The sequence below is a fragment of the Meles meles genome, chromosome 20 (assembly GCF_922984935.1).
Source record: "Meles meles chromosome 20, mMelMel3.1 paternal haplotype, whole genome shotgun sequence".
NCBI lineage: Eukaryota > Metazoa > Chordata > Mammalia > Carnivora > Mustelidae > Meles > Meles meles.
In genome coordinates this window covers 57081669-57222356 of record NC_060085.1, presented here as the reverse complement: position 1 = coordinate 57222356, position 140688 = coordinate 57081669, and the positions used below count along the sequence as shown (strand labels likewise).

General features: G+C 53.9%; 1 protein-coding gene across 3 annotated transcripts; it reads left to right on the top strand.

Annotated features, from left to right (window-relative positions):
* The first annotated feature begins 35404 nt into the window (after positions 1-35404).
* Positions 35405-126581, top strand: FBLN2 (fibulin 2). 3 transcript variants are annotated; one of them, XM_045992116.1, is made up of 18 exons: positions 35405-35494; positions 68662-70017; positions 97479-97590; positions 98983-99112; positions 99814-99994; positions 102563-102766; positions 103403-103516; positions 104131-104232; positions 106455-106595; positions 110744-110878; positions 112873-113010; positions 114783-114926; positions 115054-115182; positions 115604-115729; positions 117864-117980; positions 118465-118593; positions 123361-123484; positions 125677-126581. In XM_045992116.1, exons 2-18 carry the CDS (start codon positions 68721-68723, stop codon positions 126032-126034), a joined length of 3681 nt encoding a protein of 1226 aa, XP_045848072.1. In that variant the 5' UTR covers positions 35405-35494; positions 68662-68720; the 3' UTR covers positions 126035-126581. The 3 variants fall into 3 exon arrangements, with proteins under 3 accessions (XP_045848072.1, XP_045848074.1, XP_045848073.1); XM_045992117.1 differs by lacking the exon at positions 35405-35494 and adding an exon at positions 67519-67538; XM_045992118.1 differs by lacking the exon at positions 106455-106595.
* The last annotated feature ends 14107 nt before the right edge of the window (positions 126582-140688 follow it).

Genomic DNA, 140688 nt, shown 5'->3' with positions numbered 1-140688 from the left:
TAAGCCATCCATGGGAATGCCAGAAGCTAGGCTAACAGAGCCGTTGTGGAGGGGACGGGGGCGGGCAGAGGCAGAACGAATGTCCCAGCCCGCTGTCTTGGGTGTAAACAGAGGTGGGTGCTGGCACAGGGCCCTTCCAGCCTAGCAGGACTCCCTAGCAGATCTGAAGGAGACTTCTAGGACCCTCCCTGGCCCCTCGGCCAAATGCTTGGGGTTTAGGGCCAGGATCTCCTCCTGGGAAGCCCACACTTGAGTTGGTTTTATTTCACTCAGCCAACACTGCCAGGGGACACACTGCTCTGGGCCCAGGACCAACGTGGGGAGGCTCCGTGCCCTCCTCTGGTAGTGATACTGTCCCGGGATTGGTTTTGAGGCTGCAGGGCTCAGTGGTTAATGTTTGGGCTTCCATCCCTCACCAGCCTGGCTTTGAGTCTCGCCTTCTCCCTTGCTAGCCAAGCGACTGTCCTCTCTGCGCCTCAGCTTATGTATCTGCAATACATATGGGGCATATGGGGGAGATAGTACCTCCCTCTTAGGCTTGTCATGAGGACTGAATGAGCTTGTAAGGTGCTTAAAGCAGGGCCCAGCAAGGAGGAGTTGATCTTAAAAAGAAGTCCGTTATTTTACTAGCAAAAAAAAAAAAAAACAAAAAAACTTTATTTGGGAAAGGCAGATGGTTGCAAGTTGGGACAAACAAGCTATGGCATAAACCATAAGCTGGTCCTTAATAAAGGAGAAGAACATTATTTTATGGAGAAGGGGAGGAAATTGGGAGGGGTTGTTCTGAAGGAAAGCCCAGTTGGAGACAAGCAAGAGTTAAGGGCGCTGACGGTTTTCCACGGGCTGAGTTGCTGGGGTAGTCAGTCTCCTGTGGGAGATGCAGTGTGCATCGTTTCCTATTGGGAGCTATAACTGATGGTTTTTCCTCTTGAGGGTTCTTCTGCTGGGGTCTGAATGACGGGGCTTCCTGTAATTGACGTCTAGTGGGGTGGTATGAGGGCTCCCCCTCCTGGCCTCTTGGGGCCATGCTAGCGAGGTTTTCCTTCATTAATTTTCAGGGTAAGCACTCAGTAAAGGTTGCCCATCATCATGATCACTGTTTTAAAAATGAGAAGACGGGACCCAGAGGAGTGAATTACATGGGAGGCAATCGAAAAGCCAGGGAATGAACCCAAACCCACCTAACTGCAAAAGCAGTGCCCTTTTCCCAAATCAGACCTGTGAGCCAAGGTTTGGAATGAGACTATCTTGGGGAGTGTAGTGTTCTGCAGGCCACCCGGACCTCTCAGCCCCTCCCTGGCTCACACCCTTACCAGCCATCTGGGGAGAGGCCGATGTCAGCACCCCGGTGTCCAGATGAGAGCGGGAACCTGGAGGGGCAAAGCAGCCTCCTTGGCCCATGGGTGGTGGGGACAGGGCCAGGCAGCGGGCAGCGTGGCAGGAAGTGGGTAAGCAGCCGTGTGCTTTAGCCGGGGCCTGGAAAGACGAACAGCATCCATGTCCTGCGCTTGAGATGCTCTTCAGCTGGAGGACGCACACTGGGCTTTCTGCAGCTCGAATGGGGCAAGCGCAAAGTGAATTTTTAAAAATAAAACTGAGCGGGCACGGAGAAGTGCTTTATGAATTGGCATGTGCACAGCCAGAGCTGAGGGTCCCTGGGATGAGCCGTTACACCTGCACTGGTTGCGCAGATGGCGCATGGAGGCCAGCCTCATGCCCCTGTAGCTGGATGGGGCGCACTGGGGTGGAGGAGAGGGAAGGCTGTCCCTTGTCAAGGGCCTGCTCAGATCCCAGCCCGGTGCGGGCAGTCCCCACCTTCCCCACCTTTGACTGTAGGAAACGTGAGCCCCACGGAGGGCTGTTGAGGAGCCTGACATCCCCGACAAGCAAATGAACCAAAGTCCAGTCTCCAGGCTTCCTCCCACCAGTCCTACAGGAGGTGGCGGGAGGGAGGGAGAGAGGGGCCACGTTGAGCACATACAGAAAGTGGTATCAGGAAGAGGACCTGGGGAAGCCCTCCCACCACAAGCCACACAGCCTCCGTGCCCCTCTCTCCCTTCTCTCTGTTCATGCTCACAGTGGCGTCCCTGGGCAGGGAACTTGAACCTCATTTACAGTCTAGGAAAGCAAGGCTCAGAGAGCCACACAACACTTGTCCAATGCCCCTCTGGCCAAGTGGCAGAGGCTGGGCTCCGCATGTTTTTCTCTGCATTTCCTGGTCGTTGTGAGGGTTAAGATGCTGTGGACAGGACAGGGGACAGGTAGGAGCCATGAGCTCTGCCAAGGGGGTCTCTCAAGAAAGAACGCAGGCAGTGGACTTGGTAGCCTTGGACTTGAATCCGCCTCTGCTACCAGCCAGCAGAGTGACCCAGACCGGTGGCATCTGTTCTCTGAGGCTCACTTCTCCCTCTCCAAGGACAGTGTGAGATGACGGAAGTGGGGCTGGCATATAGTCTCCGGGTCATTCGAGGACAGAATGAGGATCCAGAGAATGAGAGCGTGGGAGGGACCCTCCTGACTCACCGTCCAACCCCTTGTTGCACGGACAGGAAACCGGAGACCTGGAGACGCGGGGGCCTTGCTCCATGCCAGAGCCGGGCCCCTGGGAGACAGTGTAACACGGTGGCTAGAGCAGGAATTAGCTTCCCAGCTCGGCCACTCCACTCCAAGGTCATAGGGCTTTTCATGAGACAAATCACTGCCCTGAGCCTGAGTCTTTCCCCTCAGAAGCTGTGCTGGCATGAGCAAGTGCTCAATTACTATTAGCTAATAATACTGGTCCGAGGGGAATGCGGCCGGACGTTCTCACAACCAGAGCTTTCCAAAGACCATCATAATGGCAGCCAACACAGCGGAGCACTTCCGGGTTCACGGCACAGTGCAGGCACCCAGCCGGCCGGCGTGTGCTACTCCGCTTCATCCTCGCACGACTGTGTTTGCCGCTGAGGAGAGGGGGTGCAGGGCCGGTCTGTCTCCGAGCTGGGGTGTGCTCCCCTGTCCACCCCAGAGCCTGGCGCTGAGGGGTGCCCTGTGGGGCATGACCTCCCCTTTCTGGAAGGTGGGGGTGATGGAGGGCTTGCACAATAGGGGGCCTTCTGGCTAGGCTGTTTCTGGGACTTCCCACCCCTTTTCTGACTCTGAGTGTGCCCTGGGCCTTGGAGCTCTGGGGAAGGTGTCACAGGCAATGGGGGAGGGGTTCCTGCTGGGCCAGAGGCCCCCTCCCGTCTGGGACCCTGGAGCCAGTGCGCTCAGCCTGCTGGTCGTCTCGGTAACCGATACCCAGGCGGCCAGACAAAGTTCTGGTGTGTGGCTGGGAGGCTATTTTGTCTAATATGCTAAAAGGCCTTTGGAAATTCCTGGAGCCCATCTGGTCCTAGTTACACCACAATATTGCTGTCTCTTCAACTCACAGACAAGGGAGCACTTTTATTTCTCCTTTTGGAGCTTGGGAATGTCCTAAGTGCAGCCTGCAACCGCCCGTTTGCCCCAGAAGTCCTTGTTCGTGTACCAGATCCGTCATCCCTTTAAATGCCCACTGTTCCGGGGCGCCTGGGTGGCTCAGTGGGTTAAAGCCTCTGCCTTTCGCTCAGGTCATGATCCCAGGGTCCTGGGATTGAGTTCCGCATCGGGCTCTCCGCTCAGCGGGGAGCCTGCTTCCCTCTCTCTCTCTCTGCCTGCCTCTCTCCCTACTTGTGATCTCTATCTGTCAAATAAATAAAAATAAAATCTTAAAAAAAAAAAATGCCCACTGTTCCTTCCTCTCAGCCTCCCCCCACCCCAGACAACCCCTCCGAATCCCGCGGGCAACCGGAGAGGGCTGAGGCCTCAGAGGCGGGCCTGTCTGCCTTTGCGATGTGCCCCTGATGTCTGTGCTTTCTCGTCCATGGACCCAGAGACAGGGACTCCGGAGATGTGAACACAGGCCTGGCATGGGGGAGTCGCTTGGTAAAGGCAGGTTTTCTGATGAGCTCCATGAATTGGAGAAAGCTCCTTGACCAGATACAGGTGCCACTCGCTTCTGTAAAATGGGGGCTGTGACTCTAAGGGATGTTTGTAAGCTTTTCTTTTTCGCCTGGCTCCTGTCCACCCACTGAGGCTACCCCAAGGACCAAGAGGCAAAACAAATTGAGACTCTGCCTCCACAGAAGCTCTGAGGAGTCTGGGCAGGGGCGCCCAGGCGCTGCTTCTCCCGCAGTACGTGTGTTTCTTCCCTGGACTTCTGGTCCCCATGGGTCCCTTGGGGGTCCTGCTAGCTGCAGTGTCCAGAGGTTGGGTGCAGCTGCTCCATGCCGTCTTGCTGACACACGGCCCTCCCATCCTGGGCTGGCCGAGTACCCTGGGCAGTGGTTTGGGGCAGCCGGCACCCTCCTCCCTCCCTTGAGGAGCTCCTGTTCCTCTTTCCCCAGTCTGTAACAGTCATGGCCCCCTGCCCCGAAGGTAGAATGTGATGAAAGTTCAGATCCTCCTCATCCTTCTTCCAGGCCAGGCCAGGCCAGGGCTTTATTTCCTCACCCTCTGAACTTGGATGTGGCCATGAACTTGCTTTATGAACTGTGAGCTCCAGGGGCTTGTGGACCTCCTGGGTGGAAGCTTTCTGAGCCAGTGGGTGATTCTCATGACCCTTTGTCATGGTGATGGTGGGAGCATGTTTTGAGTCATAGCATCTCTTAGTCTCAATCCCTTAAAGCCCAAGGTGACTAGAGCCCCCACTCAAACAGGGGTGGATATTCAGTGTGAGTGAGAGATAAATCTTGGTTCTTTAAGCTACTGAGGTTTTGGCTGCTTATGCAGCAGTAACTTTGACTGCTCTGACTGACACCCATCCCCTCTCCATGACCACAGAGGTGATTTAGTGATGCAGTGTACTCAATATGGTCCAGAGTCCTTACCTACACTTTTTTATTTTGGGGGATGCCTGGGAAAGGGATCTTGTTTCTTGAGTTATAGAGCAGACATATTTTGACCACAAAGATAAAGCCAATTTAAGGTACGAAAGACTAAAATGGAGGCAGAAAAAGGTACAACGTGATGGAGAAGGAGAATTCTGGTGACATCAAGGCAGAGCTGCCGTGAACAGCTGTACAAGTTGTGCACAATTCTAAAGGGTGCTATTTACACGGTTACCAAGATATATTTGTGTATTTATCAGGACAATTTCCCAGCAGATGGCAGTCAAGTGTCTTGAGGAAGTGGAACTTTTCTCTACTTGGCACAAATCTATACAGGCTAAAAGCCACACTGTGTCAAGACCCCGATCTCAGTCCTTGAGTCCCCAGAGCTTCCTGAACTTGAGCAGTACTTGGTAGAGTTGATTTTCTTGATGAATTCCCTTTACTGTTAAACTGTGTTCCCAACAGAATCATGGACACTCCAGTCACCAACAAGAGGCATCAAACTCATTTTCCACTCTTCAGAACAGACCTTAAGTGCTTTTAGAAATGAGTCCAACAACAAGAGAGGACGCCGAACAACCATCAAAAGCAGGCATAACAACATACCAGGTGGGGGCCATTTGTGTGGGTGCAGGTAACCTCTCCCGTCTCAATAAGACTCTTACCCTACCTAGACTCTTACCCTATGGTGCTGTGGCCTGAAAAAGGTTTGTGGTCGTAAATTTTTTTCTTAGGGACACAGAGAAGACATTGTGTAGACTTCCTTTCCTCATAAGTGGTTAAATTGTAACTGTTGTTGGTTAGAAGGACAGACCAAAATTATCTAGAGAGTTCGCACATGTGTGGCCTGAGCGAGATAAATAATGCATCATTGTAAAAGAAAAGCTGGTGTCCAGTGAGGTCCAGGCCCCCTGCTATTCCCAGTGCAGGGGGGAGGCTGCACCCCCAGCGGGGGCCCTGACCCCACACCGCCCTGGCCAGGAAAGCTCACTCCCACAACTCTGATGCCAGGACTTTCCAGGAAGGGTTTAGGAGAGGCGGTGGGCTCTGACATCAGATGATCTGGGGTGGGGTCTTGGGGCTGCCTTTTTTAGCTGGATGATGCTAGACCAGCGCTCTCCCCTGTGGAGCCTCAGTTGCCACTTCTCGAAAATGGGACTGCTGACAGCCACCTGAGGGGTTGCTGGGAGGGTCCAGTGGGCGTGGGAACTCCCAGCGTGTCGTAGGGGCTCAGTGCACAGTGACTGGGGCCTGGTGGCTTCCTTGTCACAGCTTGCCCTGTTGTCTGCTCCCCCAGCAGACCGGGCGGGGAAAGGAACAGGATCTGCTCTCCCAGGGCCTGTCGGCACCCAGTAGGTGCTCCAGAGACACTCCATTCCAGTCGTGAGGGAAATTGGTGGGTGCCTGCTGGGGCTGTGAGGGAAGGGCCAGGAACCGTTGTTGCCAGGCCAGGCTGGGCACCCAATTCCCTATCTCACTTCTGGGAATGGTGGGGCGCCAGTGTCCCCTCTGAATCCGTGGGGACCCCGCCCACAACTGAGTGGGTGCTCCCCATTCCCTACCCCCCTCCAGCCCCTTCCCGGGTTTCCCGGTGAGCGTTACCTGGCCTCAGCAGGACACCGAGAAGGGAGCTCCCGGGTCTCGGGTCTCGCCAGCAGCCCTGGGCCAGCACAATTATTTTTCCTCCCGAAGTTTCCAGGGAGCTGCTGGCAGCTAGGCTGGGGGTCTTGTGGGAGAGGCACCAGTGGGCGTACGAGGAGCCAAATTCATCCCCCCTCTCCATCCATGGGGTAGCACTGGGGTAAACTGGACGGCAGTTTCCTTTGACCTTGGGTGAATGACAGCCTTCCCGGTCTCAGGTTCCTCATCTGTAAAGTGGAGATAGTATCAGCCAAGCCGTGAGGAATGAATAAGTGGGTTCATGCAAAGCACTCAGAACAATGCCTGGCAGGTAGCGAATGCTCTAGAAAGGAGTTGCCACAATTATTATGATGGTAGGTCACTCCTGCCAGGCTTCCAGTCTGGACTCTGGCGCTCAGCTGCAATAACGTGGGTCTGTCATTTCCCGTCTCTGAGCCTCAGTGTGCCCTTGTGTGTGTTTCTGTGCTGGAGGCTGGGAGCCTGTGTGAGGTCCCCTGTCCGGAATCCGCACCATCCCCTGCCCCCTGTCCTGCATGGCGTGGGTCACCTGACCTCTGAGAGGACCTGCCAGCTCCTTCAGCCCCAGAAAGAGCCAACCTCGGGTGACCCCGGGCTATTGCCGTGTTCCATCACCCTTTGCGCAGGAGTGAAATGGAGGCCTGAGAGGGACAGGGCAACTGCTGAGAGGATGTCAGGTCCAGTGTAACTGAAATACGGTCAGCCAGGTTCCCTTGGGCCCAGCTACAGGAACAAGCTGTCCCGATGCATCTGGCTGCCGTCCCTTACTGTTGTTTGCAGACAGAGCCGTCCTCAGCCCTAGCCCCACCCGCCCCTTGGCTCCCCTTGCTCCTTGGCCTGCTTGGCCTCTGCTGATGGAGGTCGTGCTAGGGGACCAGGGGTGGACCCTGCTGCTCTGAGGCCCTCCATCCCTCACCTCCACCCGAAAACCAGGGGACGGAGCTCAGTCTCTGAGTGCCTTTCTTACCCAAGGCCTTGGAGAGAGAGGCCTGGAGGCATGGTGTTAAGAGGGTGTGGGGCAAGGGGCCAACGCTGAGCATCAGGAATTGATGGCACATGGGAGGCAGAAACAGACAATGCCATTTTATGAGCGGAGTGTGCATACCCAGCAGTGGGGGAGGGGGTGCCTACCACGGCCCCAGCCTTCGCACCTTCTCCACCATCCCCCTGCCCTGACTCAGAGAGGGTCTGGACTGAACAGAGCAGTTCCTGGGCTGTGTGGATGGGCCACATTCCCCAGAATGGGGCAGGGCTGCAGAGCAAGCTGCAGGGGCCCTTGGGAAGGGGAGGTGAGATTTAGAGCGTTGGCTGGGGGAGCTGGTCCTGGCCAGGCTGATCCTGGGCGGGGCAGACCCTAGTCTAGGTGGGGCCCCATGACTGTCTGCTGGAACCAGGAGGAGCAGCAGGGCGGTGTCTTCTAGGCAGCAAGGGAAACTGAGACAGAAGCTCGGTTACAGGGCATGATGAACATGCCCCCACCCCCACCCCTCCCAGGAGGTGGCTACTGTGTGGACACTCAGGCCCCACGGTCATTGTGAATCCAGGACTCAAGGCCATCGACTTCTAACCCTACCTGCTGATGGAAAGGCGGCTGCTGCCCTCTTTATCCCTGATCAGGTCAGCCCCAGATCCCAAACAGGGAAAAGGCTGCCTTGAGGGGCATTTGAGACTGAGTCCTGGGTTCAAATCCTGCCCGTGCCACTTCTTGGGCTGTGTGACCAAAAAAACAAAACAAACAAACAAAAAAAGACAAGGTCCTTTTCTTCTCTGAGTCCCCATTTCCTCTTCCGCAGATAAGAAAGTAATGCCCCCAACCTATGAAACTTGGCCACCGTGTCTACCAAAGCTCTAGTACGCAGTCGGGGCTCCGTGCCTCTGTCCTCTTCCACCTTCCCTTCTTGGTCTAGGACCCGAGGAAGCAGGCAGTGGGTGAGGTTTGCTCTGGCCGCAGTTCACAAGTCCCTGGCGACCAAGGCCAGGCCGCAGCTGCTTCTCCCAGACGATGCCAACCCAGGGGCAGATTCTCCGCCCATGGGAACTTGGGTCCATCCCAGGAGCGTGGGCCAGATGGTGGGAAGGAGAGAGGGCAGGGTAGGGGCTTGGCCGGGGCTCTGCCAAGGTCTCCTGGTCACAGGACGGAGAGCAGGTCCCGCCTGCAGAGTCCAGAGCCAGGGCCTGGCAGCCAGGGTCCAGCGCCAACAGTGGTGCTCCCCACCGAGACCTGGAAATGGGAGCCTGGGGAAGCCTGCAGGCAGTGAACAAATATTTTCCCAAAGGATGCTTGGAACAAAGCTCACTTGGGGAGCTCCCTATGGGGGTTTGGACTTGTGGAATGCCGGGTGGGAGGAGGGAGGCGGCACCTGCTGACAGAGAAGAGGGTGTCCTGCTGGGGTTGGCAGTTAGACCGCAGAGCCAGGGGGCTGGGACCGGGCGTCCAGGCTGGGGGCCAAGGCTCCAGGGATCCGAGCTCCCGCTCTAGGAGGGCTGGTAAGACTCAGCAGGCCCCAGTGCTACATCTCAGCATGGCCTTGTGCAGGCTAGAACAAAGTGCCCCCTTGGCAGACACGGCTGGCATGCCCCGGCTTGGGGAGGGCGGGGGGCTTCCGGAGCCCAGTATCCCAGTATCACCAGATGCAGCAGCCCTGGGCTGTCCTCAGAGAGGGTGCCTCCCTTCCTGAGGCTAGCCCTGGAGCAGCAGCCTCCTCGGGGCGGGGGGGGGGGGGGAGCTGGATCACAGGGCCCCTGAGGATTCGGACCCCAAGTCCCTTCCTCCCTCACCAGCAACTTTAGGCCTGGTGGAGGAGGTTGGGTGACCTGTCTCTCTTAGACACCCTGGCCCCAGCATGCTGGAGGTCCTGCCCTGGGGTCCTGTAGCAGTAGGGCTAGACTGTTTACAAAAACCTGTGGTGACTTAGGACAAGAGGGTGGAACGACTTCTTATTGGATTCCGAGGCCTGCAGCAGGAGCGGCTGAGTGGCCCATCGCCCAGGTGGGGACAGAGCTGTGTCCCTCCTCGGGGAGGCCCCTGCCCTCCACACATTCCTTTCTGCCCATAAAAGAGCTTTGCAAAAATGCAAAATAGTGCTTCTCTTCTCATTTGCTTTTTTGTTTCAAAATAGTAGCTATTTTTCACAAAAATATGTTGTTCGTTATTTTACAAAATAACTCAGTGGCTTAACAGTTTTTCAATTTTAGCTTCTAATACAGTAAATATTGATAGTTATAACTCACATAAACTAAGATTCTTTCTCAGTGATATTTAAGAGTGCAGAGGATAGGGTTTCCGGATAGAATGTGAATTATGTCCTATCTAATATCTGGGACATACTTAATACTAGAAAGATTATCTTTTATTTATCTGACATTCAAACCGAACTGCGCATTCTGTATTTTTATCTACGCACCAAACCTGGCATCCCTATTAAAACACCCTGACAGCGAAATATTTGAGGAGCACTGGTATAATATACCAACAGGTGATATACCAGGTCATAATTCCAAGACTGAGAAAGAGCACTAGGCTGTTGTGATTGGGGACTCGGGGACATAGGGTGAGCCATGGAGGGGAGAGCGCTGAGACAGAAGGCTCTGTGAGTAACAGGGCCTGGGGCCTGGGGCCTGGACCACGGTTGGGGTGCTGGAGTCCCAGCAAAGGAGGGAGTGGGACGTGGTCTCCCATTGTCTTCGCATCTGTTCTGGGAGGTAGAACATTTCTAGATCTAAGAAGTGGGGCTCAGGGCAGCTCAGGAACTAACCCAGATCTGTGCAGTTCGTGTGCAGCCATCAGGAGCACACCCCGTTGGGCGTGACACCAAAGTCCCCTCCTGGCCTTTCTAGCATCTTCCCCAGCTGCAGGACCAGGGCAGGCCCCACAGGGCCTGTTTGGTGGTAGAGGCAGGGCAGGAAACCTCCCTTCTCTGGGGGTGCGGGGAAGGCCATGATGGGGGCCAGGGTTGAAGGGCAGCAGAACAAAGGCCGTTTGTGAGAGGGAGATCTCCGGCTGGCCCCGTCAGGCACGTGGGTCATCAGTGCAGGCACGGGTTAATCCAGGCTGCATGCCAGGCATGGAATGCCTGCTGGAGTGTGGGTGTGGTTCCCAGATCACATCTCCGTGGTGGGGTGTTCATGGCCATCTGGCCTGGGGGAGTGAGAAAGGGACCCCAAGGAGTATCTTTCTGGAACTGTAGGGCGGGGCCAGAAACGTTCTTATCGGGGCGCCTGGGTGGCTCAGTGGTTAAAGCCGCTGCCTTCGGCTCAGGTCATGATCTCAGGGTTCTGGGATCGAGTCCCGCATCGGGCTCTCTGCTCAGCAGCGAGCCTGCTTCCCTCTCTCTCTGCCTACTTGTGATCTCTCTCTGTCAAATAAGTAAATAAAAAATCTTTAAAAAAAAAAAAAAAGAAAAAGAAACGTTCTTATCCTCAGAGACTTCCCTCCCCCTGGGGAAGACAGGGGGCCTGGTGGTTGCCCGGGATAGGACACACTCAGGGGAGGACTCCAGTTGATATGATGCCTACCAAGCGGACTGAGAAAAAGGACAAAGGCTCCAGCTACAGACCTGCCTTGGTGATCAGAGTGCCAGGGGCCTCCAGGGAAACCCTCCCTCACAGCTGATGAAACGCCAGGGCCAGAACGGGCCAGGGGCTGGAGATGGAACTGGTTTCTCCTGGGGACAGTCAGTGGTGGTCTGGGATCAGCTGTGCATGATTTAAATCCGTCATAAACCCCACCAAAAGGCAGTCTGCTTTTTATTAGCACCAGGCTCTGGAAATCCTAAAAAAAAAAAGGATCAATGATAAAAATACTCCTGCCTGTTGTAAACAATGGCTGTAGATACTGTTAAGTTTTAATCATATAGAGGCGTGCCTCAAATTAGCATGTTTTGCTGACGTACAGACTCCCGAGATGTGGTCACCCAGACACGGGGCTCAACTATGAGCATGTGTTCGGAGGGCGAGTGTGTGGTGGTTTGGAAGCGTTCAGGCAACGGAAGGTCGGCTTAGTGTCTCTGACTGCTGGTGGCCCCACCTGCTCTGGTGTCAGGCAGTGGATGTGAAATAATCAATAATCGCACCGTGTTTCTGAAGATGGAAGGAGTAGCGCCTGACCTACTTCAGTTCTTTCCTTGGGACCACATGGAGTTTTTATGTAGGCTTAAGATGTAATCCCGTGAAAAGAAGTATGCAAACTCGGAATGAAATGCTTTTTGCTTGGTAAGTGCACATTTTTGTTCATTTATAAAATATTTCCGTTTTTGTGATTACTACTGGAAATGCTTGTCAATTTGACACCAGGGCTCTTGAGAACTGATCCTGAGTGCCCGACACCTAGGTCTGCCACCGGGTTGAAGCAACCACAGAAAGAGCTGGATGGGGTCTGAGAAATGAAGTCCTAAAGAAGGAGACTCTAAACCCCAGGTCAGAGTAGGAGGTGAGGCTGGGGTGGGGAGGCTGTGCTGAAGGCCCAGCTGAAGTAGGAGTAGGTAAGAGGTCCAAACTGAGGACGGCCAGGCTCCAGATGGCGCCGGGACAGGATGGGGGCGGGTGCGACTGGGAGGAGTTTACCAGAAACTTCTACTCCCACTTTCTATACATCACATCTCCGTTAATATGACCCACGGCTGCTACTGCTTGGTGGACAGCCCTACCATTCTGGGACAGCAAATGATGACTGCTCTGCCAAGCCCTAACTCCTTCATTCTTTGTCTGCACTTATTTATCTAATGCCAAGGGCAGGACTGGATGGTAGAGGGGGCCTAAGGGCACGAGCAAGTGCCAATTGAATGCCCCTCCCCCCCACCGTGGGCACCTTCTCTGCCACCCTCTGCAGACTGGTCTCCTCTGGGGCTTCTACCCTGCTCTTCTCCAACCCTTTCCCTCTAGTTTCTTCTTGGATGGCTTCACTCTCCTGTCCCCAAGGACTTGCCTCGATCCTCTTGCTTTCCCCACCAAGATCTGGAAATTTCTCTCAATCCCACATGTTCCTTTACCCTCTCTCTCTTAGATTCTGGTCTAGAGCACTCCCAAACCTGATTCTGGTCTAGAGCACTCACCTGAGCTCCAACCCCGGTACTGGACAGAGCCCTGATGGACAGTTATACTCAGCATGTCCAGCCTGGGCTCACCATTGCTCTCCTCTCTTCTCCTCCCGGATGTCCCCAGTCACCATGCTCAGCCAGTTCTGCCTCTGTCATAGCTATCCAATCTCCAGCCCCCAGTCCCTGCTCTTACCCTGGGCTTGGTCACTATTATCATACCTGCCTGCTTCATCTACTCCACCCACTGGCCCCCATTCCTTGTCCTAAGCACCACTTCTAGCACATTCCTGTTGGGCTCGTTGTCAGTTTCCTGTTGCACTCTCACCCTTGGGCTGGGCTCCGTGAAGAACGAACAGGCAAATAAAGACCCTCCCTGAGGGTCTCTCCAACAGTGGAGTAAAGAGAACCAGCCCATCCCGCTCTCTCTTCACCCATCCCCCCTCCTTCCTTCCCTCCTTCTGTCCCTCTGGCCATCTCTCCCTTGCTCCATCCCCCTTCCCGTGACTTTCCCTCCCTTCCCCTCCATCCCTCCATTTTCCCACCTGTTCCACTCTCCATCCCCCCCTCCATCCCTCCATCCTTCCCTCCATCCCTCCATCCTCCCCTCCATCCTACCATCCTCCCCTCCATCCTTCCATCCTCCCCTCCATCCCTCCCTCCATCCCTCCCTACTACCCTCCATCCTCTCCTCCATCCTTCCATCCTCCCCTCCATCCCCCCTCCACCCCTCCATCCTTCCCTCCACCCCTCCATCCCCCCTCCATCCCTCCACCCCTCCATCCTTCCCTCCACCCCTCCATCCCTCCCTCCATCCCTCCCTCCTACCCTCCATCCTCTCCTCCATCCTTCCATCCTCCCCTCCATCCCCCCTCCATCCCCCCATCCTTCCCTCCATCCCTCCATCCTCCCCTCCATCCTTCCCTCCTCCCCTCCATCCTTCCCTCCTCCCCTCCATCCTTCCATCCTCCCCTCCATCCCCCCTCCACCCCTCCATCCTTCCCTCCACCCCTCCATCCCTCCCTCCTACCCTCCATCCTCTCCTCCATCCTTCCATCCTCCCCTCCATCCCCCCTCCATCCCTCCATCCTTCCCTCCTACCCTCCATCCTTCCCTCCTCCCCTCCATCCTTCCATCCTCCCCTCCATCCCCCCTCCACCCCTCCATCCTTCCCTCCACCCCTCCATCCCCCCTCCATCCCTCCACCCCTCCATCCTTCCCTCCACCCCTCCATCCCTCCCTCCTACCCTCCATCCTCTCCTCCATCCTTCCATCCTCCCCTCCATCCCCCCTCCATCCCTCCATCCTTCCCTCCATCCCTCCATCCTCCCCTCCATCCTCCCTTCCATCCTTCCCTCCACCCCTCCATCCTTCCCTCCACCCCTCCATCCTCCCCTCCATCCTCCCCTCCATCTCTCCCCTCCACCCCTCCATCTCTCCCCCCATCCCTCCCTATAGCCACTTATTTATTCATTGTGCCCCATTTTGTGCCAGACCCAAGGCTGGTTGTGGGGGCTCAGACATGACTCAGGTGTGGTCTCAGGGAGAGAAACAGTAAGAAAACATGGTGATCAGAGCTGTGAGAGAGGACCCATGGGGCCAGGGGACCGATGCCTGAGCTGGGTTCTGAAGGCTGAGTAGGAGTTTACCAGGGTAAAAGGTGAGGGAAGGGCATCGAAACAGAGGAAACAGTATCTGCAAAGGCAAGAGGTATGAATGGTGTGGTGTGCTCTACCTGCACAATCTAGCCAAAGGGGCAGATGTGTGGGAGATGAGGCAGGGGGGTAGGGGAGGGCTGAGCCATTTCCCACGGGCCTTGAAGGCCAGCCTGATGCAGTCAGACTCCGTCCTCAAGGCACTGCGGCTGAGGAAGATCTCTAGGCAGGAGATATCTGTGGGCAGGTGCATATTTCCAGAAGAGCCTTATGGCCTATGTCTGGGCAGATCAGAAGGGTGCCAGGCAGGAGCAAGGCAGAGTGAGGGTGGGCACAGGGTTCTAGGTGACCCAGGGGAGAGACAGTAAAACAGGAGAATGGAGCTACAAGCAAAAGAGCTGCCCTCATCCTGTTGGCAAAGGACCAGTTGTGGGGCTGGGCAGACAGGAGTGGGGACCCAGGAGCAAAGTGGGATGGGGATGGGGTGTGCAGGTGTGTCACCACGTCTCTCTCCGTGCATCCAGTCACCACTTACACAGTTAGGTTTTCATCCCGTGTCTGTGATGCAACACGGGTTCAAGTCCCAGCTCAGCCACTTAACTTCCGCCTTAGTTTCCTCCGCTGTAAAGTGGGAAGATAGCTCCCAGCTAAGGGCTCACCAGCTCAGCAGTTGTCGAGGGGCACCAGGGAGGGGGAGAAGGGCTTTGGAGAACCATGCGGACCCTGAGGGCGCAGGTCCCATCTAAGGGTGGGCTGCTGCTCCGCTCCAGCCATGGGAACCCAGACCAGACCAGACTGTCTGACTTTCCAAGAGAATCCAGAAATACAGATCTGGCAGTATCCTGCGTTTCAAAATATCTTCTCAGACAGCAAAAAATGTATCTGAGGCCCAGATCTGGGTTGATTAGGGGTTGATCTGGGAACATTAGCTGGGTCATGCCGACGAGTGCCTCCCCTCTCCCTCTTCTGCCCTCCCTCCATCCTTCCTCTTCTCGAACACATGCCTCAGCTCTTCGGTGCTACGTCTTCTCCCCGCATCCCAGCGGGGATACTAAGGGTAAAATCACTTGCTTCTTTGTGCAGAAAGGAGCACAAACATATAGACCCCCAAACAATCAGAAGCAGGGTCTCAAACCGATATTCACACACTCATGTTCACAACAGCCAAAGCTGAGAGCAACTTGTGCCCATCGACAAATGAATGGATAAACAACATAGACATACGATGGAATTTTCTTCTGCCTTTAGAAAGAAGGAAACTGTGACTTGCACTACAACATGGATGGACCTCGACGTGGATGGACCTCGGGGCCATTATGCTCAGTACAAGTAATCAATCACAACAGGACAAATTCTGAGTGATTCCCTCATGTGAGGTTCCCTAGAGTTGTCAGATTTATAGACACGGGAAGCAAGCTGATAGCTGCCAAGGGGCTGGGGGAGGAGGGAATGGGAGTCAGTGTCTCACGGGGACAGAGTTTCAGTTTAGGAAGAATGAAAAAGTCCAGAGATGGATGGCGGGGAGGGTCGCGCAACAGTGAGAACATCCTTGGCGCTCAGCTGCACCCTTGAACATGGTTAAGATGGTCAAGTCTACGTTATGTGTATTTTGCTGCAATTATTTTAAAGAAGTGGCAGTGATATTCACATGGGGCAGGCCAGGGAGGCTGGCATGGTGTCGCTGGGGTCATTCCTGATGTTCCCAAACCTCCCGGGCGCCTACCTCTGCAGCAAGAGGAGAGCTCTGCCCTGCCAGCGAGCACATCTAGTCCCACTGGGGCAGGGACACGGTGCCATCCTGCGACCACTGCACACGGTCCTGGGCCTGGCATGGGAGGTGCTAAGGGACGCTTGTTGACTGGAGGAGTGAATTGGTATAATATCATCCTCAATGGGAAAAAGCTTGCAGCCTTCCTGTTGAGATCAGGAACACGACAAGGATGCCCACTCTCACCACTCTTGTTCAACATAGTATTAGAAGTTCTAGCAACGGCAATCAGACAACAAAGAGAAATAAAAGGTATCCAAATTGGCAAGGAAGAAGTCAAACTCTCTCTCTTCACAGATGACATGATTCTTTATACGGAAAACCCCAAAGACTCCACCCCCAAGCTACTAGAACTCATACAGCAATTCAATAATGTGGCAGGATACAAAGTCAATGTACAGAAATCAGTGGCTTTCTTATACACTAACAATGAAAATACAGAAAGGGAAATTAGAGAATCGATTCCATTTACTATAGCACCAAGAACCATAAGATACCTGGGAATAAACCTAACCAAAGAGGTAAAGGATCTGTACCCGAGGAACTACAGAACACTCATGAAAGAAATTGAAGAAGACACAAAAAGATGGAAGACCGTTCCATGCTCTTGGATCAGAAGAATAAACATTGTTAAAATGTCTATACTGCCTAGAGCAATCTATACTTTTAATGCCATTCCGATAAAAATTCCACCGGTATTTTTCAAAGAGCTGGAGCAAATAATCCTAAAATTTGTATGGAATCAGAAGAGACCCCGAATTGCTAAGGAAATGTTGAAAAACAAAAACAAAACTGGCGGCATCACGTTACCCGATTTCAAGCTTTACTACAAAGCTGTGATCACCAAGACAGCGTGGTACTGGCATAAAAACAGACACACAGACCAGTGGAACAGAGTGGAGAGCCCAGATATGGACCCTCACTTCTATGGTCAAATAATCTTCGACAAAACAGGAAAAAATATACAGTGGAAAAAAGACAGTCTCTTCAATAAATGGTGCTGGGAAAACTGGACAGCGATATGTAGAAGAATGAAACTCGACCATTCTCTTACACCGAACATGAAGATAAACTTGAAATGGATAAAAGACCTCAACGTGAGACAGGAATCCATCAGAATCCTAGAGAACATAGGCAGTAACCTCTTCGATATCAGCCACAGCAACTTCTTTCAAGATGTGTCTCCAAAGGTGAATTGGTATTGAAACGAGGCAGGCAGGTTCAGCTCGGGGTCATCATTTTCTGTAGAAGTTGAATTTCTAGATCATATATCGAGACTGAAGTGTTTACGTATGCTTTATCAGATTAAGAAAGCTACTTTGAGATGTCGACTTCACGAAATATATTTTTTGCCCATACCTATTGAGACGATCATAAGATTTTTCTCGTGCTGTGGAATAAATGATACTTGAATGCAATGGATGACCTTTTTAGAGGCTAGATTTGGTTTATTGATGTTTGTTTAGGAATTTTTGCCTCTGTGCCTCTGGATGAGCCTAGCGCTGTACTTTTACCTTGCTCATCCTTGGGGGAAATTGATTTCTCAGCAACCCCTCCTCCCCCCCCCCCCCCCGCCCCGCCCCAGACACTGAGGGCCCTGGGGTAGGCTGGGGGCCCGGGGTGAGCATGAGCCCATCTGTGTAGCCTGGAGGGCTCTGGAGGTGGGAGGTTCATGATGTGTGTGGTTGGTGGCCACCGGCAAAGTCACTGAGGGGATAGAGACACACCTCCCCTCAAGTCAGCACAGTGGGCCGGGGTCTGGGCGTGGTGGATGGGGACAGGGTTTGGGGGCAGAACCTAGAGTGCTCAGACAGGAAGAATGAAGTTCAGGCCACGGTGGACTTAAAATCTCCTCCCCTCCCCATCTCTTCCCTCTAGACTCGGATGTGGCCTGTGGCCCTGGACAGGGTGGGGAGGGTGTGGCCTGTCTTCCCTGCTCTCCCTGCCCTCTTTTGCAATCTAGCCTGGGGAGGCGGGAGGTTGCAGGGAGGACGGCCAGCCTCTCTCAGTCCATCCCTGTTGCCTCCTGGGCTGCACTGCAGGCCATCAATGCCGGCAGCATCCTTCATGTGACCTCCATCTCCACCAGCACGTTTCTGGGCACCTGGGATCCTTCCTGAAGTACAGAGAGAGCCTTCTTAGGGGGACCCCTTTTTGCAAAGAGCCCCTGGCCCCAGTTGGATTCCTTCCGACCTGCTCATTTCCTGCCCCCAGCAGTGTGCCCTGATGTTGTGATTCCCCCATAGCCCCCTAGCCAGGCATCCCGGTAGGGCAAGGAACTGGCAAGGACGTCCACCCCTGGCCCCCTACTGCAGTGGCCATCAGTGGGCTCTGGCAGGCAGTCCTCATGGCTGCTCCCTGCCCCACCCCATCTCTCCCATTCTCTTCTCCCCTGTACACACAGGCCCAGGACCCAGGGCTCCTGGCCCACTGCAAGAGATGAGGTCCAAACTGGGAGTGAGGCACCCCATCTCCCCTCCTTGCAGATTTACCCAGTCCCTTGGCAATGTGGCTTTTGACAGGGCTTTACTTTGTTTTGGGACGGGGGAAGGGAAGCTTGGTTCTTGCCCCAATAGCAAGAGTTCACCTCCCCCTCCCCCTCCCCCTGGGTGTCCACATATGCAGGCTGATGGGGTGGGCACAGGGGTTCCTGGGTGATGGCTGGAGCTGCAGGCTGGGTCTGTCTTCTACTGGCTTCTGGTTTTCTTTAAAATGTGGGTTTTGGGCTCTTCTTTGTTCTCAGCTCTGGGTCTTGGTCACTAGTCTGCTAAAGCAAAAGTCTCAGCACCCAGGGCAGCTGATGGGCTTACATAAGTGGGTGACTTGCCCACATGGGGTGCTCTCATTAGATCTGGGACCGGCTTTCCTCCTCTGGATTCCCAGACAGGGACATTCCCTCTCGTCCTGACATTTAAGGATACGAAAGATGACTTGGGGCAAGGATTTGAGCGCAAGTGTTTTTTCTGGGCGATGCTTTCAGAAAGCACCGTGACCGTGTGAGGCAGGGGAAGGAAAAGGAAGAAAGCCCACAAAGGATATGTTTGTGAAAGAGTCACCATCGGAGACAACAGGGACTCAAGCCAACAGGGGATTCCGTAGGGACTGTGCAGGGCACACCTCAGACTCGCCCGGCACGGGCTGAGGAAGCTGGGGTGTTTGCCCACCAGTCCTACCCCTTATTGGCTGAGGCTGTTCCTGGAGGCCTTCACAGCGTGGCGACTCAGGGCTGCCCCGTAGGCCAGGTGCCCTCCCGCCAAAAGAAGCCACTGTGTGCAAGGTGACCACGGAGGCTTCAGTTCCCTCCCTCCATGGGCGGACAGGTGACAGGCAGGGCACAGAGGTGCCTGCCACAAGGCCACTCTCCAGCCATCCCTTTAGAGTCTCAATAAGAACAAAACCATACCGGGAGTGGGGTGGGGACATTACAGCTTACCATATAGCCCTGTCTTTGATTAACTCCTTATGCCTCGATCCTAAGTGTGCGCGCGCTGGATTTTCCGCAGATCAAACACAGTCATGAAGGTGGCACTCCGATCAAGAAGCAGAACCCAACCGGCCCCCTGAAAATCGCCTTGGTGGCCCCTTCCTGTTGCCACCTCCTTGAGGGGACCTGGACCTGCTCGTAACTTCTAACAGCGAGAGATTCGTTTTGCCCTACTTTAGGACTTCCTAAATAACAGACTCCTCCGTGTGTAATCTTCTGGGCCTGACTTGCGCTCAGAGCTGTGTGGTGAGCTCTATCCCTCTTGTTGCTCGTGGCCAGAAATCGTGTGTTTGCCCTGCTGTGGCGGGATTCAGCTGCGCGAACACACGACGACCCGCATATCCATCCCGCAGTCGCCAGATGTCCGAGTGGTTTCCGGCTGGGGCCGTTATGGACGGCGCTGCTCTAGGGACTGTCTCGTCCGGACTTCTGGAGGACACACGCTTTCCCCCTCTTGAGGCAAAACTCAAGAGTGGAATTTCTGGATCATAGTACACGCATGTGATCAGCTTTAGCGAATCCCACCAAATAGTTTCCGAAAATGATGGGACTATGGGACCCCCCTTCTCCCGGCTGTGGCGGACAAAAATTCCAGTTGCTACACTTCCTTGCCCACACTTGGTCTTTCCATTGTTTCCCTTCTGTGACTTCATGGCTTTTTTTACAGTCACCATGGGGGGCCACCCCCACCCCCAGCCGTCGCCCACATTTCAATGATGAGAAAACTGGAGTCTCAGAGAGGGAAGTCCCTCACCCCACGTCGCACAGCTTGCGGGTGGCAGGCTGGGAACTTGAGTCAGAGTTCTAGCAGATTTCCAGATGGGAAGTGGTGAGTGGGGTTGGGGCCTCCTCTACCCCTTGAAGCCGTCCAGCAGCCCGGAGATGACATCCTGTCCCTCCTGTCCGTTCTCTGACTTGCTGAGGGGAAGCCATATTGCGCCATGTGTTCTTGTAGGAAGGTTAGGGTGAAGTTTGCTGGAAGACACCCCCACCCCCACCCCGCTGAAGACTGCCCACCAGGAAAGGCAGATGACTGATAAGCGTACAGGGAGGACACTGTGGTGTGGCTCAGGGCAGCGGACAGCTGGAGTCAGGCTGCCCACGTGTGGTCTAGCCTCTGCCTCTCCTGGCAGAGCCGAGGGCTCGTGATTGTGACCTCCAAGCCTCCCAAGTTCTTCATATGTTCAACAGGCCCAGTGGCAATGCCTGCCTGGGGGCTGGCATGAGCCTTGCAGGAGACTGGAACGGAACACACTTCCACTGGCTCCCTTGGCCCCCCACCGGAGACTTGGAGGAGTGCAGCCAGCAGGGGGTGGGGGGTGGTGGGAAGGAAGGGAGCTCTCCTTGGAGTCTGCGGCATTTGGCACTCTGGGCAGGGCCTGGAGTTGAGAGGGGCGCTGGGATGCTGCCTGCACGCCCACCCCCTCCTCCCACGTGCTGGCATGTGGTTTTGTTCAGCTGGAGCCAAGCTGTTGGGGGGGAGTTTCCGTGAAAGAGCCTGGGAACAAGGCCCCTTTGTCTGGCCTGGGGTCTGCCAGCTCCCTGGGCCTGAAATTGTAGGTCAGACAAGGCTGACCTACAGGCTGACCATCCAGGGGCACTGTCTCTGATAGGAAGTAGGCCAGGGCTCCCCTCTTTGAGATGGGAAAACTGAGACAGAGAAGACAAGATACTTTTCTAGGAAGCTGAGTCTGTCAACTAGAAGCCAGCTCCCCTCCTCTGCCCTCCCTAATCTCAGATCCTAGTGGTCCCTGGGTCCCTCCATTGTCTGTGCTGCTGCAACCACTTCTCTTTAAGTCCCATGCTGTCCCTGCCATCCCTCCCTCCTTCTCCCTCTTCTAGAGTTTTAGAAAGCTGGCTGACTGCAGCCACATTCCCAGTTACCAGGAATTGGAGCCTGCAACAGTCACTGTCACTGTCACTCCCTGTCACTCTTCAGGGAGTTTGTTGTCCAGTTTACAGCACAAGAGTGCTGACCCTGAGACAGAGTGAGCAAGCAATGTGGCCCTACAGTCGGGGTGGGGGTGGGGAGAAATCAGGAGGGCTCCCAGGAGGAGGTGATGTTTTAGCTGAGACTTGAAGGCTGAGAAAGAAGCAGCCAGGCAAGGATGTGGGGTCAATGGGGAGAAGGAGGGGTTTTCTGACAGTGCCCCAGCAAGAGCAGGAGCTGGAAGATTGCAGAGATAGGGTTCAGGCAGGCAAGTGGAAGAGGGGAGGGAAGAATGTGAGAAGAGTGTCAGGAAACAGCTCCTATCAAGAATGGAGACGCAGATGGGAGCCAAACCACGGTAGGGCCTCTCTGGCCAGGCTGCTGGGCGTGAGCTTTACTTGGAGGCCCCCCGGGAGTCACAGAAGGGCTTCAAGGCAGAGAGTCACATGGCTAGACTGTGCTGAAGAAATCAAGGATTTCCAAGAAGAAACAATGTTTTCAGGGGCTCAAGCCATAAGCAGAACTTTTGTAAAAGAGGAGAGGCAGACGGCCAACAAGCGTAGGACAAGACGCCCATCCTTGTTAGTGACGAGGGACACGGAAATTAAAACCACCCGAGATAGCATTTCACACCTACTGCAGGGGCAAACGTCAACAAATGTTTCTGAGGAGGTGCGGCAGGCAGCAGCAGCTGGCAGCCCTGGTACAAACACTCTGAAACAAGGGTTTGGCATGAGCTGGTGAACTTGAACATGTGCACACCCTGTGAGTCAGCACTCCCTCTCCTGGCCGCTGGCCCTGGAGGACTGAAACAGATGTCACAGGAAGACTGGTACAAGGAGAGCTACGGCAGCCCTCTTTGTCATTTGAAAGAAAACAACCAAAAGAGTCATGGACAAGACAGTCCCTCGTGTTAGCCAGCCCGTGGAATACTATACAGCACTAAAAAGAAACGAAGGTCAGCTACAGGCGCTGTCAGCCAGCTCCCATCCACGCAACCAGGATCAACAGCAGGATGTCCGCTGACAGCCAGTTCAAAAACAGCCTGACCTCTGTAACGATTTGGGGATGCATCAGTTGGAGAGACCTTGCAGCCAGGGCAGGGTGCAGGAGAGGATTTCTAGGTCTGGTAGTCTCTGTCTCTCAGAGCCCCCAGATCTGGTATTTTCTCACAAAACCGGAATCCGACTCTGGGCTCGTGTGGCATTCCTGCCTGCTGGCTTCGCATTTTTGCAATGGGCGGACCCTGCTTGTTTTATTATTAGTCACCAACCGCAGGCGACGACTCTCCTGTCAGACCCACGTTGCTTCTGCGGTGGCTGCGCCTGGCCTCTGGTACCCAGCCTAGCATGAATCGATGACGTGTGAAGTCCAGGCCTGTCTGGGCTCTCACTGGCTGGACTGGCGGGCGGGGGGGGGGGGGGGGCTCCTTTGGCCGAGAGCCAAGCACTGACAAGCTTGATGAAGTCCCCTTGCGACTGTTGGGGCTTTTACAGAGAACATGTTTTAAAAATATGCACCATTATCTGACAGTGTCTGAATCCAATGTAGGCAAAATCAACTTAAAGTCCAAGGCTGCAAATTCACCCACCCTGTCGGGGCCATTCATAGATTTCTTTCCAGCATCTGGCAACAGCCTAAGTTTCCATTTAGAAGTTCATCCTACCCCCTCAGGCTTCTAGGGAAGAGCTTAGGACCTGGGCTGAGCCAATCAGCACAGCCCATTCCTCTGGCTGCAGTGATTGGTTCAGACCTGAGCACCTGACTTCAGCCCCTCCAATCCGAAAGGTCTTTAAATTGAGAGGATTAGTACTTCATTTGTCTGGACTTTAAGGGTTGTAGGCTGGAGCTCCTGGAATGTTTGGTTACCAGAAGAGCATTTTGGCAGGAAAAGGAGGAGAGGAGAATTGAGGGACAAGGGAAGAGAAACTTGTTCCTGGAGACATTTGAGCACCTGGATCCAACTATGCTTGAAGTCCATCCCTCTACTCTTTTACGGAATTCCCTATCTCCCTCTTTTGGCTTAAGCCTGTTTGACTCAAGCATACTGTGATTTGCCCCAGAAAGTCCAGACCAGCATCCCCTCCAGCTAATCAGTGGCACGTCCTGAGCCAGAAGCTGGGGAGTCATCCCTGCCCCTCCCTTTCCTGGCTCCCAACATCCATCCTTTCCTGGGCCCCACTCCAGTTGCAGGGCCTCACCAAGTTTATCCATCCTCCAATTGTTACTGAGTCTGGGCTGTTTTTAAACCTGATGTGAACAGACATACTGTAAGTATTCCCGTGAGCATTGGTGAGACACCCGTGTGAGCGCAAGGTCTTTCCTCTCAGTATCTGTCCCATCCTACCACGTCCCGAGGCCTCCACACCCATCTGAAAGCCCTCGTCTCCCACCTGGACTCTCCCACCTGCCACCTCGGAGGCTCCCTTTAAAATCCTCCAGGGACTCCCTTGCTCTCAGAAGCCACACTGAACTCTTCCAGCAGCCCTCTGCCTGCCGCATCCTTCCCCGCAGCCCTGCCTCCAAAGGGCCCCTCGGCTTGCCCATCACTCCCCCAGGAGCACGTTTCTGGAGCACTTACTCTGGGTCTGGCCTTGACAAAGTTCTGCCCACCTACAAGCTCATGTAACCCTCTTGAAACCCGATGATTTAGGCACCCTTGTAGTCCCCACTTCTAGAGAAGGAAATGAGGCCCAGAGAGGTACAAGCCTCCCCAGGCATTGTGCAACTAGGACCCCCTTGGACCCCCAGGCTCTGTGGGCTAACCACCAGCTCACACCGCCTCCCCTGCACTGCCTCCTCAGGGTGCTTCTTGCTGGGTGTTGGTGAGGTTGTTGAATTTATATCTGTCTCCTGCAAGAGTGTGGGCTCCCCGAGGGCAAGGGGGAGTCTGTCCTCCTGCTGGACCTTAGTACCTGGCACAGAGGAGGTGCTCAGGGAAGATGTGCCGAGTGAGTAATATTAGCCAATACTCATTGAGCACTTGCCATGTGTAAGGCGCTTCCTAAGCACTTGCAATATATTGGCTCACTTAGTCCTCCTGACAGTGTGTGGCGGTTGGAGGTTATTTTATAGCTAGGAGCACCAAGACATAGAGGGGGAACATCCCCAGGTCACACAGCTAGTAAGTGACAGAGCTGGGACTTGAACCCAGGTTGCATGGTTCCAGAATCTGTGTTTGTAACCACGCTATCCTTGCCTGGGGGGACAGATGGATGGACAAACACTGAGAACAGATTCTAATGGGTGGGTGGGGGGGACAGGATGAGCAGAGATCAGGGGTGTGGAGCCAAGACTGGGCGCTTATCCCGAACATGTCAGGAGGCCAGAGCTGGACAGATGGAGATGCAGAATTAAGACACACCTCACCAGGGACCTTTTCTGCTTCCTGGGACTGGAGCCAGCTGGCTGGTGTGTTACAGAGAGTGTGGGTCCCCCACCCTCCCGCTGCCTTATCTGGGCCTCAGTGAGGAGAATGGAAGAAAGAAGAGGCCTGGCAGGTTCTAGGGAGATCTGCACGGGCTGGAAAGAGACCAGAGGGCAGCTCAGTGTAGATGCCCAGGACAGATGGACTGGCCTGCTTGAAGGTTCCTGAGCCCCAGTGGGTTAGCACAAAGCCAAGGAGATCTGCATGATCAGCTGGGAAGAGGAGAGACTGGGAGTCAGTGTGTGTTGGCAATTTAATAAGTCACCCCAAATAAATACCTCTACATCGGGTCACATTACCTGAAGTCTAATGGTTGGAATGTGGAAGGTGAACCATCTCTCTGGGCGGTGCAGACCAGCACTAGGTCTGATGCTCAGCCCTGGGCTCAGCCCTGGGAGAGGGACAGGCTGTGTTGGGCATAGGGTAGCAGAGGAGCTGGGGTGACCCTGCATGGAAAATAGCAGTTTTTTGCGGGGAGTGGATGGGTGCTGACTGATGAGGAGGAGCAGGCCAGTCTGGAGTGCCAGGGAGCACGACCGGAACAGAAGAAGGGAGTCCCCTCTCATTGTGCGGAAGACTTTTCTGTCAACACCTAAAGTTGCCTGAGGACAGACGCACTGCCTCCCATCCCATAGCTGAGTTCCTGGCTCCTTCCTCTGGATTCAGCTGGGGTGGGCAGACCTGGGCTCCTCCCATCCAGGGAAGGGGGTTCTGGCCCTGTCCACCTGACATTCCTATGGCCTAGAGGGGCCCACGGGTTTCAGAGTTGGAGGAGGGAACATAGAGCCTGCTGGGCTGGGGTTCCAGGGGAAATGCTATGGACTGGGATGCCCAGTCTGAAGGGCTTAGTACTCCTGGGGGACATGGGCTCTCCCCAGCTTCCTGGTGGGAAGGATGGAGCCTGAATTTGGACCAAAGCTCAGCTGTCTCTGAGCCTCAGTCTTCTCACCTGTAAAGTGGGCACAGCATTTAACCTCCTGCATGACGGAGAGGGATGTGAGAGAGATGGACGTAGCCAAGCTTCATAAACGTGTAACACAGTGGCGACGACTTTAGTTATTATCTTTTTCATTGGATGAGTTTTGGTCTGCCAAGGAGTCCAAACGAATGTTTCCAAGACAGGATAGATGTGCAAGGACATTTCTGGGGGAGGGAGCAGGAGAAGACGGGAGAAACTCAGGCCAATGCAGCACAGACACTTGCTACCAGAAATGCGGAAGTAAGGATGGTAGGGACTAAGAATCTCAGAGCACGAACTACTCCTGAGAGCTCCAGGCAGGACGAGGGGGAACCCTCAGCCAGTCTCCTGCTGGCGGAAGGAAGCCAGGGTCTTGCTGGAATGATCCTGCTTTCGTAGCCACTATGGGGGTCCGCTCACTGTGGCCTCAGCAAAAATGCAGAAGTAAATGTAGAGGGATAGGCAGCCACCTGTGCTGCCCGAAGCAGGAGATCTGAGTGGTGAATCTCCTTGGCAGCCACAATCATGGTTATTCTAAAATATCGATACCCAAGGACTGCTTGGGCAAGCCCTGTCAGGTAACCAGAGATTATTTGGAATCTCAGAGGCCAAAATTCTTATTGAAGCAGAGATGTTTTCCCTCCGCATGTTCCTAGAAAGGGAGGCTTCCAGGACTTACTGGAGATTTCTGCTCCACAGCCCGGCCGTGCGCTGGAGTAGCAAGCTACCAGCTCTGTGGGATTGGGTGGCCGGGGGCCTCGGGGTTAGATGCGAGGGCAGCAATGAACACAAGATGGGAGGATGAGTGAATGAAGACAGAGCGGTGAAGGTCTACTGTAGGATGGGCGAAAGCCTTTCTGAGCACAAAGAAACGCTGGTCGGTTTTTCTATACCCCATCTCACAAGTTCCATATGTAAGAAAACACATCACTAAAGTTAGAACAGAGTTGTCTGCCTCACGTACTCGGGAGACAAAGGGCCAACACGCCCTCTGGCTGAAGAATTATTAAAAACTGTTGAGCTAAAGGGGTGCCCGGGGGGGCTCCGTCTGTTAAGCGCGTCCCACTCTTGGTTTCAGCTCATGTCATGGTCTCCGGGGTCCTGAGATCGAGCCCGGCCGTGGCTGGTGCTCAGTGTGAGTCTGCTTGAGATTCTTTCCCCTCCTCCCTTTCCCCCTCCTGCCCCTCCCCCGCTTCCCAAACAAACAAATAAATAAATAAATAAGTAAAATCTTTTAAAAAATGGTTGAGCTTAAGAGAAACACTTTGAGAGGAAAAATGAAGAGTATGTGCGGGGGTTCTCAGAAGAAACCCAAGGGGCTAGTAACCATTTAAAAAGGCGGTCAACGTCAAATAACAGAATGCCCTCTTGCCCCAACAGGCTGACTGACCATCCCCAGGACTGAGGCCAGCCCGGGGGTGGTGAGCACACGAAGAACAAGCCATCGGACACAGGACTCATGGGAGAAGACTCGTACATGTCTCTGGCAGTGTCCTTGGGTAGTTGTATATCAAAAGCACTTGAAAACATACATGCCCTTTGCCCTGGAAACTTCTTGGAGCTGGATGAACGTCTGCATATATAGATTCAGGGAAGTCTTTCAAACCGGTTTTTATAATAAAGGAAACTAGGAATGATCAGCAAGGGCTCAGTGAATCATGGTGATGGTAGACCGTGGAATATTCTGTTGACAGTGATCCTGTGGGTCTGTTATTGATGTAGAAAAATGATGACAATATATCACATTAAAATGGAGCAGAAAACAGTGTTTATTATAATTTGATCGTGTAATTTGATTTGCATACATACTTCCACGCATACATATATTCACACACATATATATACATAGGTCTAGAACAAAACTGGTTGGAAGAGGTTCTCTTATGAAGGTAGATTTGCTAGTATTAAATGTTCTATTGTCTGTTTTCCCCAGCTTATGTATTAAGATCAGAGTCAGCCTCTCCCATTTCACAAATAGGAAAACTGAGGTTCAGAGAGGGTGGGAGCCATGCTGAGACCAGGCCTCCTGTCCGTGGGCTGCTTTCGATGTCCTGAGGGCCCCTTTCAGCCCTGTAGGGCTTCATTGTGTGGCCTCAGGAAAATCCCTCCCTCTCTGGGCTGCTCCACCAGGAAAGGGGCTCTGAGACCCCTCAGCCTGGTTTTCCAGCCCACTGGGGAGATCCCAGCCTCTGAGTTCAGCGCCCCTCGCCCCCTTGCCTTTGCCCCTTGCAGGGAGAGCTGGCTCGGATGGCAAGGCTGAGCCAAGTCTTGTCTAGGGTGATCAGAACTTTTCAGAAGTGCCAGAAATTTCATCACACCAGGCAGGGAGATGGGCGGGGGTGAGTCACTAATGAGCAGAGTGAGCTGGGCCTTGGGAGGTAAGGGTTGACCATTCCCAGATGAGAAGCGTCAGGCTGGGCAGCTTTCCTGCACTCAGCAGACAGCTTGGGAAAATGCAGAGAAGCCTCAGAGTGGAAGAAAACTTGTAATGGTTTTCCCACTTCTTCTCTCCACACACCCCTTTCCATCTGCTTCATTCAGCCCCTTCAAACGCTCTGCCAAGAGCTCACCTAGTCCCGGCTCACATACCCGCGGAAGGGGAACAGCAGCCTCACTACCACGTGCCCCATGCCTGCCTTTGCAAGAGCAGGGAGAAGCAGGCGGCCTCTGGAGTCTGACTGCTCTGGGCAGAGGCCCTGGCTATGTCGCTGAGCCCGCTTCTTTGTAAAATGGGGGTAATAATATCCAGCATCTCTAGGATTGTTTCAAGGATTAAATTAATGAATGAATCCATAGAAGGTGTCTATTCAAACACTTGGCGCACAGTGGATGGTGAACAGATCTGACTTTATTTTTCATTCCAATCATTGTCCCCTTTATTTAAGACAAAGCGCCTTTGGAGAGAGTCTGGACATCATAAAATCTGATCCCCAATGGCTAACTAACCCTAGTATCTGAAGCAAATCTCGGAAGTGCAGACACCAGACTGGGTAGGTAACATTGCCTCGATGAGACGAATTCCGCTGGCCAAGAGTCTTGGGTGCAAGTAATAGAACCCCAGTTTAAATTGGCTGAAGCCCCCAAGGGAATGTGTTGGCCTTTGTAACTGAAAACTCCAGAGGGGGGTTGCCAGGCCAAGCTATAATCAGGTGCTTAAATGTTGTCAGAAAGCTGTCTCTCTCTCTCTTTCTCTCTCTCTGTCTCTCTCCTCTCTACCTGCTTTCCTCTGAGCTGGTTTCCTTCTCAGTGGGTTTTCCTAAGAGGTGGCTTCCATACCACAGGCTCATACCCACAGCTGAGCCATGCCCCAGAAGGGAGCCTCTGTCCCAGGCTCTGAGGCAGATATGCTGCCTTAAAGAAAGGGGCTCCTGGGGGCGCCTGGGTGGCTCAGATGGTTAAGCGTCTGCCTTCGGCTCAGGTCATGATTCTGGGGTTCTGAGATCAAGGCCCACATTGGGCTCCCTTCTCCCTCTCCCACTCCCCCTGCTTGGGTTCCCTCTTTCTCTCTCTCTATCAAATAAATAAATAAAATCTTTACAAAGAAAAAAAAGAAAGAAAGAGTTCCTCCCTTCAGTTCCTTCCCTGGATAGATTACTTTAGTGGGGCACACCTGGGCCAGGTGACCACCGCCCGCCCCCCCCACCAGCCGGAAAGGGGGGGATCAGCTCCATCTGAAAAAAAAAACCCATGGACTCAGAATGGAGAGAAGAGGCTTGTGGGCACGAGGCCCATGAAGCTGGTAGTTGGTAGCCAGTACAAATTGCTGAGACAGCGGCAGATGGCCCAAGTGTTCATGGCGGTGGTGGGAGGTGGGGAGTGGGGGCGGGGCCCTCTGGACCACGAGCTCCTGGAGAAGGCTGGTGTGCACTCAACATGTCCACGACTGGCTCGCCGAGCGTTCCAGGCAGCTGTTAAAGGGGGGCGCTAGTCACCAGTTAGGTATAGGTTAGGCGGCTGTAACCAAGAGATCCTGAAAGACTATGACTGAGACACTTGAAACTGTATTTGACTCTTCCATGGGATAAACCAGGCCAGGTATGGTGCTCCGTCTATGAAGCTCGGGGGCTCCTTCCGCCCAAGTGTGACCTCCCCCACCCGCACGCGAGGCAGCTTTTCCAGGTCTGTATCCACCACCCAGTCCTTACTCAGCCAGCAGGAAGAGAAAGGGAAGCGGGGGGGGGGGGGGTCACGACACTTCTGCTCCCATTCAATGGCCTCACACTTCCTACCTGGCTGCCGTGGAGGCTGGGTCCGCGTGAAACGTCTGCGGTTTCAACGTGGATGGAACTCGAGCGTGTCATGCTTAGTGAAATAAGTCAATCGGAGAAAGTCAACTATCATATGATCTCCCTGATATGAGGACGTGGAGATGCAACATGGGGGTTAGGGGGATAGGAGAAGAATAAATGAAAGAAGATGGGATTGGGTGGGAGACAAACCATAAGTGACTCTTAATCTCACAAAACAAACTGAGGGTTGCTGGGGGAGGGGGGGTTGGGAGAGGGGGAGGGGATTATGGACCTTGGGGAGAGTATGTGCTATTGTGAGTGCTGTGAAGTGTGTAAACCTGGCGATTCACAGACCTGTACCCCTGGGGATAAAAATACATTATATGTTTATTAAAAAATAAAAAATAAATAAAAAATTAAAACAAAAGCCAAAAACCAAAAAACGTCTGCGGTTTTGTTTCTCACGTGAAGGGTGGGGTGTGACTGGTGCCTTTTGCCCCAGATAGAGCAGTCTTCGTGGTGGATGGAAAGGCGGGGAGGTGGGGAGATTCCTGGTGCAGAATCAGCTTTTTGCTGGCTTGAAGAGTAAAGACAGGGATGTGCGTGGGGGATGAGGCTAGAGAACCAGATGACGTGCAGACTAGACAGGGCCTGATCTGGGTTCCAGGGACTGATCACGTACCCACTGATTGCACACTCCATTCATGTCATCTGGAGCAGTGGTCCTAGGCCACCCCTTGGGCCTGGAGTGCGTCTGCTGATGATGTGGCCCTCTCCTAGGGGGAGGGAGGAGTGGAAGAAGCCAGCACAAACACTGGGGTTCCGGGCCACTCGAGTGGGGAATCCCAGGGACTGGTGAATCCCAGGGACTGGTGTGAAGCTTGATAGGCTCCAGGTGGGCACATCTCCTTGATCTCTCTTTGGTCCTCTCCAGAAGGGCACAGCTGGAAGGAGACAGCCAGAGGGAAGTCCTTGGCAGTAACTTCCAAACAACTGGGGATGAAAAATAACCGATGTCCCCCTGCACCCTCTGGAGACTCAGTTTCAATCGTTCTGGAGTAGAACATAGACACTGGTATTTCAAAAAAAGCCCCTAGGTGATTCGAAAGGACTGTCTTGGTTTTTATTTTTCTCTGTTTAATTTAAGTAATCTCTACACCCAATGTGGGACTCAAACTCATAACGCCAAGATCAAGAGTCTCCCATTCCTCCAGCCAGGTTCCCTGCGGACTGCTATGTTCTAAAGCCTGGGTCTAGGCGCTGCGGTCCTGGATCTTTGCTGGCCCACAGGAGGGCAGGTAGAGAAATCCTTCCCCAGGTGAGGAGAGCCTCTGTCTGAAAATCACTGCCCACCCTCTTCGAATATCTTTTCTGTATTTGTGGAATACTCTTTTTTGGCAGCAGCTGGGCCCAGACACCCACTTTCTTAACCTCCTTGGTGGCCAGGCACAGGCAGCTGTCTCACACTGCCCAGTCATTGTGATTGCAGAGGTGCCGAAGAGGAGGCAGGCGCGATGAGTAAGTGGGCCCAGTGCAGAGGAAGCCGTGTCACATCAGCCATCAGAAGCAGCAGGAAAAGTTCTGGTGGCAAGTCCTGGGCCCAGCCTTCAGGGAATGGGGGCAGCTCCATGCCGTTTGCACCCAAGGGGGTGGGAAGATTTGGGGTAGTGTTGCAGACTCCTGTTAGTTTAGGCTGTGTGCAACTGACAAAAACAAACATTTAGTTGAAGGCTTATCACATGCCAAGCTTTGCTCCAAGCGTCTTAACTTCCAAACAGTCCTATGAGGCAGGAATTGTTTTATAGATGAAACCTCTGAGACTTGGGAGCTGAAACCACTTGCTGAATGTCACCCAGAGGAATGTGGCTTTAAATCAAGGCCATTCAGGGGCACCTGGGTGGCTCAGTTTGTTAAGTGCCTGCCTTCGGCTCAGGTTATGATCTTGGGGTCCTGGGATGGAGCTCCACCTCGGGCTCCCTGCTCAGCAGAGAACTTGCTTCTCCCTCTCCCTGCTCTTGCGTGCGTACTCACTCTCAAATAAATAAAATCTTAAAAAAAAAAAAAAATCGAGGCCATTTGGCTCCAGGACCCTGCTCCTAGACCCTACTCTATTGTTGTATGGGGGTGTTGTTATTATTGTTATTCTCAGATGCCGGGAGAGATGCTGGGTCCTTCTGGAGGCCACCGAGGGAGGATGCAGACTTGGGAAGCCCTGTAAGTCTCCTCCTCCCCAGCCCGGCTGGCCAGGCGGTGCAGGTGTGTTCTGAGCCTGCCAGCCCTGGCGCCTTGGTGCCTGGGGGGTTTGCTGAGATTGTCACTGATGTTAATAACTCCGCTGCCCACTCTGAGCACTGTTTGTGCCTTATCGGCCCAGAACTTCCTCCAATCATGTCTCGGCCAGGCCCCGGGCCCCAAATTCCTGGTGGGTGATGTGCGCTCTGTCTGTGATAACAGCCCTGGCAGGACTCCGAGGAGTCAGCTGCCTTGGCCACATCTGCAGCTCAGATAACAGGGAACGACTGAAGTGTCTCCACTTTATCTTGTGAAAGTTGGCCAAGCCTTGGGTTCCCCCAGGCTGCAAAGGTGAAGCAAAACCTTGGCTCACTGCCTCTCCTCCTGGCTTGGGACTTGCAGGGGGTGGGGGTGGCGGTGGGGAGAGCCTCATCAGGGGACAGTGGGTTACCTAGGCACAAGGGAGGCAAGGCCCAGTGCCTTCTAAGCCCCAGGGCTCTTCCCTTGCTAACAGAAGGAAAGATTCCATCCGTCACTCGTTTATTCATCAGACGTTTACTGAGTACTCCCTCCCGCTAAGCCGCGTTCAAAGTACTTTTGATATTTTATATTTATATTTTGATTTACTTAATCTTCCCTGGTATCACTATGCTCATTTCACAGTTGAAGAATTCAAGGCCCAGAGAGGTGAAGTAACTTGCTCAAAGTCACACAGCTGGGAGTGGTGGGAGTCCCAAGCACAGGCTCTACTACCTGCAGTCATTTATAAATGAAGAAAAGAGGTCAGCTAGTGACAAAGACTCTGAAGAGTAGAGAGGGTAGACAGGGAAGGAGGCCCAGTGGCGACCCACGCTGGGGTCTTAGGGAGGACTTCTCTGGGGTAGTGACATTTCAGCCATATCTCAATGCAAGGATGAGCCAGTCATGAAGATTAGGGGGTGTGCAAATGCCCTTGAAGAAAAACAAGCTCCAGTGGCGGAATAGGGGCCAGGGAGCTCAGGGGTTAGATAGAAAGCTAGGGTAGGGCTGGACCTAGGTTCTCAGTTCAGGCTTTGGCCGTCCATCCACTCCTGGTTCTTCTGTGGTCAGTCCTGTCTTAGCCCTTGGACACTGCCTGGCTTTACCTCCTCCTTTTACTTGGACCTTGAGCAAGTGGCTTCCCTTCTCTCTGCCTTTGCTCTTGGCGGCCTTATCCTTGTCGTAGGCTATGGCGAGGCCTCTGGGTGGGGGCGGGAGAGGCCTCGGCCCATGACTGCTGCCCAGATGTGAGGTGGCAAGTGTTAAGCTCCACGTCTCTGGGCAGCGGTGGAAGATGGTCCTAGAGGTCCTGGTCTAGGCCTTGGTCCTAGAGATGTGCCCCCAGGACTGAGAAACACACAGAGACCAAGGGATAGAATCATAGGGAAATGCAGAGCTTGAGGATGATAGAATAAGACAGAGAGACAGATGGGCCTCAAAACAGAGACAGAGACACAGAAAGGGAGAGACAAAGTGGGGAAAGAGTGAGAGACACCCTGAGAGAGACTAGCCCACCTGAGTGAGACAGCAAGAGATGCAGATAGAGGTGGATTCCAACAGAGAGAGACTGAGAGAGAGAGAGAGAGAGACAGACAGACAAAGATGGTATGGCCAAGAGAGGACAAGAGAGAAAGTTGCGAATATTCTAAATGCTGCTGAATTGGACACCTTAAAATGGTTGAAATGGTGAATTTTATGCTATTGTAACTTTTACCACAATAAAAAGAGAAACAGAGAGACAGAAGATGGCAGAGAGAGAGAGAGAGAAAGAGAGATGAGAGGGCGGAATTCCAGGACTGTGACTTTCTCACAGGCCGACTGGCCTTTGGGATGCTAGGATAGTGGTGGGGAGGGAACTGGGGGCTCGGGGTCCCTGTGCTAAGGTCCAGGCCTGTAGGGCCTGGGGATTTAGGGCCATTCCCCCTTTCCCTGGGCTGCTCCGGAGCTAGAGATTTGTAGTGTGTTGGCAGTGCCAGAATTTGCTTGTGTGTTTCCGGGATGGGCTTTTGAGCCCTGGCCCAGGACCTGGAGGTAGCCCCTTGCCAGCTGCCTGCTCTGAGAAGGGTCTCTTAGCAGTCATAGACTCTAAGTTGGATACCCCCATTCTGCCTCCACTGTGGGGATGACAGTCTCAGTAATTAAGAGTTTAGTTTACAGGGGCGCCTGGGTGGCTCAGCGGGTTAAAGCCTCTGCCTTCGGCTCAGGTCATGATCCCAGGGTCCTGGGACAGGGATCTAGCCCGGCATCGGGCTCTCTGCTTGGCTGGGAGCCTGCTTCCTCCTCTCTCTCTCTCTGCCTGCCTCTCTGCCTACTTGTAATCTCTATCTGTCAACAAAATAAATCTTAAAAAAAAAAAATCGTAGAAGAGTTTAGTTTACATTTGGCAGAGTGTTCACTACGTCTTGGGGCCTGTGCTGTGGGTAGGACTCCGGATTCTCCTTGGCTTCCCATTACCCATCGGGGTTAATCCATTCAAAACACGAGGAGGCTGGACTCACAGAGTTCAAGGGTTTTGGGTGAGGTCATACAGGGGTCATAGGCAACCGGCCTTACGCGCTGAGGAAAAGAACAAGCTTAGATTGCCCCAAAGCTGGGGGGATCAGTCTGCCCAAGGACCAGTAGTAGCTCTGTGGGGCGCCAGGAGGTCCGGTGGGGTGTGGGAGCCCCCAGGGTAGAAAGCAAGGGGGATGGAGAAGTCTGCCCTCTGATCCTGTCACATCGCCTGTCCCTTGGCACTGCGGTACGCAGACCCCTTGGGCCGTGCCCAGGGTTGTCGAGCCCATCTTTCAGGTGGGGACACTGAGGCCCGGGCTGGCCGAGGTGGCGGGCCCACAGGCCCTGAGGCTGAAGGCAGCAGCGCGGGATCTGGAACTGAGTTTAGGCTGGGCGGGGCACGAGGGGTGCTGGACGGGTGAGGTGCTGGGGGCTCCGCAGCGGACGCGCCTGGCGGCTGTTTCTGGGCGTGGGTTCGCGCAGCTCCGCTCGGGGCTAGAGGCGCGGGCTCGGCCCCCTCCCCCGCCTGCGGCGAGACCCCGCCCCGGAGGCGGAGTTAGGAGAGGGGGCCGGGGGCGGGCTAAGGGCCGCCCCACCGCGCCTTCGCCCCGCCCCGCGCCGCGCCGCGCACAGCCGGGGCTCGGGGCTCGCGGCTCTCGACGCGCGACGGCCCGGCGGACTGAGGGACAGGCGGCTGGACGTGAGGAGCGCCCCGCGGTGAGTGCGCGCCGATCCCCTTCCCGCGCGGGATCCCCATCTCCCCTCCCGCGCCGCGCCCCTCCCGGGCCGCCGTCGCTGAGCTCGGCTTGGGGGCCCTCGGACGCCCCGACGGTTCGGCGGCCCCGCGGATGCACGCCCCAAGCCGCGGGGTGCCCACACCGCCGCCCAGCCGCGGGCTCGCCCTCCCGGCCCCGGTCCCATTGGACGGATGCGGGCACTGAAGCCGGCGCGGGGGAGTGGGGGGCCTCGGGGTCTGCAGGCGGGTCCCCCCACCCGCCAGCTCGAGCGCCCCCCATCCCCGGTGCTGCCACCCTCTCCCTCCGCTGCATCCACCCGGTCACCGCCCCCGCCCCAGTCTTGTTTCACTCCTTCCCTACGCCCCCTTCCCCCCTCCCACTGCCCCTCAGCTCCCTCCATCAGGCTCCAGCCCCACCATCAAGCTCACATCCTCAGTTCCCCCCTCCCGCCACACTACCACACAGGCACACCAGTAGCCAAAAGAAGTTCCTGCACCCTCTCTGCCTGGGCGCACCCACCAACCCATTACCCCATTCCCCACCCCCCCCCCCCCAGTTGCAAAGTCCCATGCTCAGTGCCCCCCCCCCAATCTCTCACACACATGCCTGGATCCCTTTTGCACACACGTGCCTCACACATGGGCGTGTCCCAGACAGGCACACTCTCTCAAACAGTTGTGTCTGTGTTACACGCGTGTGCCTCTGGCACACATGCATGTCTGCCACACGTGTGTCTATCACACATACGTCTCTATCTCACATGTGTCACACACGTGTCTCTCACGTAACTGGAGTAACTGTGCCTCACACATTGAATCTTTCACCCACAGTCCCATCCAACAACTTCATAGTCCCATGCACCCCTGACCCTCCATCTCAACGGGCATAGCCCTGCCTGCTCTCCTGAGTTAGCTGGGAGCCAGCGGAGGGCCGTGGCAGGGGAAGCCTCTTGGCTGAGGCTCTCTTACCATTGGGACTGGGAGGTTGTAGGAGCACAGGGAGGGGCCTTCCGAGCTGGGCCTGACTGGGCCAGCCTCTCCACTCCTCATCACCCCTTGCATCCTCTCCCCTTCCCCCACTAGTCTCCCAAGCAGCGTTGCCACTTCTTGGCCCGATGACCAGCCCTGTTACAAGGTGACTCCACTTGGACTGGTCCAAAGCTGGTGTGAGCCAGCAGGTGTCACTATGACAGGCCAGCAAAAAGAAAAAAAAAAAAAAAAAAAGATTTGGGTGCTGGTCATCACGCAGAGTCCCTTGAATAGCCCCTCTCAGAGCAAGCCCCCAAGAGCTGGCCAGGCTAGTGTTTGTAGCTGAATGACTGGGGCTTTGAGCTTCACCTTCCTCACGTGCAAAGGAGGGTGAAGATCCCCACCAGGAGGAGGGAAGGACCTGTAATTGCTGTTTCCTTGACTTCCACCCTCCCCTCCTGGATCCAGAGCTGTGAAACGGGGGAAGTGGGCAGAGGATGGGTGAAATCAAAGAATCTTACTATGGCTGTGCAAACCTGCCAGCCCCGGCTTTGACTGGCTCTGTGTGTTTTGCTTGGCTCTTACCATGTTGTTATTATTTTTACATATTTAATTAGCTGCCAGCATTTGCAAATTGGCAGGTTTTACAGAAAAGTCCAGATTTTCGTCTTTTACCTGAAAAATCACGAGGTCTGAAAGCCCAGGGTCCACATTCCCTTGTGGTACCCACTGTCTAGTGCTGCCTGCTTCTGCCCTCCCCCGGGGATGGGACAGGAGCATCGTTTGGCTATAGTCTCCACCTGGGACTCAGCTCCTACCTGGCCTGCATAGACCTCTGTTGTTGGCTGTGCCTGCCATATAAACTGGGCTCTTTTTACTGCCTTGCCCACCCCAAAGGGGCGTAGGCTAGTCCCCCCACCCAGGACTGGGAAAGCCTTGAGTGAGCCTTACACCTCTTCAGAGCACTTGGAGGGCACATCAGAGGCCTGGACCACAAGGCATCTTTGTGATGATATCAGGCACTTCCTGCTGGACTGTGGGGAACAGTGGCCTGGGAGCCCCATGGGAGGAAGGCCATGAAATCAGAGCCGGCTTTGATGGTCAAATTTCTTTCCAGATCCCATCAATGATTATGCAAGGTCACATTCTTCCTTATTTGACAGATGGGGAAACTGAGGCTTGGAAAGAGTTTTCTAGCAAGCAAGTGGTAGAGCTGAAATTTCAACCCAGAGTTTGTTGGTCCTAAAGCCAAGCTCTTTGCCCCCTTTTAATAAATCCATGAGTGGAGGGACTTGGTCTCATCAACCCTGGGTGAAGTCCCTGAGCCAGGTGCACACCTGGCTTAATAAATAGGTGCTTAATAATAAATGCTTGTGGAATGACCAGGGAAGGGAAGCTGCATTCTCTACAGGGCAGAGCTAAATTCACGACCTAAAGTGAAGAAGATTTCATAAGAAAAAGAAGATTTAAATGACCGCCCAGATTCCTTTTTTTTTTTTTTTTTAAAGATTTCTTTAAATTTCTAAGTAATCTTTACACTCAACGTGGGGCTTGAACTCACAGCCCTGAGATCAAGAGTCACAGGCTCCACCAGTTGAGCCAGCCAGGCCATTTTCATCAGCCTGAAAGCTCAACATGGTTTTCTGCTCTCATCTTGACAGTCATATCCACAATGACCCTGTGACCACCGGGATAAAGACCGCTGAGTCTCAAGTCTGTCTGGCCTCAGGAGCATCACAGTGTGCCCTGCTGGACATCAGGTTTCATGCTGACCTTGCATTTTCCCTGTAGGCCCCTGGTCAGCTTTGGGGACGAGATGCCTTACAAGGAGGGACTCGGGTGGAGAACAGGCTCCCAGGTCCCAGCTCGCATTCCCTTGGGTGGCCTCTCCATGGGTGGCACGGGGTGGGGCAGTTGCTGTGTTACTTTAAGTCCCAGCTTGTGTGACTCTGCTCTCTCTTGTGAGCACACTTCTGTGGCTAATGTCAGTGAAGTGCTGCAACCTCCTGGAAATTTGTTGACTGACTGAATGAGGGCCAACCCTTCCATAGTGACTGGGGATGGTGGGCAGTCCTGACCTCTTCCTTAAGCTTCCTGGGGTTTTCTTTCCCACTGAGGAGGAAGGTGCTGGGCTGTGTAAGATGGTGCAGAGGGCCCATCCATCCCTTCTCTGGTCCTCAGTCTTCCCTTCTGTAAAATGGGTATTGTGCTCTTGAGCTTTCTAGGGCTCATGGTTCTGAAGTGGGGAGGGGAGAGGATGGAATCCTTGGGATCACTGTCGGGAGGCAGTTGGGTGTAGCTCTGCTCCCAGGCTTCCTGAATTCCGAAAGGCCTCCCTTAGCCGAAGACCTTGGCCTGGGATGCAGTTCCAGCTGGCGGCAGGATTCTGGGTGCTGGGCTCCCACAGTCCCATAAGCTTTGTGAGGGCTGCCAGGAATAATTCTACTAGGTGGGAGCTGCTGTGGGAGCTTGGCTCTCTTGGGCTGAGTGTGGGAGTCACGTCCTAGGTGAGGCACCATCCAGGTAGGGACTCAGGGTGGGCAATGCAGACACTCTCTTTGTTCCCATGCAGTCTATATTCTAGTTAGATAGGTGAGGTGGGGGTGATTCAGGGGACAAAGAATTTAATTATGTTAATTAATGATGTTAATTATTCACGTTGATTTCAGATGCTGTAAAGGAGCTTAAGTCAACAGAACAGCTAAACAGAAAGGGCAGGGAGGGCCCTTTGAGGAGGGAACTTCTGAACTGAGACCAGAGTGGTGAGGGAGAATGCCAAGCAGGGGGCACAGCTAGTGCAAAGGGCCTGCGGTAGGATCCTGTTTGGCATGTGTGAGGAATGCAAAAGGAGGAGGCTGGAGTGAGTCAGGGAGAGGTGTGAGGGTGCCGAGGAAGTGAAGAAGGGTCAGCATAGGGAGTTTGAAGGCTACTGAAAGGTTTTGGTGGAAGGAGCAAGGAGATCGGATTTCCGTTTTACGACACCCTCTTGAGTAAGATTCGGAGGCTTGTGCCAGGCCCCATGCTGGGGTGCGGTTCTCACCCTTGAGAAGCTACAGGCAGAGGAGGGAGATAGGTCTGTGGCTGGACATTTGAGACCCAGGGTGACAGGTGCTGGGATGGCCTCACCATGGAATATTATGCAGCTTTAAAAAATGAGGACACTCTCTGTGGAAAGGTCTTTCAAGATCTATTAAGAGAAGAAAATAGGTGCCAAATTGCCAAATGGCTTGTAAACCGTGCTGCCTCTTGTGTCCAATAAGAAATCCAACTTCCTTTTAGCTCGTGTAAACATAAACAAGGCCTGGGAGGAAACACAAGGAACAAGTTGCAGTGTTCACGTGTGGTCACCTGGGGGTGGGTTGGGGTGGGCAGGCGGGGGACAAGGGTGCAAGGGTGAGGTGACATGTCCCACTCTGCCTTCTTTTTTTTTTTTAATATTTGCTGCTTTTTTGAACCACATGACCACATTGCCTGTTCAAAACATTAAATTAAAAAGCAGTTGGGCAGTTGGTGGGTGACCGTTCATTTGTGAGTTTTAAGTGGAAGTGTTTAAGGGTGGTTTTTTAAATTCCCTGCTTCACTGACCTTGTTGTTGAACGGACTAACTTCTTCCTGGCATGGTACACAAAAGTTTCCACTGAGATTAAATTAGATGGTAACAAAGTCACTTTTTGCAAAGTTTGGCAAATGGACAAAAGAAAAAACCCACCCTTTCTCTCTCTCACTCCGTTTCTTACCCCTTTTTCCTGTGGGTGTGTTTTCTTCTGGTGATTTGACTGCTGGCTCTTCCTGGCGTGGGCACCCACAGCACTTACGGTTTTGTCCTGAGATTGTTTCCCCAGTCAGCCCTGCCCACTGGTTGGGAGATGAGCTGCAGGTCCAGAGCCAGGGGAAGCCAGGGGTAGGAAATCCTTGCTTTGGCATCTTACAAGGTTCAGATTCCCAGCTCTGCCACTCGCAGGCTGTGATCCCATCAGGCCAGTGACTTACGCCTCTGAGCCTCAGTTTCTTTATCTGTAAAATGGGTTTCCTGTCTCTGTTAGGGTTAACGGAAGGAGGAAACAAGATCACTTGTCCCATTTATTGAGCACCTACTGGGGCCTGGATGCTGTTCTGAGTGCTGGGCATAGGACAGTGACCAAGGCAACATCCTCTGCCCCCACAGAGCCTGCTTTCTGGTGGGAGACACACACAGGAGATGTGTGGGTGCTCACTGTGATGTCCTGTGCTGGCTGTGGTTGCGATAAAGAGATGGCAAACCTGGTCCGGGGCTGGGAGTTGGGTTGGGTTATTTTAGGTTGAGCATGAGAGGTGTCAGTGGAGCAGACACCTGGGTGGAGTAGGACTGTTCAGGCGCAAATGACCTGGGACAGCTGGGAGTCAGGACCCCCATGAGCAAGGAGAGCCACTGGAGGGTGGGCCACATCTGGGCGCCACAGGAGGGCTTTCATTTTTATTCTGGGTGTGATACAGATTCAGTTCAGGGAGGGGCCAGCCCTGATAGAGACTTTAAAGTAACCCCACTCCTGAGTTCTTGGGGAGAGCTACGGGGGCCTGGAACTGGGTCTTATGGGAGGCTGAGCATTGCTGAGAACAGCTAGGCTTGCAGAGTCAGGGTTCCTGGACAGTGGCTCCCTGGACATCCATGCCAGGGATGTGTGCCCAAGGTTTTGGGGCGCTCACAGTAGCCTCTGGTGTGGGTTGGCCTGTTGTCCCTTCCATGCCAATTCGAGGGTCCCAGGGAGGCACATAGGCAGTTCTGACCTGCTTCGGTCAGGGCTGTCCTGAAGGAGAGAGCACAGCAGTCCTGATAGCCAAGGAAGCATCTAGCTGAGTCTGTGGTGGTCAGGGCGGACCTCCCAGAGGAGGTGTACAGGCACTGAAGGTAAAAAGGTGAGGGAGACATAAGAATAGGAGAAAACCCAGTTTCTCCTGGAGAGGTGGGTTGGAGGAGAGGTAGGCCATAAAGTTGTGCTGGTGGACTGAACCCTGACAACGAAGCACCTCAAAGCCTGGCCTGTGGCCTGGAGATGGGCAGTCTCGGGGCATTTCTTAGAAGAGGATGGACATGGCCAGAGGGTTGGAGGGTCCCTCTGGTAAGCAGTCCAGGCATGAGGGTGGGACTGGAGGGGGGTGATATGATCGGTGGGAGGCTTGTGTGAGTGACAGGGCAGGGAAACTGAGGCTGCGAGAGGGGCGTGTCTGCCTGTGGTCACATGGCAAGTCTGGAGAAAGAACTGGGGCAGGAGCCAGGTCTGTCCACCTTCAGGTCCTGCTCCGGATGGGCTGCCCCTTGATCACGGGCACCACTGGCACGTACGCCCTGCTAATTTACCTCCTCCGGTCTGGTCCCTTCCCAGGGCCCCTCTCAGGTCAAGCCCTGCGTCACTTTGCACCATTGTCCTCACGTTTATTGGAACTTGGAAGCATTGCAAAAATGCCTCTGTCTTCTCATATATGGAGACTGTTGCAAAGAAAGTGCTGGTTTGGGGAAAGTTTATTTCCTTCCTCGAGGGTGGGGAGCCTAGCTTTTCTGGTGGGGGGATGCTGCATTGTAGGCCAGAGTGACCCCACCCAGGTCACATGCTGGTGAGGAAGCGGGGCTGCCTGCCTGCCCCGGGCTGGGAGACTTGGCCTGGCCGAGAGGGTGGGGGGCAGCGAGCACCCACATTCCAGGGGAGTGGGATGGCTGCCTCTGACCACCAGAGGCCTTTTTGGCTGCAGGCAGGCGCTGACCTGCGAGAGCTTCAATCTTTCAATTTCCTCATTGCAAACTGGGGACAGCCCTCCTGGCTCTGCTGTGGTTTGATGGCCAGGAATGGCCTGAAATGTGAGAAGAAGGCCTGGCCTGTGGAGTGCCAGTAGGGTGAGGACCCAGCCAGGCCAGGGAAGCCTGGAGGACACTGGCACGCCTGCCTGGCCTGAGTCCTGGGAGCCTGCGTAATGAAGGCTTGTGTCCCAGCCTCAGCTTCTCCATCCGTCAAGTGGGCCTGGTGTAGTGGCCTGCCTGCAGGGTTGGTGTGCAGGCTACAGGGCCCTGAGCACCATTTTTGCCAGCTACACGGTGCTTTGCTAACCCATGCGAGCTGGGTTCTTTCCGCTCTCCTGCCCTCCTTCTCATCATTGAGATGCCATCGTAGGGGCCAGCCATTGGCCTTGTGGGCAGGACACACCATTTTTTAAAAAGATTTTTAATGTATTTATCAGAGAGAGAGAGCAGAGAGAGCAGAACACAAACAAGGGGAGCAGCGGGCAGAGGAAGGAGCAGGCTTCCTGCTGAGCAGGGACACCCCCCCCCCCATGCAGTGCTCGATCCCAGGACCCTGGGATCATGACTGATCAATTGACTGAGCCACCCAGGCACCCCAGGTCACACTGGGTCTTGATAAGCCTCCCAGAGTTCTTCTTTCCTCAGCCTGGGTCTCCCATCCTAGCCATCAATTCCCAGCTGTGTCTTTGGTCACAGAGTGAGCATTCAGTGATCCAGATAATTCTGTTCTTCTTGATGACTCCTTACAATGAGAGCACAACATTAAGAACATTCTGGTAGAGAACCGTCAGGACCCCGGAAAACAGTTCCCAAATCCCCAGCAAGTCTGTGGCCTCTTGTCTGAGCCAGAGGGAGCCAGGGAAGGGTTCTGAGCCCATTGGGGAATGAGTGGGACAGGCAGAGTGGGGCTGGACCTCTGTGGATCAGGGCCACCTCGGGATCGGGCCCCTGGTGGTCTTGACGCATGCCAACCCCTCGAAGGCGGTGGCTCAGAACTGTACTCTTCTTGACTCCCAGCACTCACAGGCATGTGCGCGCACACACAAGTACGCACGCACACACACACACACACACACAGACACATGGCCATAGCTCTTCCCTGTGGTTTCTGTGTCAGCCTCCTAGTCCTCGGGAGCTGAGAGATTAGCCATCCTTGTGGTGGTTTGGTGCTGATCGAGCATCTCAGTGCTCATTATCTGTCCCCTGGCGTGTCCTCCAAGCAGAATAATTCAAATGTTGTCAGACCATGGGCCCCCCATGGTCTCTGCTGCTGGTTCCTGCCTATGGAGCTGATGAAGGGAGGCCGCATAGGGGCACTTGTGTCTTCTCCTGGGGAAAAATCCAGTGGGTATCGGCTTCCTCTTCTGATAAAGTAATGCTTAGCATTACACCATCACATTTTCCACCAGACCGCCCGACCTCCCGTGCCTTTACATGACACATAGTATATTTAAAAAAAATCCCTTCCCTGTTTTACTTTTGCTTATTTAAAGGGAGACCTTTTGTCAGAGCTGTAGATAAAAATCAGATTTGCCCTAAATCAGCAATACCCATGAAAATAAAGATTAACAGCAGCCAAGCGGGGTTTGAACCCTCACAACTTCTGTTCCCTGCCTCAGCCTTGAGCTGTGGGACCTGCTCTCTTTGCTACAAAGGTTGGCAAGCAGTAGGGAGACGTGCAAGGCACACGAATTTTCCACAGGGAGTTCTCTGTGATCCTGAGTGGTGGAAAGAGACTGGGTAAGGGGGGAATTACTCTCCACGGGCTTCTGTTGCTTCTGCCTTGTCGCTGAGATCTGAGCTCATCCTGCACGGTCCTTTGTAGTCCCACTTGGGCAGACCCCTCTGGCTGGTCATCCCACACCTCCCAGCTTCTTGAGAATCCCCCTTCCCATCTTTCTGGGCCCTCACGGGCGTGTTTCCTGCTGGGCAGGGATGTAACAGGAGGCTGCAGTCCCTCCAGCAGGGATGTCTCCTCTGAGGCCAAGTCCCTGGTTCTCAGGCCAGGGGTTTGAGGCATTCTCTGAGGTGTCCAGTGGCCTGGGACCCATGTGAGGGGGTTGTGGGCCAGGGTTTAGGACCAGGGCTCTAGCGCTGAGGAAGGAAGTTGATGGTAGCTGGCGAGGTGAGGCTGGGCCCAGTCTCTGGATGACATGGGGAATCTAGGCCTGGCTAGACTGGAGAGTGCCGTGTAAGCTATGAAGTCCGGTGAGCAGAGGTCGTTAATGATACGTCTCATGGGTAATTCCAATCACACTCATGATAATGGCTGCTTGGGCCCTTAATTAACAACATGCCCCAGTGTGAGGAAAAGTTTGCCCTACTCCCGTCACCCCTCATAACTTGTTTCCTTGAACTGAATGGCTGACCTTGCACCCTGAGTGAGAGAGAATCATGTAATGGAGTGCTGGCCGTGGAAAGGATATGGTGACGTCAGTTGCCTCTCTCTGAAATGCCCCACTGTGACCCCAAGGCAGGACGTGCCTGGGCCAGGTACGCCCCTTGGAATGGCTGTGGCTTCCTGTGCGTGGGGTGGGACTAGTGACCTCCCTCTTGGCTCCGGACCTCAGGGGTCTCACGGGGAGGGTAGGGCCTCAGCATAGGGCACTGTGGCCCACCCACGCCCTGGACTCTGTCCCACAGGGATTTCCCCTGTGTTAGGCTTCAGATCGGGCCAGTCCACTGTGGGGTGAGCGGTTTCTCCTTCATGTGGGCTTCATTGGAAGTCACTCAGGAGAAGCAGGGGGCTCCACTGCATCATCAGGGGAGACTAGGCCCCGCTGGCCCAGAGAAAGCTACAACGAGGGTTTCTGATGCAGCCAAGACTGCCTCACATCCCATCTTTATTTTGTCTCTGCTTTTCTCTGCAAGCTCTGCGATTTTCTCAAAATGACTTAAATGTGCCTGCCTTCAGCTTGGAGGCTGCCTGGCTCACAGTTTGTTTCCCCCAGAGATTCTCTGTATGTTCTTTTAGGTCCAGTGCAGAATCCTGGGGAAGAGCTCTGATTGGCCCATCGTGGGTGAAATGTCCATGCCGGGCCAATGGGCTGTGGCCGTGGGCAGGGTTGTGATAGTGACAGGGGCTCTGTGGGCTCTCTCCAGCCGGTCCCTGAGAATGGGCTCTACGTAAAGCAGACTAGCAGTGCGGAAGGTTCCTGCTGCAGGGACCGAGTGTATGAACTGCAGAGACCAACAGTCTCGGAGTCGAATCGGCAACCAACACAACGCAGTCGGCTACTCTTACCTTCATCACAAGTGTCAGGATTGTTTTGATCACAGGTTGAGAGAAAGTATAACTTCAACAAAAAAGTCATGGAACGAAAAAGTACAGGGTACAGTATCAGGCATGGTTGTATCCAGGGGCTCTAAAGATGCCCTTGGGACTGTGTCTCCATCAGGTGGTCACATGGCCCGGCAGCTCTGGCCTCACTCCTTTGAGCTCAGAAGCTGCAGTGTGGGTCTGTGTGGTGGTCCCTAGGGATGGGGGATGGCCATCCTCTGGTCCATGTAACCCGAGAGAGGGTGGCTCCCCAGAGGATAATTGGGGTTCTCTTGCTAGGAGAAGGAGGTGGGGATCCCCAGAGCATCATTTGAGTTGCTCTGTATAACTGGCCTGCAGTTGCTTCCCTGTTCCCAGGTCACATGGTAAACCCATCCCAAAGGGAATGTCAGCATGTTCCAGGATGAGGAATAGCAGTTCTTCACCATCTGGGGTAACCCCTACCCCTTCTCTTGACTCCCTATTGAGTCAAGAGAAGGGGTAGGGGCTCTGGGGTCTTGACCTCCACCCCAACCACACTTGCCCCAAGTGGTGAGGGTGTGGGCAGAATCTATTACTCTCTGAGGGTTTGGTCTAATCCTCTTGCTTTTATATCTTTCTTATCTGAGAACCCTGTGCGGAATCGGGGACTCTGTACAGAGTGCAGGGAGATCGAGAGAGGCAGCTGTGAACTCTGAAGAAAGGTTTCTCAGAGGAGGAGACATTGAGCTGGGCTTTGAGGGATGAATAGGAGGTTGATAAGGGGAGACCGCTTGGGCCTGGCAGAGGGAATCAAGGAACAGGTGGAGTCGAGGAGCTGTGAAAGATTTAGAGTAGATGGGGACAGTAATTTTTAAAAATGCTGAACATGTATTGAGTGCCTGTTGTTTGCCAGGTGACATGCTAGAGTCTCTGCATCATCTCCTTGAGTCCCTCCCTGGGTGTGGCTGGAAGGCTGCTCTAATTGGGCCCATAAGCCAATGGAACAGGCCTTTCCAGAGTGTCATATGCTGGAGTGGCCCAGCAGCCTGGGGAGTCCAGAGCTTGGTCCTGCTTGCTGTCTGTCTCTGCTCTGGCAGGCAGGAAGGGGGGTGCCAATGGGGATGCCATAGCTGGGGCCAGACCCGGCAGGGTCTGCTGCACACAGGCCTCCCCACTGGAAGCCCCGAGAAAGTCCCTGTCCGCTCCACCCTTGCCCCATGTGGAGCTGTGAGGCTAGATGGTGACACGTGAGAAAAGGCTCCTGTGCACCTGTGGGCTTCGGGCTCCCAGCTCAGTCGGTGACTTGCCAGGTGACCTCAGGCAAGTTTCTGCTGATCTCAAAGGCCCTTCTGGGATGAGTGTAGGTGGCACTTACCTTTATAATTCATCCCATGTCCTGTATTAGGACTTGCTGGGGCTATGCACACTAATTCATTCACCCACCCACCCAGAGCATTCTGAGTGCCCACTGTGGCCCAGAGCCCAGGTCAAGGCTGAGCAGGAGGGCAGAGTCCTTGCCTCAGAATCACAGTGCAGCTGGGGAGACAAGCGGGCGGAGACATCAGTGCACGATGCCGGCTCCTAAGTGTAGGACATGACCCTGCCTGTCCCGGTCCCTGAGGGCCATCCCATCTGGCCAGGCAGGGGATGGGATCTCTGAGATGTGGTTGATGGCACAAAGAGCCTCCCCGGGGCACTGACTGTGCCCCGAGTGTGGTGATGTCCGCGGGGCTGTCGACACAGGCTGGAGAGGTGGAGTGTGGGACGGGATGTCCTCTGTTGGAGCTCTGAGCAAGGTGGGGCCGTGGCGGGGAGCAGGAAGCCAGTCATGGGGGTATTGAGGAGAGAGCGTGGTCAGGGCAGAGGGGAGGGGACACAGGTAGAGAGAGGGGAAAGCTCAGGAGACTTGGCAAGCAGTAACCCACTGGCTGGGGCTGCAGGAGGGGTGGGACCCACCAGTGGGGGATGGCCCAGCACGCGTACATGCACACACGTTTGTGTATTTTACATACACAGTTATGTGCATATTCAGACCTCACGCAGAATCATACACACTTAAATTTGTACACACCCCTACCAAAGCCACTCACATTCTACACCCGTAAGAGTTCACAGGCACGTGAACGTGTTCACTCTCCCTCACATCAGAGTGCACACACGGACACATTCATACATCCGACTCCCGTTCCCACGAACACTCGGGCGAGTCCATTTCCATAGAAGCCTGGAAGATGGTCCGAGCTTTTAATCAGGATGCAGATTTTATAGAATGTTTTTTCCCCAGTATCTAGTGAGGTGGCCCCTTTGAATTTTCCTTTTGGTGAATTGCATTGATTTTTTAAAAATATTGAACTACCCTTGAATTCCTGAAGTAATGCTGTTGGACACAATATATTATCCCCTTAACAGGCTGCTGGGTTCAATTTTCTGGTATTTTATTTAGGACCTGGCAGCTAGGATTCGTAAGTGCAACTGGCCTATACTTCTGTCTGCTTGGAGTATCCACGTCTGCTTTTGGCATCAGGATTTTCCTTGTCTTACAAAATACGAGGTGGCTGCCCTTTTCTTTATCTATAGGCCCCAGAACAATTTTTTTTTTAATAGGATGGAAATTATTGTCAGCTCTGACTGTCCCATGTCTTGGGCTAGCCTCTGCAGGGAATTCTTTATTTCATCCCACAGTACCTTGTGAGGAAACCGTGATGCTTCCCATTTAACAGATGGGGAAAATGAGGCTCAGAGAGCCAGTCCCTGGTCTGTGGTCCAATAGTGGGAGTCTGCTCTGTTGGGCTGTGAATGCAGGCCAGTGACTTGATGGCCATGCTTCCAAGCTATTCAACATGGCCAAGAATTGTTTGAGATACTGGCCTATCAGAGAGCCTTTGGCTTTATTCTAGGGCTTTGCAGGGGGTCTGGGAAGAGTCCTGATTGAGCACCAAGAGAACTTTCCTAGCTCCACCTGCCCATCTGCTGCTCACGTACCTATGTACCCAGCTGCTCTGCCTGCGTCCTTTTGTCCACTGACCCATTTCCTGCCTAGTCATTGAACTGCTCCTCAACCATTCATTCCTGCGGCGATAAGCCCACCCATTAACCCGCCTTCCCATCCATCCGTCTTCTGCCTTCTCACTTATCTATCCATCCATCCATCCATCCATCCATCCATCCATCCATCTGCCCAGGCATCCACATGCTGGTTGCTCATTCATCCACTGACCCACTTTCCCATCCATCTGTCCTCTAACTGCCATTTGTTCACTCACCCATTTATCTATGGTTTGTTCACCATATGTCTGCTCCCCTATCCATCTCTTCATCAACTGTCCATCTATATACCAGTTCACTTACTCATTCACTAATTACCTTCTCATCCATCCATCTTCCACCTGCTAACTGCTCATCAGCCACTAATCCATCCATCCACTTGCCCATCCATCTACCCTTGGAGCTTAGCCTTAAAGTAGGAGCTGGGATTTGGGTCTTCAGAGATTCAGAAGGAAGGACTCTGGTTTGGGCTAGCAATATGAGGAAATCGGGGGTTGGGAATCTTCCAGTTTATCAGGAATTGGGTAAATGGAAGGCAGTGGAGAGAAATGCGTTTGGGAAGATAGGTGGGGGCTAGGTAGTGATAGACTTTGAATGCCTCTTTTGGAGTTTCCACTATGTCCCTGGGCCGGGAGTCTTCAACCAGGGGTGTGTGAGTGAAGTCCAGGGAGTCTATGAGACTCCTAAAATGATACACAACAGATTTTGGTGTATGCTCTTATCTCTGTTAAGATTCTCAATTGCAAGTGACAGAAAATCTGGTCCAGGTTAGCTTAACACACTGTGGGTTCGTGTCATTGCAAAATTCAGTTTTGGATCCAGGAATAGGAAACACTGATGGGGGGTGGGGGGGGGAGTCGGGTTGTGTGGACTCCAGAAGGAAGCTCCTGGGCTGCTCCTGAAAGGTGGGTAAATATATAATGGGATGGCCAGAAACCACCCCATATCCCTTACCCTGCTTTGCTAGCATTTTCCCTTTTTTGATGGAGGGGTATATTACCCATAGCTTTTCGTGGATTCTCCAAGGCACCATTCAGGATTTTGAGCAGGGGTGAGAGATCAGCCAAAAAACCTCCTGTGGGTGGGACCAGGGCAGGCTGGATGGAGATGCCTGGCTCTTTAGAGAGAGAGAGAGAGGTCAGGGGTGTGACGCTGCTCATCCGCCCCTCCATCTGGGGCCGGGTGGAGGCCCCTGGACACCAGGTGGGGAGAGCAGTGAGCTCAGCGTGGCTGTGGGCAGGCCCGTTTCTCATCGCTACTCCCTAGGAGCGTTTCCTCTTTCCAGAGTTGTGACTTGCGGGGAAGGAAAATAGCAGCTCCTTCCTGGTGCCAAAAGCAACATATTCTTTGCTTAAAGGTTGATTATAAGTCATGGACATTCATCTTTGTAATTTTTCACTGCTTATGCTGGTAATGAGATTAATGATTATATACATGGGGTCAACTCTCGCCCAAGCTTTAAGGAGATTTTTACTCATTTCATTTTTTTTTTTTTTCTTCTTACGGAGGAGAGGGCAGGGAGGGGAAAAATACCCTGGCTGTTCTACTTGAAGGATGATTTTGCAAGTGTTTTCATGAGCTCACGCCTTTGGTGGTCCCCAGGGGCCAGTGAGGCTGTGAGGACACAAGGCTCCCAGCCCCTCTGTGTGTCCCACCTGGGGCCCCGATGCTTGCCAGCACTCTGCACCCAGGATTGACTCAGAGCCCCAGTGTCTCCCTGTACTTTGGACCCAGCCCCTCTCCTCTCCTTGGGGGTCTCAAGCCATCTACCTGTGCCTTCAGCCTTGCCTGGCTCTCCCAGCGCCAAGGACCCTGATCCCATCTCCTAACACGTCCCTGGTCTCCTAACCCTTCTCCTCATGGCCAGCCCTGTCTTCTTGCAAACATGCCAGCGATTACATAGACTTTTGCCTCCAGGAAATGAAGGGAAATAAGACTTTAAAGACAGAAGCCAAACGTGATCACTTTCTTTCGGTAATTTGTGATTATTTTCCTTATCCCTCCCCTCCTTCCCATTTCTTCTGCCAACACCGTTTCTTGCTCTTGTTTTCTTTTCCTGGACTACTATAATTGGCTTTTCTTTTCTTTGTTTTTAAAAAAATCTCTTTTATTGTGAAAAAGCACACATAAAAGAAAGTATATAAATGTCAGCATACCCTTGAGTGACCACTTCCTGGGGGTATCAGGAGGATAGCGCCCACACCCAGGAGCTCCCGTCGTCCTTTCCTGTGTCCCTCCACCCACCAGGTACCCATCACCAGACTTCTATGGTGGCCATTCCAGCTTGGCTTTTTAGTTCTGTCTCCTACATTTGTGATCCCTATATGATGTTGTTTATGTTTTACCTGGTTCAGACTTTATGGACTGGAATCTTCCTTGGACTCCTTGGAAAGGGTGTCTGTCGTTCCTTCTTTTTTTCTTTTCTTTTTCTTTTTGGAGAGGGGTTAGGGGAGAGAGTGTGAGTGGTGGGAGGGGCAGAGGGAGTGGAAGAGAGAGAATTTCAAGATGCTGGGCCAGATCCCGGGACCCTGAGATCGTGACCTGAGCTGAAATCAAGAATTGGGTGCTCAACTGACTGAGCCACCTGGGCCACACTTGTAGTTCCTTCTTGAATTCCCAGTGTGCTGGACCTCTGGCGACCCCTACTACCCTGCTGGAACAATTTTTGCTAAACGTACTGGATGCTTTGTGGAGTTCCCTGGGGCACTGCACATGAGGGACTGATGAACCTCCTCTTTGGAGCTTCTCTCTCTCCTTGATTGTCGCATCTCTTCTTTCATTTTTTTCTCCTTTTGCTGCTCACCTTACCATCTTCTGCTCACTTTGTTCCCTGCATACCAGCCACAATGTGTCAAGCTGGTGCAGGACCTTTGCATATGATCTTACTGCTGCCTGGATGCCACTCCCCAAATCTTTGCATGGTCACCATATTTTTGTCTGGCAAGTGTCAGCCGAGATGTTACCTGTTCGTGTGGTTGCTCTGACCATTCCTTTTTTTTTTTTTTTTTAAAGATTTATTGATTTATCTTAGAAGGAGAGAGGGCACGAGCAGGAGGGGCAGAGGAAGTGGGAGAGAGCATCTCAAACAGACTTGCACTGAACATGGAACCTGCTGCAGGGCTCGATCCTAGGACCCCGAGATTGTGTCCTGAGCCAAAACCTAGAATCAGATGCTTCACTGACAGCACCACCGAGGTCAATGCTCTGACCATTCTTGACAAAAAAGTGCTCCAATCCCCATTACTCACAATGCCCGTATTACCTTCTTATTCATTTGTTCCCTGTCTCTTCCCTCCACCAGTGTTGGCCCCATTCCTTTGTTGGTTTTGTTCACTGCCACATCCCAGCACCTATAAAAGGTGTTAGGTAGCAGGTGTGTGATGAATATCTAAAAGCTGAAGGACTCTGGCTGCACTCCTTTGGCTAGACAGACCTGGGTTCAAATCTCCATGCCCCCTTTTACTGGTGATATGCCCTCTGTCTGGGCCTGAGTTTCCCTATCTGCAGACCATGGTTTATAAAATAAACCTTAGGGTGTCTGGGTGGCTCAGTTGGTTAGGTGTCTGCTTTTGGCTTAGGTCGTGATCTCAGGGTCCTGGGATCGAGCCCCACATCAGGCTCTCTGCTCAGTAGGGAACCTGCTTCTCCCTCTGCCTTTGCTGCTCACCCCTGCTTTTGCCCTCTTTCTTTCTCAAATAAATAAAATTGTAAAAAGAAAATAAGCCTCTCTGGAAGCCTGGGTCTGGGGTTTGGCATTCCATTGGCACCGAGGAAGTGATAGTTGAGCATGAACCTAACTAACAGCTAAAATCCTGCTCACATTTTGTGCCAAGAACAAGTTTACTTTTCCCGATGAACTAGATGACTTCCTCCGATCAGACAAGGAGTTCTGGGTCATCCTCTAATTTCCCTTCTGACTTTGGCTGCCAGGAAGCTTACAACCCAGGGGGAGGTGTCTGGGGCAGCCCTTGTTTCCTGTGGAGCCTTCAGCGTGGGTCTTTCTTTCCTCCCCTCTCTGTGCTCTTCTAGTATTCGCTTCCGGCTCTGCAGTGCATGTGTTTTTGCTCGTTATTGTAGTAAAATACACGAAATAGAAGATGGACCATCTTGGCCACTTTTAAGTGGACAGTTTGCTGCCATTAAGCACATTCACACTGTGGTACAATCTGCCCCACCGCCCATCTCCAGTACTTCCTCATCTTCCCAAACTTGAAACTCTGTCCCCAGGAAATAGCTCCCCACCTCCCCCAACCCCAGCCCTTGGCACCCACCACCCTCCTTTCTGTCTCTATGAACTTGATGACTCCAAGGACCTCACGTGAGTGAGACCTACAGGATTCGTCCTGTGGTGCCTGCCTCGTTGTGCTTAGTACATTGTCTGCAGTGTCTGCCCACGCTGTGGCCTGTGTCAGAACTTCCTTCCTTTCTAAGGCTGAAGAATATTCCAGTGTAGGTATAGACCGTATTTTGTTTATCTGCTCATCTCTGGGGGGGACACCTGGGTTGTTTCTGCCATTTGGCTGTTGAGAATAATGCTGCCATGAGCATGGCTGTGCAAATGTTATTTTTAGTATATACTTTCTTACCTTTCTGAACCTGGGGTGATCTCAGACTAAGTTATAAATTAAAGGTAGGTTTGGGGACACTTTTTAGGACTATACTGTTTTATCGGCTTCTGCACTGTGTGTGTGTGTGTGTGTGTGTGTGTGTGTGCATGTGTGTGAGACACTGTGGACACTGCTGGTGCCCCATCTGGACCCTCTCGTCCCCCAGATGCTCCAGGTGTTGGCTGCTAATGGCTCCCACCTGCTTCATTCTGCAGCAGCTTGCCCTTGGCCAACAGGCATTGCCTCCCACTATGTACTTGGGAAGTAATCCTAACCTCTTCACCCCACTGTGGTCCTTGGCCAGTGACTAACGGAGGTCCCTAAGTGGGACAAGTTCTGGGGTGCTGGTCACCCTGCAGGGCTCCCCAGGAATCAGGCCACTGCTGAGGTCTAGCCAATACCACTTCTTTGCCAAGTTTTGTCCTCCAGTAAGTCACATATATGAGAACCCATGTCAGGTTCTGCCTCTAGGCATCACCATCTAAGACAGGTGTAACGCCCGTATCCCCTGCGTTGTGTATCTTGTATGACTGTGAGATGCAGTTGGAATAGGATAGGACTGATACACTGTTGCCTACTAGGCCACTTGGGTAGTAGCAGGCACCTTGCAAGGGGACACAATTCCCACTGTCTGCCACTTAGAGAAAAGAGGAATCCTAACCCAGGAGACTAGGACATTCAGGAGGGGACGCTGGGCAGAAACTCCCACCTCCTCTGGGCCTCCCTCCTTTGGGCATAAATAAGAGAAGCCCAAGGCACAACTGGGTCCAAGGGGACAGTGAACCAGTGATGCCAGTGGGGAGTGAACGTGGACTCACTGTGGACCAGAGGGGCCCTGCTGGCAGGCCCTGTCCTCTGTTTTCCCGGAGAAGATGGGGGTCTATTCAGTGCAAAGTGTTCAGATTTTAAATGTTACACCACTAAACTAGTGCTACATTAATGACATTGGAAGGTTAGAATATCAGCAACTGATTTCAAGAGCACACGTGAGCCCCCAGATGTGCCCTGTGAGCAGCCGGCTGGTTTGTGACCACCCTCTGGTTGGACTTGGGAGCAGGGGGCAGCTGTTCTGGGCAGGCTTCTGGGAGGAGCAGGGCCCAGGTGGTCCTGATGACTCACATGTTTGTGACTGGTGTGTCTACGAGTGCCTTGTATGTTTGTTTCTTCTTTCCTCCCCCTGCTGCTTGAAAGTCCCAGTGTTTTGTTATAGATGTGACTGGTTTAAAAGAGAGATCCCCTGCAAATATTTAGAAAGTATTGAAGCCATACCAGCGTCAACCTTCGCTTTTCCTCTTGTCTGAGGTTGCCCTGTAAAAAATGTGGGATGCCCAGTTAAATTGAAATCTCAGATACGCGATGCGTAAGTACATCCCCTGAATTGTGCAAGACATACTTATGCTAAACGTTTGCACATTGCTTATCTGAAGTTCCCCCACAATTACGTGTCTTGTCTTTTTATTTGCTCGCTTTGGCAAGCCTGTTCTGGTCGGGATCAGAAGGATCAGAGGACCGGGGAAGGGAAGCATTTCCTTATCTTGTGACTTGATGTGACATGAAGCCAGACCCCACTTCGATAACAGCACTGGTGATGAATCAGGGTCTCCTGGGGCCATGTGGGGAGGGGGTGCAGCATGGCCTAGCCAACCCGGAAAGTTCTCATCCTGCTCTGCTGTGGATGGCAGCTGTGGGAGGTGGTGCCAGCTTCCTGCGGGGATACATGTTTGAGTTTTGGGGCGGCAGTCCTGAGGACAGCGGAGAGAGGAGCTTGCAGCCAGAGCAAGGGAGGGTCATTGAGGTTCGAGCAGCACCCCAAGGCACCTCTGACTCTGCTATGCCAGAGATCTCCCTCCCTGACGAGGTCCACACCCCGCACCCTGGGGTGAGGGGCAGGGAGGAGAGTAGGCCCTGTCTCTGGGGGGATGCTTCCTGGGAAGAGACCCTTCCTGAGTGCGCACCTACCCCCACCCATGAGAACCTGACCCCAAGCTACCACAGAATCCCCACTGCCCCCGCCCATTAACAAAAGACCAAAGCTATTAGCAGTCTGGACTGTGACCTTGACCGGCCTGCTGGTCCTGCTTGGAGCCTGCTCCAGGATCTCCAGGTCTGGAATTCAGGGACTCACTCCATGGAGCTGGATCCACTCCCAGAGTGAGTGTCCTTGGCTCCCTGGCCTTCAGTCCACCTCCACACCCGTAGTGGCTGCTTACTGTGAGGGGTGGCAGACCGAGACCCAGAAGGCCAGAAAGGACACCAGACAGCCATCATCTAGATTCCACAGTTGCGAACATTTGGACGTTTTGCTTTTGACTGCTATCCATGCTGAAATATGTCAGGGCATCTCATAGGCATGATGGCTAAATAAAGGATTAATAAAAAAATGGGAAAGTATTCGTCTTGAAAACGCACCAGCATTTGGTGGCTGTCACACCTCACAAAATGATCGACTGGTCCTCAGTCTATCCTTGGAACCCCTCAGTGAGCTGAGACAGCTGGCTTACTGGTCTGTTGACATCGGGACCGATCAGGAGCCCCGCACGAACTGGGCTATTCTATCTCAGGCCTGTGTGGGTCTAGAGCAGCCTCTCCTCTGCCTGCTTTTCCTACGTGCTGAAACTGTGGGCGACATTTGTCCTGTGGAATGTCCCCCAGCCAGATCGTCTGTATTTCACTGCTTAGATCCCAGTGGTTCTGGTTACCTATCGCTGTGTGACCAACATCCCCAACCCCTGGCAGCTGAGAGCAACAACACTCGTGTAATTCGGTCAGGAACTTAGGCAGGCCTTGGCTCCTTCAGTGGTGCTCACCTGGCCTTCTGGGCGGATGGGGGCCTCCAGAATGGGCTCACAGGCCCAGGGCCGCAACCAGGAGGGATGGATGCTGGGCTCCGCGGTCCCACCACCAGGGTGGTCACATCCCTTTCCTGGTGACTCTGTGCCCTCAGATACCCAGGTGGAAGCTGCCAGGCCACGTACAGGCACCTCAGTATCCCCACTGCCACATTCCCCTACTTGGAGCAGTTGGGGGTTCTGAGTCTCACTGGTTACAGGGCTCCCCAGGCCTATCCCTCATCCAGTTGCAGTGAAGAGGGGATGAGCTTTGTGGATGGGCTGGGAGTGGTCATGTGGCCATGCCCCCCCACCATGGAGCCTGGTGCAGGAAGAACCCCCTCCACCTGAATCCTCCCTCAGGCTGCCGGGCTTCCTGCTTCTAGAAGGGCCCTGTTAGGACGTGGGATTCTTTTTTTTTTTTTTTTTTTCTTCAGCTAGACCTCAGGCAGTCATAGTTGAGTTAATTATACTCCTCAGCTAATAACACACTATTATCTTGGTCTCTGCGGGGTCCTGCTTTTATTTTATTGGTCGGTTTATTCCCATTATCTCTGCTCCCCATGCCATTCCATCTGCCCACTATGGCAGACTTCCAGCTCTGCTCAGTGCGTATCTGTTTCCCTGTGTTTTGCAAATGGTGTGTTTTACTTTGGGCATGTGTATTTTTACTCCACATGAACGGTGTTGGGCTAGCTTGTTCTGTTTCTTACGTGTTCCACTTGGTGTTCTAGTTTCAAGGTCCATCCGTGTTGCTCCGTGCACAGCAAATCATGGACTTAGCATTCTCTGGGGTGTGTCTGGCAGGGTCCCAGCAGGAAAGGGCAACGAGAGGAGTGGTTAATGAAGAGACCTAGAACAGAGGTATGGGCAGAGTTGGGGGGAACTAGGGGACATGTTTGGAGTCATGGTTGTGGGTGGGGAGCCCTTAGCACCCTGGGCCTGCAGGGGCACAGATGAAATCCTGAACCCAGTAGGGTTACCCTACTGGAGTCCCAGCCCTAGCTGGAGGGGGCAGCCATCACCAACCCCTGCCCTTGGGGGAAGGGGGGTGGGAGGCGGGGAATAGATACCACACCCTTTGATCTCCTATCAGTGGCTGGCACTGAGGGGTGCAGGAGCCTCTGGGATGTAGGCTGGAGAGGTCAGCCTCCCAGGGGCAGAGCAGGGTGGAGGAGGAGAGCGGGGAGTGGATCTAGGGACAGGGAACAGCATCAGGGCCTGCACCTGCTGGGTCCCCACCTACCACTGGACGAATACCCAGTGACCATTGTGGGCATGTGGATCTCCGCAGATTTCTTTGGAAATCTGGACAGGGCGTATGCTTGTGGACCTGACTGCATAGGTGGCCCTCTCCAAGCTCTCTGCTCCCGTGGTCACATGGGGCAGTCGGCCTTGTCATAATCACAGTTTTGTTTTTGTGAATGTGCATATACATTATTAGCCAGCTTGCCAGTGGGATGGGTGCAGAGCAGAAGCTGTGCGGGTTTAACTGCCTTTCCCTGTTCCCTGGTAAGTTCCCACCTTGGGAGGGTGTGACGCAACCTGCCAGCACTGGGCAGCCTGGCAGGAGGCTCTTTGTTTGTGACCACAGTCTGGCTGCTGGGGTTCACCCCTGCAGGGAGGTCAGCCTCCATTTCTCAGCCCGTCCCCCTTGTGGCTCCTCTTTTTAGATTGCAAGGGGGGGATGTCTGCAGAAGCCAGATGTGAAGGGGGCCGCTTACTGTGGGGGTCATGGGAAAATAGCAGCTGGAGTCTCCAGGAGGGACATGTCTGAATCTGAGAACCAGCGATGTAGAGATTGGGCCCTCCGACTTCTCACCTGTGTTTCCAGCCCCACTTGCTTATGTCCAATGACAGGGAGCTCACCCCTTCCCCCTAGCAGCCTGGTCTAATGCTTGACCTGGAGAGAGCTTTGCCCTTGTGGAGCTCTGTGGAGATCTGTTCCCCTCCACCCTTCATATACACCTGTGGGTCCTACCCTGCCCTGAGCGGCTGTGGAGATGGACCAGGGCTTTCTGAATTGCTCTTCTCCAGGTGAGCCACCCTCAGGGGCCTGGGACCCTCCCCATTGGGCCACCTTCTCTGAATATATCTGTGTTTGTCCCACCCTTTAGACAGCATCAGGAGTCTCTGCTGCAGTGTGTCCTGTACCCCAGACTTCCATTCTTCTAGCTGGAGACCACAGTGGGAATGAGCATGAGGTTCCCAGTCCACAGGGTGAGCCTGGGGGGACCCTGAATTCAAGCACACCCAACCATGTGTAAGTCAACGATAAGGCCACATAGTCTCTTGGGGGAGCAGGAGCCCATACCCCGTGTGATTATCTCAGTGTGGCTAGGGCTCGGTGGTTTTCAAGAGGAGTGAGAAATTTTCTCTTCTTTTTTAGAAACCTGAATTTTCATGTGAACAATTCCAGTTTGTAAAGGCTGGTTAACTAATTTAAGACTAAAACCCATTGTGTGGGACAAACAAAACACATGAGTTGGCTGACTAAAACTCCAGAACCCGTAGGCCCTCTGTTGTGACCCGAGGTGTGCTGGAGCCTCTCCACTGTATGCAGATGCAGAACCGGGGCTCAGAGAGGAAGAGCCTTGCTCAGGATTGCATAGCAGATGAGTACACAAAGCCAGGGCCCGATACTCTTTGGGCCTGGGGTTAGGGTGATGGGTGAACCCAAGACCTGGAATCACCTAGATGCAGGCAGAATGTGATGCTTGGGGTGGGGCAGGTCCAAGGCCAGGGCTCCCAGGGGGCTGAGAGGAACTGGGGGACCAACTTGTGGGAGAATGTGAGGTGGGATGGAGTGTGGCAGGGCTGGCTGGGAACAAAGTTCCTCTGGGAGAAGCTCTGGGAGAAGGCTGCCAGCCTGTGGTGGGAATATTTGCATCTTGGGGATGCATTGTTTGTGTGAAGACGGAGGTGGGAGGAGAGTTTGGCTCTTGGTTTGTAAAGGTTTCTTCTCTTAAATGACGTTATTTAGAGTAGACTCGGGCCACTTTCGGGCCTTCATGTCCCACCATCTCCAAGTAGAGGGTCATTGACCTGGTCAAGGGGGATCACAGGCCCCAGTTCTCCTAGTTGCCCACCCACCTACCTCCTGAGATAGCTTCTTAGCTGGGGGGTGGAGGATGTCCATCCGATGAGGAAGCAGGAGGCTGGCTGAGGACAAAGCAAAAGCTGGCACCTTGTACCCCCTCTCCACCCGCTCCCCTCGGTAATATGTGTGACATTCCTCAGGCACCCCTGACTGCCATAAAGGAGAAACAAATAGTTAACTTGGCAGAGATCACAATCCTGCAAGACAGGACTCTCCCAACTATCTTGATATTAATGGCTTGCCAAAAGACAACATTGATCAAGCCACAGGACCTCTGGTATCCCTGCACCTGGTAGGCCCTCTTTAGCATATGAAAGCTCCGCCAAAACCTCCCTTCCCCTCACCTTCCCCCAGCCTTCCCCCAACTGCAGTGTACATAGCCTGCCATCCCTCACAACCCGGGGCAGCAGCAGCTCTTTCTGCCCACGGGTCCTGTCCCCGTGCTTTAATAAACCACCCTTTTGCACCAAAGATGTCCCAAGAATTCTTTCTTGGTCATTGGCTCCGGAATTCACCCCACTGAACCTCACCTAGGTTCTAGAACTTCATCATGTGGTGCCTGAACGTGGGGCTGTGAGTCTTTACATTTGGACTCTGAGCTTCGGTGCAAAATTGGTGAGTACTTTCTCTCCTTTTCCTTTACTCTCATTTCAGGGGTTTTCAAGGAGTATGGTCTTATTGGAACACTTGCATGTCAGTTGCTCAGGCTGTAATCCTCTAGCCTGTGGCTACTCTACGGGGAGGAGAGCATCTGCCTTTTGGCTGTAAGTTAGTACCCTGCCCGGAATGGTAATAAGACCCAGAAACTTGATGGCCTCTCTTTATTCCTGTTCTTATATAAAGTTGTCTCTCTTGGGCATGGGACAGCCACCTAAGTCACCAGGATGGCTGCCAATCTTAAGACTCCCGTGTGAGGTTTCCTCCTGATTGATCTAATGTGATCCCCCCCACATCCCTGGTCTAGCCACTTCTGGCCGAGAGACCTCCACTGGGAGCCGGCCGAAACCAGTACGCGATTGAATTAAGACGCATCCGGGGACCGTTTCCTGGGGGAAGTTTTCTGTAAGGACCACATGTGTTGGAATGTCGCATAGACCATGATGGATTTCAGTCTTTACTGTTTCTTGTCAGTGTCCTCTGCTCACTACTTAAAGCTACAAAATTGGGTAATTTCCCCTTGTAAAAACCTTCCTAGTATTTCCATGGTTAAAATGGCAAAACAGCATGCAGTCTTCAGGACGGACGATGGCATGGCACGGCACAGTGTTTTGGTCCATTCACCAGCACCCATCGGCAGCCTAGGATGTGATGCGGAAGAGGAGGGACGCAGCACCCCTCCAAGGCCTTTAACGGCAGGAATGCCTTCCCGGGGAAGGCAGGATGGTGATCAATAGCGATATCTTTTTTTTTTTTTTTAAAGATTTTATTTATATATTTGAAGGAGAGAGATCACAAGTAGGCAGAGAGAGAGAGAGAGAGAGAGAGGAGGAAGCAGGCTCCCTGCCGAGCAGAGAACCCAATGCGGGACTCGATCCTAGGACTCTGGGCTGAAGGCAGAGGCTTTTAACCCACTGAGCCACCCAGGCGCCTGATCAATAGCGATATCTTGAGGTACGCCTCTGGTCGCTTTTGACACACGGGAACCTCTGACATATCCTGCGTGGGACGCCACCCAGGAGTCAGGGGGGATTTGGTAATGGACCTTCTTTACTTTTCTGGGAGCATGGCTGCAGTAAGCTTCTTCAGTTCCCAAGGACTCTACCTTGGGGTAACTGTTAACCCACTGGAAATAATTTGGATTGTAAAACTTAGAAAAGGACTGGGCTCCTGTAACACTGCATGGCCTCAGTGAGAACTATCAGTTAGATCTCCTCTGCAGGAAACAGAGCAAATGGACCTAGGATACCTTCATTGCTCATACCTAGGCCTTCATTGCTCTGCACCAGGACCCCGAACTAAGGGGCTTTTGCAGAATGTGTTTGCCCAAATGAGTCAGCTAGTAAACTTAATCTTGACATACTGGATGATAATTATGTTAGTAGGACTTCAGATAAACCCAGGTTGCTGGGCCATCCCTAGCAAAGAGGACTCTGACGTTCATCTCTCTGTTCCTCCTAATAGATGTGGGGGCTTCTCCCTCACTCACTTCCCGTATTAATGGCTATAACTGGAGCCAACTGGGGTTAGTCTAACTCGAGACAGAGACCGTAAGGAATATTCCCAAGCAGCTGCCGAAACTCCCATTGTTTCCCTGGAAATTTCCCTGTCTTCTCTGGCCCAACTTGGACTGCTTAACCCCTCCCCCCTTGCTGGTGGGAAAGCATGGCGTCTGCTCCTCTCTTGGGGCTTATGAGCTCTAAAACCGGGAATCCTTTCTCTGCCTCCTGGCAGCACTTTGTTTCTTCTGTTTCCCCTTTCTCCTATTTCTGCACCAACGTGCGTGCAGCTTGCATGACTAGCCTCTCCATCATGCACCACGGCTCCTTCTCTCTTCACTGTCAAGGAGCAAGAAGAGCACCCCCTGGACCTAACACCCCCCACTCCAGATCTCTCCCCTCGTGTCTCAGATAAACATTCAAGATGGAGTGGGCCCAGGTGGAACGTAAATCAGTATTGGAACTAAGTTAAGTTTGTTGGTTTAATTAAGCTAGATACGTCTTTGAAGTTACAGCAGTAACTGTGAAGCTTTTATTCTATCAAAGTTTACTGAAGGTCAAATAATCTTACGTTATTTGTTAAAATCTGTTAGCAAAGAAATTACTAAACTGATGGTTAATTGTCTGTCTCAAAATTTTCATGGGTAATTTGTTAAAGTAGCTTTCAAAGTCTTTGGTAACCTGAAACTTTAAAGTTTTGGTTGGATGACAAATGGAATTAAATTATGGACATCTAGGTCTTAACCAAACAGGATAAAATGCTAAGTCATTAATTACTAGATGTAGGTTTGTCCTTTTGACTTCTTACTGCAAAGAAACTAAGAGTATTTAAATCTGTTGGTAAACATGTTTTGCGCTTAACTGATTCATAAATTTGCCATCTGAAGAATTCTGTTGTAACAGTTCACAATTGGTTAATACTTAGTCTTCACTAGAGATTAAGGTGTTTCTAACAGTACAAAATTCTACTTAGTGTAACAAAGACTGATGGAAATAAGGGAAACAACTCTGTGGAAAAGTAGGTGATATGAAGAAAGGTTTAAGGAATGGAAATGCATTTTATTTTATTTTTTTATTTTATTTTATTTTTTTTTTTAAAGATTTTATTTATTTATTTGACAGAGAGAGATCACAAGTAGGCAGAAAGGCAGGCAGAGAGAGTGAGAGGGAAGCAGGCTCACTGCCGAGCAGAGAGCCCGATGCGGGACTCGATCCCAGGACCCTGAGATCATGACCTGAGCCGAAGGCAGCGGCCTAAACCACTGAGCCACCCAGGCGCCCCTGGAAATGCATTTTATTAAAGATAAAAGGTAATTTTGTCCCAAATGAGATGGTTGCTCATGAAGTACTGCTAAACCAATGATAAACCTTGGTTCACATTTGGGAAAATGCTATAACTGTTCTAGAGATTCTATGCATTTCCTAAAGTTTTAATGTTTTGAGAGATCATCGCTTGATATTGTAATTATGGAAAGGTTATATGTCACAGAAATGTGAAAGAAAGAAACCTGATTTCCTTGCCAGCTAAAGTGTAAACTCTCGTCTCATCAGCTCTAACCATATCCATTCCAAGTTTTTGTCATTTATAATTGCTTTAATTCTCTTGTAAAATGAGTTTTATCTTAAAGGAGATTCATATAAAGGACTTTCAGGACAAATACAGATATTTGATATACTTGAAAATCCTAAAACTGAAATGGGTAAGAATTTCCAAAACTAACTAAAGCTGCATTCACCAGATTTAATAACATGGGACTAAATGAACTAAAAGATTATCGTGTTGTGTCTCTTAATGTTTTGTCTTGTTTTAGACATTGCTGGTTCTCTAATGTTTACTCTTCCAGACTAAGGAGACTTTTTTCTTAAAGTGTCTGTGACTTAGAGAAATGTAAAATTATTTATTTGCAAACAAATCAAAGGATTCAACTTTTCTCTCTATCTGAACCCTCTGAAACCAAACGGTCTCAGCAAGTATTCTTTCCTCCACGGCAATCAGCCATTTGCATAAGTTCAATAAGAATCTGTTCTCCTTGTAACAGGACATCACTGGAAACATGGGTTATTTTACCAAGGCTTTGACTGGAATGTCATATTTGAGAAAGACACGCATAGACTCAGATATGACCAGACAGCTTAAAGGAACTAAGGTTGACTTTTTGAAACCTGAAGCCATAAAGCCCCTTGGAACTGTTGGCCTGATACCTTGCTCACAGAGTTCCCAGCAGCCTCACCAGGTGAGTAAAGAATGTCACTCCCTGGCAGGATACTTTGGGAACCTCAGGAAGAGGAATTCGCCCAAGTCGACAGGTATTGCAGGCATGTCTGATGGCAAGTACATGGCTTGGCTTCTGGCCCGGAGAGGCTACTAAAAGTTCAACCTAGAGATTCCTTGTAAGAAGTTCCAGCAAAGCAGATTCTAAAAGATCTATATGATCACTCACTGTTCTTGCTGAGCTTATGTAAATAATAGGCCAAGTTTGTTAAAACTGGACTTGTTTTTTCAAATGAATTAGTCCTGATTTGGCTATCTCTGGAAATGAGGGTTATTTTAGAGAGAAAAATTATGTTTTAATAACACACCTTTATGGATGTTAAATTCTAGATTTGATTGTCTTTAAATGTTTGTTTACCTAAACTAAACAATTTGAGGTAAACTTCAGAAAAGTTGCACAATAACTCACTTAGACGATCTTCTTGTTTTTTTATTCTGTGGGGATAATAACAAGACCCCATGGCACATGATTAAACAACTGGAAAATGGGATCGATTCCCCAGCAGTTGTATAACTTAACTATCACCTTGTGTGTGGCTGGAATAATGAAATTGCCTAAAAGCCGGCATACCGCACTCCATAGGATTAACTATGGACTTGTAGAGATAATGGATGACCCCACTTTCTTTATGATTGGATTGGATGATGCATGTGGGACTCCCCTTATCTCTTGACAAGTTTTGTCCCACTTGCCAATGATCCTCTGTAATCAGGATATTGTTAAGGCTGGACCACTCAAAGGGCTTCTTAATGGTTTCATCCTTTAGTCATATTTATCCTAGAAGCCCTCGGTTGAGGTACAATTGCAAACAAATGCTTTAACTAAGCATAGAACAGACCTCATAAAAGGAGACTCAGAGCTCACTATGGGACAGTCTGTAATGACTTCACATCAGATCCAGATTTGTCTTAGAAGCCAAAGGCCACCAATGGGTGGTGTGGAGGCCGACTTATTAAATACTGGGCTATACTTACAGATATGCCAGAAATAATACTTAAAACTCGTCACACTTTAAACCTAGTTACCTGTATGCCTGAACCCGACCACTGTACTTCTTTCTCTATAGAGCAGCACTGTTCAGAGTTCTTGATCTTGCTTACTCTAGTTGTCCAGATTTAAGATGCCCCTGTTAAAACTACAAATGACAGTTGGTTTACTGATAACAATAGTTTTCGTAGAAAGAATAAGAAAAGCTAGCTATGCCATAGTGCTCACTAGCACTTTGCAATTGCCAAAGCCTTACAAATAAACATGAGTACTGACTCCAAATATGCCTTCCCGGTACTACATGCCCATGGAACTATTTGGAAGGAAAGGGGATTGCTGTCAAGCCATAACTCCCCAATCAAATATGAGCCTAAGTTCCAAAACCCTCCTTATCGCTATACCGAGGATGGCATATATCAAATCTGGGATACATATTTGTGGCTCACACCCACTATGGGACAGCTCAGTCAAAAGGCAGTTTAATGCCGGGAACAAAGGAATCATACGTATGATACTTGGGCAAACGACACACGACATCTAGGATGGCTGTCATTAGAAATGTGTTCCCAGATAGTAGTACTCCAGGCTACTGACGGGTTTGCTACTGATTGGATGAGGCGACCTGGCATGAGACGGCCAGCTCCAAACGGAACCCACTAGAGCTGTGGAACTAACCTGTGGTCCTGGCTTCCTCCAGGGTGGGTAGGTCGCTGCACTTTAGGATTTGCCTGGATTCATGGGCGCAGTACTAAAACCATCACCACGCCAGCTAATCTCCCCAATTTAAAGCAAAGATGGACACGATCTGTTTTTAAATGGTGTGATCACTTAGCATCCCTTTTTGTTCCATCTGTGGGACTAGAGGATGTCATGTGGCACGTAGAAGCCCTTAATAAATATACTACAAAGACCCTCAGTGATTCACTAAATAGCATCTCCTTACTTAATATAGAAATCTCACAGATAAGCAACGCAGTCCTACGAAATGGAATGGCCTTAGATGTCCTGAGCAGCACAGAGTGGCACGTGCGCCATTATCAAAGCAGAATGTTGCGTGTACATCCCAGACTATCACAAAAATGTCACAGGACTAACAAAAGATATGAATGCCCAGATTAAGGCTCTACAAGATCCTTTTCTCTCAGTGATTGGTTAGCTTCCTGGTTTGAGGGAGGACTATGGCCAACAATTAAAAATATCCTTTTCCGGCTTCTCATTCTTATCGCCTTATTAATTTTAATATGTTGCTGTGTTCAGTGTTTCTCTACTTGGTGCCAAGACTCCATTGCTGCAGTGAGTTCACCACGACAGATGGTCCTGACCACACGCAAAGACACTTCTTCACTGTCAGCACTGGATTCAGCTGCCTCTGCCTGTTGTAGCTCCCCTATGCGTTCCTCCACTGATCACTGTTGACCCGAGTAGGTAGGGACAGCTCTACGCCCCTCTTCAGCAGGAAGAAGTGACAGAAGATGAGACCTTCCACCTTCAACTACCTTAAGGATTTAAGGGTCAAAATTGTTCAGGGGGGAATGATGAGGGAGCAGGAGGCTGGCTGAGGGCAAAGCAAAAGCTGGCACCTTGCACCCCCTCTCCACCCGCTCCCCTCGGTAATATGTGTGACATCCTCAGGCACCCCTGACTGCCATAAAGGAGAAACAAATAGTTAACTTGGCAGAGATCACAATCCTGCAAGACAGGACTCTCCCAACTATCTTGATATTAATGGCTTGCCAAAAGACAACATTGATCAAGCCACAGGACCTCTGGTATCCCTGCACCTGGTAGGCCCTCTTTAGCATATGAAAGCTCCGCCAAAACCTCCCTTCCCCTCACCTTCCCCCAGCCTTCCCCCAACTGCAGTGTACATAGCCTGCCATCCCTCACAACCCGGGGCAGCAGCAGCTCTTTCTGCCCACGGGTCCTGTCCCCGTGCTTTAATAAACCACCCTTTTGCACCAAAGATGTCCCAAGAATTCTTTCTTGGTCATTGGCTCCGGAATTCACCCCACTGAACCTCACCTCGGTTCTAGAACTTCATCACATCCTCATCTTTACGAAATTCATTTGGACTTTCCTTGGGCTTCTCAAATTTGACGTGTCCCAAACTGGGCTGCACGTCCCTCTGCAGGCCTTCCTTTGGCAGCCTTCCCTGCCTTGGGAAGCCAGAGCTCCATCCTTCCAGGTCCCGGGCTCTCCCAGATTATGGTAGCCCTCTGCTGTTCCTCATCTCCCACCTGCTCGTCCTGCCTCAGGCCCTTTACATTTGCTGTTCAGGGGCTGACGTACATATAGGCCTTTACCTCTAGATATTCACATGGCCGTCTCTTTTGATTCACTCAGGCCTCAGATGAAATGGCAGTTCCTTAGAGAAGCCTTGCTTGACCACCCTGGCTAAAATGGGTTTTCCCGCAGCCCCAGTCACTTCCTTGCTTTCTGTCATTTATTTCTCCATTGTCCTTGTTACTGCCGGGTATTCAGTCATCTGCCGCATTGCTGTGGGTGTATTACCTGCCTCCCCACATCAGAGACTCTGCAGTGGTGGAATGGCCGTGGAGCTATCTTTTTGAGAACCTCCCCAATTCTAGAGGTGCCTGGCACATGGGACCTGTTCAGTCCGTTCTGGTTGACTGACTGGCAGAGGCCGACCTCCTTGTCTGGCTGTGCTGGATGCTGAGTCACTGTCACTGCCCCCGTTGACTCAGGTCCTTGCACTCCACTCCAGTCCCGCCTGCTAGCCCTGTTCTGGGCATTGCCTGGGGGAGGGGGTGGGGGCGGGGTGGATGCTTCAGCCTGAAGCCGCTTTCCTCTAGACACAGTGGTGACTCTGCTCCCTGCTCCCTCTCTCCTCTTCTCAGAAACTTTTTATGAAGTTATTGTTACATTGTTTGAATGTTGAAATGGTTGAAATTATTATATTTAGAGGTTTAAAATGACAAGTACTTAAAATGCTAGAGAAGCCACTTTATTGTTTTTTCTTCCCCCTCTTTTTCAGAAAGCCAGACAATTTTAGCAAAGCCACTGCAAACAATAGCTCAGCCTCACTGCGGTGGGTGGAGAAGTAGCCGGTGTCTGGGAAGGGAGGGCAGGGTGAGGGTAGTTCTCACTGGGATCGGGGACCTTTCCTTGCTGGAGCAGAGAAGCCTCCACGGGGCTCTGGGCCATGGCTTTTGGGGTCAGCTGCTCTCAGGTCACATGGGCTTTGCAGACGAAGAGCTGAGTGGGGTTGTGGAGGGCAGGGAGGGCATCTCCCAGGGCAGATGGGAGGTGAGGCTGGGTCTGGGGTGGGCCCAAGGAAACAAAGAGAATGGGCAGAGAGTGGAGAGCTGTTCCTGGGGGAGAGTGGAGAGAACATAGGGGGTGGGGTGTTAAGGAGAGCAGGTATCTAGAAAAATTGTGGGAATGGTGGTAATGTTCATGGAGGGAGCTGAGGACATTGGCAGGAAGCCCCTTTGAGGGCTTTGAGCCCCTTTGAGCCCTCTGGTGGGGGGCTTGGCTGGCTGCGCCGTGGCCTCGGAGGGGTTTGTTCCTGCCCATCATCTACTTGACCATATCCTCTGGCTGGCAGCCCAGCCTTTCAGTGGATGGCTGGGGATCGAGTGGGACTTCGGCGGGGAGAGAAATCGTTTGGGTGGTTGTGTGTGTGTGTGACCCCCTGTGACGTCCTGGCACGTGGATGAGCCTGTGAGTGAGACAGCGTGTGTAGTTGTGTACGTGAGGGACCACGGTGTCTGTCACCAAGGGTGTGAGAGACCAGACATGTGCCCTGAATGAGTGTGACTGAGTGAGGGTGCAGGGGTGCCTATGGGGGGATGCTGTGGGGACGTGGGCAGGAGGCTCCCAGTCAAAGGGCCTGTGTCAGAAGGCAGGAGAGGGTGGGGAGGGGTCAGCATCCCCAAGTTGGGGCCACGTTAATGACTGTGCGCCAACACCTGGGGCACGTGAGCGATGGCAGTGCATCTGAGTAGATGTGCCCAGGAGCGTGCACACATGCCGTCCGGTGCGGGGGGACACCGTCCAGCCGTGTGCGTGTGCTCTACTGAAGGTGCTGTCCAGCCGTGCGCGTGTGCTGTACTGGGGGGGCACTGTCCAGCCGCGTGTGTGTGCTGGCACGGGTGCACACATGCAGGCCCCCCAGGGGCGCTGACATCTTTTCTTTCCTGTTCCTGCAGGGCCTTGTAGCAGAGGAGGCAGTTCAACTCAAGGCAGCCCTTGGGCCGGCTGTGGGAGCATGGCGCGGCCCCGGGAGCCTATGGCAGCCTGGCTGGCTGTGGTCTTGGCCGTGGCCCTGGCCCTGGGCCCGAGTGCTGGTGCAGCGGCCCCGAGGCAGGACTGCACGGGCGTTGAGTGCCCGCCGCTGGAGAACTGCATCGAGGAGGCGCTGGAGCCGGGCGCCTGCTGCGCTGTGTGCGTGCAGCAGGGCTGTGCATGCGAGGGCTACCAGTACTACGACTGCCTGCAGGGCGGCTTCGTGCGTGGACGCGTGCCCGCCGGCCAGTCCTACTTCGTGGACTTCGGCAGCACCGAGTGTTCCTGCCCACCGGGCGGTGGCAAGATCAGCTGCCAGTTCATGCTGTGCCCGGAGCTGCCCCCCAACTGCATTGAAGCCGTGGTGGCGGCCGACAGCTGCCCGCAGTGCGGCCAGGTGGGCTGCATCCACGCTGGGCGCAAGTATGCCGCCGGCCACACTGTCCACCTGCCGCCCTGCCGGGCCTGCCACTGTCCTGACACAGGGGGCGAGCTCATCTGCTACCAGCTCCCTGGCTGCCATGGGGATGCCGGAGCCGTGCCTGTGGCTGCTGCAGGAAACTTCTCCGACACGGAGGAGGGGGACCCCGAACGACACTATGAAGACCCCTACAGCTACGACCAGGAGGTGGTTGAGGCGGAAGCTGCAGCGGCCCTAGCGGGCGAGCTCCAGGCAGGTGCTGGGGGCCCGGCCGCTCTGGGAGGTGGCAGCCAGCCATCCTTTGCCCTCCAGGCCACCCCCTGGCCGGCTGCCCTCCCTAGGCCCACGGCGGCTGCTGCCCTGGGCCCCCCAGCCCCCATGCAAGCCAGGAGAGTGACAGAGGACAGCCAGGGCGAAGGGCCAGAGAAGACTGAGGAATTGGTCATCAGGGAGCAGCCGGCAGCTGGTGGCCCCAGGGGGCTGGATGAACCAGCCATTCCAGGCCCAACTGGGCCTGGTCTCCCTGTCCAAGAGGACAAGGCAGAGGCGAGGGCAGGACCTGAAGAGAACTTAATCCCGGAAGCCCAGGCCACCCCTGACAGTGCCGGGCAGGAGGGAGCCGTGCCTGTTCTGGGGTCAAGCACGGCCAGTGTCCCCCCATCACAGGGCACACCGAACTCTCCTGGGGGCACAACGAAGCCCAGCATCCACACCATGCTGATCCTATCTCCCCAAGAGGCAGCCTGGGTCCCACCCACACAGGAAGTGCCCAAGCAGCCACCGGTTCTGCCCCATTCTCAGCCAGAGGAGGACACAGACCCCAACTCTGTTCATTCTATCCCCAGAGGTGACCATGAAGGTAAGAACCCATTCTAGTTCCTCCAGGGGCACTAGCCCAGGGAAAGACAGCCTCAGGGCCCTGTCAGGGCCCCCAGCTCTGCACAGTTGCCTGGGTCCAGGGAAGCTGAGTCTGTGGGGCCAGGCTACCCACGGTCAGCCCAACCCCCACACTATAGGGCAGGGGGCACTGAGATGGTGCTTTCTCCCCGGCTGCACTCCTGGGGATAGAACGGCCGGTAAGGGCGAGGTCCCTGTTGTGGAAGGTGCTGGGCTACCTGGTGGGGCTGTGGTTGAAGGCCTCTTAGGTATACCTTCTCAGGGCTAGAGTTCCTCAAGGAAGGTTCCAGCTCAGGTGCAGGTGGGGACCATTGGGGTCCATGGGTGCCCTGGAAGGAAGTGAGAAGTTTCACAGATCTGGTCCAGCTCCATCCACCCGCTCCTGACAGTAGCCTCGGGTCATGGCTCTGTTCTTGGTCTCTGAGCTGACAGCAGAGGGGACATGGTCTCTCCTGGGTGCTCCTTGTGAGAGCCTAGGACCAGGGCTGCCCTGCACGCCAGCCAGGGGTCCCATTAACACACACGTCGTTCTTGTCCCTGTTCTGTGCTGCACCTGCCAGGGCTCCCACCTACTCAGCATAGAAGCCAAAGCTCTCTCCAGGACCACAGGCTCTGCCCCGGTCAGCCTGTGACCTCCTGGACCACCTCTCCATCACCCTTCTCTTAGTCTGTTCTGACTGCTTTTACAAAAATGCCATAGACTGGGAGGCTTACCCCACAAGCATTTATTTCTCACAGTTCTGGAGGCTGGGAAGGCCACGATCAAGGTGCCGGCAGACCTGGGGTCTGGTGCGAGCCCGCTTCCTGGTTTGCAGGTGGCCATCTGCTCATTATGTCCTTGCCTGAGAGATGAGGGTGCATCTCACTGAGATACACAGAGAAGGAGCAAGTTTTCTTGTGTCTCTTCTTGGAAGGGCACTAATCCCTTCATGAGGGATCCACCCTCATGGCCTAATTATATCCCCAAAGGTTGATCTCCACATACCATCCCTATGAGGTTGTTTTTTAAAAAAATTTATTTATTTATTTGAGAGAGAGTGCATGAGCGGGGCTGGGGAGGGGTAGAAGGAGAGGGAGAAGAAGAGTCCCCATTGAGCAGGGAACCCGGTGCAGAGTTCCATCCCAGGTCCCTGGGATCATGACCTGAGCCAAAGGCAGATGCTTAACTGACCACCTCCCGCCGATTTGGGTTTTAACATACGAAGTTGGAAGTGGGGCCTAAACTCAGTCCCTACTGACCTGCTTAGCACTGGTTTCCTAGCCCCTTTCAGGTACCCACGAGCCCCGGGGCCTTTGCACTTTACACCTCCTCTTGAAATGCTCTCTGAGGTGTCCATGTGGCTCATTCCTTCCCTCTATAGCTCTCTTTTCCAGGTCACCTCCCCAGAGAGGCCTTCTCTGAGCACCCAGTTAAAACAGCTCTTATCCTGCTTTAAGTCCTCCTAGCAATACCTCATAGGGTAGCCTGTAGCTGACTCGCTTAATCTTGTCATCCCTAGTAGAATGGTAGTGCCGTGAATGGAGGGACCACATCTGTCATCTTCTCTGCTATGCCTAACGGCCTCTGGCAGAGCCTCACAACACAGTTGGTGCTCGGTAAATATCAGGTAAATAAACGAGTGAACCAGTGGGGGCTTATCCTTTCTCATCCTAGCTTCCTTGCCATCCTATGACCACCGTACACCGACATATCCCTTTTCTTCCACCTGTTTGCTCACACTGTTCCCAGCCAGCTCAGGCAGCACCTCCTCTAGGAAGGCTTCCCTGAATCTTCATGCCTTGTCTGATGCCCTCACCACCAACCTTCTCCAGCTCCCTGCCTCACCTCTGAGGTACCCTAAGCAGTTGTCCGGTCGTCTAGACATCCCTCCCCATAGCTGAGAGTCTGTGTCTTGTTCAATCTCATACCTAAACCTTCACTATAAATCTTCATTAGGCACTAACTGTGACTGGGCCCTAGTGGGCCCTGGGGAGGCAGAATTGGACCCCCATGGACCATGTCTACAGACTGGGGCTGTGAGGGAGGGATGTCTGGGTGGTGTGTGTGTGTGGGGGGTGGTAATGAGGGGGATCTGGGATTTCTGCAACATTCCCATATACCTACCTTGCTGCTGCTGCCCACAGCTCTATGGCCTTGGACAGGTCTCTTAACTGGCCTAGGCCCCGTTTTTCCCATCAGTCAAGTACTCCAGCCCTCATTGGGCATAGACTGTGTGCAAAGCCTGTGCACATGTAGGGAGGGGTGAGACTGCAGGCTCCTCCTGACCTGGTGGGAGGATCAGCTCCCCCGACCCAGCCCAGACGGTTCTCCTTCCAGCCTCATCATGGTGAGTGGGGCACAGAACTCCTTTGCCGAATGAGCATCTCCTAGGTGCCAGACCCCATTTCTGATCCTTCCTACAAGCTGTGGAGGTGGGGGTCCTTCTTGAAAACGGAGCGCATCAAGGTCAGAGAGGTGTGGCTTTTGTCCCCAGGTCACACAGTGGTAGTCGGTGGGCTGGATCCAGGGCAGTGGGCTTCAGTGGGCTCCTCCTTACCCAGCCCTGAGCCTACAGGATGTGGGGAGCCTGCATGGGGTGGGGGGAGCTGTAATGAAGTACATGTGTGCCCGGGGAGAGCTTGTAGGCCTGGCTTTGGAGTATGGCGCACGCAGCGTGTTTGGGTTGCTGCCTCTGAGGGGTTCCAAAATAGACACAACCCCCACCCCCCACCCCCGCCTCTCGCTCCAGAGGCCTCTCTGTGGTTCCAGGCCTTTGGAATCTTGGAGACTTACTTTGTTCTCAGGAGCCCTAGGTTTTTCTGTTTTGTTTTTGTTTGTTTGTTTTTTTTTCCCTCCTTTGCCCTGTGCTTTCTCAAATGGATCTTGGGGTGTGGCCTTTGATGAGGGCTGCCTCGGGGCAGGGGCCTCTGATGGGGTGTCCCCTCTCCCATCCAAGGGCTGTCCTGGCAGAGGGCCCAGCACACGCAAAGCCCGGAGATAATTAGCAGGGCACGGACAGGCAGCTGCATTTTTTGGTGTGTGAGGAAAGGAAGGTGTGGGAAGTTGGGAGCAGGGGGAACTTGTCCTAGCCAGATAAACAAGGGGCTGGCCTGCCACTGACCACCCCCGTCCATCTTTCCTCCCCTCCTCACCCTGGGACCAGCCATCCCCCGCCAGCTCATGAGCTCTGCTCCACTCCCTGTACAACTCAGGCTAGTGGCTTACCATTCTGTGCCTCCTTTCCTCCATCCATCAGCAACGGGTAGGCCCCTGCTTCGTGGGGATGTCTTCAAGAGAGAAGCTGATTCATGTCCAGTGCTTGGCAGTTTGCTTAGCCCTTGCTGAGTAATTAAAAATGTTAGCCACTGGTTGTCACCCTCCACTCTCATTCTACCTGTTTATTTCCTCAACAGATGTCTGTGGCCCACCCTCTCTGCACTGGGGGCTGTGCCTGTGAATGAGGCCAGCGCAGCCTCTCCCTTCCTGAGGTCTCCTGGGGGCAGGAGGGTGTTCAGTGGATAGGCACACACACAGATTTCTTCATGGCCATAAGGCAGTACACGCTGCCCAGGAAGTGTGGGTGGTGGGAAGCCGGATGGGTGGGGGCCAGGGGCCTGATGGAGCATCCTTTGGGAAGTGGGGACCTTCTGGGGGGAAGGGCAGGGGCATCCCAAGTGATGGAGGGGCCCTCAGTGCAGAGGAGCTGGGGAGGTAGCTCTGCCCTGCTTGCCAGTAGGGCCGGCGGAGAGGACTGTGGAGCCGGAAATGACCCCCAGCTATGTTGCCATGGCAGCCCTGGGGCCTGGAGAAGGAGGTTTCCAGCCATTGCCCCAGGACTGGCTGGAGTGGGGGTCTTGTCTCTGAGCCGGAGCTGTGCCAGCGATCCTGGCTGCCTCTGAGCGTGTCCAGATGTGGCCTAATGGAAGCCACATGCCTGGCTCCCTGGGCTGGGGAGAAGGGGTCCGAAGTCTGTTGTCACTCAGGGGGCTTTGTGAGCATGCCCTCCCCTTCTGCCACTGGGCTGGCATGGCCAAGGGAACCAGGGGACTGCTGGGCCCCAAGGGAGGGAGCCCTGGGGCAGGGTTGGCCCTTGGGAAGGCGGAGTTTCTCCTTCCTGGGAAAGGCTCCAGCTGACCTCTGTGGACCCCCCAGACCATGTGGCAGGAAAGGGGCCCCCTTCCTCGGGACCCTCACATAACCAGGTTCTGCAGGGCAGGGGTCCTTGGATCCTCTGACATTCTGGTTAACAGAGAAACTTTAAAACTCAACTGTACTAAGTGCAGACATTGTCGTCTTGCGTCTGGCGCGAGCACCATTATAAGCATGCTGTGATAATTAACCCCTTTAATCCTCACCACCACCTCCTTGGTTTACAGCAGAGGAATCAGGTCCCTTGTCTGAGGACACACGTGTGGGGAGTGGTGGATGCAGGTTTCCCTCGTATTTCTTCGGGTCTTCATCCCTGTCATTTCCGAGTGCCTGGTGTGTGTGGGCTATGACAGTGGCCAAATGTGCAGTGTGGAACAAAGCCCAGCACAGTCCCTGCCCTCGGGGAGCTCACGGGTTAGTGGGGGAGATAGCCCGGTAGTCACATGGATGTGATGTTCTGAGCCATGACCAGGGCTGAGAAAGGAGGTGGGTATGCTATCTAAACCTGTCTCTCAGGGATCTGACTTCTGGGGATCAGGGAAGGCTTCCTGGGGGAGGTGATGTTTGAGCATGAGGTCTTGTTGACTGGATGGCAGGTGGCAAGCAGAGAGGGGACAGTGCTCCAGGCAGAGGACACAGCACATGCAAGGACCCTGTAGCTGGAGGGAGTGAATTAGATTGAAAGGAGGCTGTGGGGTTGGTATGAGGCTGGGGAGGGTGTAGGGGCCACAATGGTGTTGATCCTCAAGATGAAGATTTGGGTCTTTGTCCCAAAAGCAGCAGGGAGCCATTGAAGTTGTAAGGCAGGAGGCCAGTATGATCTTATCTGGTGACTCCCAGAAGGAGTGCTGCAGGAGAACAAAGGACTAGCAGTGGGCCTCCCCACCATCTGTGGGTTTCCAGCACCACTTCCAGTGCCTCCACCCCCCCTCACCCCCCAGAATCACCAGGCTGTGGCTCCTGGGACACAGGAGAGAGGGACTTGCCCAGATTCTCCTCTCCTCATTCCCCAGAGGATCCTTGCTGATCCTGCCCTCTCTTTTCCAGTCTTGGCCTGTGGGAGATTTTAACTTGTGTGGGGCCTAAGGGAACCAGGCTGGGATTCTGGACACCTGAGCCCCCAACCCATGCAACAGAATCGCCTCCTACTAGAGCCCCAGGCTCCTGGAGCAGGCAGGGGATGGAGGCAGCCTGTGGAGGCTGTGGCAGGAAAGCTCACAGGAGGGCCTGGCCAGCCCTTCCTCGGTTCACCCCCAACCACGGGGGCTGGAAATGGGGTCTATGACTCTGTTTCGGGCTGGGTGGGCCCTGTGGAGAGCAATAAGACAGGCAAACCGGGGTCCTGGCTCCCCACATCCACAGTAAGACCCCGGTCTGAAGCCCCCCACTTGCTCGTTGTATGACCTGGGGCCCAGGACGTTACGCCTCTGAGCCCCCATTTCCTTACTGGCGAAATGGCGCGGTTGCGAGTGCCCGAGGCTGCAGTGAGAGCGAGCATGCATGGAGCGAGGACACGGGCCAGTGTCACCCGCACTTGGGCCTGCTGTCCTGTTCGGCACACGCTGCTCTCCTCCGTCCACCTGCTAGCTTCTTTCTGCAGAGCAGCATTGTAAGTAGTAGAATTTTGCTGTGACTATTTTGAAATTAGAAGATTTCATGTAAAGTGCAGCTCTCAGTCTTTCCTGGAAAATTGGCAGTTGTGGGCACAACTGGCCTGTGTGCTGCTGGCCATCAGGGTTGCTGAGTGGAGGCTCCCGCCCTTTTGACTGCGTAGGTGCTCCGTGTTCTGCGGGGCTGGCTGTCCTCGGTTTCGCCAGCGGAATGGCCCTGGTTGGCAGCTGGGTTGTGTCCTGTACTGGGGGTACCTGTCGGCACATGGAGTTTTTACCCTGTGGTCTATGTGGTCGTTCTATTTTATGGAAGAGAAACTGGCATCTGTTGGGGGGGGGGCTTTTCTGGAGGTCACAGGAGAGCCAGGCAGGGGGATGGAGGCTTCCAGTGGAGGGGTGGGCTCATGGCTCTCACAGGGGACCTGGAGGCATGAGTGGGTCTGAGTGGCCCTACTGGGCCCTCCCTGTGTTTACCTGCTCCAGACCATAGAGCACTTGGAAGAAATGGGGCAGGGGCCAAGGCTAGGCCTGTGGTAGGTTTCTCTAAAACGATGTTATCTTTTTTATTTTTCTTCTTTTCTTTTCTTTTCTCCTCTCTCCCTCCCACCCTCTCTCCCTCCTTCCCTCACCCTTCCTTCCATGCTTCCTTCCTCCTTCCCTCCCTCTCTTTCTCTTTCAAAATAGGTTTACTGAGATACAGTCACGTACTATAAAGCCCCCCCCCCCCATGTGTATAATTCAGTAGCTTTTATCAGAGTTGTACTGACATCACTGGGCGCCCAATTTTAGAACATTGTCATCACCCCCAAAAGAAATCCCACACCTGGTAGCAGCCACTTCTCCTTTCCTCCTTCTCCAGGCCCCAGCCACCACCAAGCTCCTCACTGTCTCTGTGGAGTCATATATTCTGGACATTCCTGGACACGAAGTCATGTAGGAGGTCGTCTTCGGGGACTGTCTTCTGTCACTTAGCATAATGCTTCCAGGTTCATCCTCATTGTGGCAGGCGTCACTACTCTGCGCCTTTCTCTGACGGAGTAGCTTTCTGTGGGGTGGATGCACTTTGTTTTTCACCCATTCGTCCACCGACGATTGAAGTGTTCGCGCCTTCTGGCCATCACGAGGACCGCTGATACTGACACTCGTGTGCGTGCTTTTGTGTGGACAGAGGTTTCTGTTGCTCTCGGTAATATTCCTGGGGGTAGAGCTGCTGGGTCACGTGGTGACTGCATGTTTAATCACCAGATGAGCTACCAGACTGTTTTCCCCAGCAGCCGCACCATTTGGCACTCTTGTCGGCAGTGCACGAGGTTCTAACTTTTCCACATCCTCGCCAACACTTACTACTGTCTGCCTTTGTCTTTTTTTCTTCCCCCCGAGGAGGGGAGGGACAGAGGACGAGAGTGGAAGAGAATCGTAAGCAGGCTCCATGCTTAGAGCTCCAGGGCAGAGCCGGATGCCTGGCTCCATCTCACGACCCTGAGATCATGACCTGAGCCGAAATCAAGTCGGACGTTTAGCAGACTGAACCCCCCAGGCACCCCTTGCTGTCGAGCCTTTTTGAGTATAGCCATCCTAGTGTCTGCGAAGTGGTTGGTTCTGATTTGCATTTTTCTGACTTGCGATGTTGATCATCTGTCATGAGCTTCCTTTAAAAAATTCTAGAAAACACAAAACACACAAGCACACGTTCCATTAGCCATTAAAGTGATGACATCGCCCCAATGCCGTGTTGTTTCTGGAAGACGCTGCCGTATGCTTGTGGGAGAAGAAGCATGAGGAAGGCAACTGATGTTGTCGTGTGGTTCTGAAAATAGTGCTGATCTCCTGGATGCCTGGAAAGACCTCAGGGACCCTCCAGGGCCTGGGACCACACTTGAGAACCACCGGTCAATCCACAAATACAGCATTTTATGCACACCCTTCTGCCCTGTGCTTTTTTCTCTGACGACATATCTTGGGATTCCTCCTTATCTTTATGCGGAGAGTTCCCTTACCAGCCAGCATGTCACTGTCCCCGTGTTCTGGCTTTTCTTTTTGGTCCCTACTGACAGGTGTTCTAGTTGTTACTAGCCTTTTGCTGTTAAAAAGCAGTGTTCTAAGTGAATATCTTTATGCTGTGCCCTGGTACAGAGTGCTGGGTCAGTATGCGTGTACATTTCTTTATATATTTTTTGTGAACTCATTGAAGTATAATCAATAGAACTTACCAGAAGCATACAACTCAGTCACACATTTTCACAAATGGAACACACCCATGGGACAGGCACTCAGATCACAAGCCAGGTCACCCCCTCAGTGCCTGTCCTAGGGAACCACTGCCCTGACTTCTAACAGCAGATGTTAGTTTTCTGTTCCTGGAGTTTTCTGAAGGGAACCAGAGTGTCTGTTCTCTGTCACATCTGGCTTCTGAGGTTGGCCATGTTACCCGCACTGTGGCTGGTCCTTTTGATCGCTGAGAGGTGCTCTGTCATAGGGATGGACCCCAGTTTTGTTGTTCATTCTCCTGCGAAGGGGTGCTGGGGTTGTTTCCGGCCTAGGACCATCAGGAAGCATGTTTCTGTGCACCTGCTAGAACCAAGCTTGGATGATTGCTGGCTCCGGTGTGCTGAGTGCTCAGCATGTTGATCCCTTCTGCGGTTGTCAGCTTGTCCTCCTTTGAAAGCTGTGCCAGATTTTGGCTCATACCCGTAATATGTGAGAATGTATTTTCCTCACTATTCAACAAGTATTTATTGCGTTATTCCAAGTGCTGGGGGCGCAGCACCGTATTCAAAACCGATGCAATTCCCATCCCTCATGGAGCGTCCACCCTGGCAGGCGTGGGAAGCACGCAGTCAGTCCCACAAATGTGTAAAATCTACGTGAGATGGTGCTGGGCGCTAAGGAGAAAATGAAGCAGGGTGCTACAAAATGTTCTCGCCGTGGCCAGCCTTGGAGGGGGAAGATGGTGTCTCGGAGTGGTTTTCGTTAACACCAGGTGTTAGTGTGTTTAATTCTCCCCGTCCCCGATTTTGGCCAAGGGTTCCCCAGCAAGTCTGGCCATGCTCCCACCAACACGGCATGGGGCTGCCACCTGGTCTTTCTGGCTCTCTTGCCAAACCTGTGCCAGTCCTTGTGCTCGGGACACACCTTGGTCATGGTGTGAATGATCTATTGCCATGGTAACCTGAGCAGCAAGCCACCACACAGTAGACTCTCATTATCACTGCCAAGTGCATGGGGCAGCCAGGCTCTGCTGTCCTGAGCTGGGATTGAGGGATGGCAGCTGGGCTCTTGCTTGTGAGTGTCTGTGGTCGGCTGGCAGCTCTGCTGGGGCTGGTGGGTGTGGGGCGGCCTCTGCCAGGATGGTTTGTCTCTGCTCTCTGCTCTCTGACCTCTTCAAGCTGGTTTGCCCTGGCTTGTTCTCATCCCAGAAACGGGGCTCCGGGTGAATGAAAAAAGCACACAGGGTTCTGGGGCCTGGGTCCAGAACAAGTAGCAACCCTTCTATTGCCCATTTTGTGGCCGGCCAGTTGGGAGACCAGCGCAGGTTCAGAGGCTCCTCTTGCTGGGGGTTGCTGGGAAGTCACGTTGTGAAGGGTGTGCGTACAGGACGGGAGGAGAATTGGGACTGAGTCTGCCTCTGGTCCTGGGCTGGGTGCTCCATGGACCTCATTTCACTTAGGCTCCACATGACTTTACAGTGAGTCCCTTCCCACTGGGATTGGGGGGGGGGGTGGCTGAAATGCTGGCCTGGTCCATGGCCCAGCAGCAAATACGTGGTGGGCCCAGGTCTGGACTCGGGTCCGCTGATGCTTAAGGCATGTCTGGATTTCCTGCTTGCCTCCTTCGGTAGGCCTGGTGCAGAGCTCCCCAGGTTTGCACTGGTTCTGCCCTTCGCTAGCTGTGTAACCTTATGCAAATCACCCTATTGCTTGAGCCTCCGTTTTCTTGTCTGTAAAATGGGCTTGCTTAGGGCTCTCTTCTATAGCTCTGTTCTCAGTTTAAAGAAGGCTGGTGTTGGGCACCACGTGCTGGGGTCTGTCTCCCAGCGGGCTTTGCTCACAGCTGGTGCCCTGGTGCTGATTCCAGGCCTGGGGTCTCTGTCAGGAAGGCAACGGCCTTTGTGCTCTGGGCTGCCTCTTGTTTATACACTGAGCCTGAGACAGCAGATGCGGCTGGCCTGAGGCTGAACCAAGCCCTTTGGCCTCCTTTACCCTGAGCCTTCCAGAATCCTTGGTGCCTCAGCGAACTGGAGCTGAGAGGCCTGTGCTCAGGGCTCTCCTGAGAGCACTGTCAGCCTCGTCTGTCTGCCAGTGCCTCCCCCAAGCCCGGCCAGGAGTTTGTGTCCTCTGTGTCCTTTGTCCTGCTGCATCTGGGGCCTTACGGAGGAGGCCTCTGTAGACCGAGGTCAGCATTATGTGGGCTGAGGTTCTACGGGGCCCTCCTTGGGTCCACATACTGGGAAAATGGGCTCAGGACCAGTGGCAGTGGGGATAAGCCAGCTCAGTCCTCAGAGGGAAAATCCTTGGTGTGAATCCTGCCCCTCCCATGATGGCTGCATGACCTCAGGCGGTTGACACACTGAGCCTCAGTGTCCACATCTGTAAGATAGGAGAGTGACCTTACCACCACAGGATTACTGAGAGGAGCAGCACGAGGAAGGTCAGTGGCTTGGGACTGATTTCCTGTCTTCCTGATGTCAGAGGGCCACTGCACCCTGGGGGCTGGGGCTGCGGACTCGCGTTTGTGCTTCAGTGAATAGATGTGTGTCTTTTCTTTGGCCAGGAGCTGTCCCTGCTCGTGAAAAAGCCGAGGGGCCAGGCCTAGTGGGGTTGGGTGAGGGGTATTCAGTTCCTGTGCCCCACCCCGGGCTGTCACTCTTAGCTGCCTCCAGATGGGCGGGGCAGGGGTCTTCCCTGCCTTGCTTTCCCAACACCTGCCAGCTGACACCCTGATCCTGAGGTCTTGTCTTCAGGGGCACAGCCTGACCAGGTGGCTGATATCCCAGAAATGGGGAGGGGGCGCCCTCCCTGGGTCTGCACCATGGTCTCGCCTTTCACCCTCGTGGGACTGGCCTGTGTCGGGAAGCGGTCATGATAAGGCAGCTGCTGTGCTGGTCACTTGACGTATGTCGGTGTGTTAAGCCTCATGACACGCCCCCGTCACTAGAGGGGAGGTAACTGAGGCAGAGGGAAGTGAAGCGGCTCGTCCAGGGTCACTGAGGGCGCTGATAAAGCCAGCAGACATTTGCCGACCACTGACTCTCAGCCTTTTGCTCTGACCACCCTGCTGGGTCTGCCCAGTTGCCTGGCGTGAGTGTGTAGCTCCCGTGGCCAGCAGTCAGGGACTCCAGCACTGCCCCGTGTCACAGATCCACAGGGGGCACCTAGGACCCAGGCTTGGGTCTGCAGGCCCCAAGCTCTGCCTGTGCCCTCAGCCCCAGGCACAGAGTTTGGGATTCTGGTGTTCCCTGGGATCCATGTGGTGGGGAGGGTGGAGGAGGCTGAAGAGTGGAATCTGGCCGCAGGGAGCTGCCTGCCTGGGGGCAGAGAGCCCGTGGCTCCTGAGAGGAAGGTGGGAAGGGGGTGGAGAGGGACAGGAGTCTCACTTGTAGCCCCCCCCCATCTGCCCTACTCAGCATCGACGTGCTTATGGGCCCCGCGCTCGGAACCAGGAAACAGAAGGAGAACACTCCCCACCCCCAGCCTGGGCTGCGTGTACCTGCTGTCACAAGTAGACCTGTGGAATGCACGGGATGGGGGAGCAAAACCAGACGCTGGCAGTGGGGCTGCTGGAGGATAGGAGCCGCCGGCTGACGGGGACCCACAGGGGCTGTGCAGACCGTGGGACCAGGAAGGCGCCTGGAATGTGGGGGCAGCTGCTCCCTGGCTCTGATTGGTGCCCTGGGGCAGGGAGGCCCAGTGTGGCCTATAACTTTGGGTTTTCTAAAAGAAGCCAGGAATCTGGAATTTTCTATGAAAGCTCCCAATTTGTAAGTGTTGGCAGCTCATTCAAATTCACCGAAGTACCAGTAAAGGAGGCAGGGAGTGCCAGTTCGCTGCCACAGTTCAGTCTCCCTACTCCTTCCCACCCCTAATTACACAGCTGGGATCCAGAGGCCCAGAGGTGGGTGAGGGGCTGGCCAAAAACCCCGTGAGCTCAGAAGATGGGCCCCCCAGTCCTGACCTCCAGCCCAGTGTGCGTTCCTCCCAGACCTCCCTGCCCCGTGGAGTCAAAGCACCGGGAACAGGTGGTCCTTGCAAAGGGCGACGGAAGAGTGTGTAGTGAAGAGGCCACGTGCACAGGTGTGGGCAGGGCTGGGGTCCCGCAGGGACTGGCGTGGCGCTTGTGCTGGCAGCCATGGAAGGTGTTGCTCCCGGGCCTGGAGGGGAGCCTGGCAAGAGCTGAGGTTCACGGTGCTGTGGACTTCGGTTGAGGTGGCCATGCCTGCCTGGGGATCTGTGCTGCTGCCCCTCCCACTCAGCTTCTGCCAGCAGAGAGCAGTGTGGGATGCGGGTCTGGGACAGATGGGGACAGGAGCAGGTTTGGTGGATGATGGCCATATAGACTGTGGCTGGGGAGGGATTAGGATCTCTCCAGGATGCCTCACCTCCCAGGCTTGGTTTGGGGGCTGTGTTTCCTGAGGGGGTGACCCCAAGTCTGTGGGCCAGGGATACTCATAGTCTTTTTCTGGAGGGTTTGGAGCCGGTGGCTGATACTCAGGTAGAGAGACAGCCTTGACAGTGACCGTGAGCATCTGGCATGCCGGACAGAGGTCTGGGCCAGAGGTGGAAACCTGATCAGAGGATGGCTGGGTTTCTGTTTCTTCCCCTATCGACTTTGCCCTGCTCAGCAGGTGGGTGGGTGGGGAGGTGCCCAAAGAAGTCCTCATGATTCCCTATCTGTCACCACATGACCCCTAAAGCCTGGATGTGGGACCAGATGGGCCAAGGGACTTGCCTGAGGTTGCTTGCCCAGTGGAAGAGGGCAGGGTTCTGGGTGGGGTTTTCTGGCTGGTGTAGAGTGGCGGTGTCAGCCTACCTCTCCTGGGCCCCCGGGATGCGCTCATTGCTCACTGAATATTGAGTCACTGTGCAGGCTGCAGGGGACCAAGGACCAAGGTACTTGGGGGCTGGGAGAAATGTGGTAAAGGTCTGCGGGGGGTTGGGATCTGATGGGGCTGCAGCCCCACGTCACTTAAGAGAAATGCAAAGTCGCTGGGTGAAGTCACTGGGAATTTGACTCTGGAAGGGCCCCAGCCTGGTCCTGTGGTATCCCCCTTGGGAACCGTGGGAGCCTGAGGTCCCAGATTCCCGGCCCGCCCCCTCTGGTGACCCATCCTTGGGCACTTCCTGCCTCTTCCCTGGGCTGGACCTCTGTGTCGGTATCACCACCTGGGGCTTTGCAGGAAACCTTGCTGGTGCCCTGTTTCCTGTTTGCCTTGAAGAGGAGGAGAAAAAAAAAAATTCAAGTTTTTATGTGATGTTTTAATTTCTGTAATTCTTTAACCACACCCTCTTTATTAAGGTGAAAAATAAATGTTTACGTTTCTCTTATAGAAAAAAACTGGCCTGGGGAAACTAAACTGCCTTATAGTTAAACATCTTCTCTCACTAAACTGTACATATGTACGATGGACTGGTAATTAAATTGAACTATCCAGAAAGACCAGGGAAGTAGCATGAAGTCGCTAATAAGAATCGTGTATAAAACAAAATGCTTTCCTGAGAACCAGAATTCCATCAAACCTCTCTTTGAGCAAAAAGTACGGTCTTGTAGGTGGCTGCACGTTTCTTCAACTCATAATGAGGGAGGTACAATTCACAGTTCTTTTGAGACAGAACCGAGCACGTCCCAAAGTGTCCTGATGAAGTTCTGATGGTCGGTGCCTTTGGTCTGAGATTTGAGTGATACTGGAAGACCGCCCTGGGCGTGGGGGCTGGGAGAGGCCCCCTCCGGGGGCACAGGGAGGGAGGAGTCTTGCTCAGGGATCAGGAGCCTTCGCGAGCTTCAGCTGGTGGTGGACGTGGCCAGTAGCCTGGGGTGAGCCCGAGTGGCGGGAGGGACAACCCTCCTTTTAGATGAGGGTCACCTGTGGGTGAGGGGCCCTCATGGGTATCCGCTCTCGGTCACGTGCCCTGTTTTAGAAAGCTGTTGGCCATGATCTGACTCTGGAGCAATCTTCCAGGGACTGGTTCATTCTTAGAATGTGAGCTGTCCACTCCTGGGTCCCAGCGTTTGGGTCTTTGTCCTGTCCGTTTTCTGGGTTTATTGTCTCAGACACGGGGCTGGTCCCGTTCAGTTTTTCAGAGTTTGCGTCTGGTTTCTGTATGTCTGGTGACTCTCCCTAGGTGGCTTCCTCTAAACGTGAGGCCAGTTCCACACACTCCTCCAAACAGAACTGAGCTTGTCAAGAGTTTTTGTGCTGTTCTTGATCAGGGCAGCCTGTTCTGTGCAAACTACTTTTCTCCTTTTTTCCATGGAGTCGACTTGTCATCAGCTGGAAAATTCTAAGCGGAAAAGTCTAGTTAAAATGCAGAGGACAGGTACACCCCCCATCCTACCCCTGGTTCCCTGGAAAACCGGGGACGGTAGGGCCCTCCTGTTGCACGGGTCATCCTGCTGCTCACCTACCACCCCCCCCCCCAGCTTCCTAAAGATGATGCTGCAGCCATGTGCATGGGGCCTCATAGCCCCTCTGTGTTGTCAAAGCCCACCAGAGAGTCCCCATACCTGTAGCTTCCCCAGCCATGACACCCGCACACCCCAGGATTCCACCGGAACCCAAGCAAACCCCGGGCAGCTGGGATGGACCCTCGGTGGGGCTGCTGTAAGGGGCGGGGACTCAGGGAAGAAGTCTCAGGCCCATGATTGTTCAGGTCTCACTCTTCTTTCTCATTCGAGATGCGGTGTGAGTGTGCGTGCACGCGCGTGTGTATGTGTGATGGAAACCTTTCAATCTTGACACTGTATATATGGTACAACTCTAAAAAATAAAGGCCTTCTCTCATATTAGTACATACTGTGATCCTGCACTTAATACAGTTAGTAATTCCCTAATGCCATCTGATTGTCAGACCACAGTCTTATTTCCCCACCTGCCCCCAGAGTGCATCGCAGAGCTCATTTTGTAAAGTCCCATCGAATCAAGGCCGATTAGATGTTATCTAGCTTATCTGTGTTGTTACATCTCCTGAGTTTTCTTCTCTCTAAAACTTTGTGCTGACGTATGCTGTAGTTGCCATTTAAATCTTGATTAGTTGAGGCACCTGGATGGCTCAGTGGTTTAAGCCTCTGCCTTCGGCTCGGGTCATGATCTCAGGGTCCTGGGATCGAGTCCCGCATAGGGCTCTCTGCTCAGCAGGGAGCCTGCTTCCCCCTCTCTCTCTGTCTGCCTCTCTGCCTACTTGTGATCTCTCTCTGTCAAATAAATAAAATCTTTAAAAAAAAATCTTGATTAGTCTAACAGTACTCCCTTGACAACTTCTTATTTTCGTATTTTTATTTATTATACTCTTGATGAAGTGTAATTGATGTGAACCACACGGATCTTAATAGAACAGCTCAGTGGATTTTCACATAGGAAGACGCCTAGGCAGCTCCACTGAGATCAAGATCTAAAACACTTCAAGCATTCCAGAGTTTTCCTGGTGCCCTTTCTCAGCAATTTCTGCTCTCCCTCCCTCATGGAAAGCATGATGCTGAGTTTTTTCACCTTCTTGCCTACGCTTGAGGGTTTTTTTTTTTGTTTGTTTGTTTTTTGTAAAATGGGACCATGTGGTATTTTGCATTTAACTTCTTTAGCTCAAGATAATATGTTTGATATCCATGTTGTTGCCTACAGTTGTTGCAGTGGTTTATTTAAAAAGACTGCTCTGTATTATTCCATTGTGGGAATAAATCATGGTTTATTACTCTATTCAGCATGAGTGGACACTTGGGCTATTTTCAGTTTTTGGCTACGATGAGGACAGTTGCTGTGAACGTTCTTATTGGATTCTTTTATCCAAATGAATAGGCATTCATGTTGGGTACATACATGGGAGTGGAACGTGACATGGCCATTTTCCCAAAGTATACTACCAGTTTGCATCCCCACCAGCAGTGAGTGAGCGTTCCAGTTGCCCCGCATCTTTGCCAACACTGGATGTGGTCATTTCTTTTCATTTTAGCCAATCTGGTGGATAAGTAGTGGTGTCTTGTTATGATTTTAATTTGCATTTTCTCTTAACTTAGGATCTTGAGCACGTTTTTCGTATTACTGTTGGACATTCCGTTGTCATTTGCTCATTTTTATTTTATTTATTTATTTGACACAGAGAGAGAGAGATCACAAGTAGACAGAGAGGCAGGCAGAGAGAGAGAGGGGGAAGCAGGCTCCCTGCTGAGTGGAGAACCCGATGTGGGGCTCGATCCCAGAACCCTGAGATCATGACCTGAGCCGAAGGCAGTGGCTTAACCCACTGAGCCACGCAGGTGCCCCTCATTTGCTCACTTTAAAATTGCCTTTCTTTGTCTAACTGGTTCTAGGAGTTCTTTATGTATTCTGTGTGTCTTTTGTTGGATCACACATTATCTTGTTTTGTTGCATAACTTTTCTTCCCATTTTAAAACAAATTATTTTATTTTTTATTTTTTTTAAAGATTTCTTATTTGAGAGAGAGAGAGAGAGACAGTGAGACAGAGACAGAGTGAGCAGGGGAAAGTGTGGAGAGAGAAGCTGGTGCTCCCGGAGCAAGGAGTCTGATGTGGACCTCGATCCCAGGACCCTGGGATCATGACCTGAGCCCGGAGGCAGATGCTTAACCAACTGAGCCACCCAGGCAAACTTTTTATTTTAGAGAGAGAGAGAGAGAGAAAAAAAAAAAAAAACGTGCAAGTTGGGGTGGGGGGCAGAGGAGGAAGGGGAAAAGAATCTCAAACAGACTCCCCACTGAAGGGGAGCCCCACTCAGAGCTCGAACGCACGACCCTGAGATCATGACCTGAGCTGAAACTGAGAGCTGAAGCCTAACCAACTGAGCCACCCAGGCGCCCATCTTTCCACTTTCTTAATGATGATATGTGATGAGTACATTGCAAATGTTCTCTTGTGAGGAGCACAGAAATCCCTAATTTTAATGAAATGTAATTTCTTGATCTTTAATTTTATGTTAGTGTGTTTTGTGACCTTTTACAGAAATTTTCGTCTACTCCAGACTCATGAAGTTATTTTCCTATTTTAACGTGTTTCACCTTTCACATTCGATCGTATTTAGATCTGTTTCTTCAGGCAGTGTGGGTAGGAATCAAGATTCATTCTTTTTTTCAAATGCATATTCAGCTCCCCCAGCACCAGGTGTTGCAAAAGCCATTTTCCCCCCACGGCCTTATTGGCTTTGTCAGGAAGCTGGGGCTTTTGTGCCCATGGTTAGGATGGGAAAGGAGCCCTAGGAGAGCTTCCCCTGGAGTAGCTGCTGCAGAGGAACTTGAACTCCCCCCTGCCTCCGTCCTCCTCACCCTCTCCCTTGCTTGCTTCGGTGCGCTGCTCAGGGGCTTGCCCTCTGGAGTGTGTGGCTGCCCCTGGCTGGGCTTGTGGTCTGGGGCAAGTGGGACCTCCTCTCTGGGCGGCCGCCTGCTCATCTGTAAAATGGGGATTCATGTGGGACCCTCTTCCTGGAGCTGGAGGGGAGATGCAGTGACTGCAAGCTGGCGTCCCCCAGGGAACTCGGCCAAGGCAGAGACCCGGCCTCCAGCCCATCAGCAAGAGCCGCCCAGTGCCTCGGAATTGGATAGCGGTGGGCAGGGAGTAGACACCCCCCACGAGGAAACCAGGTGATGGGAGGTGCTGGAAAGAGCAAGGGAGGCTGCTGGGGACTGCCCTTTCCGGTTGGAGTTCGGGGGAGAAAGGCATCTTGAAGGGGTGAGTTGGGGGGCTGTGGTGGGTGGGCTCAGCCCAGCTTGGTTGTCACCATTGTGCCTGTGATCCTGGCTCAGGGAGATGAAGCTGGGAACCCTTCTTGTTTGTCCACTTTACAGTCCCTGGAAGAGGATTCCAGGAGCTCCCAGGGCCTGCAGGTACCCACTCCCCGCCCCCAAGAACGCCAGGCTGCCGGGAGCAGAGATCTGCATCTCTGGGCTGTTTGCTCAGGCCCTCAAACATCCTGATCAAACAGGGCGCTGGCGGAGACGGCCCGCTCATCACCCTCCTGCCAGGTGCCTGGGTTTTCCCGTAGCATTTCCAAAGCCAACATTCTTTAGGACTTTGATGTCCGGGGAGAGGGGACTGTCCAGAGGGGTCGCGACCTCTGAGCTGGATTGTTTAGGGCACCCATTGTTCTGTGATCAAAGGTGGTTACAATCTCTAGAATCTCAGAATCTTTTTATAACAGAATGTGTCCTGAATAGGCAATACCTGCACAGGGTAAGAAACACATAAAAAATACAAAAGGGACGAACAGTGAAATGTTAGTGGGCTTCCTCCCTCCCACGGTCAGGTCCTGCCCTGAGCCAACCACTGTTACCAGGGTCTTGGCTGTCCTTCCAGGAATGGTCCGTGTATGTCCATGTATCCCTTGAAAATGATAAGGGGTAATTCTTTTTTTTTTGTTTTTTTTTAAGATTTTATTTATTTTGTCAGAGAGGGAGCGAAAGAGCGAGCACAAGCAGGGGGAGAGGCAGGCTGAGGGAGAAGCAGGCTCCCTGCTCGGGAACCCGACGGGCTGGATCCCAGGACACTGGGACCATGACCTGAGCCAAAGGCAGACACTTACCCCACCGAGCCACCCAGGCGCCCTGTTCTCAATTCTTCATAGTACATTCAGAAATCAGACCATATAAGTGTAGGAAGATCTACTAATTCTTGTTAACATCTACAGAAGAGTGGACAGAAATACATCAATTATTTAATCACTGCCCTGTTGGTGAGATTTTGCTTGTTCCTCACCTTTGCTCTCACAAATTCAGGGGTAGCAAACATTCCTGTCCAATGTGTTTATGTCTGTGGGCGAGATTAGATGTCTGGATGGAGAAGTGTTGGGTCACATTTTTTTTTTTTACAATGCAATGCATTATTGTTTTTTTTTTAAATTGCAGTGATACACACATAACACAATATTGGCCACTTTAGTTTTAAGTCAGTGAGATATGTTCATATTGTACAAGTATATTAATCCATCTCCAGAAGTTAATTTTTGAGTTTTTATTTATTTATTTGATGGAGAGAGCAAGAGAGCACAAGCAGGGGGAGCAGCAGCTGGAGAGGGAGAAGATCCCCCCACTGAGCAGGGAGACTGATGCAATGCCGGGCTTGATCATAAGACCTTGGGATCATGATCGGAGCTGAAGGTAGATGCTTAACCGACTGAGCCACCCAGCTCCCCCATCTCCAGAACTTTTTCATCTTCCTGAACTGAAATACTGAAATCCTGTGCCCATCCAAGCTGACTTCCCATCCGTCCTCCTCCAGCCTCTAGTAACCTCTTTGCTACTAAGGAGCATTTAAAGTGGGCCGCTATTGGAGGTACCAGCCATGGGGATGTGGCCCGCCTGCTCTGCCCCCTTCCTGCTCCATCGTTCCAGCCATCCTGACTTCCATGCACATGAGTTCCTTCCTTTTCTTTAGAGCTGTACAGTCGTTTTGGTTTTTCCCCTGTTTTTGAACTTCTTCTAAAAGGCAGTCTGTGGTCTTCTTCTGTGACTTGCTTCTCCCCCCTCCCCCAATATCCTGTTCATGATTCATCTGTGTCGTTGTGTATGGTTGTAATGAATTTGTGCCCATCGTGTGGTCCTGCCAGGGCTCGTTTCCACCTTTTCCCTTGGGTTGTCTGCAGTTTGGGGCTTATGTTTGTGGGGGTCCGGGTGGAGACCATGGACACCTGTTTCTCCTGGGCGTGTGCCTGAAAATGAGATCACAGTGTCGTTGACTCTGGGTATTGTCCACCTTCCCAGATGAAGTTACCGGTTTCCCAGAGTGGGTCTGTTCTCCCTCTGTTGCTCAGGGATGTCGGAGGCGGCTTCCTGCCAGAGCCTGTGAGGCAGACGGCTGGCAGAGCCTTCGGAAGCCAGAGAGATGGGGGCCGTCCCATGTCACTGGAGGCCAGAGAGAGGGTCATGGCTGCAGCTGTCACAGCGGGATAGGCCCCTTCCCTTCAGCCCACAGTGCTCGCAAATAACCAGCAGGTGAGGGACACTGCACGCCTTCTGGCCCAGGGCTCAGGCCATGTGGCAAAGTGGCCAGAAATGGGGGAGTCCGTGGAAACCCAGAGGCAAGTAGAAAAGGCCGGGGAAGGGATTGCCAAGAGCCCCGCCAGCTTCCTCCGCTCAGGGGTTATTGTTTTGTCCATCCATTTACTGGTCAGTTCCTTTGTTCCTTGACTAATTCACTGGTGAGCAGTCCCTAAACACCCGTGTGCAGGGCCAGGGAAGTACTGGTTCCCAAGCGCGTGTTGTTTGCCAGGCACTGAATCATCTCACCGCCCCGCTTTGTGAAGCGTGGCAGAGAGAGGTCATTTGCCCATTTTACAAGCAAGGAAATGGAGGCTCAGAGGGTGAGTGACGTGTCCGTGTCCCCTTAGCCCGTGCTCCCCTCTGCCCCCCCACCCCCACCCCAGAAAGCGTGGCAGGAAGGCGGTCTGGGCCAGGTGGATGGGCCACACTTGCAGTCATTTCCCTCATTTTCTAAGCCTGTGCACTGGGCTGTGTATCTTAAACTCTGTTTACACATCTGGAAAATCAAAATAATCATCCAAATTATGTTGTTGATATAAGCTTTCCGTGAGATGGTCTACACCGAGGGCCTGGGCTGCTTGATTTGGCCCCAGGCCTTGGGAGCCCTAAGAGGACTCAGACCCATTCTTGATTCCTGAGACCCTCTGAGTCTGGTGGTTGAGACAAGCATGTCACCTGATAGCAGGGACATCACAGTGGAAGCCTGTACCAAGTGCTGGTGTGAATGAAGCCAGAAGTGGGGGCTTTTGGTCCCCCCAGATTGGAGGTGGGTGCCAGTGGGAGCTCTGCAGATGGAGAGGCAGGGAGTCACACGTGGATTGGCTGGTTAGGGATGGTGAGTGGGGCAATGCTGAGATAGGCGTTCCCCACCTGCACCAGCATGTGCAGAGACAGAGCGGCAAGGAGAAGCATACAGGACTAGGATTGAGGGTGAGAACTTGACGTGATTTCGGGCTGTGACTGTCCGACCAGGGAGGGGTGCTTCGTCCTGGAGAGCAGTGGCCTTCCGGTAGGGGTTTGTGGACCACAGGTTCCCTGAGCCGATTGGGACCGGGGAAGGCCAGGGAAGTAGGGTGGTGTGATGAAGGTTGGCATAGAGGTGAGTTTAGATCCAGAAGTCAGAGAGCTCCTCTCTGAGGAGGTGAGAACCCTGAAGGAGAAGGGACAGCCATCTAGACAGTGGTGGTGGGAAAGGGCACAGGAAAAAGGCAGAGGATTCCAGGCAGAAAACAGAGTACACGGAAAGGACCTGGGGCAGGAATGAGCCCAGGGAGTTCAAGGAGGGGAGAGAATGTGTGGGAAAGAGGATCAGAGAAAGGAGATGAAGTGGAGCAGTCCACAGGTCTTTGTAAAGAAAGGGGAACTCTTGGGGGCCTGTAGGCCAAGGAGAGACACAGTCTGATTTATATGTGTGAGCTCATTCTGACGCCCTCTGGAAAAGGGCCTGGAAGAGGACACCTGAGGGAACAGGGGCCATGTTGGACCAAGAAGTGGTGGTGGAGTGAGGGGCTCAGTGGGTGGACTGGGATGCCCTTTGGAGATGGCCTGCTGCATGACGGAGGGAGACAGGAAATGGGAAATTGGCGCAGGAGGGTTCTGAGGTTGCCTTTCACTGATGCAGGGGAGACCTTGGGAAGAGGTGGTTTGAGGGAAATCAGTTGCTGAATGGTTCTGGCAGTGAGAGCACTAGGGAGCACCGTTGGTGGTTCCTTAGCCAGCTGTGGTGTGGGTGCACGAAACTACAGCTGGAGACAAATGTGTGGGAAGGGTCGAGGTAGAGCAGGTACTTGGAGCTCGGAGCTGGATGAGATCAGCCGGGGCCAGGGTGGAGATGGAGAAGGGAAGAATCCTAGGACTGGACATGTGAATGGTGGTGCTTGGGAACTTAAAAAGAACCAGAGAGAAAGAGGCTGGGGACCTCAAAGGGCTGATCAAGAAAGGAGACCTGGAAGAGAGGGCCTTTGGGCTGAGTCTTCCAGCACTGGGATGGGGAAGGAAGGTGTGTCTTCTGGATGAGGAGACGGGGGTACACATCTTATGGGGCTTTGCCTGGCTCTGCCTCCCACATCTTGGACAGTACCAAGCAGCTCCAGGCTTGGTCCCTCCTGCTCCAAGTGGGTGGCCCTCCCAGCATATGGGTTCATGGCCTCTTGAGTTCCTTTGTCTGAAACAGAGGGAAGCCAGGGTGGGAAAGGCCAGTGGAGAATGGTGGGATGTCTGCCAAACACAGGCTGAAACCTGGCTTCTGATCAAGGAGGGGGCAGGAAGAGAACACCATTCAGTCCACAGGGAAGCAGAACCCGCTCTCAGGCTGATGCTGGCCAGATTCTCAGGCAGGGCCTTCAGGATCAGCTATATCAAGTCATCCATGCCATGGATGTGGGAAAGCTGAGACCTGCAGAGGGAAAGAGAAGAGGGGAAACTGAGGTTTGGGACTTCTGACTCACCACCTAATCTGTGAAGTGGGGAGACAAGAGTACTCACTCATCATAACTATAAGGATGAAAGTGCTTGGACCCAAGGTTGGCACTAGCCTGTACTTCATTTCTGCTGTTACAGTTATTTCGATAGGGCACCTATCTCAAGTCATTTGGCTAAGACCCGGGGATTGACTGCAATCTCCTGATCTCACTCAGTAAGGCAGTCTTGGAGAAGCCTTATGGAGTAAGAGTTCAGTCAGTACAAGATAGACATAAACTACACAAAGAAAGGACAAACTGCTGAGGTAGAGTGAGCTCCCCATCCCCAGAAGTATTCAAGTGAGGCATGACTCCCATTTGCCCAGAGTGTAATGAGAAAGGATTAAGCCTGGAATGGTGGCATCACTTTTAGTGGCCACAGAGACTCTAGTGTCTTTGTAGAGAATGAAGTGGATGAAGAAGTAAGTTCATAAATAATTAAGATTTCACCCAGTGATAAATGCTATGAGGAGTCTTAAAAATGAGTGATGTGATGACAGTAACTGGGGCTGGTTGTATATGCTGTCTCTTGCCGTATAGGGATTTTACACTTTTATTGTATTAAGGTTTTCTTTTTTACATGTGGGCGCTCTGTTTAGTGTTATCCTAGAGATATTAGCAGATGCAATAATTCAAGGAAAAAAAGAGGCAGTTATGATGAGTGTGTGTGTATATACATATACACATTTATGAGTATGTATATGTATGTGTGTACATGTGTATGTATGTACATGTACACATAGGTATGTATGCATTGTACGTATAGGCGTGTATGTGTGTATGTACATACGTATATACATAATGGAATATTACTCAGCCATAAAAAAGGAGATCTTACCATTTTTCAGGAACATGGATGGATCTAACAGGTATCATGCTAAGTGAACTTAGTTAGCCAGAGAAAGACAAACATAGTATGATCTCACTTACATGTGGAATCAAAAAAGAGCCAAACTCAAAGAAACAAGAGTCGTTTGGGGACTGCCGGGGAATTGTGGGGAAGCTCTGGGAAGATGGAGAGATGTTAGGCAAAGGGTACAAGCTTGCATCCAGTTATAAGATGATGAAATTCTGGTGACCTATGGCACAGGACAGCGACTAGTTACCAATACTGTATTGTGTACTTGAAAGTTGCTATGAGACTAGATCTTAGCACGTTCTCACCACAAACAACAGCAAAAAATGGAAACTCTATGCGATGGTGGTTGTATCCCCTAACATTAGTATAGTAATCCCCTCACATTCGTGTAGTAATCACATTACTGTAGTAGTCCCCTCACAGTATTTATTTGTGTCCGTAGGCATTTTTATTACATTTCTGACTTCGGTGGGACAGGTGTCTAATATTTCACCGCTGAGTGTGACAGTTGCTATTTGTTTCTGGTAGATAATTCTTTTCATTCCTCCTGGTGCAGATCTCAGGTTGTTACTGAAACTTATTTCCCCTCTTCTGCAGAAGGGCCTTGAAACCTAGAAAAGCTGAATAACTGAAATGCCCACTCCGCAGATGAAGCTGGCGATTCTTACTGAGCTGTCACTCTTTTCCTGGAACCTCGCAGTCTGCTGACATCCACCGGCACATTTGTTCCTCGGCTCCGCCAGATGACGAGAACTGCTCAGGGATATTTCGAGGTCTTTCTAGGCTTTAGCGCTTGTGCAGCTAAAGGTCCTCAGAGTAGAGGAGGACACTAAGACTTTAGAGAAAAGAAATAGCTATCCATGGTAGCACTGAGATGCGGACCCAGGCTCAAAGTTATTCCGTTACACCCCTGTTGTGCCCCTAGCACGGATATAGGTATTCTAGATGAGCTTTACCTTTTTTGGTTTAAAATTTTTATTTTAAATTTTAAAAGGATAATAGCATACAATGTATTAGTTTAAGGTGTACGAGATCAATTCAACAATGTAGTACATTTTTCAGTGCTCACCACAATGAGTGTAGTCATCATATAATGTTAATTACAACATTATTGACTATATTCTCTGAGCTGTACTTTTCATCTTCATTTATTTCATAACTGGACACGTTTCTATCTCGTAATCCTCTTTATCATTTCACCCATTCCCCCCCCCCCCCCTCTGGCAACTACCAGTTTGCTCTCTGTATTTAAGATTCTGTTTTCTTTCTTTCTTTCTTTTCTTTTTTCTTTCTTTCTTTCTTTCTTTCTTTCATTTGCGTATTTGCTTTATTTCTTACATTCCACATGTAAATGGAATCATATGGTATTTGTTTTCCTCTGTCTGGCTTATTCCATTTAGCATAATACCCTCTAGCTCCATCCATGTTGTTGCAGATGGCAAGATTTCATTCCTTTTTAGGGCTGAGTCATAGTCCGTTGTCTATCTGTACCACATCTTCTTTATCCATTCATCCACAGATGTACATTTTGGATGCTTCCCAATATCTTGGCTGTTATAAATAATGTTGCAACAACGGAGGGGTGCAGTTATCTTTCAAATTAGTGTCTTGTTTCCTTTGGGTAAATACCCAGTAGTGGGATTACTGGATCATGGGGTATTTCTATTTTTAATTTTTAGAGGAATCTCCATACCATTTTCCACAATGGCTGTACCAGTTTACATTCCCACCAGCATGCCCAAGGGTTTCCTTTTTGCCACATCCTCACCAAAACTTGTTGTTTCTTGTGTTTTGTTTTTTTTTTTTTTAATAGTGGTCATTCTGACTGGTGTAGGTGATATATTTTTGCATATCATTTATTTTTAGACCTCAGAAGCAAATGGTTGGATTAATTATACTTATTTTCTGGCACCTCACACGTTATTGTCTCTGTAAGACTCTCCCTTGTTTTATTTATGTATTTATTCCCTTTTATCCCTTTACCCCATTGCTGACTTCTGCCCCACCAGAAGCAACTGGTCCCTTCTGTTTAATTTGCATGTGTGTGTGTTTTTAATTAATGTGCAAAATGTGTGTTTTAATTTTGTTCTCAGTATTTTTTATTTTTCATCTCACTTGGTTTCTTCCTTCCCCCCACCCCAGTGCTTTTTTTGTACCACTCCATATTTTGTGGGTACATCTAGTCTGTTATTCCTGAGAGCTGTGGGGTCCTCCATCGAGGACATCCCCAAATTCTATCCAGCCACTCCTCCACTGATGAACACCCACTTCCACAAATGACACCAACATCTCGCATCCTTGCAGTGGTCGCATTTTGGGTCTGGGTGAGGACTGTCCTGGAGTGCACACCCAGGAGTGGAACCTCTGGGTCCAGGATGATGTGTGTGCTTAACTGTGTCTGCGGTGCCTTATCTCCTTCCAGACCCGCCGTGCCAGGGACCACTTCTCCTTCCAGACCCGCCGTGCCAGGGACCACTTCTACCCCTGGGCATGAGGGTTCCTACCTGTGCCTGGCATGTGGCACGCTTTCTGATTTTTCCTTTTTTTTTTTAAGATTTTATTTATTTATTTGACAGAGAGCGAGAAAGAAAGCACAAGTAGGCAGAGCAGCAGGCAGAGGGAGAGGGAGAAGCAGGCTCTCCACTGATCAGAGAGCCCAGTGTGGGGCTCAATCCCAGGACCCGGAGATCAGGACCTGGGCCAAAGGCAGACACTTAACCAACTGAGCCACCCAGGTGCCCCTGATTTTTCCAGTTTAATAGGTATTTTACTTTGGGTTTTTTGTTTAATGTTAATTTTCAGGAGATGATTGTATTTTCTCAATGGCAATTCTTTGCCCATTCTAGGCATCCAAAAATGTCTCCTAACCTGTCAGCAGTCTTGTATTTGTCCATGGAGTTCTTTGTTGTACAGATAATTTTAGTTTTGAGGTGGGCAAATTCATGTTTTTAAAGCTGTGGTCTGTGCCTTCCAGGGTTTTTTTTTTTTTTAATGATTTTATTTATTTGACAGAGAGAGACAGCAAGAGAGGGAACATAGGCAGGGGGAGTGAGAGAGGGAGAAGCAGGCTTCTCACTGAGCAAGGGTCCTGATGCAGGACTCAATCCCAGGACCCTGGCATCATGACCTGAGCTGAAGGCAGATGCTTAATGACTGAGCCACCCAGGTGCCCCTGTGCCTTTCAGTTTTAAGACATTTCCCTACCCCTGCCCTCCTAGCTACACAAATATTTTCTCCACTATCTTTCCTAGATGAATTTTTTTTTTTTTTTAAGAGAGAGAGCGAGCGCAAGTGTGGGGGGAGGGCAAAAGGAGGAAGAGAGAGAATCTTGAGCACACTCCCTGCTCAGCTGGATCTCGCTACCCCGAGATCATGACCCGCCTGCAATCAAGAGTCGGGTGCTCAGCCTGCTGGGCCAACCAGGCGGCCCTCCTAGATGAGTTTCCATCTTCCATCGCTGCTGCTGTTTCTTCTTATGCCTTGTCCTATCTTGGTGTCTTAGGTCAGGTTCCTTAGAAGCAGATCCTGAGTGGCGGCTGGGTGGCCCAGTCAGTTAGGCGGCTGCCTTCAGCTGAAGATCATGATTCTGGGGTCCTGGGATGGAGCCCTGTGTTGGGCTCCCTGCTCAGCAGGGGGTCTGCTTCTCCTTCTCCCCCTGCCCCTACTCCCTGCTTGTGCGCCCTCTTTCTCTCCCTCTCTCTCTCAAAAGTAAAAAAATAAAATCTAAAAAAAAAAGCAGAGCCTGATTTGAGGGTTTTGTGCATGTGGTGGTTCATTTGGAGAACCGGTCTGGGGAGGGGGCAGGGAAGGAGCTAGCTGATGCCCCCCCCATCCCTTTGCGAGCTCTGGAGTGCGAGTGGCCCCCAGCACTGTCCCCTTTGAGGCAGGGCTGGGTTTCTGTCAGTAGTAGTCAGTAGTCACTGATTGCCCATAGCTCTGCCAACCTCCTCCCCCGTGGGGGGGCACTTAAGATCGCAGTCAGCTCTCTGAAGCAGGTTGTCCTTGGAAACTACTATTGGCCACTATGCACAGCAGCCTTGGGGGGTGGGGGGCAGGGTGAGTTACCTTCCCTGGGAATGGGGGTCCGGACAGCACCAGCAGCATCTCTGAACACCTTGGAACCAGGTGCCTCCTCTAGAGTGGTGACCCTGCCTGTGTTGCCCCTCCCCCCCAGTGTCCACAAAAGATCTGATCGAGACATGCTGTGCCGCTGGACAGCAGTGGGCCATCGACAATGACGAGTGCCTGGAAATCCCCGAGAGTGGCGCGGAGGGTGATGCCTGCAGGTAAGGTGGGCACCCTGGAATAGGCAGAGCTGCCCGTTGGCCTTTTCCAGATCCCAGCTTGCTTTGGCCGGTGGGCCCTGGCAGTACAAGGGGAGTGTGGTCTCCACGTGTCTCCACGTGCATGTTGTGGCTGCTGTGAGCACCCCCGCCAGGCTTTCCCCAGGAAAGAGGGCCTAAAGGGTGGCTGTGGGAGTACACCAGCCACGCACATTTGCAGCCTGCCTGACGAGTGGGGTGAAGACAGGGTACGCTTTGGAGCCCGTGTTCAAGGATGGGTACCACCTGGGAGTGGGGAGGGGCCTCACTCACTGTGTACTGCTCAGCCCCATGAGATTTTCCTCCTCAGCTTTGAACCGGGAGACTTCAGCCCTCTTTTCTTCCCCCACTCTGTTATCCTGGGGTCTCCAGAAGGCTGGCCCCTCACTGTTCTCTGCTGTCTGTGTGGATTGTTTTTACTGACTCTCGTGTTCTCCGCAAAAGAATGATTTGTACCTTTGCCCCTTTGGCACTAAGCGCGGACGACACCTCGTTCAGCCATTCACCTCTCCCTTTTCCCCAGCGAGGCCTTCTTTCCCAGCCTACTTATTTTTCTCGATAAGGACAAGGTCCAGAGAGGTGATGTGATTCCCCCAAAGCCGCACCGCTCCCTGGGAGCCTGGCCAGAGTCAGAGCCCCTGTTTTCCCAATGTCTAGTCCTCTGTGCCTCTTTAGAGACATTTAAATTCTAACCTTGTCCTTTTCTCTTCCCTTTTGTCATCCTACTGGTTTGGGGATGACTTAGGAGTTAGAGCATGCCTTGTCCGAGAATTTGGAGCTTAGTGGCCCTGAATTGTGCTTGTATCCCTCTTGTGACGGGAAACTCACTACTTCATAGATAGGCAGTTCTGTCACTGAATAGCTCCCACTGGGACATGCCCTTTCTCAAATGAGACTAAACTCCACCTCCCAGTGACCCCCATCTTTGTGTGCTGGCTCCCCAGAGCAGCCCTACAGATATGGGGCGTCATGACCGGGGGACCTGGAGGCTGTTGTCGTCCAGACTGAGCTGCCCTGTGCTTCCTGGGGTTGAGTCTCCCTATCCTTCTCAGCCCTGTGGGGACCTGGGAATGCTGACCCCTCCCACACTGGTCAGGGATAGACAGCATGGAGTCCACTGGGCCCCATGCCTGAGTGTTGTTGATGGAACTCAGACACAAAACCCACGTTCTTTGGTGGGGGTGGGGGGAAATGCCACCAGCACAGGCCTTGCTTGCTGTGGACCTCTGGCAGGGGCTTCCTTCTCTGAGCCTTCATTTTGTCCTCTGGGAAATGGGCCCAGTCATTCCTCCTGGAAGGGTCACTTGGAGGGTGGGGCCGGCGCTTGGGCGGAGCTGAGGGACCCCTCTGTTGCAGGACAGCCCAGAAGCACTGCTGCGTTTCCTACTTGAAGGAGAAGAGCTGCATGGCTGGCGTCATGCGGGCCAAGGAGGACGAGGCCTGCGGGGCTGAGGACAACGACACGTGTGGTGTCTCCTTGTACAAGGCAAGCCTGATCTGTGCATCCATAGCCTGGACCTGAGGCCCTTGCGGGCTGGGGGTTCGGCTCCCTGCGGGACTCCTCCGTAGGAGGTTTGGGGGGCCTCTTCATCTGGAGAGAAGCCGTCCTCAGCTCTCACAGCGGCCAGCTCATTCGGGAGCTATTCGTCAAACACCAGCCTGTCCTGGGCCGCGTTTGGCATTAAGGATGTAGAAACGAACAGCCCATGACAAGGCCTGTCCTCACAGGGCTTTCTCTTTCTGTTTCTTCTTTTGTACCCGGCTTATTTCGCTCCGCTTCACGTCGTCAAGGTCACCACGTTGCAGCGTGTGTTAGCCGCTCTTTCTCTCTCAAGGCTAGTGACCATCCATTGCGTGGCTGTGACACGTTCCTCTGACGGCTGTTGGGTTGCTTCTGCCTCCTGCCTCCTGTGAATGACGCTGCCCTGACTGTGGGGCCGATAAGAGCCTTTCCCCTGAGGACAGACAGTGCTCCCCTTCCGCTGTACTGGCTAGAACTTAGTCCGGGGGCCGCACTGAGCTTCTAGGGAGGCTGGGGAATGCGGTCTTTGTTCTGGAGAGTTCACGTGCGGCCCCAGGCTGCCTCCTGGGGGCCCCGAGGGACCCTCGGGCTTACAGTCCATGGGGAAGGCGGACGGGCTCCGAGGGGCCGGCGGGCTGTGGGCAGTGATGCGCGTCTCTCTCCAGCAATGCTGTGACTGCTGTGGCCTGGGACTGCGCGTGCGGGCCGAGGGCCACTCATGCGAGTCTAACCCCAACCTGGGCTACCCCTGCAACCACGTCATGCTCTCCTGCTGTGAAGGGGAAGACCCCCTCATTGTGCCCGAGGTGCGCCGGCCCCCAGAGCCCGAAGCCGTTCCACGGAGAGGTGAGTGAGGGGCAGAGACAGCGTTGGGGCTTCCAGCTAAGGCTGGGTGTCCTCTTGTCTTCTGGGGGACCCAGGAGTCCACTGTCATCTGTGGCTGAGGTCCAGGCTCTGCTCTGGGTTGAGTTCTGCGGCCTCCAATGGTGGCCTTTGCCCTGTTATTTCTGAGATGGTGGTCCCACCCAGCTAAGTATGTACCATCTGCTTCACCCCCCAAACACCAGCTTCCGGCCACGCTTCCACTCCTCACTCACCTGCCCTCCCATGTCCACCAGCACCTCCACACGTCTTCCTCTTCTACTCTACCCACTTCATGCTCACTGGCACGTCCTCCTTACCCTGGTCCATTTCTCCACCCATTCATCCTGCTACACTGTCCATTCCCGTCTCCTCCTCTGGCCATTCACACGTCCTTCCTTCTGTTCGTGTATCTACCCATTCATCCGCCCGTCCTCTCACCCAGCCACTTACCCTTCTGCCCGTCCGTCTGTCCGTCCATCCATCCATCCATTCATCCATCCGTCTTTTATCTGTCTGTCTGCTCATGTATTCACCCACCCAGCCCCCAGCAGACCTTTCGCTCATTCATTTACCTTCCTTCATCCATCTGCCTCTATCCACATCAGCTCGGCCGCCCCGTGTCTTCAGGGACAGGACAGAACCAGTGCAGAGAATGCATTCAGAAACGGTGCCCCGCCCACCTGATCAGCCCCTTCAGGGATAGCACTGTCCTTCTCCCTGAATCCTCAGCACTTGGCCCTTCAGAGTCACTAGCAAGTGAGTGATGAATGATGGGTTTGTTTGGTAGCCTCCCCTTCACCACCATGAGCCCTTTGAGGCTCCTCAGGCCTGTGTCCTCTTCCTCTGTGCCCCTGCCCAGGGCCTGCCCCCACGCAACCATTGACTGTGTGCATGGGGGCTCGGGTGCCGGTGCAGAGCCTGGAGCCGGAGCTGTCTCAGACCTTTCAGCCCTCCGTGTCCCTGGGGTCTCCTCTTTCCTCTAACTTCCATGTGCTATGGTCCCACTTATAGCCGCCATGTCCAGCTTCTGTCACCCTAGCCAGGGATGTCAGCTGGACTTGTGACTGTTAGCCTTCTTTGTGCCTGTTGGCCAGCAGGAGCCCGATGAGGCTATCCCAGGGAACCCACAAGGACTCTGCTAAGAAGGACTGGGCAGCCTTACCAGGCTAGCGTGGACACAGATCCGCATCCAATCCTAGGAAATACCACTTGCCGGGGTTGGCTGTAGGGGCTGGTTGAGCGGGACCGTGAAGGTCTGGTTAGTACCCAGAAGGGTTGGGTTCAAGGTCAAGTTTGGGAGGAAGTTTGGCCTTGAGAGTAACAGGGTGGGGAAAGGGCTGGTTAGGGTCCAGAGTCAGAGGTGCATGTTCCTCTTGTCCAGCGGAGAACTGGTGGGTAACCTGGGTCTCAGGAGACACAGGTGGTAGGGCCAAACTGACCTGGGTTCCCGTCCTGCTCAGGTGACCTTGGGCAAATCACTTTGTTCCTCTGAGGCCTTAGTTTCCCCTCTGCCAGGAGCATTGTATGAAGAGCATGCTGGTGAGGGCGGGCTGAGCATGAACCCTAGAAATGCTGCCTGGCCTGAGGCACGCTTGGCAGAGTCCTGAGCCCAGACCTGTCTGCTGCCCACCTGCAGTGCCAGATCTCTGGGCTGGACCACCAGCTGCCACAGCCCTGCCTGCATGCACCGGGCCAGGGCTGATTGGCCTGGAGCACAGTGTAAACACCCTCAGTATGAAACACGTTTCTTAGACGTGACCTCATGCAGTTGGTTTCTTGGACGGCTTGGCTGCCTGGGGCCAGGGAGCGAGGCTAAAGGCCCGTGCCTATGGGGGACATGGAGGCCTGTGGGTCCCCTTCCCTATTCTGCTACTGGAGTATGAAGAGCCTACAAGGCAGCTCAGCCCCAGGAGCCTTCTCAGCCACTTCCACCTGCTCCCTGTCTGCAGCCCCAGGGGGCTGGAGAGACCCAGTGCTGCCCAAGGGGACGTGGCTGCAGAGGGCCCAAGTGAGAGTTCAGATCCCCATCTGAGAGAACACATGTTTGGGTCCTTTCTGTTGCTAGGGTGGGCCTCCCAGATGTCACTGAGATCAGGGATCTGGATCCAGTTCAAGACTTCAGCCAAAGCTTTCTGGGGACTGTTATGGGCCTGGTCCTGTCATATTGCAGGGCATAAAGACTTGGACGTGGCTCTGATGGGTTTATTCTTCGTGCTAGAGGTCTGTTTCTTTGTCCATCTGTCCTTCCGTCCATCTGTTCATCCATCTATCCACCCACCCGCCACCTGCCTACCTAACTGCCACCCACCCATCCATCCATCCATCCATCCATCCATCCATCCATCCATCCATCCTTCACCCACCCCTCCATTCACCGTCTGTCATCGTCAGCATCATGCATCCATGCTTTGTCCATCTGCGCTATCTTAGCTGGGCACACAGAAGATCCTCAGGAGGACCCACACTGACTTCCCGGGGGCCTATAGTGCCAGCCGCCTGCTAGGCCCACCTGTGTTCCATCGCGAGGACTCACCCCCAGTCCGGTTGCAGAAGCAGAGCTGGCGAGCCGGGAGGCCTTGGCCCTGGGCGCGGCGATGGAGCTGCCCAACAGCCTGCCTGGCGATGACCGGGACGAGTGCCTGCTCTTCCCCGGGGAGCTGTGCCGGCACCTCTGCATCAATACCGTGGGCTCCTACCACTGTGCCTGCTTTCCTGGCTTCTCGCTGCAGGACGACGGCCGCACCTGCCGCCCAGGTGAGGGCCCAGACGGCTGGGGCAGGACCTGACCTTGCCCGTGGAACGTGATGTTCCTGGGATGGGCACAAGGCTCCTTCCCCTCCTGTCACCCTACACATTGGAACCCATGGGAACTGGAGGCCCCCAGCAAGGGGATTTGTAAGGCCACTTGGACAGTTGAAACCATCTGCTCCATCTGAAGCTCCATTTGCGTGGGTGGCCCCAGTGCCCCACCCTAGATCCCAGTGCAGGGCCAGGACCCAGACCACAGAGCCTCCCACCAAACCAGCTCAAGCTATGTCGCCAGCACTGGGTCTGAGGTGGTCAGGCTTCAACAGGAAACCTCGAAGTCTGCCTCAGTCCCTGGTCTGGGGGGCTTTCTGCCTGTCAGCTATCCAGGAATAGATACATTTTTAGTCTAGAAACTCACTCCCCTCCTTCCTCTCCTCCTCTGCCCCAAATAGCTGTGAGATCCATCTTGCCTGGGGTACGTTGCTTTCTGAGCCTCAGTTTCCTCTCCCGTGAAATGCCTAGGAGAAGACTAAACAAGGCAGTCTCTGTTTAATGCCTGGTGTGGTGCCCTGGGTGTGAGAAGAGCCCGAGGCCAGGCTGAAGGCATGAGCTGCCCCCTCCTGTCTACCTTGCCTCTGACAGACGGTGACCCCCCAAAGCCAGAGGCCGCAGAGGAGTCTGCACCGAAACCAGATTCCTCCCAACTGGCCTCCAACACCATCCTGCTACCAGTGCCACAGCCCAACACCTGCAAAGGTAACCTGGGCCATGGAGTGCGTCCGGGCCCTGCGGGGGCAAGCTCCCCAGAACCGGGCATGCGTAAGATGGTCTCTTGCCAAAGGGGGGTTTCTGCTTTGGGGCTTTGGTTGGTCTCGCCTGTCTGAGGTCCGGAGTTGAGAGTAAAGCTGAGGAGGTGAGGGTGGGTGGGGGGAGAGCCTCAGGCCAGGATGTGACCCTAAGCAAGTCAGTTAGCGACTTTTTGCCTCAGGTCCTATAATATGGAAAGAATGGAATCCTTGCTTGAGAAACCGTCTTGGAGACTGCTTGTGGTACTGTGTGGAAAGTTCTCTTTGTTCTTCCTCTCTTCCCCTCTTCTTGTTCCTTCTGTCTCCACATCCTTTCTCTCCCTCCTTCCCTGTCTTCTCTGTCCCCTCCTCTCTGGCAGCATTATGACTCCAGGGAGGGGTTTGGTATCTGAGTGGTGGTGGCGATGGGAGGTCCCAAACATCCCCAATACCGGCCGGCGTATGAACCTATTTACCAGGGGACCTTGTGGAGAAGACCGGGGTTGGGGTTCCCTGGCTCCCAGGCCCTCCTTGAGCCAGAGGCGACAAGCCTGGTGGTCTCTGATCTGTTTGGTTTTTTCCCAGACAACGGGCCCTGTAAGCAGGTGTGCAGCGTCACTGGGGACACAGCCATGTGCTCCTGCTTTCCTGGCTATGCCATCATGGCGGATGGTGTGTCCTGTGAAGGTGAGTACACCCAGGGCTGCTCTCCTACGCATGCACACCTGAGCTGGCCTGTGACAGGGGCCCCAGAGTGGGGATGGGGCAAACAGCATGAGGTGGAGGTGTTCTGGAGGTGAAAATCTGACTTCATAAGGGAATAGGTCTGGCTGCTCTGACGGGAGCCCCAGATAGAGAAGCTGAAACAGCTCTTCTCTCTCCTGTCACCATGCCCAGGTGTGAGCATGCCATCCAGGTGTAGGCACAGGTGTGTACCTGACGTCCAGGTGTAGGCACAGGTGTGCACATGACGTCGAGGTGTAGGCACAGGTGTGCATCTGCCATCCAGGTATATGCACAGGTGTGCGTCTGCCATCCAGGTATATGCACAGGTGTGCGTCTGCCATCCAGATGTATGCACAGGTGTGCGTCTGCCATCCAGATGTATGCACAGGTGTGTGCCTGACGTCCAGGTGTAGGCACAGGTGTGTGCCTGTCGTCCAGGTGTGCTCACTGACGGGCCAGGGCTTCAGACCTCTTCCACCTTGTTCTGCCATTCTCTAGAGCAGTGCTTCTCAAACTTCAGCTTGCCACAGAGTCACCTGGAGGCCTGGTAACGGCACAGATCCCGAGAATTACACAGAATCCCCAGAGATCGTCACCCAGTAGGGCTGGGTGGGTTCTGAGCATTTGTGTTTCTGGACAAGGTCACTGGACAACACTCAGATGAGCCTGGTCTGCTTGGCCGAGGTTGGATTGTGGCCGCCTTGTCCTTTTTCCAGCCATGTGTGGAGAAAGAGAAGGAGGGGAATACGTGCCCCATTGTTGTAATGCAGGACTCAGAAGTGATGCTTGTCACCCCCCACTTGTCTCTGAGGGGTCGGCGGAGCCCCAGTTGGATGGCACGTGCTCAGCTCTGTTATGGAAACCAAAGAAGGGGCAATGGATCTTGGTAACTCTGCATTCACAAAAGGGCCAAAGAGAGACCAAAATCATGTCCCACTAGGACCAGGACCCGTGGGACTCCGGAAGACAAGGACCTCTTGGTGTGAAATGGGGGCGTTGGAACCGGCACCTGCTGGGTGCTCCCCACAGTGAATTACACCTTGAGAGTAACCCAAGAGATCTTGAGACGACACCTCTTCGTGTCTGGAGGCAGGACAAGCAGGGAGCTTGGAGACAGTCCAGAAAATGCTTTCTTTAGTTTAGGGTCAAGTTCAGGAGATGTGACTTCGGCGGGCGTCCACCACTGCCCATGTCCCTGTCAGAAGCTAAAACCTCATAACTAGCCCTTTGGTGTTGAGACTATTCTGATGTGGATGAAAACCATCCATGTGCCCAGAGAGGACAGGAGGCTGGCCCAGGGCGTACAGCGTTGGCAGTGACTGGCAGACCTTTCTCCCAGGTGGCGGGGAGCAGATCTCAGGTGGCTTTTGGGTTTCCGTCCCAATCCCTCAGGGTCCTGAACACGTGAGGCATGCATCTCTCCTGGGTCAGGACTCCTTTTGTCCCTGTCAAGCCTCAGGCCAGTGTCCGTGCCTGTCCTGGCCTCTGCAGGACCCCTGGCAGTAAAAGCTGCAGGGTCAAGGCCAGATGTTGTGGATGGCGTTCTAAGGGGGCAGCCCGCCGGGCAGGGATTGCCTGCTGGGCTCCACCCTGTTGAAAATAATCAAATAAGACTTATCAACCATGAAAACCCAAGAATTTTTTTTTTTAAATGACCAGATTTAAGGTTTCTCGTCAAACTTCTCCCCACAAGGGGTTCACAGTCCTGGTGTCCCCATACACAGAGCACAGGGCCCAGAGTGCCCCAACGAGCTCCCCCTGTCCCCAACCCCTTTTCCTCTATGTGTCGTCAGCTTGGTCCACTAGGCACATAAGTTCCAAACGCCTGCCGTTGTGTGGCTCCCTTGGCTGCCTGTGGAGGTGGAAGGTCTCCAGAGCTGTGTGGGAGACAGCCTCTACCCACTCCCCGACCAGCGCTGTGTGCTCATGGGCAGGCTGCCTAGCCTCTCTGAGCCTCACCTTGCAACCTGTCCTCACTGGGGTTCTGGCTCTGAAGGCCTTTTTGACCATACAATCTCAGACTTGGGTCCAAAGCCCAGAGGCAGGACTGATGCTCTAGGAGGCCCTGGGTGGGTGCTTGCCCCTGTCTGGTTCTCAGTTTCCCCTCTCTGTCACGGAAAGCTCCGTGACAGGCCATGTCCCTCTAATGGCCCTTCTGTTTTTCCTCCTGCGGCCGTCACTAGACCAAGACGAGTGCCTGATGGGCACTCATGATTGTAGCCTGCGACAGTTCTGTGTGAACACCTTGGGATCCTTCTACTGTGTCAGCCACACGGTGCTCTGTGCCGAGGGCTTTATCCTCAACATGCACAGGAAATGCGTGGGTAAGCGAGAGCACCCTCCTGCCGCCACCGTCACGGCTCTCTGCTCTGCACCACGCCACGCCACCACACCGTGGCCACATGCTAAAGGGCCTGCCCTTTGCATATGAGCTCTCAGCACCGCCGGCACCCCCCTTCCCCTGCTCCGTGTCATGCCCTACGTGTCCTGGTGTCCTGTCCCGCTGCTTCACCGACACCACTGGAAGGCTGCTTTACCCAGGGACGTGCGTGCCCGAGAGTCAGAAAACAAATTCCTGTGTGACGTGACTGGGTCATCGAAACGAGGAGACCCGATGTGCAGGCAGCAGGATGGAGTCCATGGGGTCTGGAGGTAGAGAGGTCCGAGTTTGAAGCAGGACCCCCCAGGAGCTCTGTGGCCTTGGACAGATGTCTAGACCTCAGTTGCATTACCTGTGAAAAAGAAGGCATTGATCCTCCTTTGGAGATGATGGGACATGTGTGCAGCCTAGCACAGAGCCGGGGGCACAGTGAGCACGTGATATCAGCTGCTCCCTTGGGCAGGTGCCACTAGAATCTCCTCCAGAAGTGAATGGGTGGAGTTGGGGTTGGGCAGACCTAGCATCGCACCTCAACTCAGTGTTATTTGCTGTGTGACGTTGAGCAGTGGTGCTCCCTCTCTGATCCTGTTTTCCTCGCCTCTAACTTTGGGGCCAGAGAATGGGTAAGGGCTGTTACCCATCGGTACCCAGCTCCTGGCCTGAGTGTGGATATGGCTGGTGCTCCCTAATGGTCCTTCCCTCCTGCCTCTTGGTGTATGTGTGGGCCAGGGGCTGGGGCTTCAGATGTGCCCCTGGGGGCAGTGAGGAGAGCGGACTTGATGCTCTCCCATGGCTCAGGGATCTGATGTTTTCATGGAGGAAACGTGATGGCCCTCAACACAGAGCTAGACCCAAAGCAGTAGGGACTTGGGGCAGATGGTTGGAAATGCTCCAGCAGGGACACAAGAAGAGGGAGAAGTCACTCCCACTGGTGGCATCGGGACATACTCTTGTAGAATGTGGCATTTGCACTGGTCTCCGAGGATGGATGGGACTTGGAAATCGGGAAGAGCATGCAGGGTGGAAGGGACAGCTTGAATAAAAGCACAGAGATAGAAACAGTGCAGAATGTGTCCAGAGCACGTGATCAGAGCCCTGTCTGTCTTCCCTGTGCTTGGGGACCATGTCCAGCCGGGACATGTTCTCTTCCTCACCCTCTGCCGCTGGGCAGATGGGCCCACGGCACTGGGCTGAGGGGCGGCTGCAGACATGTTTGCCCCTGGCCTCCCGCTGTCGGCACAACATGCACCCTCCCGAACCCGCTTCTCAGTGGCTGGGCATCTCTTCCTGTCTGGGTCATGTCTGTGTGTGGCTGTCTGGGAAGGTGGATCCTGCCCGGGCCTGCAAGCACCCTTCACGGGGTGCCCTGGTCATGCCTTGGGGTGTGGGCTCCCCCAGTGGCCTGGACAGAAGACCTCGTATGAGAAGGGGTCATTGGGGTGCCAGAAAACAGATTCTGGGATTAAAAAGAGCAAAGGTATTTTCATTCAGCAAAATTTATGAGCTCATATTCTTGTTCTTTCCTGTCTTCCTCCTTGTTCATTCTGCATTGACGCCCCAATGTCCCCCCCCTTCCTTCCTCCTGCTCCATTGACATGCTCATTTTAGCATCTGTTGCAAGTGTTCTCCCCATCACTTCATGCTCAGACGAGTACCGATGTCTTCTGCGGTTCATCTGCTGGCTCCAGGCTCGGCTGTGAAGCCCGGCTGGTGCGATGGGAGACTCGCACCGGGGTGAAGAGTGTGCTCTCTGTGGCCAGACTGCCTGGGTTCAAATCCTGGCTCTGCTGCTTTCTAGTTGCAAGAGCTCAGACGAGTCCATTAACCTCTCAGCCTCAGTTTACCAGTCTATGAAATGACATCATACCTGCCTTTGTCACCACGGAGATTGAGTTAGTCCACTAAAGAATAGTATTTGAAAAAAAAAAAAAGAATAGTATTTGATGTCATTGTTTTATGACTCAACAAATGGGTTACACTGAGGCAGCCTGCATAGGTAGTGAGCTCCCCATCACTGAAGGTATGTAAGCTGAAGTGGGATAGGGTGGAGCCAAGTCCAAAAGACTTCTAATGGATGAGTGACTTCCGCAGTTTGTCTTTTGTGCCCTGCCCTTTGAGGACCACCTTGGCCCCTGGGAAAAGTGTTCCAGGTGAGCTTTCCCGCTAGATGATGGGCAGGAGGGCCCATCCTGCAGCAGTGTGGAAAGGGCACAGCTCTGGGCTGGGTGCTCTGGGTTCCCTTCTTGCTGCTGTCATGTGCAGGCTGTGTGACTTCAGTACGTCACACGGTCACGTCACTTCGTCTGTGAAACAGCATCTGTTAACTACCAGACCCCTAGCAAACCTCAGTGTCAGCTGCTCTTCTTTATTACCGTGGGTCCTCCCAGGCTGTGGAGGCTGTGGAGCTGTGGCCTTTCTGGGGTTGTGGGAACATCTTTCCTGTAACCCCATCCTGCGAATCGGAAGTCTTTATGTTGCTCAGCCAAGCCTTCCCAGGAAACTGCTGGCCCGAAGCTCTCCCTTTCCTGCCTCCCAAACCCCTCCATCCCCAGAGTCAGGGTGAGCCTGCCTGCGTGCCCTTTGGTCACCTGTGAGTTCGGGAGGGTGTCTTCCCCGCAGCCCTGTACCCCATGTCTCCACCTGGTCTCCATCATCCTCGTAGGCACAGCCCCGGGGTTCATTGCTCCTGAGAGGCAGCTCTGATGGGCAGGGGCTCCGAGACTGCAGCTTTTCTCTGCAGCATCTCTCTGCAGCATCTCTACTTTCCCTGTCCTGTCCCCATGCCAGGAGGGCAGTTCCCGAAGGGTGGGCGCTGGGGCCGAAACCCCTGCTTGACCAGCTGGGCCAGGCACAGAATAGGTGCTGGTGAATGTGTGTCCAAGGGATGCCAGGCGGGGCGAGGAAGTGGCCGGCACGGGGCTGGCCATCCTCTCATGCTCGTCCTTAGCACCAGGTGGGGTGGGCTCTGGTGAATTCTTCAGTTCTCCTGCCCTCCCTTCTCTCACCTTTGGGGGGTTCTCCCCTTCCCAGTTGCTCATCCCAAGTTGGCTCTTGGCCTCTTTTCTCTGTGCCCTGTCTCCCAGGGGACCTCAGCCACTGCCCACTCCCCAGTTAGTGTCCCCACCTAGACTTCTTCCAGGAACTCCCGTGCATGCCTGGTTGCCTCTGGACACTCAAACTTCACGTGTCCACAGGCTTCCCTGCCAGCCTCGTCCTCGCAGCCATCCCCCTCCCAGGCTGGCACCCCTGCCTGTCCAGCCGCTCAGCCAGGAAGCTCTGTGCACCTCCTGGCTCCTCTTTCTTGCTCACCTCCAGCTCATCCCTCAGGGGATCCTGTCTGCTGTACTGTCACAGCGTCCAGAACTGGCTGGCTTCTCCTCCCCTACACGGGGGGTGTCCGAGCCTTGTCATCCATCTCCTGTTCTAACAGCCTCCATGCTAACTCCTAGAGAATTACACCAGCCAGGGGACCTGGTTACAGATGAGTCCGACCACTTCTGTCCTCTCCTGGAAACTTCTATGGCTCCCACCTCCATCCGCATCCGCGAACACACTCTTCTCTCTTTCCCCTGCAACCGCACCTTCTCCTGGCCAGTTCTGAGTCGGCCTGGCCGGCTCCCTGCTCAGGACACTGGTACCCGTTGTCCCCTCTGCCTGGGATATCTCTGTGACTCATTCCATCAACCCTTCACGTGCTGGCTCAAATGGCCTGAGGATTCCCCCCGGACCTCCCTGCTGCCTCCCTCTGTTCCTCACCCCCTTCACCCTGCTCTGGCTTTTCCACTGCACTTAGGACCACCACCCTCCCTCCTTGTTGCTTGTTTATCTGCCGGCCCCTATGCTCGCTGTCACATGTACCCCAAGGCCAAGAACAGTGCTCGTGGGCACGCAGACGCTTGATAAATCTTTGTTGAATGAATGGCTGCATAGACAGGTGGACAGCAACCGCCTGTGGCTCTCTGGGTGGCAAGGACCTTGAAGCCTTGAGGGCAGGGCTGGCTGTGTGGGCCCTGAGGTCCTGGCACCCCTCGCCCCGCCGCCCCCCCACCCCCACCCCCGCCCCTGTTCCTGATGGCTGCGCTCTCCCTGCAGACATCAACGAGTGTGTGGCGGACCTGCACACGTGCAGCCGGGGCGAGCACTGCGTGAACACCATAGGTTCCTTCCGCTGCTACAAGGCTCTCACCTGTGAGCCTGGCTACGCCCTCGTGGATGGAGAGTGCGAAGGTGAGGAGGGCCCTAAGGCGGGCCGCTGGAGCCCCCGCCCCTGATAGGCCCTGCCTCTTGCCCCGCCCTTGTCCCTCCCTCGCCCCGCCTACTATCATACCCTGACCTATCCTGTTCTGCCCCCACCCCGCCCCTTGACCCGCTCCTGCCTGCCCAGAGCCTTCTCCCTCTGGCAAGCTCCAAGCAACTTGGGTTTCTTGCCAAGTACTTGGGCAGAGCTGGGCATCTGAGGCTGGTGGGGGGGGAGGCCAGAGGGTGGTTCTGACTTTGCTACCTTTCTGGCATCTGGGGGCCAAGTTATAACCTCACCATGCCTCGGTTCCCCTGTCTCCACACTGCCGTGGAGCTCTGCAGAACAATCATTTATGTGCCTTTCACTGGAAAATTCTAGCCTCCTAAGAAGAGGGAAAATTTTCATGAAACCTTTTCAACAGATGCTTCCTGGGCTGCTTTTGATGTGCCTGGCAGTGTTCTGTATGGCGGGCTACGGGCTGGGGTGTGGTGTCCTTGTCCTTGAGCTCCTGATGAGGGAGAATAAGCAAATCTGGAGGGCAGGAGTGGCCGTGGGCTGGGTGTTACTTTAGGTGGAGTGCCAAAGAGGCCCTCCTTGGAGGTGGCGTTCCAGGACTCCAGATCTGCAGGATGAGAAATTCTGGGGAGGGGCTCCAGGCAGAGGGAACTGCAAATGGGAGGGCGTCTGGGGAGAAGAGAGATCTTGGCGTGGTCAAAGAACAGAAAGTCTCGGGTATGAGCAGGCTGGGAATGTGCAAGGAGGAGGACAGGGTTGGCTGGCCCCATTGGGGAAGACGTTTGGAGTCTTCACTTTCTTAACTAAAAACGTCCAGAAGAATGTCATTGAAGAGGTAAGCCCTGCAGAGATGCTGGAAACTGGATGAGAAGTGGCCCAGAGGTTGGGCGTGAGCTCAGGGAGGTGGATTAGCAAGCCTTACTTGGGGCCCTGAGCTGGGAGTGTGGAGGGAGCTGGGAGAGAGGCGAGCCCTGCCCCTTGGCACACATGTGTGCACACACAGACCCGGGCCGGCCCCCTCCTGAGGACCCTGCGGTGGGGGTGGGGCTCCAGCTCTATGGACGTGTCCCACACCCTCTGCCCCTCTGTTTTCAGGGGCATGCCGCCACCTCCTTAGACCAGAGTGGCTGCCTCTTCAGGCATTGTCTCTGGACGGGGCCACAGCCGGTCCACGTTTGGGTGCTTGGAACCCAGCACAGGGCCTTGCAGAGGCCAGGCTGCTGTGACCGGTGGTGGAAGCCTTGGAAACCAGACAGGGGAGGGATGGAGGGAAGGATAGGGGGAAGGACTGCAGACAGATGGACTCACATGCCTTGGTCTGGCAGAGACACGGAGCAAGTCTCCGCCCTGCCGTGGACTCTCCATGTGTTACCGTTCTGCCTCCTGCCTCTGTTTACCCATCTGTCGGAAAGTCCAGGTGTGTGGCTGCAGGAGCCTGAAGGAAGGTGCAGGGCCTGCGCTTTGTAAACTGTGGGGTGCTGCACAGAGGTCAGGGGCCCTCAGGACTTGCTCCGTGCCACAGAGCAGGTGGGGGACAGTGGCGCCTTCTGGATCCGGCAGCCCCGACCCTCAGTGCCACCTCCTGAGAAGGCTGGACACAGGCCCCTGGGGACTTGGGCCCTTGTCCTCATTTCTACCTGCCCTGCGCCCTGAGCCATCAACCATGTTCGTGCCTCCATCCCCCCAGTTTAAGATGGCGTTTGTCGTGGTCCCTACTTCCTGGGGTTGTTGGGAGCATTAGGTAAAGAAAGCCGTGTCAGGGTGCTGGGGACAGCGCTGGTACTGCAGGGGAGCTCAGGCCTGCGGCAACGGCATCGTTGCTACTGGCCCAGGTCCCAGCAGTGATGTGCTCTGCCCCCCCCCCCAACGATGGAGGAGACCTTTGCAACCGTCAAGGTCATGGTGGGGCATGTGGACAGGGGCCTTCCAGCCCACCGGCCCCTGACACCCCGTCTCTGTGTGGCAGACGTGGACGAGTGTGAGCTGGGCACGCACAACTGCCAGGCGGGCTTCCTGTGCCAGAATACCAAGGGCTCGTTCTACTGCCAGGCACGCCAGCGCTGCATGGAGGGCTTCCTACAGGACCCCGAGGGCAACTGCGTGGGTGAGCGGGCTCTGCAGGGGCTGTGGCGGGGGGGTGGGTGTGGGGTGGTCGGGGGCTCGGGGAGGGCTGGTCGGGGCCTGGCGCCGGGAGGCACTTGCGAAAGAACTCTTGCTCTCCTGAGCTGCTTGACCTTGGCTGAGTCCCTGCTCTTGTGGCCTCAGTTTACCCTTCCATGGGATCAGACCACATGAATGTACGTCAGAGGTTTTTAACCGAGCTAGCAGTAAGGAATATTTTCCTCTCTTGACCTCGTACACACACACACACACACACAGCTGGAACAGAGAGTCCACAAAACGTTACCCTACTGCACGTGATACTTGCTGACGTTTCTGTTTGTAAAAGAACGTTAGTGGGATCTAGGGGTCGATCTCATGCTGCACTCAAGGGGCAAAGACCTGCTGTTTGGCAGACGGTGGCCTAGTTGTCCTCGCGTGGTCTGAGATCTCACACTCTCCCCACCTCTCTTCACCTCTGTCCACACGCTGCTGGCCTGTAGCCTCCCCTTCCCTGGGGCTGCTGACGGCATCGGGCCCAGAGGCAGGACCAATGGGGTCTGCAACCCGCATGGTCAAGGCTGTGCTCAACTCTGTGTGTGTGGACGGGCGGGGAGTGAAGGATGCAGAAGGAGAGGTAGAAAGGCGGGCAGGTGTGCAAGGCCAGTCGCTGGGTGTGAACAGAACCCCAGGGTGTGTTAGAACGCAGCTTCCGGCCCACACCCTTCCCTGAGGAGGGCAGCTGGTGGGACAGGCATGGCCATCTTGCAGGGAAGACACTTAGGGGCAAGAGGAGTGTTGGCTTGATCTGAAGCCTTTCTCGACACTGCAGGGGTCTCTTGACCATTCTGGGAGCTGGAGTTGTTTCTGGGGTACCCCCTTAACAGTCCTCACTCTGCGCCTCTGGAAGTGTCACAGGGATCCCCAGGGGCGTGGGCACGAGAGGGTCCCTACGATCCTCAGCCGGGGCCGGGGCAGTGTTGGGGGGTGGTCTGCCGGACGGCCAACAATTCCTCAGTGAGTCATTCATGGAGAGCGTTTTCAGAGCAGTTACTGTGTGCCTGGTTTAGATGTCAGGGAGCTATAGCACTTTAATGAGATGTTTTAGAGGAGGAGGGACTAGATAAAAACACATTTAAGGAAGTGGTAATTATTCAAAAGTACTTTGATAAATAATAGAACAAGTAGGAGATAAAATCTTAAAGGGGACGGCTATACACTAGAATGGTTGGGGCCCTCCCTGAAGAGTTGACATTAGGGCAGGGACCTGAGTGAGAGAGGGAGCCAGCCATGCAGATATCAGAGGGCAGCGTGTTTGTGTGTGAGAGAAGTGGGGGGACAGCAGGTGCCAAGGCCCTGTGGTGGGCTGGGGGCATCTTGAGTTGATAAGGAGGCCAGTGGAGCTGGGGCAAAGTGTGAGGGAGAGATGGAGGATGAACTTGACAGGTTGGTGGGAAGAGCCAGAGCAGGGGTGTGACTTCTTGTAGTTAACCTACAACTCAGCTCTGAGGTCTGGGGAAGCCGCTGCCTTCAGCCTCCGCATCAGGGCAGCTGTGAGAAGAATGTAGGAAGAGCTCTGTGGGTGCTTAGGTTCTTGAAGGAGAAGGCCCTGGGGTCAGAGGACCCAGGAATGGGACAATCTGATTGTGCATCCCTGTCCTAGGCTGGTCTGAATCCCCAAACCGACGACCACCTCCTGGTGTGGCCCTGGATGCAGACACCAGGACATGGGGAGGAGTTGTGCCAGGCTCCCTGTTACTTCTGTCCCTTCCGCAGACATCAACGAGTGCACGTCGCTGGCCGAGCCGTGTAGGCCGGGCTTCAGCTGCATCAACACTGTGGGCTCCTACACGTGCCAGAGGAACCCGCTGCTCTGTGGGCGCGGCTACCATGCCAACCAGGATGGGACCAAGTGTGTGGGTGAGGCCAACCACCTCCCTGCCCGCCCTCTGCCCAGCCTGGGGCTTCCCGGGTTCCTTGGCCCACAGGTGGCCCCGGCCAAGGGAGAACCCTGGCCTCAGGGTGCCCTGCTCGCCTTCCCTGGCAGACGTGAATGAGTGTGAGACGGGTGTGCACCAGTGCGGCGCGGGCCAGGTGTGCCACAACCTCCCTGGCTCCTACCGCTGTGACTGCAAAGCTGGCTTCCAGCGGGACGCCTTCGGCCGGGCCTGCGTCGGTAGGTGGGCGCTGGTGGCCGGGCACCCTTCTGTGGGGTCCGCCTGCCCCGGGCCAGCCCTCGAGCCTCCTCCTCCTTCCTGCCGGCCCTGTCCTCTGCCTTGCTCTGCTGTTCCTCTTTGCTCCGGTCTCCTCTGCTTCTCTTGGCCGTGGTCCCAGCACCGTGCTTTCTTGCCTCTTCCTGTGTCTGTCCGTCCTTCTGTCTCTGCCTCGGCCTCTTTCTGACACTCTTGCTGCGTTTCTCTTCGGCCCCTGCTCTTGTTGCCTCTCCTGTTCCCTGTCTAGGTTCCTCCCTGACTCTCCTTCTGGGTCTCTGTGTCCCTGTCCTCACCCAGCCCCCTCTTCAACCTGGGGGTGGAGGGTGCTGGCCCACAGGCCCCTTCCACCATCCCTACGACCCTCTGCCTGCCGCCCGCCCGCAGACGTGAACGAGTGCTGGACCTCACCGGGCCGCCTGTGCCAGCACACGTGTGAGAACACTCCGGGCTCCTACCGCTGTTCCTGTGCCAACGGCTTCGTGCTGGCTGCGGATGGCAAGCGCTGTGAAGGTACCACTGACCCTGACCTCTGACCCTGCACAGAGGTCCCCACCATGTAAAAAGCCCAAAGCCTTGTCAACCCCTAGCTTCATACCTTCACCGACCCCATCCCTACCTCACACCTCTCTACCTCTCCACCTGGGCATACCCTCCCTGGTCTCGGCTGCTCTGGCTATATCCTGCCAGGAGCCCTTCCAGAGGGCCCAGGGTCCAGCCATCTCACACGAGCAGGGCTGGATCTCTGTGTCATCTGCACCCCAGACAGGAGCTCCTTTCTGGCAGGGATGGCAGCCCATCCTCGGCCCTTAGTAGCTTCTGATCCTGGTCGTGGCTGCTGAGCCTGGCGGTCCAAGAACGGAAGTGAGTGAAACATGAGATCAGGCTCCTGGGCAGCTGGAGAGCCCAGTGGCCATCAGGAGGGGGTAGCAGCCACACAGCCCTAGAGATGGTGCTGCCCAGCCGTGACAGTGACAGTCCAGGGTGACCCGATCTTCTTGGTTTTCCAGATGCTAGAAATGGAGCTATCTATGTAAAATTTTCTGGTTTTAATATGTTATGATAGATTTAAACTTAAAAAAAAAAAAAAAAAAGCCATATGAGTAAAACCAAGAATATAAATGGGCTGGACCCTGCCCATGGATCTGGGGTCAAGAGAGGGAAGGGGATGTGAATCTCCAACCCTTCCCAGCCTGGAGGCGCTTTCCTTACTTCCCTTCTGGGGAGGGGAGTCTGTGGGGACCCCTGAGCTGGCCCTCCCATGGGATAGCTCCGGCCTAGGGGGGCAGTGTGACCAGGCCTGGATGCCTCCGAGGGCTTTTGGAGGGCCCCCTGGAACAGACCTGGTCACATTCATTCCTTTGTCTGTGTTTTGATCACCTGTGGGCCCCTACTCCAGGCCAGGCTGGGTGCAGCGAGCAGCAGGCATGGGCCTTGCATCCCAGGCACTACCGCGTGGCGTGGCTCATTCACTCGTTTCCTGGCCCTTCTGCCTTTACTGCCACCATCCCTGTTTCACATGGCTTCTCTAGGCCATCCGTGCCTGGATGCCAGGGACCAGAGATGAAACCAGTATGGCCCCTGGCGCCAGAAGCTCGGAGCCCAGGAGAGGAGATGATGGATTGTTCTGTGTGGACACGGTGTGTGTTGGGAGGTCCCGAGGATCTGGATGTGGGTCAGACGGCAGCCCACCGGGCCCTGTATGACTGACTGCTCCTGCTCCTCTCTCCTGGCCCCCTCTGCTCTTAACGCACCGGCCTCCTTGCTGCCCCTCGAGGGCACGAGGCACACTCTTACCACAGGGCCTTTGCTCTTGCTGTGCCTTCTGCACGGAACACTTCCCTCGGAGGCCTACATGGCTGCAGAGCCGCAGCCTCCCAGCCACATCCTGTCCCTTTCTCTCCTCTTGCCTCACAGCGCTAGCTCTGTGGACGTGCTAGTTACTTGACTCATTCAGTTAGCCCCTCCCCCTACTTTCCCAGCACACGTGGGAACGCCTGCTCCACGAGGTGGGGATTTTGTCTGTCTTGTTCATGGCTGAGTCCCCGACTCGCACTGGCACAGCATATGGCTCAGCAGTTCTTGGATGGATGAGGGAAAGCCAAGTCTCTGCCCTCAGGGGGCTCAGAGTCCAGTGGCTGGTCCATCTGAGCCAGGAGCTCACCTTTCGCTTGCTCACTCCCACCCTTTTAGGCTCATACGCCCACATGTGCAGCTCTTCCCCTCGCCGCCCTCCAGCCCCATGCAGAGCCAGGCTTGGGGATCAGAGCAGGAAGGTGAGGTCCCAGGGTTGAGGGGGGGTCCTTGTTAGCACCTATGGGTGATGTGTCCCGAGCCATCCCTACCAGCTGTTACGGACTCTCAATAGGGCAGCATCTAGCTCCCTATGGGGGAGATCTGAGCCCGATCTGTGGCTTCCTCCTCTGGGCAGCAGGCTGAGACCCCACCAGCAAGCTCCAGCCCTGCCCCTGCCTCAGCTGCACGGCCCAGCTCCTTGCCTTTTTCCAGGTCTCTAATTCCCCACCAGCCCTTAAGAGAGGCTGGAACGAATGGTCTGCCAAGATAAGGCTCTAGGTAAGCCGAGACCTCAGCCTTCGCCATCCGGCTGGGGGGACTCTGCCCTGACCACAGGCCAGTCTCCCCGCAGATGTGAACGAGTGTGAGGCCCAGCGCTGCAGCCAGGAGTGCACCAACATCTATGGCTCCTACCAGTGCTACTGTCGCCAAGGCTACCAGCTGGCAGAGGACGGGCACACCTGCACAGGTACTGCTCCTCTGCCCAGGGGCACCCTTCCTGAGAGGCACCCCCTCCCCACGTGCCAGGCTGGGCTGGGGACACACGGGACACACAAAGGCGTCTCAGTGTCAAGTTAGAGCTCGATTCCCAGCCCCGTGATCTCCTGGGCTAGGTGACCTTAGGCTCCTCCTCCATAAAGTGGAGCCGATGGTCCTGGCCTCAGTGGGATGAAGGATGAGATCACGTACCTTGTCCAGGCCCGTGTCTGGTACCTCACTGGCCCTGCACTGACAGTAGTAATCATGGAGCAGCCCCAGGAATTGAGCACTGGAATGGGAGTCCTATTGTGCTGTGTGTCCACTGGCAACTCTCTTCCCTTCTCTGAACCTTTTGGTTTTCATCAGTAAAATGGGCCCCTAGGCTCCAGGGCTGTAGCAGGGCCAGGATAACTGTCCACGCTGGGTTCTGTGGGTACAAGGGGCTCACTGGGGGTCAAAACTTTCTCTGACAGACATTGATGAGTGTGCTCAGGGCGCCGGCATCCTCTGCACCTTCCGCTGCGTCAACGTGCCAGGGAGCTACCAGTGTGCGTGCCCGGAGCGGGGCTACACCATGACGGCCAATGGGAGGTCCTGCAAGGGTAAGCAAGGGGGTCCCTGCCCCACTAGAGTTTTGGGCAGGCTCTGAGCTTGTGTGATTGGAGCTCTGACACCTAGTACATAAACACAGAGTGGCCGATGCAACTGGTGGCTGTATTAATCGAGGTCTGTGTCTGGGTTGAGGGAGGAGACAGTGCTTCTGCTGTTTGACTCAGCTTGGGCTAACCTTCCAGGCTTGGGCTCATCCATGAGCCCTCTCCTAGGAAACGGACAGGGATCCCGAGGGGTGGTCCTAAAAGGCAGAAGACCTGTCCAGCAGCTCCAGTGGGGAGCAGCCAGTGGGCAGTGGCCACAGGGGTCCCAGCATCTGTCCCTGAGCATCTGCATCTGCTGACCTTGGATGCAGAAGGACGTTGTCGAGTCAGAGCTGTGCAGACCTGGGTAGGGCCACCTGGGGCTTCCCATCACTAAGGATGTACAAACCGCTGGGCGGTCTCCTGTTTTTGCAGTTTTGCAACTACTTCCTTGGATGGGGACCAGGTTCTTTGACATCTAATCTTCCTTCTGTGTTGGGGAGTCATGATACTGTAAAGTTCAGCTGCATTGGGACTTACTGAGGCCACCACATTCTAGGCCTGGCGAGCCATCCTGGCAAGGTGGAGGGGGGCTAGAATCCACTTGAGTGGGACACAGGAATATCCCCCCACCCGCCCCGACCCCTGCTCAAGAAGCAACCACTCAGGGCTTCATAGCCCAGCCCGCCTGCCCTCCACCTGCCTGTGTGGCCGACTCTTCCCCAGATGGCGGGGCTAGGAGCCCAGAGGCCCCTGGGTTGCAGCTTTGGTCCACCAAGGCAGGCCCTGGCGTTCCTGCAGGCCCAGGGGTTAGAGTCAGTGCCCGGCAGGGTGTAGAGTTAGAACGGTGATCATTTTGGTGGATCTCAGCTAGCTGGTTTTTGTTTGTTTTAATGAATGAAGAATAAAATAGAGGATAGAGTAGGTGGCAGTGAACATGGAGTAGACCAGGTGCGCCGTGACCATACAGACGGCTCCAGCCCATGTGTGTATACTTAGTCCAGTGCAAAAGGATTCCTTACCATAGACTGATGCAAAGAAAAAATAAATGAAAAGACCCCGAGTGAGTGCCGGTAGACCGCAGTCTTGGAGGCCTGGTAGGCTCACAGAGGCTGACCCAGGGCTCCCTGGCCCCAAAGCCGTCTCTCTGCTTTTTAGTTTAAAATGGAATAAACAGGGGCGCCTGGGTGGCTCAGTGGGTTAAAGCCTCTGCCTTTGGCTCAGGTCATGATCTCAGGGTCCTGGGATGGAGCCCCGCATCAGGCTCTCTGCTCAGCAGGGAGCCTGCTTCCCCCTCTCTCTCTGCCTGCCTCTCTGCCTACTTGTGATCTCTCTGTCTATCAAATAAATAAATAAATAAAATCTCCAAAAAAAAAAAAAGAAAGAAAACCAATAATAAATAAATAAAATAGAATAAACACGGGCTCCATCAAAGGTAAGGATTTTGCCCATCAGAGGGGTTGTGCGGGACACAGGGCTCTATGTTCCTAGACTAGGATTTCATTTTGGAGAACCAGGCTGTGTTCCACCTGATGGCAGAACACAGGTGGGGTCCCTTCTTGGAGGTCTAGTCAGACCCTTGCAGTGACTTTGCTCTTGAAAACCTCTCCCTGGCCCTCATCTGCTGGGGTCTGTGGGCTGCCTGGTCTGTATCTGCTGCTGCCAGAGAGGGCTCCCTGGGCCCAGGTGCACGGCAGCTCTGCCCCAGCGGCGGGTGCACCTGACCCCTAGCACCCATCTCTGGCTCCAGTCCCCACAGCTGGTTGTGTTTGCCCCCGTCCCAGGTCACTGCATCCCCCCTGGAAAGGCCCAGGTTCCCCCTGCCTCCAGTTCCTGCTGCAGCCCCCACCAGGTCAGGCGAGAGGGAGGCCCCACTGTACGTGTGATGCCTTTGCTGGAAAGGTATCTTTCTTGCTGGAAAAGTCTCCATGCTGCCACAGGGTGGACAAGGCCAGAGTGTGGGAGGGTGGTTCTGCCTGGTCGTGTCCACTTCCTCAGGCACCCGTGGGGCTGACATCTGCAGCCGCTGACCTTCAGAGTGAAGAGGCAGCCCTCTTCGTGCTCTGTGGTCCTGTTCTAACTCGGGCCAAGCGTGGAGGTTGCGTGGCTCCAACGGAAGGATGGGAGGACAGCCGTGGGAGAGCAGAGCATGCCGGTTAATATCTCAGTAAATCCTGCCCTTCTTCAGTGGTTTAAAAGAAAAAAAGTGGGGATCGAAAGATGGGAAGGAGTTGAGACTCGGCAGTGTTGCCTAGAATACGCACTCTGTGCAGGCGGGGCCAGGAGGCTCGTCACCAGCCCGCAGGGCGGTGCCCAGCATGTAGCAGCTGCTTATTGACCGTTCAGCCCCTCAGTGGAACGGAGCAGCAAGTTCTGCGGATACTGGGATGCACGTTTCCCGGTCTCTCGTTCTGCCGATACACGCACGTATGTATATATGCAAGACGAGTTAAGATCGTGCTGGGAATGACCTTGAATTCTGCCTCTGTTCTGTTTTGAGTGTATGTAACGCCCTTATCCGCGGTCCGCTTGTGAAGGGCTAGCTCTGAGCAGTGCTGTTAGTCTCAGCACTGACTCTGTCCCCCATCCCCGCCCATTTGGGCTGCGGCTGGCATTTGTCTGTCTCAGCGGAGGCTGCAGTGACGCCCCTGAGCATGTGGCCTTGTCCAGGTCTCCTTCTGGCCTGACCTTCTCCAAGAGAGGGTCCAGGGTTGAAGACCCCGCAGACACAAGGGACGAAGATGCCGGGGTCCTCGGGAAGTCCTGTGATGGCTTCCTGTGAGCACGGGGAAGCCAGGCTGGAGGGCTGCTGACCCTTGGCGCTCCTCCCTCCTACTTCTGGTCCTCTCCATCAGCACTGGGCCGGCAGACGGCAAGAAGCAGCTCTCTCCGCCTTCCTACCACAGCCCTGTCCGGGGTCAGGGGCAGGGCTTCCTGCTTACCAGTGTGGGCGGCCTGAGCGTGGCTGGGGCCGGAGCGGGGAGGAGCAGGAGCCCCCCACACCCGCCACCCCGTTCACGTGGATTCAGCTGATGAACCATTAGGACAACGACCGCGCCCAGCCTGGCCCCACCGGCTCCTGCTCTGTTTTCCTCCACTCGCCTCTGTGCCACCCTGGGAAGTTGGGATCACGACCCAGTTTGCAGAGGAGGACAGGGAGGGAGGCTTGGAGAGGTGAATGGATGTCAGCTGGTCTGTTGCCGCAGAGGGTGGTGGCCAAAAGCCTGGAGTCAGCACGTGATGATGGGAAGTGACACCATTCCTGCCTTGTGGGCTTGTGAGGACAAATGAGTTAATGAGTGCAGAGGGCCCCGAGTAGCGGATGGACACCAGGCCTTAGACTCAGCATGCGGTTGGCTGCTATGGTTACGACCGTCCTTTCGTTCCTGTCATGGTCCGTGTGGCATCGTGATTGGATCCCTGGCTTCCAGCTCCTGCTGCCTGCTGTGTGACCTTGAGGGAGCCCGTGCCCCCTTCTGAGCCTCCATTCTCCCTGTGTCCGGGGAGGCCTGTGACCCTCAACCTACAGGCCTGGCCTGAGGATCAAGTGAGGAGAAATCCCTAAACTGAATCAGTGTGGCAGGTTGGAGCAAGAAACCAGAAGCCTCTCTGGGAAGATCCTGACAGGCTCTGACCCCCCAACCCCAGCGACCTCCCCTGGGGCCTCCGGAGGCCACCCTCTCTCAGCTAGCAGTTAGTCTTCACGGAAGGGGTCTCTGGGACCCACTTATTTGTTGTTTCTTGTCTTGCAGGTTGCCTGTGTGCACGCAGGCACACACATCGGCTTCTCTGAGTGCTTGTCAGATATTTACCTGTGTGTGTGTGTGTGTGTGCATGCGCGTGTCAGCATCCTGAAAGGGCCCTCCTTGGATGTTTGTATCTGTGACTCTGTATCTGGGGGAGTCTGCTCGAGCATGCGGGCATGCCTCAACACATGCCTGTCCGTGTGAGTGTGCACAGGAGGCGTGAGCATGTCTGTGCAGTTGGGGGGCCATTCGTAGCCGTGGCTCTCAGAGTCTGTATTTACAAGTGATGGGTCTGACCCTTCCCTCCAGCAATATGTGTGGAGCGCCTGCTCTGTGCCAGGCACTCTGGTAGGTGCTGGGGACACCACGGGACCAAGAAAGACACACACCCCTGTCCTCCTGGATCTCACACTGAGGAAGGGGAGGTGGGACACAGAACAGACATAAAAAGTAGTGTGTGTTTCCGAGCAGGCTGGGCAGTAGAAGGAGAATCAAATGGGAGAGGGCCCACCGTAGGGCCGTCAGGGAGGGTGTCCTACAGGGGGTGACCCTGAGCTGTGACCTAAAAGATGGGAAGATGTGGGGAAAGTGTTTCAGTAGCAGAAACAGCATGTGCAAAGTCCCTGGGGTGGGGGAGGCGTCGGGGCATTGGAGCAACATGGAGATGATCAACAGGCTGCAGCCCCAAGTGGAAGGAGAGAAGCTCACAGAAGGGCCCTATGGTGTATCAGAAGGGACTCGCTTTTTATTCTGGGAGCATGGAAAGACCTCAGGGGACACAGATGCTTTATTTGAAAGCGAGGCCCTCAGCTGCCGTGTGTGGAGAGGACAAAGTGGGTGTGTGTGGAGTAGGGCAGTGTGGGAGCTGTGTGCTTGCAGCCGGGACGAGCTGCCCTGAGACCCAGGCCTCCAGGGTGGGTCGCGGTGGTTTGGACGAATGCCCCCCAGCTGGGGGGTCCCCATCCTCACCTTCCTCCTCTTCCCCCAGACCTGGACGAGTGTGCACTGGGCACTCACAACTGCTCTGAGGCCGAGACCTGCCATAACATCCGGGGCGGCTTCCGCTGCCTGCGCTTCGAGTGCCCTCCAAACTACGTCCGTGTCTCCGAAACGTGAGTGTCCCTGCCTGGCCTTGGGCCAGGGACCCCTGTGCCCCTCTCAGGCTGCCCGCCTTCACCCCTCCTGCCCTTTACAGGTCCTGATGACTGGGTCTGTGGTCTAACTGACCACACAGGGTACGTATAAAAGCACCTTGCAGAGAGCTCAGAGTATAGAGAACAAAGGGAAGACAACTCACAGAAAATCTCAGTCGTCTAACCCCGCAACATGTGTACGTGCACACACACAGAATGTACGAATTAGTGGTTACCGTGTAACAGGTTATCCCAACACGTAGCATCTTTCCATGACAAACAGTTATATTACCTCACATGGTCTGGAGGCTCAGGAAGTCGGGAGCCGCTCAGCTGGGTGGTTCTGGCTTCAAGTCTCCTGGAGAATGTCACCTGAAGGCTCGGGTGGGGTTGCAGGACCCTGTCACTCATTCATTGTGGCTCGGGGCAGCAGGCTTCTTGCCGCAGGGCCCTCTCTTTGAGACTGCTTGTGATGTGGCTTCCTTGGAACAAGTCCTCAGGAGAGCAGGTGACAATCCTTTGTAACCTGACTTAACGCAGAAGGGACATACCGTGGCATGGACCACACGGTCCAGCACTGTGAGAGGTGGGGGTACCCTAAGGATACCCTGCCCACACAAAATGTGGCCACCAGGAGGTGGGACACCCAGCAGCACTGTGCAGACCGGTGACCACACTTCTTACAGGTATCTTTTTGGCATTTTGCTGTATTTCCTGGCCTTTTTTTTTTTTTTTTTTTTTTTTACTAAACCTACATTTTCATAAAGTACTTTGGTGTTTCCTGTAATTCGGCTATCGCCCACTTTATCTTACTGTGTAAGGTATTTTCCAGACTCACATTTTTATAATTGCAAATGTGACACCTGCTTATAAAAGTATTTCCACCACAGAAGTGGGTCAAGCGAAAGCCTTTCCCCTGCCCCCAGCTGGATCTCATGGCCGTGGAGGGCGCCCGCCTTCCCTCTTCTTACTCTGACACGAAGTGCCTGGGACTCTGCGGTCACACATGTGCGCAGCTGGGCCCGGCTTGCTGCTTCTACCTCACAGCTGTCCTCCGTGTCTGCACACACAGCCCACCACTAGCCGTGTTTCCTGGCGCGGATGCTCGCCCACACACCCCCGCCCCGCGGCCGTTTGTCGTGTTTCACTGGCACAGACATCCTAATGTCCATGCGCATGGGTGTCGGGAACTTTAGGGGAGTGTGTCTGAGTGACCCTGGACAGGTGACCTCCCTTCTCTGGGTCTTAGCCGTCCCGTCTGGAACATGGGGGTGAGAGCAGTGCCCGCCCGGGCCGGGTGTGAGCACGAGAGGAGTGAAGGGGCGCCATGGGCCACTCGTTGCTGGCGGCGTGGCTGTGGTCATGGCGCCCCTGTGGTGGGGAGCTCTGCTCAGAGCATCTTTGGGAGCTGCCAAGCCCTGGCGGCTGAGCAGCGCCCCCTTTTGGAAGCAGTGAGCATGTGGAGAGTGATTTAATGATGGAGGGGTGACCGTGGCTCCGAGAGCCAAGAAGGGACAGATTGGTGCTGTGCTCGGCAGTCAAGCCCTTAGACCCCCTCTGGGGTTTGGTGGAGGTTCCCTCCTCATTGTCATTGTCGTGGAGAATGGCTGAGTCTTGAGGCTTCCTAGGGAGCGGGTGACTCGGAGCTCCAGGTGGGCCAACGGCCCTGGTCCTCAGAGCGGCTTCCCCTGGGAAAGGGCAGGCCATCCCGACTCAGAAGAGGGGATGGCTCCCAAGGAGGGTCAGTTATGGAAGAAAAAGAATTTGGAAAATGACAAAAACAATCAAAACACCGTGCCCACGGAGTCTATGCGGAGGGGAAGTGCGCAAGCGAAAACCAAACGGAGGAAGGCAGGTCAGAATAAAGGGAGGAAAGAAGACAGGGAGGAACGTGTGGCTGACTCAGGGCTGCTCCCAGGCCCGTGGGAGGCCCTGCATGCTCCTTAACTAACCCCATCCCAGCAGCGAGACCACAGGCCATCATCCCACCTTCCAGATGAGGAAACAGACCAAGGGAAGATAGGAGACTGAGCAGAAGCGGCTCAGGGTAGAGCTGGCAGCTGAGCCAAGGCCGCTGAGGCCGGCAGCATGTCCTGGATGGGTGGGTGTCAGGGGTGGGAGCGCCCCTGGGCCCGCTGACCCACCCGCCCCCTTCCCCGTGCCTCCCGCAGGAAGTGTGAGCGCACCACGTGCCACGACTTCATGGAGTGTCAGAACTCGCCGGCACGCATCACCTACTACCAGCTGAACTTCCAGACGGGCCTCCTGGTGCCAGCACATATCTTCCGCATCAGCCCGGTGCCCGTCTTCGCGGGTGACACCATCTCCCTGACCATCACCAAGGGCAACGAGGAGGGCTACTTTGGCACACGGCCGCTCAACGCCTACACGGGCGTGGTCTACCTGCAGCGGTTGGTACGCGAGCCCCGGGACTTCGCCCTAGACGTGGAGATGAAGCTCTGGCGACAGGGCTCCGTTACCACCTTCCTGGCCAAGATGCACATCTTCTTCACCACCTTCGCGCTGTGAGGCGCCCACGCCCTCCTGAGCACCCTGCCAGGTCCGCACAACCCCCGGGATCCTTCCTTGGCGACCCCGGCGCCAACCTCTGTGCCACCCGCCGGCGCACGCCGTTCTGCGGTTGCTGAACGCTGCCTATGTGGGGCCAGGTTATGGCGGCGGTTTTTACTATATAACTCTGTAAGTTAACTTAATTTTGCTGACCAGATTCCTCCTGGATTCCTGGGCTTCCCCTGTGTCCTGCCCTGCGGGAGGGAGCTTGGCCACAGGAAGTGTGCCTAAACTTGGAGGGCAGTTCAAGGTCGTGGAGGTGCTCCGTGGGTGGAGGCAGAGGGCCCAAGACTGGAAACACAGTGACCCCATTAGGGTGTTTGGACTTAACTCAGTGGCCCGACCCCAGAGCTGACACTCCACTTCGTATTCCACTGTGATTAGTTCCTTACTTTTTTCTTTTTAAAATCATTTTAGGTGTTTTTGTTTAATTATAAAAGTAGTATGCACATATTGCAAAAAATATATTCAAATAGTACCAAAGGATTATAAAGTAAAAAAATGAAAAAAGAAAAAAAAAAACCCTTATTTTGTAAAGTGTTTGTGTTTGATGATGGTTTTTGCATGTCTCAGAAGGGTCCCTGGCTGGACCAATGAGTCCTTTTGTAGATCAAGACTGTCCTTGATGTCTTTTTTTTTTTTTTAAAGATTTAATTTATTTATTTGACAGAGATCACAAGTAGGCAGAGAGGCAGGCGGAGGGGGAAGCAGGCTCCCCACCGAGCAGAGAGCCCAACGCGGGGCTCCATCCCAGGACACTGGGATTATGGCCTGAGCCAAAGGCAGAGGCTTTAACTCACTGAGCCACCCAGGAGCTCCTGTCCTTGGTGTCTTAATTCACGGAATTAGTTCCTACCAGGAACTCTCCTCTTGGGGGTGAAGGGATCCCAGTGTAAACTGTACTAGCTTCAGGACCCTTTCCTCATCTTTCACCACTCCTTTTCCTCCTCCTCCTTCCCCAGAGGTGGATTTCTCACTCTGGATATCATCCGGAGACTCCAGTACTGGTCCTGGTTACTGGGGCCTGAAAACAGGTCAGACAGAGGAAGGCTGAGAGACTTCATCTTTCCTTCCCCTGTGTAGGTTTCTAGGGCTTTGAGCCTGCAGCAGACGAGGAGGGCTGAGAAGGGAAGGGACAAGTTCTCATGGGCGTCCGGGCCCCGGTCTGAGTCCCCCTCACACATGCACATTGTCACTCCCCTTGGCTCTTTCACTAAGCCAGTGGATTTCCGATGTAGGCAGGGTGCCACCTCGGGGGTCTTGAACTATATGTGGTGGGCGGCAGCGGCCACTGAAAACCAGACTAGAATGGACATTCTCACTGCGCTGCACACCTGTGGGGGGTGGGTTGAGACATGTATCAGGATACAACAGTGTGTGTGCATACCCGTGTGCCACCAGCTCTGGCAGGTGGCAGTGGGACATGGAGAGGTGCAGGGTGGGGGCCGGTGGTGAACCGGGAGTGCGTGCCCTAGGAGGAGGAGGAAGAGGCAGGACACAGCTCCAGCCCTGCCGCCTTCTGGAAACCCGTGCCCCCATGCCGGGATGCTCTCATTCTTCCAGACAAGCGCCCAGACTACCTTTTGATGTAAGATCGTCCAATTTAAGATGTGGTGATTATTTAAAACTTCTTAGCGTCAGGAATGAGCCAGCCTCGGAACTTCCTGCCCGAAACCTGCCATGGAAGGCTCACCATCTTGTGGCCTTTTCTTTCTTCCCTGCCCCTCCCTGGCTCTGTCCCCAAGGCCATGTGGCAGGAGCCAGGATTTCCTTCTCGCTGCCTTACTATCTCTCTTCCTTCTGTTTCCCAGGTTGTTGGGAAAACCAGAGCTAGCCACGACGCCTGGCATCGGCGCTCACCAGTCAGGGACCAGTGGGGACTGGGTCTCCTCCATTCTATGAGCAGGTTAGGGACGCCAGCGGGGCACGGGGCCGCACCTAGCTGGCGGCAGCTGGCCCTGGCCTATACAGGCTCAGCTTCTTCCTCCGACCCAAGAGTTACTCCCTGTGGGACCTCAAGTGAGTGACGTCACCTCCCTGGATTTCATTTGTCTCATCAGCGGATGGCGGTGCCCACCATTTTTCCCTCCTGGGGCTCTGTACCTCTAGAATGAACAACACACAAACAGCCTCAAGCTTAGTGCCCGGAGGCTCTTGGAAAACTTTCTGACTTCAGAGGCGCTAAGCTTCGCTAATTCTGGAGTTCCACGTCTACAAGGAGTTTGTCAAGCCACAGTTTGAGGGACTAGTCCCTACAAGACTGCCCTCACTCCGGATGCCAGACACAAACTCGGGGGCCCCCAAGAGCACCCTCAGGTCCATTAGCTCACCTGAACAACCCAGGGGAGCACCAAACTGAGGAGGACAGTTTTGTTAGGATGGAAACGTACGAACTGAAATCATTCAAGGGGCATGACGCACAGGGCAGAATCCAGGAGGAATCCATGTCCCCAGGATGCGCCCCCTTCCTGGCATGATGGATGTCGATCCACGCAGAGCGTGGCCCACCAGGAAGCCTTCGGTACCCAGCACTTCTATTGCAGCTTTGCTCACGCTGCAGCATGGCCGACCCCTGGTGTCTGGTCCCTCCTGGAGGTCAGACTTGATAGGGCATGTCCCAAAGCCCCATCCTTAGTCACATTATAAGACTGTCCCTGCCCCATGTCCCCAGGCAAAGCCAGTCCTGTCAGGACCTTCCAGGGGCCTAGAGCTCCCAGAAGCTGAGGGCAAAGGCCAGCTCTGCCTTTAGGTAAGCTGAATTCTAGCCCCTGGGCCCTGGCCTAGGCCTTCTGGCAGTGGAGTGATCATGTCTGGGCATCTGTGTTTAACATCGCTTGCTTCCACCGCCTGATCTGCGGCTGTGAACTTTCTGATAAACGTGGGCAGAACTACTGAACGTAGAAATGAGCCAGTGGTTAGCCAAATCCCGTTCCTTCTCGGGCCGGCTCTTTTTCAGCAGCGTTGCCTCCTAAGGAGGCTGGAACTCAGTGTTGTGACTTACTCAAGGCCATGGCCATCGCTGTCGGCGTGGAAAGCCACCCACATTGTGGCAGCAGGTGGGTGTCACTTAAAGAAGACTGTGTCCCATGTTGTCATCAGCCCTTTTGCCAGCCCACTGTCCCTTGTACGACTAAATGTCTCCCAGAGTGGCCGGCCCGGGTTTGCACCTTCCACTCAACCTGGTCGGGTTCTCATTGCATAAGCCACTCCTTCACCCTCTGCTACAACTCCCTTTCTCTCAGTCTCCGCTCCATGTCTTCCACCTCCGGAAGGGACGTTAGCTTCGGCCACTGTGCCCGTCTACACAGCCGGCACACACTGGATCAGCCAGCTGCAAACTCCGAGGTCCCGTGACTACCCTCAGGTGCAGTCATTCTTAGAACGACTCAACTGAAGCAGGTGTCTTACTTACTCTTACAGTTTTATTATAGCAAAGGATACAAATCAAAATCGGCCAAGGGAAGAAACATGTAGGGTCTAGATGTGGTTCCTGGCTATGCTCTCACCGTAGAGTCCCGGATGGTGTTACCTCCTCCCAGGCTCGATGTGTGATAATCCTCAGGGAGGATCACCCAGCAGGGAGGCTCACCGTGCCTTTGGAGTCCAGAGTCTGTATTGGAGCTGGTGGGGGGTTGGGGCGTGCACGGTGCCTGGCCCGAGGTGGCAGCAGAATGGACAAGGATTTCACCCGGAGCGCGTTGTCCCAGTGGAAGGGATGCTAGAGCAGGGGCGGTGAGGCATGCATTTGATAAACACAAGCAACCAAAGCTTGTAAATCTTACTGCTACATTGTGCTGGTTTGCAGAGGGACAGTGAGAACTCTGGGCTTATTGACAGGTAGTGGCTGGGGTAAGACAGCGGCACCTATCTCCTGCAGGGTAAGGGTGGACGCCCCTTGAGGGGGGGCGGTCGGAAGACCTGCTTGATTGTGGGAGTCACGGAGCCCCAGGGACATTTGCTGCTCAGCCAGAGTCAGTCATGGGAACTTAAGGGCCCCAGGGGAAGACACCTGGGACCATGAAAATGGAGGGGGAACATCTGGAGAGGCAGAGGAAGCTTGCCAGTATCCTGCAGCGTTCCAGGTGTTCCTCGACAGCCGCCAGGCCGATCACTAGGGTTAAAGCCCAGCACAGCCTGGTAAGCAGTGCGCTGGGATTGATAAAGAAGAGAAGAGATTCTGCACCCAAGAATTGCAAAATGATCTGGCAGGTGATGACGAGAGCCAGGGGAACTCCCCTGAGGGTGCTGGCCCAGCTGAGCCAGAATGAGAGTCTGGATAAACATGACTTCACTGACTCAGGGGCACTTTCTGGAGTGGGGCTGGAACTGGAAAGGGATCTGCAGCCGGTGTAGGTAGCGATGAGGGCAGCCTTGCTCCTTGGGCCAGACACACACACACCCATGGCAAACGCCAGGGAGGGGGGATTCACAGTGCTGGCCCCGGGGACTCTAGAGCAAGGCCATGCCATCTGCAGCTTGAGAAACGGCACGTGGCGTGCTCCTGAGCCTTCGTGGAGACCACACACTTGACCACAGGGGCCACATGGCCATGAACCTGCAGACACCCACTACAAGCTATATCTGTCAGACACATCAAGCCATGAAGTCGGATGAGTCCACCAAGGCCCATCGTAAGATGGAGACAGGCCCAGGATCGAGCCTGAGCAAGACCAGAGGCATGAGGGGGGCTTTGGGAGCAGGTGGGACACACTCCTGTGTCACCCAGAGCTGTTGTACCTTTTGCCAGATGCAAAAGAACCAGCTGAAAGAGGAAGATGATGCTGGAGCGTGGTTAATGAAGGGTCAGCTCCGGACAGGGGCAGGCTGGAAAGGAACGGCACCTGTGTGACAGCCACATCCAGAAATGACCTTGAAAGACAACGACCCCCTCCCTGTCATCCACTTTGTGTGCAAGGAGAAGTGGCTTGAGGTGGGACTGTAGGGGGAGTGGCCATTGACGGCCATCTGGCCAGAGGCCTAGAAAGAAAAGAATGGGTGGCTAGAGACAAGGGTTCTGGGCAGAGGCCGTGGGCTGAGAGGTGGAGGGAGTGGGTCCGGGTGTGAAGATTTCTGTGTGACGCATTAAGGACCATGAGTGAGCGTCTACCAGGGAAGGAAGCCAGGATAACTGACTGAGGGGATAAAATGGCTCAACCGGGTGATGTTAGCCAGTCTTCATGTCTGGACACTCCAGATGGGTGCACGAATAGAGGTCGTGGTGCCTCCTAGTGCAACGGGGACAAACGCTGAACCCTAATATGTCTTTCTTCCTTGGGGAGACCAGCGGACCACTTGGTAGCAAGGTGACTCCATGGGCCTCCTTCGGTTCTGGGATAGATGCCTACTTGGCAAGAACTGCTGTCAGGAGGCTAAGAGTGTCTGGCCCTCTGGTGCACCGTGGGCTCTGACTGAGGTCCTGTTGTGCAGGGGAGAGCCGAGACCCGGGGCCATGGCCGCGGGAACCCATACCATGTGACCCAGAGGCAGCCAGCCTCACAGAACAGGGAAGCAGCTCTCTAAAGGCACAGCTGGAGGGAAGTGTGCTAGAACGATGGGAGCCACCTGTGAGGATGTGGGATATTAAATCCGAGACCCCATACGAAGCTGTGTCCCAAAGGAAGGATCCAAGGAGTGGCTGCAGAAGTGGCCTTGCTTGTCATCCCTTCAGTGGTCACTGAGTGGTTTTGTCTTCCTGTCGCTGCAACGCTGGACTCCTTTCTGTGTAAGCCGGTTCAGGTTGGGGTTTCTCTCACTTGCCACTCCACAGCCAATGTGAAACAGGGAACGGGAGTGGGGTGTTAGAAAGGGAAAACCCTAAATGTGGCCGAGTGGTAGAGAGAAGGGGCACCCTGCTCTCGTCCAGAAGTTAGTACTTCTTGTTACCTGGCGGTGACGAAGGCACTGGTCAGTCCACCTGCTGGACCACCCAAGGTCTTGGGAGGAAAAATAAGGAGGTTGGATAGCACCGGCCACCTCTTTCTGCTGCCCTTGCGATCCCACAACAAAGGAGACAAGCTGAACTTGAACTTGATCACATCAGAAAGCAGCCAAGGGTACTGATGCGATGGGGTTTATTGTGGCTGTTCTCTGCCCTGTTTCTACTGTGGACATTGGCCGTATGGGGTGATTTACTGCTGAGGAGCTACACCCGTATTTCATGGCCACCAGGGAGCTGAGTCTTAGGCAGGGTGATGCTTGGTTTTATGTGCTTTTGATCGATGTGTGAGCGTGTTTAGGAGTTCACGGTGGGAGGAAGGGGCATATGGAAGATGGGAGGCCAAAGGCGTGGGCTTTGCGGGACATCTGCCTTTGCCAGTGCGGCACCAAACCCCCTGCTTTGCGCACAGCACCTCAGATTTGTTTGGGGCTCCCTGCCCACACCTCGGAGTCCATCCTCTGCCCATTAGCGCCCGTGTTCCTGCTCCCGTGCTTGGCTCCAGGGTGGGTCCCTGGTGCAGTCTGGGGCAATGAGGTGCTCTGAGAACTTTGCTGGGAATATCGGGCTGACCTTCAACCTGAGGGGCCATCAGGTCTGGAGCCACTGCCCCCATGTCGCTGTAGGCGAAACCGAGGCTGAAGCCAGTACTGTTAAAGGCGACCAATGGCCCCAAAGGCTATGCTTGGGCCCCAAGCCCTGCCAAGCCTGTGGTCACAGTGGTCTTGGAATCCTTCTGTCATTACTTTCTTTTCTTTGTAAGCTGCTTTGGTTGAGTTTTCTGTCAAATGCAACAGGACAACCCAACAGGAGGCAATAAAGAGTGGGGAAGGGTGTTCCAGGGAAGGGAACAGCACATGCAAAGCCCCCGGGATGGGGATGAAGGAGGAGTGCAGGGCGTGACCAGAGGGTGGACAGGGAGGCCTGGGATAGGACTCTGATCTGATCCTTGTGGAGAGCTGCTGAAGTCTGGCAGGCTGCCTTTTACCAGCGTCCCTCTGGCTGCAGTCTGGAGAATGGATTCCAGGGGGTGAAGGCAGATCCCTACAGGAGTGGCTCCCTTGGAGGGTGTGAGCAACTTGCTGGGTTAAGGCCCTTGGACCTGGTCTTTTCACTCCAGCCCTATCTCCTGTCCAGGCCCCTCTCTTCCTTATCCCCTTATCCCCTCATTGGGAACGAGCCAATGACTCACTCGTCAGACTGGACAAGCTGCTGGCACTATCTTAACCCACACTGGTGACATGCATGCTCACGTGTACGTGTTCTGCACTTTCTGCATGCGTTCTGCTCTCCAGACCCTGGGATGGGCAGAAGTTCATGGCCATGGGTTGGGGGAGCCCAAGCACTGTGCAAACACACACACATGCACACACACACACATGTGCACATGTGTGTGCACACTTAATTCCACGTCTTGTAGCAGGCCCAGCCTGCCTGCTGGTCTCCCCGCTGAGGCTTCCTGGTGCCTCTGGGGCCCAGCTTCGTGAGCCTGCCCACCCTCTCTAGGCAGAGTCAACTAGGGACAGGGCCCCCTGCACCGGCAGGGGACACGGGGGTGTCTGTGCCAATACGCACCATCACAGCACTCAGGTCTCCCTCCTGGGACCTGCAAGGGATGACCAGTGTGTCTGTGCCCAGGGGGCTGTGCAGGGAGCACCTGGGGCCGTGGCCTTTCTGTTGTATTTGTTTTTAGAACCTGGGATAGAGGGCTGGCAGTCACCCGCACAACTCCCTCTGGGGTCTGGGTCAGCATCTGTCCTGCCCGCCACCCCCCCCACCCCAGCCTCCAACTGGACACCTTGTCGTGTACCTCTGTGTTAGGAGAAGCTTTAGAAAATGAGTACCATGACTGGGTGTGTATGTAGTGTGTTTTTTTTTAAGATTTTATTTATTTGACACAGAGAGAGAGAGAGCATAACTAGGCAGAGCAGCAGGGAGAGGGAGAAGCAGGCTCCCTACTGAGCAGAGAGACCTATGCGGGGCTCCATCCCAGGACCCTGGGATCATGACCTGAGCCGAAGGCAGATGCTTAACCGACTGAGCCACCCAGGCACCGTGCATTTAGTTTTAAAATAAGCCTTCTATTTTAGAATAGCTTTACATTTGTAGAAAAAGCTCAAGGTAGTGCAGAGAACTCTGCACCTCCCACCCCAGTTTTCTCTCTTGTTAGCACCTTACACGAATCTCTGCATTCATCGCAACGACCGAGCCAGTATGGATACGCTAGTATTCACTAGTCCACCACCTGCTCAGATTGCCTTGGTTTTTAACCTGTGTCCTTCTTCGTCCAGGGACACCATCCAGGATACATCCAGGATACCCTGTTACCATTAGTCATGGCTCCTTTTGGCCTTGATAGCTTGTCAGACATCCCTTGTCTGTGATGATGTTGACGGGCCGAGGAGTATTGTTCAGGTTCACGGTAAGTCCCCCCGCCCCAGGAGCTCGTCTGCTGTTTTTCTCATGATTGGACTGGGATCATGGTCTGTGGGCGGGAAGACCCCAGAGATGTCACACCATATCAAGGCTGCAAGCTGTCAGTGTGACAGATCACTGTTGGCGTTGACCTTGACCACCTGGCTGAGGTTGTGTCCATCACGTTTCTCTGATTGTAACGTTACTCTTTTCCCCCTCTTCCCTGCTGCCTTCCTTTGTGCTATTTTTAAAAAGATTTTATTTATTTGCTTGACAGAGACAGCGAGAGAGGGAACACAAGCATAGGGGAGAAGGAGAAGCAGGCTTGCCACTGAGCAGGGAGCCCAACACGGGGCTCGATCACCGGACCCCAGGATCATGACCTGAGCTGAAGGCAGACACCTAATGACTGAGCCACCCAGGCGCCCCCGTGCTCCTATTTTTAATTCCTTTGCGGTCCTGTATTATAGTTATCATTCAGTTTCTTCACTGCTTTGCACTTGACACTGTTTTCAACTATTACCATTGTTGCTACATGGGTCTGGTCTGTTGCTGCGGAGTCCTGCAGGGGTGCCCCCCACGATTTACCCCCTGATGATTCCCAGGCTGCCCCCAGGTACCAATCCCCTCGGACCCTGACACAAGGAAATGTCCACATCCTCGTGCTTTGAGGCCTGTTTCAGGACTCCTCTGGACATGAAACCAGGAGGAAACTACAGGTCGTGGGGCACCTGTACCCCTATTTTGGCAACATTTTTTTAATGCTGCCCTCCAGAAAGGCAGCATTTCAGCCTCCTGTAACTTCTGTTCCCACGATGACCTCACTTTCCCACCCAAGCCACACTGCGGGGACGAGTGGTGCCATTGCCTCCTCTGCAGGTTGGGGGGGATCTAAGCACCCCACTGGGTACCCGAGGCTTGGTTTATCTGAGTCACTGAGCTACACCACAAACCAGGGCCCCACCCAGTGAGCGGAGGACTCCTGTGCTCTATCGCTTGGCTGGTCTGGTATTCAGAAAAGTTTTGAACCAACACTTCACATCAACTTACAGTTTCCTATGGAAAAGCGGTTCCCTTAATATGGTAGCCCCTGCGGTCTCTTAAGACCTCATGGCATCTGAAAAACAGACCCTGCGGAGCACTTTTCTCACAGGAATAGCCATCCTGCCATGGGCCAGGCAGCTCGGCCACAGGAAGTAAGTGCCCCGTCACAGGAGGGATGCAAAGTGGGCCAGGAAGGCCAGGACATGGGATGGAGCCCTTAAAGTTCTGTCTTGTCCAGATTCCATGGTTTTGTTAGGCACATGTTCTCCCCTTCCCTTGCTCTGTAGCCCGTGGGATGGAGGCCATGCCTTCCTTATTTTTGGGCTGAGTTCTGGCAGCTCTGTGGGGCAATGGTGCCCCCTTGTGGCTTCAGCCCCAGCCGAAGCTCGGCCCACCACCAAAGGAAAGGGATGGATTTAGACAGGTGGGTATGAGGGAAAGGTGTTGTTGTTGTTTTAATTTCAAGTTCTTATTTAAATTCTAGTTAGTTAACACACAGTGTAATATTAGCCTCAGGAGTAGAATTTAGTGATTCATCCCTTAGAACACGTAACACCCAGTGCTCATCATAAGTGCTCTCCTCAATCCCCATCCCCTGTCTAGCTCGCCCCCACCCATCTCCCCTCCATCTGTCTTCAGTTGGTTCTCTTAAGCATTAAGAGTCTCTTACACTTTGCCTCTCTCTCTCTTTTTCCTTCCCCTATGTTCATCTGTTCCGTTTCTTAAATTCCACGTATGAGCGAAGTCATTCGTCTTTCTGACTTATTTCACTCAGCGTGATACACTCTAGCTCCAACGATGTCATTGCAAATGGCAAGATTTCGTTCTTTCTAATGGCGGGGAAGTATTTTAAACACACACACACACAGCCCACCTCTTCTTTATCCATTCATCAGTGGATGGACACCTGGACTCTTTCCATAGCTTGGCTATTGTCGATAATGGTGCTGTAAACATTGAGGGCTACATGCCCCTTTGAATCCGTATTTTTGTATCATTTGGGTAAATACCTAGTAGTGCAATTGCTGGGTCATAGGGTTGATTGCACTTTTAACTTTTTGAGGAATTTCCATACTGTTTTCCACAGTGACTGCACCAATTTGCATTCCCACCAACCGTGTAGCAGGGTTCTCCTTGTTCACATCATTAGTGACAACACCTGTTTTTAATTTCAGCCATCCTGGCAGGTGTGAGGCGGTATCTCATTGTGGTTTGGTTTGTATTTGAGGGAAAGGGGTGTGTGTGTGTGTGTGTGTGTGTTAAGATTATTTATTTATTTGACAGAGACTCAGTGAGAGAGGGAACACAAGCAGGGGGAGCGAGAGAAGGAGAAGCAGGCTTCCCACTGAGCAGGGAGCCCAACACAAGGCCCAATCCCAGGACCCTGGGATCATGACCTGAGCTGAAGAGAGAGGCTTAATGACTGTGCCACCAAGGCGCCCAGGGCAAGGTGTTTTTGATGGCAACGAGGACCATGGTACCTCAGGGGGCACACTGGAGGCTCTACTTATGGCCCCTTGTGGCTGGAGGGAAGGGGATACCAGGAGCAGAGGCTGGAGATCTGGGGGACGTCGGATGGGAAGAGCATTGGATGCTGAGTGAGGGATGGTCCTCAAGGTGACGTGGCCTTGGTGGTGCCCTGACTTTGGCCGAGTGATCAACCCTCCCTTCGACAGCAGGTGCGTCCCTCTCCCTGGGGTCTGCTCCGTTGCCCCACCTATGGGACCAAGAATTCCCATCCATAACAGTCTATCTGGCAAATGGACTTACTGACCTGTGCTGCCACATGACCACCATTTGTGGCCAGGTGTCTTAATGGTGGTGGAACTGTGCGCCAAGCGAACAGCGAACAGGACCACCCAGGGAACGGACATGACTTGCTTCCACCGGCAACCACCTGGCAGCACCCGCCGGGTTTCAGCCTCTGTGCTTGCAGGCCGCTCATTGCTAAGATTTCACTCTGCCTCTCTCCAACCAGAAGGGCGGGCTTCTGCTCCTGTTTTACAGAAAATGGAAACAGGCTTAGAGCACGTGACTCACCTAACGTCACCTAGATATTCACACCCAGGTGTGCCTGCCTGGAAAAGCTCGCGGCTGGGGAGAATGAGTCAAGTGACAGGCTTGGAGAAAACATTTGCCGAAGACATCGCTGATAAAGGACTATTATCCAGAAAATACAAAGAACTCTTAAAACTCAATAACAAAATGAATAATCTGGTTTTAAAATGGGCAAAGCGCCTCAACAGACACCTCACCAAGGAAGATAGACAGATGACAAGTGTAGAAAGAGAGTAGGGTGGCCAGAATCTAGAACACTGACAATACCAAATGCTGCTGAGGATACAGAGTAATGGTTTCACTTGCACTCATTGCTGGAGGGAATGCAGAATGGTATAGCAACTTTGGAAGACAGCTTGGCAGTTTCTTACAACACTGAACAAAAAAACCCTCATGGCCTTGCCCTACCCAGGCTACAGAAGCTCACAGTCTGGTCAGAAGTTGGACACAGGGGGCGCCTGTGCTCAGCGCAGGCTGTGGCTCAGCGGGTTAAAGCCTCTGCCTTCAGCTCAGGTCATGATCCCAGGGTCCTGGGATCGAGCCCCGCATCGGGCTCTCTGCTTGGCTGGAAGCCTGCTTACTCCTCTCTCTCTCTCTCTGCCTGCCTCTCTGCCTACTTGTAATCTCTATCTGTCAAAAAAATAAATCTTTAAAAAAAAAAAAAAAGAAGTTGGACACAGAAACAGGTGCAACCATTTAGAGAGTCACTGCAATGATGAGGGCATCAGAGAAGGCTTCCTGTGGACCCCCTGGTGGGTTTTAACCCCTCTAGCAAGTTACCCAGGTGGAGGAGCAGGGCGGACATTCCAGGGAGGAAACCAGCTTGCCTCGAAGTGCAAGGTATTGGGAGAGCAGCGGAAGTTCTCAAGTGCACAGTGGGCATACCCAAGAGCAGAGATAAGTCGCAAGAGGCGGGTCCGTGGACCCTGGGCTCCGCTCCCTGGAGCCTTGATCCCATCAGGGTTGAAGCGAGGTCTGGGCTCGCAGAGTCTGCTGCCGGCTAAAGGTGCTTATGGTGACACCTGGCGGTGGTGGTGGGGCACTGCAGGTGGCCGCGCAGGCGCCGACCGGGGGGTGGGGCGGTGGCGGGGGGGGGGGGGGGGGGCGTCTGTGCCAGCCTGGGCCAGGCGGGGCTCTGCATCCCAGGGCAGAAAGGCACCAGACGACATTTTTTTCTTGTCACTAACGTCTAATGGAACTGCAGTGTTTCCTTTCATGATTCACACAGACAACAAACCACGGGAGCCTTAGCTGTGTTCACGCTACATTTCGGGTATCTCCAAATGTCATTTCTGCTCATCAGTGGAAATTTGAAATGACCGTGGCGGTTAGACCTGCCTCCAGACCGTGTTCTTCATTGCGTTAAGACAGAAGCCCACAGAGTGCCATCGTTCAGATTTCGTTCTAGTATTTGGATAACTAGAATTTTGGAGTCGTGGGCATTTAAAAACTCACCCAGACAGCCAAAGATTGTGGCTCACACGCACACCCACACACACGTGTGCATGCACACACGTAAACGTGCATATAGGTGCACACAAACACTGCACACACGCACCCACAAACGCGCATGCGCACACACAAACACGTGTACGCGGATAGGCCAGTGTGCACACACACTTGGTTGAGAAACCCTTTGAAGAAGAAAGGTGGTGGCGGTGAGAGCCCTGCATGAGGCATCCGTCCATCTAATTTATCATCTGGATCTGTACACTTGAGGCAGAAAGACACCACTAATAGGCTGGGATGGCAGGACTCTTGCAAGCACACCGGCTCAAGGACTACCCTATATCTGGGGCCTCCAGGACACCCAGGGGCGGGGCATCTGATGGGGGCGGCGGCACCGCTGTGCTGGTGGCGGAGGAGAGAGTGTGTGAATGGAGGACTCTGGTCTCTGCTGCCTGCCAGACCTACAGCCTGGCTTACAGCCCCTTGTTCAGCCTGGTCATTCTGGCCCCCAGAGGAGACATTGCACAGGTATTCCCAGGGGTACCCAGTGGTCTGGGGGGCGGGCTTGCCCTACCTCCTCTGAGAGAGATAGGGTGGGCTACAAGGGTAGCCTTCTTGACCCACCAAACTCATCCTCCTGTCAGTGACCACTCTCATTTTACAGATGTAGAAACTGAGGCCCAGAGAGGTCAAATATTTTGCCTAGAGCCATGTAGGCTGTCCAGCCGTAGATGATGGAGGGGTAGGATGCCTGTATCTTTCTGAGCCTCCGTATTTTCACCTGCCATGTCAGGAGGTGACAATGAGATGCCTGAGGCTGACCTAGCAGAGGAGAACCTCGACTTGGGTCTCTCCAGTGTAACTCCCACCATGACTCCCCATTCCCCACAGCATCAGGTCCAAGTTCCCCAGTCCTGCATTGTGGACCCTGTCCTCTCCAGCCTCATCGTCTATCACTCCCTGTCTGTTCCCTGTGTGCCAGCTACCCCAGCTACTACCTCTTCCGAACCGCCTCCAAGCGCCTTCACAACCCCATGCCTCTGCTATTTTGTTTCCTGCGCTGGGAATGCCAGAAAAACTCCTATGCATGCTGTAGCACCCCATTCTGATTGCCCACACAGAGTTGGCATCTCCTTGCTCTGGCCCCCATTGCCTTCACACATTCTTATAGGGTAGCCTGTAAATCTCAGGATTTATGCAGATAAACATCATCTCTGTGTCTCTAGCACTTAGCACCAGGGGCAGCATAAAGTAGGCATTAATAAATGTTTGTTGAATAAAAAAACTTATTTGTGCACAAAAAAAAACCTTATTTATGCCATGTCAGGATTTATGCCTGGCCCCCATCACCACCATGAGCTGGTTGAGAAAGAGATTAGGGTGGTGGTATTCCGAGTTTGTCCAACGGTCCAGGCTGAAGGGAGGAGCACATGGGGACAGCGGCAGTCAGGGTGGGGAGTCCTAGTCAGTCAGCGGAGTCCTAGGCTGGGGCTTGTCTGTGAGCTGCACTGCCCCCCAGTTCGTCTGCCTTAGGTTCCTCTCCACACGCACCTGGGGGAGAGAGTGCTTTGCCGTTGCTTCCACGTAGGCCCCAAGGCTCCTCAGTGGGGCTCAGCCCTCAGTGGCTCTCTCTCTCTGTCCTCAAAGTCCAGTGCTGGGCTAGGTCTCATCCGTTCCTCTGTCCGTGTATTGGGTTGGAAGCTCAAGGCTG

Coding starts and splice junctions, on each gene's coding strand:
- FBLN2 (XM_045992116.1), top strand. CDS start 68,721: ATGGCGCGGCCCCGGGAGCCTATGGCAGCCTGGCTGGCTGTGGTCTTG. Junction 104,233..106,454: donor GGATGGTGTGTCCTGTGAAG/GTGAGTACACCC, acceptor GGCCGTCACTAG/ACCAAGACGAGTGCCTGATG. Junction 117,981..118,464: donor GGACGGGCACACCTGCACAG/GTACTGCTCCTC, acceptor TTTCTCTGACAG/ACATTGATGAGTGTGCTCAG.